The sequence below is a fragment of the Coregonus clupeaformis genome, chromosome 14 (assembly GCF_020615455.1).
Source record: "Coregonus clupeaformis isolate EN_2021a chromosome 14, ASM2061545v1, whole genome shotgun sequence".
Taxonomy (NCBI): Eukaryota; Metazoa; Chordata; class Actinopteri; order Salmoniformes; family Salmonidae; genus Coregonus; species Coregonus clupeaformis.
Window position 1 is genome coordinate 18,229,820 of NC_059205.1, and position 106,615 is coordinate 18,336,434.

Consider the following 106,615-nt stretch of genomic DNA (forward strand, 5'->3'; position numbering starts at 1 on the left):
CAAATGATAGTGCCTGGGGAGTAGGAGTGATACTGGGGGCTACAGGGCCTGGGTTAACCTCTACATCACCAGAGGAACAGAGGAGGAGTAGAATAAGGATACGGCTAAAGGCTTTAAGAACTGGTCTTCTAGTGCGTTGGGTACAGAGAATAAAAGTGGCCGATTTCCGGGCGTTGTAGAATAGATTCAGGGCATAATGTACAGACAAGGATATGGAAGGATATGAGTACAGTGGAGGTAAACCTAAGCGTTGGGTAACGATGAAAGAGATAGCATCACTGGAGGCACCAATTGAGCCGGTCTCCGCGTGTATGGGGGGTGGGACAAAGGAGCTATCTGAGGCAGGTTGAGCGGGACTGGGGGCTCTACAGTGAAATTGTATAATAAGAACTAACCGAAACAGCAATAGGCAAGGCATATTGACATGGGAGAGAGGCATAAAGCAATCACAGGTGTTATTCGAGAGAGCTAAGACAACAACTGGTAATGGCGACGGAAGTTTGGGCTGAGGCTAAACAGATAAACAGGACAGATAAACAGGATGGGGTACCGTACCGTGTAAAGGAACGATCCAGCAGGCATCAGCTGTGTAGCTGAGTGATGATAAGGTCCAGTGAACAGCAATAGGTGAGTTCGGGAGCAGTTCGATGGCTGCTACGGCACAGGCGAGCAGGAGGCACGGCTGTTGATTGCGTGTGCTAGCGGGCCGGGGGTAGCAGATGGATCTTCGTGGTCATCGTAATGGGAAGCCTGTTGAAACCACATCAGACGATTACGTTGGCAGACCAGTCATGATGGATCGGCGTGCTCCGTGTCGACACTAGGAGGTCCCGTCCGGTTGACAGAGAGGTAGATAGCCGGGAGATGGGCCTGGCTTGAGGCTAGCTCAAGGCTAACTGGTGCTAGCTTCGGGACAGTGGTGATTAGCCAACAACAACATCCATTTGGTTGCAGCTAGCTAGTTGCAATGATCCGGTGTTAAGGTCCAGTGATTCAGTGATTCCGGCAGAAAATCCGATGTGTTCTGGGTCGATAGCGCGCTGTGCAGACTGGCCGATAATTGTCCAGGCTAGAGCTGGCTGGTAGGTAGTGCAGGCCACGGACAATGGTGAAAACTGCTAACAGTGGCTAATAGCAAGTAGCTAGTTAGCTGACTAGCTTCAGCCGGCGATTCTAGATAAAAATGTATAAAAAATAATAGAATCCGTTCCACATTGGGTGAGGTGGGTTGCAGGAAAGTATATTTAGTTGAAGGACGAAAAGTGAGATTGAGAAATATATACAAAAAAGACAAAAAAAAACGAAAAAACAGGCTATTTATACGAGCACACTACAGAATACACGACCGCACTGCTACGCCATCTTGGATATACAATAAAATACATAAGAACGGAGCTATACTGAACTATACTGTACTAAAGTTTACTAAAGTTTATATTTTTGAATATTAAATACCAGCCTTGCTTTTTTCAATGTTCCCGATAGGTCGTATTTCATTGGGGCCAGGAGAAGAAAACCTAGACACAGCTGTCTGATATCTAACTCGTTTGACACAGTAACAACAGGAGATCAACTGATCTGCTGGTGCCACGACTTCCACCGAGGCTGCCTCCCCTCCTTGTTCGGTCAGGCTTCGGCGTTCGTCGTCACCGGCTTACTAACCACTGCCGCTCCCATTATCATCACTCCACTTGTCTTGTCTGGTTAATCACACACACCTGGTTCTCATCCCCTCATTAGTCTGTGTATAAGTGTTCCCTCTGCTCCCTTGTCTGTGTAGGTGATTGTTCCATGTGAGAGTAGAGTAGCTCGGTTGAGCTACTCTGTTATTGTATTGCCAGGGTAGATTTATTCCCCTATGCTTGTATATCGTTTGGAGTGTTTCCGTACCGTGATTGCCAGGGTAGAGAGTTTCCCCTGTGCCTATGTTTGTATGTCGCTATCAAGCGCAACTGTGACGGAAAGGAATAAACTCTGTATTCTGTGATTTACCCTCCTGCGCCTGACTCCTTCTATCACACTCATCACAGCTGGTTTATTCTTGTGGGTATTTGGTTGCAAGCAAGTTTGTTTTAACACACAGGTGCATGTAATCTCCCGTTAATAGCGTTTCAAGAAATCCAGCGCTTAAAGTTCTGCCTGTTGGTTGCAATTGACCCTTACTTGTTTTATGCTGGTCACACAAACAATGATACAGAACATAGAGACTAGACAGCACACCTTGGAATCAAAATGGATCTACAGGGTTATAACCAACCTCAACACACACCATAGGGTAATATCTCAAAACCACTGTATTCTGGATGTAATTTAGTAATCTCAGAGCTCTAGCAAAACCAGAACTTTACTGAAAGGAATCACTGTGGCACTGTGAAGGATGCTGTTTGACTAATCAGGTTCTCTGCATTTTCTTTCACATCACTAAAGTGCTGTCGCATCTTTCTGATCTGTTTATGGTTGGGAAGCATGCAACTCAAGTAGGCCTCTTTTACTTCTGATAAACAACACATACCACTTAATGTAACACAACTTTTTGTCTCATCGTCAAATACATCAAAATATTCTTATTTCTCGCCGCGTAGACCTGAAAAGTTTTTTTTTTGTATTCCTTGTATCCAGATAGCAGCTTTTCTAGGTTGCTCTGGTAGGTGGTGATGACCGATCGCACTGGGCCACTGTCTCTGGCTCCATCTAGTCTGGCCAGGTGAATCAGCATCTGGACATGGAAGGCCGCTCCGTTGACCCATATCCTCAGAGCCCGCGAGCTCATCTGTCCGTCCAGCAGCATGGAGTTCTTCAACTGAGTCAGGGCAAAGCTCAGGTTACGCTCCACGTGCTTGATGTCACTCTTAAGTTCGGCCTTGTTGCGTATGTTCATGAGGTGCCTCTTGAGGTACTCATCCATTTGGTCTCTCACAGCGGAGGCCTTCTCCTTGGCAAAGATACGATGCAGCAGATCATCTGTGCTATCCTCTGGAGGCTTTATGGCAGCTACAGATCTGTCTATTACTATAGAGATAACCAGGGACCCCAAGCCTGCAGCATCAGGTATCGGAAGCAAGCCTACAAGATTTTCGGCAAGGTCTTTTATCCACACTGCAGCATTTTCATTCAGTTCCATCTCTCTCTTTTTGTAGTGTTGGTTCAGCTTCTCCAAGGACCTAGGACCCGAGAATTGCAGCAGAGTTTTGTCTATGTCCTCATCTGGAAAGCATTTTGAGCTCATCTGATTAGTTATCATTTGCCATTCTTTCCTTATCTTTTCTTCTGTACTCATTGATTGACCAATGTTTTCTTGGTTCTGGTCTCTGGTAGAGGGGGTTAGAGCAATTTCCTTTGGTGTGAGCAGCAGGCGTTGGTCTCTGTTGAGTATGTCTTGTCTAGGGCAATTTGGCAGGATCCTTCAGTGAAGCCCTACAGAAAACACAAAAACAAAAGGACTAGTCCAAATCATATTCAAAATACAAATCAGAATGAAATATCCTGTGTAGGGCAGTAGCCGGATTGTGTGCAAACACATAATAAGAAACAGGAGAGGGCATTGATCACAAGATCATTAAGCACTTAACCCTAATTGCTCCTGTAATTCGATCTGGATAAGAGCGTCTGCTAAATGGTTTTTGTTTTTTTAAAGCAAATTGCAGCCAGAGCACAGCCCATTTATTTCAGCACCGGATAACTGAGATCTTTCTCAGGCGTTGTGAGGCCTGATAATCTGTCCGACATACCAGTCAACCTGCTATCTGCCAACCACGGGAATGCCTGGAATGTTCCGGTGCCGGGCATCCCTGTGGTCGGTGGAGTGGCGGGGGGGTTTGGCAGGGGGGGTGGAGCACCGCAAGTTTAAGACCATGCTTAGGCATTGTTCTCTCTCTTACATCTTGTCTTAACAAGACATGGTCACTGTTTTATACTGTTATCCTTGATTTGTTTGGCGTGGGCTGCGGCCAAACAGTAGACTGTGTTGAGTTTGGTTAATGAACCGGGAATTCGTAAACTCCATCCTCTGTCTGGACATTTGTTCATTTATGATCTAGCCAGGTCATTACATTGGTGTCAGAAGTAAAAACGTAGATAAAAGTTAGCCAGCTAGCTAGCTGACTACCGTGGCTAGCAAACGTTACGTGGAGAACGGGGGTTGAAAATGCTTTGAGGGAATCCGAAAGTGAAGGAGGAGGCAGGGGACGATTATGGCCAAGGAGGTGCATGTGCATGGATGTCAGAGGATCTGGCCGAGGAGATCGCCAGGGCATCGGAGCACAGAGGCCGCTTGAGGGTGACCGCTAGAAGGATGGCGGCTGAAGCGGACATGGGTGCTTCTGCGACTGTGCTTCAGGCGGACCGAAGGGGTGACGTCGACGCTGCGTGACGAGGAGGCTGGAGCTCAGGATGTAAACAAACATGGCGGCGCCCCCGATTGCATCCGTATCTGTTAAGACCCTGAAGTACTCCGGTAAGGCTGATTGGGAAGCTTTTCATGCTCAGTTTGAACGGTTAGCTCATTCTGAGGGGTGGTCGAATGAAGATAGGGCACTGCAGCTGGCTTTGTGCCTCACGGATGATGCTCTGTCCTGTTTGATATTGATTAGCCCCGAGGACAGACGTGATTATGGGGCTTTAATGGGAGCACTGAGGAGGCGCTTTGGATAGTGTGTACAGCCCGGGCTGCTGCGCTCCGAACTGAGTAATAGACGCAGGCAGCATGGAGAGCCACTACGGGTGCTAGCTAATGGCATTGAGAGCCTCTCTCGGCGGGCATATGCTCACATGCCCCCCTCCGTGCAGAGCGAACTTGCACGGGACCAGTTCATACAGGAGCTCTCTCCTACAGAGCTGCGCATACAGACCCAGCTGGCTCATCCGGAGTCATTGCAGAAAGCCTTGGAGATGGCTTTGGAGGGAGCTTGTGTGGGCTGGGGCTTCAGCTGTGGCTTTGGTGGGGTGCAGGGAGACACACACTGTGCGGGCTGTGGGGCAGAGCAGCCAGAGCCGGAAAAGCCTGCATGTGTGGCTGAAATGACTGAACTAAGTCGTCCTGTGTCGCTACAGGTGGCACGCAACACACGCCCAGGTCCCATGGTCTGCTGGGGGTGTGGACCGTACAGGTGGCACGCAACACACGCCCTGGTCCCATGGTCTGCTGGGGGTGTGGACAGTACAGGTGGCACGCAACACACGCCCTGGTCCCATGGTCTGCTGGGGGTGTGGCCAGCCAGGCCATCTGCGCTGAAATTGCCCATTGTCCCCCAGAGCTCAGGGAGAAAGCTTGGGGTACGCATAGATGGGGCAGTGCGGACCCATGGCTCTCTTTCCCAACCACCACCACCGCCAGGAGGAGCCCACCAGCACGGACGGGGGAGCAAGGCTCCACTTCCCCCAGAAGCAGACGAGTGCAAGCAGATGGAGCCTGTTGTTTTGGTGGGCCGGACCTGTGTTGGGGACTTTTGTCATGTCCCTGGCACTGTGGAGGGGGTGCCCTGCTCTTCCCTGGTGGATACTGGGTCCACAGTAACCCTGGTGAGGCCGGATATTGTGCCAGGTTGGACTCAGTTTGAGCCCACAACTGTGCAGCTCCGCACAGTCAGGAGAGCTGGCACCCATGAAAGGGAAGGGAATAATGACTCTGACAGTAGGGGGCAGGACTGTGCTTCATCCTGTGTGGGTGGCGGCTGTGCAGGACCCTTGTATCCTGGGTTGGACAGGCTGCCAGTTAGACCTAAATCGGGGCACACTGAGCTTCCAGGGAGGGCCAGCAGTCACCATGGCCCCCCCTAATGTCACATTCACACAACCCAACATCCCCCTTACTCCAACAGTTAAAGCAGCAGAGACTCATGGCTGCTCCCCCTCCCCCACATCTGTGTGTCTTTTCCCCAGCCCCTCTGTCACCTACGGCTGTGTATTACATTCCCCCAGCTACCTCCATGACACATTCCTCCGTGAGCACGGCCCAGCCCAGCTACCCCAGATGGGAGAGGAGAGGACACTGTCTGCAGTGAGGGAGCTATGGGTGAGGAACTGTTTTGGTCTTGACCCCAAGCAGCAGGAATGGTTGTGGCAGTTGCTGTTTGAGTTCAGAGACAGTGAGGAAGAGGTGGGTCAGACTCATCTGGTGCAGAATGAGATCGACACAGGTGATGCTCGGCCCATCAAGATGCGTCCCCGCCGTATCCCGCTGGCACGCCAGGAGGCGGCAGACAAGGCTGTGTTGGAGATGCAGCGGGCAGACTTCATCAAGCCCTCAGACAGCCCCTGGGCAGCACCAGTCGTCATGGTTCCTAAGTAGAGGGGCAAGCTGAGGTTCTGTGCGGACTACAGGCGGCACAGAACCACGCATCGATGAGTCGCTGGACCTGGTTAGGGGGTCCTCCTGGTTCTCCTTACTAGATCTTCGCAGTGGCTACTGGCAGGTGCCCCTCTCCCCAGAGGCCAGAGCCAAAACTGTGTTCTCCACAAACAGAGGACACTGGCAGTTCAGTGTTCCCATTGGAAACGACAGGCTCTGGTCTATCTTGGGTTAGTTATAAACATATTTTTTGTAGTAGGCTAGCTATAACGGTAATCACATGCAGAAACAATAGAGAACAAACACAATGTGGCACGCGTATCAGATTAAAGACATTAAATAACCCTGGTTTACAGCCTCAGAGTGAGAGATCTAGCTAAGTTAGTTACTTGCCAAAGTCGTGCATCTTTCTAACCACTGCAGTCAGCGTTTTTAAAAGAATGTGGATGATGGCTAGCTAATGTTAGTTAGCGTTAGCAAACTAGCTAGCTAGCTAACGTTGGCAAACTAGGCATGTTAGCTAACTATGTTATTACATCGCTATAAGACATTTGATAAAAGCTACTTGAAATGATGAAATCACATATTGTTACCATAACATTGCATAAATACAATTGAGAAAACTCTGCAACGAAACGTAGCAGATAAATAACTGAATATACTCCTGCCAAATCTCTCCCGGAAGGACAGTGACAGCGAACTGCCCATTCATAATGCGAATCCTTCCAGTTTGCAAGTTTATGGTATTATGGCGCCACCGCGTGTCTATGCATTGCATTACACACGGTTTATCTGGAACGGACAGGAATCACATCACATAACAATTTTCGCTTGCTTGGATAGAAGTTTGGATGAAAGAAAACAGCTTGAGGATAAGAGGGTTACTGCTGTAGGCTACTTCGAATAATATAAATTGAAGAGACAATGAATGACAGATTCAACATTGATATGTTTAGCCAACATGCAAGGCATCAAAGATAAGGAAGGGTGCGTTTCAGGTTGTCTTTATTGCAGTCGCCCAGCTCAGATTATCAGGCCTCACAACGCCTGGGGAAGATCCCAGTTATCTGGTGCTGATTTAAAAAAAAAATGTAATTTAGCAGACGCACTTATCCAGACCGAATTACAGGAGCAATTAGGGTTAAGTGCATAATGATCTTGTGATCAAAGCCCTCTCCTGTTTCTTATTATGTGTTTGCACACAATCTGGCTACTGCCCAACACAGGATATTTCATTCTGATTTGTATTCTGAACCGGGTCTATATTATTACAATAAATATTTTTGATGAAATACCAGCCGGGAGTAGAGAACCTAGACACAGCTGCCTGATATCACTGCCCACTTTAAGAAATGGAACACTAGCCACTTTAATAATGTTTACATATGTTGCATTACTCATCTCATATGTATATACTGTATTCTATGATATTCTACTGTATCTTAGTCCATGACGCTCTGTCATTGCTCGTCCATGTATGTATAATTCCATTCCTTACTTAGATTGTGTATATTGGGTATATGTTGTGAAATTGTTAGATATTACTTGTTGGATATTACTGCACTGTCGGAGCTAGAAGCACTAGCATTTCGCTACACCCGCAATAACATCTGCTAAACACATGTATGTGACAATTCAAATTGTATTTTATTTTATATCTAACTCGTTTGACACAGTAACAACGGGAGATCAACTGATCTGCTGGTTTATTCTTGTGGGTTTTTGGTTGCAAGCAAGTTTGTTTTAACACACAGATGCATGTAATCTCCCGTTACTAGCGTTTCAAGAAATCCAGCGCTTAAAGTTCTGCAAAAGTTGGTTGCAATTGACCCTTACTTGTTTTATGCTGGACACACAAACATTGATACAGATCATAGACACTAGACAGTACACCTTGGGATCAAAATGGATATCCAGGGTTAAAACCAACCTCAACAAACAACATAGGGTATTATTGTGGTCCTCTGTAGCTCAACTGGTAGAGCACGGCGCTTGTAACGCCAAGGTAGTGGGTTCGATCCTCGGGACCACCCATACACTAAAAAATGTATGCACGCATGACTGTAAGTCGCTTTGGATAAAAGCGTCTGCTAAATGGCATATTATTATTATTATCTCAAAACCACTGTATTCTTGATGTAATTTAGTAATCTCAGAGCTCTAGCAAAACCAGAATTTTACTGAAACTGTCTCATAGGAATCACTGTGGCACTGTGAAGGATGCTGTTTGACTAATCAGGTTCTCTGCATTTTCTTTCACATCACTAAAGTGCTGTCGCATCTTTTTGATCTGTTCATGGTTGGGCAGCATGCAACTCAAGTAGGCCTCTTCTACTTCTGATGGATCAAACGTATTACTTATTGTAACATTACTTTTTGTCTCATCGTCAAATACATAATAACAATCAATGAAGCCATTGGTGTCTCTCTCCTTGCGGACCCGAACAGTGGATTGTTTGTATTCCTTGTATCCAGATAGCAGCTTTTCTAGGTTGCTCTGGTAGGTGGTGATGACCGATCGCACTGGGCCACTGTCTCTGGCTCCATCTAGTCTGGCCAGGTGAATCAGCATCTGGACATGGAAGGCCGCTCCGTTGAATTGCAGCAGAGCTTTGTCTATGCCCTCATCTGGAAAGCATTTTGAGCTCATCTGATTAGTTATCATTTGCCTTTCTTCCTTTATCTTTTCTTCTGTACTCTTTGATTGACCCATGTTTTCTTGGTTCTGGTTTCTGGTAGAGGGGGTTAGTGTAATTTCCTTTGGTGTGAGCAGGCAGGCGTTGGTCTCTGTTGAGCATGTCTTGTCTAGGGCACTTAGGCAGGATCCTTCAGTGAAGCCCTACAGAAAACACAAAAACGAAAGGACAAGTCCAAATCATATTCAGAATACAAATCAGAATGAAATATCCTGTGTAGGGCAGTAGCCAGATTGTGTGCAAACACATAATAAGAAACAGGAGAGGGCATTGATCACAAGATCATTACGCACTTAACCTTAATTGCTCCTGTAATTCGGTCTGGATATCTTCTAAATGACTTTTTTTTTTAAACAGCCAGAGCACAGGCCATTTATTTCAGCACCGGATAACTGGGATCTTCCCCAGGCGTTGTGAGGCCTGATAATCAGTTAATATAATTCGAAGTAGCCTTAAGCAGTAGCCCTCTTAGCTGTTTTCTTATATCCAAACTTCTATCCAAGCAAGCGAAAGTTGTTATGTGATGTGATGCCTGTCCATTCCAGATAAACCTCGTGTAATGCAATGTATAGCCACGTGGTGGCACCATAATACCATAAACTCGCAAACCGGAAGAATTCGCATTATGAGTGTGCAGTTTGCCGTCACTGTCCTACCGGGAGAGATTTGGCAGGAGTATATTCAGGTATTTATCTGCTACGTTTCGTTGCAGAGTTTTCTCAATTGTATTTATGCAATGTTATGGTAACAATATGTGATTTCATCGTTTCAAGTAGCTTTTATCATTGCCTTATAGTGATATAATAACATAGTTAGCTAACACACCTAGTTTGCTAACGGTAACTAACGTTAGCTAGCCATCATACACATTATTGACTGCAGTGGTTAGAAAGATACACGACTTTGGCAAGTAACTAATTTAGCTAGATCTCTCACTCTGAGGCTGTATACCAGGGTTATTTAATGTCTTTAATCTGATACGCGTGCCACATTGTGTTTGTTCTCTATTGTTTCTGCATGTGATTACCGTTATAGCTAGCCTACAACCAAATACGTTTATAACTAACCCAAGATTAACCAGAGCCTGTCGTTTCCAATGGGAACAAATTAATCATAGTAGTGGGCAGAACAAACAAGGAGGTGGGCAGAGCCAAGCATGAGCTAGTGAGATACTATTGACGCGTTCTATCGTGATTAGCATATTTCCTTTAGGGGGTTTAGGGAGAAGAGGCCCCTCTGTATGGGGCTAAACTATCCCGGTGCAGTGCCACCTTTCTCCACCTGGGAGAAAGCTGGACCCGGTACACAAACTCCCCTACCCTCTCCAGGACGCTGCAGGGCCCCACCCAGTGGCTGTCCAACTTGGGGCATCTGCCTTTCTTTCTCCCCAGCCACAAAGTGCCTTCCCCGGGTGTGCACGTCATAGTTCCTCTTCTGCCTCACACCTGCATTCACCAGCTGCTCTTTGGCGAAAGTGTGGCCTGTCTCCAGGCGGTCCTGGAGTCTCCGGGTATACTCCGGCCCCGGGGGAACAGGAGGGCTATCCAGGGCGACGACCAAACGCCATCTCTGCAGGGGTGCATATCTCTCTCCCCAGCATGAGGAGAGCAGGCATGCAGGAGGTGGAGTCTTGGACAGCGTAGCGGCACGCCATGAGGACCATGGGCAGGTGCTTGTCCCAGTGACGCTGGTGTTTGGCATGGAGAGGAGTAGTGCGGTTCTTGTGCATACCTAGCCTCTCATACATGGTGGCGAACACTCGGGACTCTGCCTTGGTTGCTGTGGATGGACTCTGCAGCTCCAAGTCTGCTGAACATCCCCGCTGTCAGGGCGTCGACAATGGCCTCTGCCTCCTGGTCAGACAGAGCATAGGCCTCGGTCCATTTTGTGAAATAGTCCATGGCCATGAGCACCCAGCGGTTTCCACTGTCTGTGGTGGGGAACGTCCATTCCCCACCCACCATGAGTGCTCTGGAGCACAGCCTCCCACAGTGCTTTTTGGACCACCACCTGCCACCTCTCCTCTCCCGTAGCTGGCTCCTTCCATGCCCACTGTAGCACGCCATCAGCCAACCGCAGTCTCTCAAACTTTGACCACAACCCTTTGGTTGTGAGTGAGAGCGCTGCCACCTCTTCCCACGGTGGCCTCAGCTGCGCCTCTACCCACTGTAGCACTGGCTGTAGGTCTGTTTCCCGTCCCTGCTGCTGCCCCCATTCAGCCATGTCGACAGTCTGCAGCTCACGGCAGACGGGCTCGCTCGCCCGACACACTGTGGCCCAGAACCCCTCTTCCGCACACAGCTCTCTCTCACTGCCCCTGCCCTGTGCACCACTGTGAAGTCGTACGGCTGAAGCTCCTCCAACCAGCGTGCAACCTGCCCCTCTGGCTCTTGGAAAGACATGAGCCACTGGAGAGCAGAGTGGTCAGTCCTTACAGTAAAGGGCAGGCCACCCAGGTAGTACTTGAAGTGTTTGATAGAAGCCATAACAGCGAGGAGCTCCCGCCGGGTGACACAGTAGTGGCGCTCATGTTTGTTGAATGTTTTTCTGAAGTGCGCCACCACTCTCTCCCCCTCTGGCCCCACCTGGGCCAGCTCCCCACCCATGCCCACATTGCTCGCGTCTGTGTCCAGGATAAAGGGCAAGGTGAGGTCAGGGGGGGACGAGCACGGGGGGCGAGCACGGGGGCCTCGATCAGTGCACGTTTGAGGGTGTTGACGGCCTCCTCGCACTCCATTGCCAAGTGAAGTTCTTCGGCAGCAGGCGGTTCAGGGGAGCAGCGACGCTTGAGAAGCCCCGAACAAACCTGCTGTAGTACGAAGCCAGGCCCAGGAAGCTCTTCAGCTGATGCTGGTCGGTGGGGGTGGGCCAGTCTCGGACAGCCCCCACTTTGTCCTCCATGGTGCTGATACCCTCCTCCCCCACTTGGTGGCCCAAGAAGGACACCTCTCTTCTCATGAAGTGGCACTTCTCGGGGTGGAGCTTCAGGCCTGCGGCAGCCACCCTCTGCAGCACATGCCATAGCACCCCCAGGGCTGACTGGAAGGAGCTGCCTTGGGCCAGGATGTCGTCGAGGTATACTAGACACTCCTGTCAGGGGATGCCATCCAGCACCCTGTCCATCAAATGCTCAAAAGTAGCTGGAACGTTGCACAGGCCGAAGCACAGGACCTTGAACTGCCAGTGTCCTCTGTTTGTGGAGAACACAGTTTTGGCTCTGGCCTCTGGGCAGAGGGGCACCTGCCAGTAGCCACTGCAGAGGTCTAGTGAGGAGAACCAGGAGGACCCCCTAACCAGGTCCAACGACTCATCGATGCATGGTTCTGTGCCGCCTGTAGTCCGCACAGAACCTCAGCTTGCCCCTCTACTTAGGAACCATGACAACTGGTGCTGCCCAGGGGCTGTCTGGGGGCTTGATGCAGCGGGCAGACTTAATCTCCAATACAGCTTTGTCTGCCGCCTCCTGGCGTGCCAGCGGGATACGGCGGGGACCGAGCATCACCTGTGTCGATCTCATTCTGCACTAGATGAGTCTGACCCACCTCTTCCTCACTCAGAGCAAAGCTGTCTCTGAACTCAAACAGCAACTGCCACAACCATTCCTGGGCTCCTCCTGGCGATGGTGGTGGTTGGGAAAGAGAGCCATGGGTCCGCACTGCCCCATCTATGCGGACCCCAAGCCGTTTCCCTGAGCTCTGGGAGACATGGGGCAATTCCAGCGCATATGGCCTGGCTGGTCACACCCCCAGCAGACCATGGGACCAGGGCGTGTGTTGCGTGCCACCTGTACTGTCCACACCCCCAGCGGACCATGGGACCAGGGCGTGTGTTGCGTGCCACATGTAGCGACACAACACGAATGAGTTCAGTCATTTCAGCCACCCATGCAGGCTTTTCCGGCTCTGGGCTTCTCTGCCCCACAGCCCGCACAATGTGTCTCCCTGCACCCCACCGAAGCCCCAGCTGAGTTCCCAGCCCACACAAGCTCCCTCCAAAGCCATCTCCAAGGCTTTCTGCAATGACTCCGGATGAGCCAGCTGGGGCTGTATGCGCAGCTCTGTAGGAGAGAGCTCCTGTATGAACTGGTCCCGTGCAAGTTCGCTCTGCACGGAGGGGGGAATGTGAGCATATGCCCGCCGAGAGATGCTCTCAATGTCATTAGCTAGCACCCGTAGTGGCTCTCCAGGCTGCCTGCGTCTATTACTCAGTTCTGTGCGCAGCTGCCTAGGGGGGGGACGAAGCGCCTCCTCAGTGCTCCCATTAAAGCCCCATAATCACGTCTGTCCTCGGGGCTAATCAATATCAAACAGGACAGAGCATAATCCGTGAGGCACAAAGCCAGCTGCAGTGCCCTATCTTCATTCGACCACCCCCCAGAATGAGCTATCAGCTCAAATTGAGCATGAAAAGCTTCCCAATCAGCCTTACCGGAGTACTTCGGGGTCTTAACAGATACGGATGCAATCAGGGGCGCAGCCATGTTTGTTTACATCCTGAGCTCTAGCCTCCTCGTCACGTAGCGTTGACGTCACCCCTTCGGTCCGCCCGAAGCACAGTCGCAGAAGCACCCATGCCCGCTTCAGCCGCCATCCTTCTAGCGGTCACCCTCAAGCGCCCTCTGTGCTCCGATGCCCTGGCGATCTCCTCGGCCAGATCCTCTGACGTCCATGCACACGCACCTCCTTGGCCATAATGGTCCTCTGCCTCATCCTTCACTTTCGGATTCCCTCAAAGCATTTTCAACTCCCGTCGTCCACGTAACGTTTGCTAGCCATGGTAGTCAGCTAGCTAGCTAGCTGGCTAACTTTTATCTAGGTTTTTACTTCTGACACCAATGTAAGACCTGGCTAGATCATAAATGAACAAATGTCCAGACAGAGGATGGAGTTTATGATATCCCGGTTTATTAACCAAACTCAACAGTCTACTGTTTGGCCGTAGCCCACGCCAAATAAATCCAGGATAACCGTATAAAACAACCGTGACCATCTCTTGTTAAGACCAGACATAAGAGAGAGAACAATGGCTAAGCATGGTCTTAAACTTACGATGCTCCACCCCCCTGCCAAACCCCCCTGCCACTCCACCAACCACAAGGATGCCCGGCACCGGAACATTCCAGGCATTCCCATGGTTGGCAGATAGCAGGTTGACTGGCATGTCGGACCCAGCGAACACTGGGTACTGGTAAGTACAACACAACAAACGAACAGCATAACTCATAACACACAGCTGTCTGTGCGGGTCGCTACAATATGTTTAGCCAACGTGCAAGCCATCAAGATAGGGAAGGGTGCGTTTCAGGTTGTCTTTATTGCAGTCGCCCAGCGCAGATTATCAGGCCTCACAACGCCTGGGGAAGATCTCAGTTATCTGGTGCAGAAATAAATGGGCTGTGCTCTGGCTGTAATTTGCATTTTAAAAAATGTCATTTAGCAGACGCTCTTTCCAGATCGAATTACAGGAGCAATTAGGGTTAAGTGCGTAATGATCTTGTGATCAATGCCCTCTCCTGTTTCTTATTATGTGTTTGCACACAATCCGGCTACTGCCCTACACAGGATATTTCATTCTGATTTTTATTCTGAATATGATTTGGACTTGTCCTTTTGTTTTTGTGTTTTCTGTAGGGCTTCACTGAAGGATCCTGCCTAAGTGCCCTAGACAAGACATACTCAACAGAGACCAACGCCTGCTGCTCACACCAAAGGAAATTACACTAACCCCCTCCACCAGACACCAGAACCAAGAAAACATGGGTCAATCAAAGAGTACAGAAGAAAAGATAAAGGAAGAAAGGCAAATGATAACTAATCAGATGAGCTCAAAATGCTTTCCAGATGTGGGCATAGACAAAGCTCTGCTGCAATTCTCGGGTCCTAGGTCCTTGGAGAAGCTGAACCAACACTACAAAAAGAGAGAGATGGAACTGAATGAAAATGCTGCAGCGTGGATAAAGGACCTTGCCGAAAAGCTTGTAGGCTTGCTTCCGATACCTGATGCTGCAGGCTTGGGGTCCCTGGTTATCTCTATAGTAATAGACAGATCTGTAGCTGCCATAAAACCTCCAGAGGATAGCACAGATGATCTGCTGAATCGTATCTTTGCCGAGGAGAAGGCCTCCGCTGTGAGAGACCAAATGGATGAGTACCTCAAGAGGCACCTCATGCACATACGCAACAAGGCCGAGCTTAAGAGTGACATCAAGCATGTGGAGCGTAACCTGAGCTTTGCCCTGACTCAGTTGAAGAACTCCATGCTGCTGGACGGACAGATGAGCTCGCGGGCTCTGAGGATGTGGGTCAACGGAGCGGCCTTCCATGTCCAGATGCTGATTCACCTGGCCAGACTAGATGGAGCCAGAGACAGTGGCCCAGTGCGATCGGTCATCACCACCTACCAGAGCAACCTAGAAAAGCTGCTATCTGGATACAAGGAATACAAAAAATCCACTGTTCGGGTCCGCAAGGAGAGAGACACCAATGGCTTCATTGATTGTTATTATGTATTTGACGATGAGACAAAAAGTAATGTTACAATAAGTAATATGTTTGATCCATCAGAAGTAGAAGAGGCCTACTTGAGTTGCATGCTGCCCAACCATGAACAGATCAAAAAGATGCGACAGCACTTTAGTGATGTGAAAGAAAATGCAGAGAACCTGATTAGTCAAACAGCATCCTTCACAGTGCCACAGTGATTCCTATGAGACAGTTTCAGTAAAGTTCTGGTTTTGCTAGAGCTCTGAGATTACTAAATTACATCAAGAAACAGTGGTTTTGAGATAATACCCTATGTTGTGTGTTGAGTTTGATTTTAACCCTGTAGATCCATTTTGATCCCAAAGTAATATCTAACAATTTCACAACATATACCCAATACACGCAATCTAAGTAAGGAATGGAATTAAGAATACATATATGGATGAGCAATGACAGAGCGGCATGGACTAAGATACAGTGGAATATTATAGAATACAGTATATACATATGAGATGAGTAATGCAAGATATGTAAAAATTATTAAAGTGGCTAGTGTTCCATTTCTTAAAGTGGGCAGTGATATCAGGCAGCTGTGTCTAGGTTCTCTACTCCCGGCTGGTATTTCATCAAAAATATTTATTGTAATAATATAGACCCGGTTCAGAATACAAATCAGAATGAAATATCCTGTGTTGGGCAGTAGCCAGATTGTGTGCAAACACATAATAAGAAATAGGAGAGGGCATTGATCACAAGATCATTACGCACTTAACTCTAATTGCTCCTGTAATTCGGTCTGGATAAGTGGTCTGATAAATTACATAAAAAAAGCATATTACAGCCAGAGCATAGACCATTTATTTCAGCACCGGATAACTGGGATCTTCCCCAGGCGTTGTGAGGCCTGATAATCTGAGCTGGGCGACTGCAATAAAGACAACCTGAAACGCACCCTTCCTTATCTTGATTTACATTTTTACATTTTAGTCATTTAGAAGACGCTCTTATCCAGAGCGACTTACAGTTAGTGAGTGCATACATTTTCATACATTCTCTTCTATCGTAGAGAAACAGTGCCTCCTGTGCACGACTTTCAGTAAAGTACTCTTATTTTTTATAAAAAGGTTTGTTGGCTCATAAAGAATCACAATTATGTAAAGTTGTATAAAAAAAAAACATATCTCCTTCTTCCTCATATACACTAACCTAATCCTGGAGTGCAGTTAAACTTGCATTGTACAATCAAGACCCTCAAAACCAGGTTGAAATGTTACTTCCATGGTCTGAAACTTAAAACCTTCACCTGTTTTAATTATTGTCATTCATGAGGTTTGGAAGGGAAGCTCGTTTCAAATATCAGTCGAACTTGAACACTTTTAAGCAAAAGAAACATTTATGAAATCTCAGAAAAAAAAATTGTGACCAACTAGATCAAGACAGAAATGTACATGTTGCAGTACATGCCCTGTCAAGGGGGGTAATCTTGATGCCTTGCACGTTGGCTAAACATATCAATGTTGAATCTGTCATTCATTGTCTCTTCAATTTATATTATTCGAAGTAGCCTACATCAGTAGCCCTCTTAACCTCAAGCTGTTTTCTTTCATCCAAACTTCTATCCAAGCAAGCGAAAATTGTTATGTGATGTGATTCCTGTCCGTTCCAGATATACCTCGTGTAATGCAATGTATAGCCACGAGGTGGCACCATAATACCATAAACTTGCAAACTGGAAGGATTCGCATTATGAATGGGCAGTTTGCTGTCACTGTCCTTCCGGGAGAGATTTGGCAGGAGTATATTCAGGTATTTATCTGCTACGTTTCGTTGCAGAGTTTTCTCAATTGTATTTATGCAATGTTATGGTAACAATATGTGATTTCATCGTTTCAAGTAGCTTTTATCATTGTCTTATAGCGATGTAATAACATAGTTAGCTAACATGCCTAGTTTGCTAACGTTAGCTAGCTAGCTAGTTTGCTAACGCTAACTAACGTTAGCTAGCCAGCTATGATCCACATTATTTTAAAAACGCTGACCACAGTGGTTAGAAAGATGCACGACTTTGGCAAGTAACTAACTTAGCTAGATCTCTCACTCTGAGGCTGTAAACCGGGGTTATTTAATGTCTTTAATCTGATACGCGTGCCACATTGTGTTTGTTCTCTATTGTTTATGCATGTTATTACCTTTATACCTAGCCTACGACCTAAGATTTTTATAACTAACCCAAGATAGACCAGAGCCTGTCGTTTCCAATGGGGACAAATTAATCATAGTAGTGAGCAGAACAAACAAGGAGGTGGGCAGAGCCAAGCATGAGCTAGTGAGATCCTATTGGCGCGTTATATCATTTATTTGCATATTTCCGTTAGGTGACGCCTTACCTGTGAAGTGCGTGTGTGCTCAAACTAAATTCGAGCTTGCACTCCTTCTAAACAATGCAATAAAAAAAAGCGTCAAGTCTATAAAACGTAGTGCACTGTGTTCGCAACATATTCTAGTTTTGGGAACAGAAAAAAGTATTGAGATCAGATGTTTCATCGATGAGAATATTAGCAGAATATCGGCCCCGTTTCACCTAGTTATATCCTCTCCCACTCAGGGATGCAAACTAGTCACCTTTCGGCGAAATTCGCCGTTTTGGATCCAAAATAGGTAACCTACGTGATTCGTGTGGATTCGGGGGGCTTTGGATCACTACTGGCTGTAAGCGAACGAGTGATGCACTTTTGGAGCAATACTGGCTATGTCCAAGGCTCAGCTAATCGTTCACATAACAACAGAATGCAACACGCGACTGAAGAGAGAAGAGACAACCAATTTGCTAGTTGCACCGGATTGGGTGCCAGTTACAGCATCAGCGCGCGCTCTTGAAAGACGGAAGAGTGGAAAAGCACTTTGCCAGTTACAGCAGCGCATCCCCTGTAACGAAGAGGTATGTGAGAAGGTGATGAAGCGTGCTTCATGAGTTGTAACCGAAAAACAACTTGCATTTGGAAAGTTTGAGGTGAGGGAGAAAGTGTGGTGGAACAAGAATTGTTAGCATTGTTAAGTATCTTGCTACGCAAGCTGGATTGAATTATCCGTTAGCTAGTTAACTAGCTGACGAACTAACTAACGTACTATCTATGAACTAATGTTTTCAATCTACAGTGTGTGGTTAATTTTCAGAATGAGAGAATTAGGTGAAAATGAGGCGTTGCTTGTTAAAGAAGTGGATTCAGGGATGAAGTGTAACGTTAGCTGGAGCTACTATAATAGAGAAAAAATAGAATGCCTGTTTGTTTCATTCTATTTCTACTTTAAGATGTTTTTTTCCCCAAGTGTAATATTTATATGTGTGGTCACAAGCTTTCTATTACGAAGGCTGTCATGGCTAACTGCAATATTAATGTATTGTTTTTTCTCTGTTCTTGAGTGTCATTTGCAGTAAAGTCTAGGCAACAAATAACATCAGATTGCTTTCCTTACATCAACCACATTTTATTTTACACACAGACTGATCATGTTGATCATATTCTTTTTGTTTAATTAGTTAAAACTTGAATTTCACTAGAAATTAGCATTTTAAAACTGATATTTTTTTATATGTATTTTTTATCCCCCCTAGCAGGAAGTTTTTGCATGTTTCAGTGTCACCTTTTTGGGCCCTTGCCAGTTTGCATCCCTGCCCCACTACCCGCGACTGGACTTCCTTTCACTACGATATTTGGTGGTTAGAAAAACGCTCTAAACGATGCTTCAGCTTTATAGCCCGTGTGACTTGTCTGGGTTATCCCTTCTGTCTGTGCTTGCACTCCTAAACAATGCAACTTTGGAAAAGGGTAAAGTCTACAAAACTCAGTCCACTCTGTTTGTTACATATTCTAGTTTTGGAAACATAAAACTGTGTGGAGATGAAATGTTTAATTGATGAGGAAATTAGCAGAATGTCGTCCAAAATCCATCTCACTCCATCTTCTCCAACTGCCGGCCACTGGGCTTCCTCTCAGCACCATATTTGTTATTTATTGGAAACGCCAATTGAGTGCGTCACATTTATACATCCGGTGAAATGTCTGTCTCATTGTTCTATCTGTGCTACTACTGTTCTCCCCAGTCAATGATGGTCACTGAAGGTTACTACAAACTCCACTCCGTTGATCTAAGTGGGTGCGTGCACCTGGGTGTTGTGGGATTTTTGGAGTAGCAGCAGGGTTGCCAGGTATAGCAATCATTTCTGACGCAATGAGAACTCAAAACCCGCCCACAAGGCTTGAAAACTAGCCCACATTTATTTTCCACAGCAACAGGTGTCTCCATAATGACAATCTATGTAAATACAACTGGTAAAATTGCTTTAACTTTAACCTCTTCTCCGCATTTCTCCCTTTGTTATTGGTTCATCACACCAAATGATTTAATATGAACTATAAAAGTGATTAATAGCGAATCGTTAAGATGTATGTTTTATTTTTCACAAAACATAGTGAAATAGTATTAATACAAGTCACATTGCTCTAAAATAGTCATATTTTCAACTGGAGTAGCCTATACAAATCTAAAAGTCCCAACAGTTTGCTTTTTGGCTTTTATTTTATACATTCATTTTATAAAACATTCATGTGTGGCTGCAGGCAGCCTGATGTCCCAGTCATCCATCCCTCTGGAGCAAGATGGAAAGGAAAGAGCAAGAGGAGATTCATCACGAGTCCAGTACATCAAGAGTTGTATTCTACTATTAATCAATCAACCAATCACTACTATTATAATTGGATAGTCAGTAATGGAGTTAATCGGTTCCTCACCTCTGCTGTGCTCCGCACTGCTGCGCGCCACACTCTCTCTGACTTCAACTTTCTGGCCAATGTTAGCTAGCTAGCTTGCTACATACAGGACTCAAGACTAACTTTTTTCATCACCGTCCCAGAATCGTCCCGAAGTGCAATTTAAATTGCCAACATGGGTCTACTCTTGGACCTATAGGTAATTCATTCACAGTGATTTAAATGGCTAATAAGAGTAGCCTACTACTGAAGTAAATAAATGGGACTGTCAACTGAGCCAGAAATTCACATACGTACATATCCCAACCAGAAGCCATGGATTACAGGGAACATCCGCATCGAGCTAAAGGCTAGAGCTGCCGCTTTCAAGTTGTGGGACACTAATCCGGACACTTATAAGAAATCCCGCTACGCCCTCAGACGAACCATCAAACAGGCAAAGCGTCAATACAGGATTAAGATTGAATCCTACAACACCGGCTCTGATGCTCGTCGGATGTGGCAGGGCTTGAAAACTATTACGGACTACAAAGGGAAACCCAGCCGCGAGCTGCCCAGTGACGCGAGCCTACCAAACGAGCTAAATGCCTTTTATGCTCGCTTTGAGGCGAGCAACACTGAAGCATGCATGAGAGCACCAGCTGTTCCGGACGACTGTGTGATCACGCTCTCGGTAGCAGATGTGAGCAAGACCTTTTAAACAGGTCAAAATTCACAAAGCTGCAGGGTCAGACAGATTACCAGGACGTGTACTCAAAGCATGCACGGACCAACTGGCAAGTGTCTTCACTGACATTTTCAACCTCTCCCTGACCGAGTCTGTAATACCTACATGTTTCAAGCAGACCACCATAGTCCCTGTGCCCAAGGAAGCAAAGGTAACCTGCCTAAATGATTACCGCCCCGTAGCACTCACGTCGGTAGCCATGAAGTGCTTGAAAGGCTGGTCATGGCTCACATCAACACTATCATCCCGGAAACCCTAGACCCACTCCAATTCGCATACCGCCCCAACAGATCCACAGATGACGCAATCTCAATCTCACTCCAGACTGTCCTTTCCCACTTGGACAAAATTAACACCTATGTCAGAATGCTGTTCATTGACTACAGCTTAGCGTTCAACACCGTAGTGCCCACAAAGCTCATCACTAAGCTATGGACCCTGGGACTAAACACCTCCTTCTGCAACTGGATCCTGGACTTCCTGACGGGATGCCCCCAGGTGGTAAGGGTAGGCAACAACACATCTGCCACGCAGATCCTCAACATGGGGGCCCCTCAGGGGTGCGTGCTTAGTCCCCTCCTGTACTCCCTGTTCACCCACGACTGCGTGGCTAAACACGACTCCAACACCATCATTAAGTTTGCTGACGACAACTGCGGTAGGCCTGATCACCGACAACGATGAGACAGCTTATAGGGAGGAGGTCAGAGACCTGGCCGTGTGGTGCCAGGACAACAACCTCTCCCTCAATGTGAGCAAGACAAAGGAGCTGATCGTGGATTACAGGAAAAGGCGGGCCGAACAGGCCCCCATTAACATCGACGGGGCTGTAGTGGGGTGGGTCGAGAGTTTCAAGTTCCTTGGTGTCCACATCACCAACAAACTGTCATGGTCCAAACACAACAAGACAGTCGTGAAGAGGGCACGACAACACCTTTTCCTCCTCAGGAGACTGAAAAGATTTGGCATGGGTCCCCAGATCCTCCAAAAGGTCTACAGCTGCACCATCGAGAGCATCCTGACCGGCTGCATCACCTTCTGGTATGGCAACTTCTCGGCACCGTAAGGCGCTACAGAGGGTAGTGAGTACGGCCCAGTACATCACTGGGGCCAAGCTTCCTGCCATCCAGGACCTATATACTAGGCGGTGTCAGATGAAGGCCCAAAAAATTGTCAAAGACTCCAGTCACCCAAGTCATAGGCCGTTCTCTCTGCTACCGCACGGCAAGCGGTACCGGTGTGCCAAGTCTAGGACCAAAAGGCTCCTTAACAGTTTCTACCCCCAAGCCATAAGACTGCTGAACAATGAATCAAATGGCCACCCGGACCACTTACATTGACCCTCCCCCATTTGTTTTTACACTGCTGCTACTCGCTGTTTATTATTATTTTGCATAAATATACATAAATAATTAGCCTACATGTTAAAGTGTAGCCTAAGTTATATGCATATTGGCTACAGCCTGTCATGTTCACACCGATGCTGACCATGAGGGATGCCCAGAAAATGTAGCCAAACTTTAATGAGACTTTTAATTAGGCTACATAAATATAGGCTAAACGCCAGTCATGTATGACAATTATAATGTAGGATAATTAACATTTAATGTCTAAAGTCTTGATTCTCTTGACATACTCGAGGCACAGTTCGTTCAGATCAAATGGTCAGAAGAGAGGAGAGAAAGGCCAGTGCCTGTTGTTGCCGCTATTTTGGCTCTATCTTCCCAGAACTGTCCCAGAGTTTGCTTGAACCGCCCCAGACACGCCCTTAATTTCGAGCCCTAGCTATAGCCTACCCAGAGAGAAAGCACATTGTTCATCCTCTCTCTCCCTCTCTCTGAAACTGTTGGATGATTATTTCTCAGTTTCTCTCCCTTGCTGTGTTGGCTCTAGTAGGGTAATGATTGGGGACTAGGGGCAGTCAGGATACAACACGTGCTGCTGTCCTCTCACTCACACGACTGCAGCGCTCTCTCAAATCCAATGACTATGCTCAACACACACACACCCCGCCGGCTCTCTCCCTCCCTCCACACCACACCACTCAATCAAATTAAATTAAATTAAATTCAAAGGGCTTTATTGGCATGGGAAACATGTTTACATTGCCAAAACAAGTGAAATAGATCATAAACAAAAGTGAAATAAACAATCAAAAATGAAGAGTAAACATTACACTCACAAAGGTTTCAAAGGAATAGAAACATTTCAAATGTCATATAATGGCTATGTACAGTTTTATAACAATGTGTAAATAGTTGAAGTACAAAAGGGAAAATAAATAAACATAAATATGGGTTGTATTTACAATGGTGTTTGTTCTTCATGGTTACCCTTTTCTTGTGGCAACAGGTCACCAATCTTGCTGCTGTGATGGCACACTGTGGTATTTCAACCAATAGATATGGGAGTTTATCAAAATAGGATTTGCTTTCAAATTCTTTTTGGGTCTGTTTAATCTGAGGGAAATATGGTCATACATTTGGCAGGAGGTTAGGAAGTGCAGCTCAGTTTCAACCTCATTTTGTGGGCAGTGTGCACCAGTGGAGGCTGCTGAGGGGAGGACAGCTGGAATGGTATCAAACACGCGGTTTCCATGTGGTTGATACCATTCCATTGACTCCATTCCAGACATTATTATGAGCCGTCCTCCCCTCAGCAGCCTCCACTGATGTGCACATAGCCTGTCTTCTCTTGAGAGCCATATCTGCCTACGGCAGCCTCTCTCAATAGCAAGGCTATGCTCACTGAGTCTGTACATAGTCAAAGCTTTCCTTGATTTTGGGTCAGTCACAGTGGTCAGGTATTCTGCCACTGTGTACTCTCTGTTTAGGGCCAAATAGCTCACTCACTCATCACTCTCTCAACACCGCCTGCCTCACTGCCTGATAGTCAGCAGCAGCAGCTCACAGTGAAATTAATAGATGTAAAAAACAAAAAAGAGTGGCATTAGCCCATAAACCCGCGACCAACACATTTTCACCCATGACATCGTTTTCAAATTAGCCCAATTTTGAAGTAAACCCGCGGACATGGCAACCCTGAGTAGCAGACACCTTTTGGTAACATGATTTCCTTGCTGGTCCCACTCCCATTCACAATGGTGTGATAGCAAAGTATTATATTTGTGTCTTTTCATTTTGTGAAAAAAAGGAAGAATCGCCTTCCCTTGCTAGTAGTAGTAGCTAGGTGGCAGCCTGATTAGTTGGCTTTAGCCTGGCTAAAACATAGAAAGCTAGCTAGCCTTTTTAGCTTCCCACATCTCCATGTGGAATAATCACATTTATAATAAAACAAATATGCCAGGAAATATTCTTATACTTGCCGGTGTAACCTAAAACATCCCATTATGATATACTGCTTGTGTATTCATTCCCATATCAGCAAAAAATTGAACGTAGTGTTTTGGTCACTGAGGAAAAGAAAGCACATGGCTAGCTACTTCTAAACAAATTACCCTTTTGTGTGGATTCTTGGGTTTTCTTGTGGTCATCTCGGTCTTGTCTTGTCTTCCCTTGCTAGCAAGTTGGCTAAACACTGCACATTAGCTACCCTTTTAGCTTCCCACATCTCCATGTGAAAGAATCAGGATTATATGCAATGGCAAATATTCTTATACTTGCCAGTGTAACCTTCAACTTTATCTTAATTTGATATGCTGCTTCGATGTATTCCCTCCCATATCAGCTAAAAATAGAATGTCATCATTTTTTGTCATGGAGAATAGAAAAGCACATGGCTATCTGTTTTAGCTCAGAATAACTTATCACTTCTAAACAAAATAATTTTGGGGGGGGATTCTATAAGGCTGCAATGTTTGGTTTATTGTTTGAACAGTCGCTGAGATTGGATTTGGTTATCAATGCAAAATAGGCTGCTTATTGAAAGCCAAGACAGCAATCTTGAAGTTGAAGTGATTTTGAAGTTGATTAGTTTCCCACATCGCCATGTGAAATAATGATTTATAATCAAATAATATGCCCTGGCAAATATTGTTATATTTGCTGGTGTAACCTACAATGTCCCAGTTTGATATGCTGTTTGAATGTATTCACTCCTATATCAGCTAAAAATAGAATGTCATCATGTTTTGGTCATGGAGAAAAAGAATATACCTTGCAGTTGTTTCTACCAGTAACCTGGAATCACTAGCTATTACTTCTAAACAAAATATATTTTGGGGGGGATTCTAATAAGGCTACAATGTTGTTTGGTTTATTGCTTGAACAGTCGCTGAGATTGTTTGCTTATCAATGCAAAATAGGCTTCTTTGATGCATAGCCTATAGATCAGATCAAGGAACCAAGCAAGCTTCATTGCCTACACAACACTGCCCCCACGGCTACTGAAGGGATGATATGGTGCGTTACAATTTGCATGTGGCACGGGGTACGTGGAATGTCGGAGCGCACTTCAAGGAGCCGCCCCTTTTAATGGCGGAAAAAACGACACTGCGAGACTGCGCTACCAAAGATTTTTTATAACAAACCCAAGAATGATGACAGCCTATCGTTTCCAATGGAAGCAAATTAATCATAGTGGGCAGAACCAAGCACGTTCTAGCATATATTTGCATATTTCCGTTAGGGAACGCTTACTCTGTGAAGTGTGTGTGTGCAATGACTCAATTCACCCTTGCACTCCTTCTAAACAACTATTTTTTTTCTTTTTCTTTGGCAAAGTAAACTTCGTCCACACTGTTCAGAACAGTTCTAGTTCTGTTCTAGTTTTGGAAACAGAAAACTGTATTGAGCTCAAATGTTTCATCGATTGAGAAAATTAGCAGAATGTCGGCCAAAGTCCATCTCGCTCCATCTTCTCCCACTGCCGGCCACTGGGCGTCCTCTCACCGCCATATAAGGGTTAAATAAAATAAAATAAATAAAACGCTCCATCGACTCCGTTAGCGTATTCTGTGTAGACCCCTTTAGCCTACGGTCATAACCAATGAAAAAGGGAATCAGTATAGGATATGGTAATTCAAGAGTACGGGAGCATGGTTTAAATTCAGCAATGGTGAATCTAGCTAATATTCCTCTCTATATTTGCATCAAAGCCCATCTGTTTGTTTTGATATGCAAATGCTGGCTACCAATTTATCTTGCCATTACAGTCTGTTCTGATTCTTTGAAGAAAACATGCTGTATTTTCAAGAATGGTGGGGTCATGGAAAAACCCAGCTCCTTGGTTGTGGAGTAGAGAAGAAGTAGTGCATCGTGGGTGATTTCCCGGAGAAGACAGGGAGGCGATGGAGGAAGATGAGCCGGGTAAGTGTGAGGGTGACAGTCTCTTTTTAGTAAACAACTGTTCGTAACTTGACATCACGTTGCCCCTATACGTGTGTACTGCTGTTATTAGCCTACTTGTTTATTTGGCTTTACTGTTATGTTGAAGGATCAAATATATGTTGCAGGAAATTACATTTTATAAAATAGAATTGAATAGAATAGAATATCTCTTCTAGTGTTGATAACATGCTCCTCCATCTCCATCACTGTTTTAGCTGTAGAATACAAAAGTCTGTTTGAGGACCCAGCCTTCCTCTGTGAGGACTCCTCCCTGTTCTCAGACTACTCCACCCCCATCGCCAGGTTCCAGGATGACATCACATGGCTTCGGCCACAGGTAAGACCCGGGCCTACACCTTATCCAATCAGAATTGGCCTTAGGTCACTAATAATATATCATAATATAATATATATGCCATTTATATGCTGTGTTCCTTCCAATACATGTTATTTTTTCCTTATCACGTTGTGAACACTTGATCGCGTAACAGAAGCAAGCATGTCCAATCTGCTCACAATGATTCTGTTTCTGTTAATGGTGACATATTTCTCTCTCTGTCCCTCCAGGAGATCTGCCCGTCTCCCACACTCTTCCCTGACAACACCGATGACGGCCATGCAAAGCAAGGCCTCCTGGGAGACTGCTGGTTCCTCTGTGCCTGCACGATCTTACTGAAAAACCAGCATCTGATGAAGAAGGTAAAGCTCCACAAACTTGTAAGGTACAGTGCATTCAGAAAGTATTCAGACCCCTTGACTTTTTCCACATTTTGTTGCGTTACAGCCTTATTCTAAAATTGATTAAAATCTTTTTTTTTCTCATCAATCTACACACAATATCCCATAATGACAAAGCAAAAACAGGTTTTTAGAAATGTGTGCGAATTTATTAATAATAAAAAAGGGAAATATCACAAATTACATAAGTATTCAGACCCTTTACTCAGTACTTTGTTGAAGCACCTTTGGCAGCGATTACAGCCTTAAGTCTTCTTGGGTATGATTCTACAAGCTTGGCACACCTGAATTTGGGGAGTTTCTCCCATTCTTCTCTGCAGATCCTCTCAAGCTCTGTCATGTTGGATGGGGAGCGTCGCTGCACAGCTATTTTCAGGTCTCCAGAGATCTTCAACCGGGTTCAAGTCCGGGCACTGGCTGGGCCACTCAAGGACATTCCGAGACTTGTCCGGAAGCCACTACTGCATTGTCATGGCTGTGTGCTTAGAGTCGTTGTCCTGTTGGAAGGTAAACTTTCACCCCAGTCTGAGGTCCTGAGCGCTCTGGAGCAGGTTTTCATCAAGGATCTCTCTGTACTTTGCCCGTTCATCTTTCCCTCGGTACTGACTAGTCTCCCAGTCCCTGCCGCTGAAAAACATCCCAACAGCATGATGCTGCCATCACCAAGCTTCACCGTAGGGATGGTGCCAGGTTTCCTCCAGATGTGACGCTTGGCATTCAGGCCAAAGAGTTCAATCTTGGTTTCATCAGACCAGAGAATCTTGTTTCTCATGGTCTGAGTCCTTTAGGTGCCTTTTGGCAAACTCTTAAGTGGGCTGTCATGTGCCTTTTACTGAGGAGTGGCTTCAGTCTGGCCACTCTACCATAAAGGCCTGATTGGTGGAGTGCTGCAGAGATGGTTGTCCTTCTGGAAGATTCTCCCATCTCCAAAGAGGAACTCTAGAGCTCTGTCAGAGTGACCATCGGGTTCTTGGTCGCCTCCCTGACCAAGGCCCTTCTCCCCCGATTGCTCAGTTTGGCCGGGCGGCCAGCTCTAGGAAGAGTCTTGATGGTTCCAAACTTCTTCCATTTAAGAATGATGGAGGCAATTGTGTTCTTGGGGACCTTCAATGCTGCAGACATTTTTTGGTACCCTTCCCCAGATCTGTGCTTCAACACAATCCTGTCTCGGAGCTCTACGGACAATTCCTTCGACCTCATGGCTTGTTTTTTGCTCTGACATGCACTGTCAACAGGTGTGTGCCTTTCCAAATCATGTCCAATCATTTGAATTTACCACAGGTGGACTCCAATCAAGTTGTACAAACATCTCAAGGATGATCAATGGAAACAGGATGGACCTGAGCTCAATTTCGAGTCTCATAGCAAAGGGTCTGAATACTTATGTAAATATCTGTTTTTTTATTTGTAATACATTTGCTAAATTTTCTAAAAACCTGTTTTCGCTTTGTCATTATGGGGTATTGTGTGTAGGTTGATGAGAAACATTTTTTATTTAATCAATTTTAGAATAAGGCTGTAACGTAACAAAATGTGGAAAAAGGCAAGGGGTCTGGATACTTTCCGAATGCGCTGTATATGTTATTGCATTGAAGTAAGCTTGTTGCTTTTTGGTTTTGCTGTGAACAGTAAAACTACAACTGTAGGTTAGTACCACAAGTTAAAGTCTGACAGCTTACAGTAAATACACTATGCTTCTGCCCCTCACCTATTCCATTAAGTACTTGGTGACTTTTATCTATACCAAAATACTGTGAAAAACCCAGTGTTACCCTGTGCCATCTCTAACCCCCAGGTGGTACCCCCTGCCCAGCCTCAGTGGGGGGAGAGGGGGTACAGGGGCTCCTTCCTCTTCCGTCTCTGGCAGCATGGCCGCTGGACAGAGGTAACCGTTGACGACCGGCTGCCCTGCCTCGGAGGCAAGCTCTGCTTCTCGCGCTGCCAGTCCCCCACTGCTTTCTGGGTAGCTCTGCTGGAGAAGGCCTATGCCAAGTGAGTGACAGGTGGAAGGTTGAAAGTGACCTTCCACCTGTTTCTGCATCTAGTCATTAATATTGTGTCTCCTAATATTCTATGCTATTCCAATCACATACCATACCATACCATACAATACAATAGTTAGGTTTTGTGACATTCTCTGATCCCCCCCATGTTGTCTCTTGTCCCTATTCCTCCCCCAGGCTGCAGGGGTCGTATGAGCACCTATGGGCGGGGCAGGTCTCTGAGGCCCTGGTAGACCTGACAGGGGGGCTGGCGGAGCGCTGGAGCCTGGGGGATGGTGGGACGGAGGAGGACCAGGGTCGGGGGTCATCTGACAGTGACTGGGTCAGGAGGAGGAGGCTGGATCTGGACCTGCTGCATGCGGTCAGAGAGGGCTTTTAGTCAGCTGCTCTGTACACAGCGCCCCCGGAGGTGAGGAGGACAAATGATTTGTCTGGGAATATTTGGCTGTTTTCACATTTTAAACACAAAAATAGCTCTGGGCTGTGCAGGCCATTGTTATCCAATGGAGAGGGAATGCAGTTTTCTTAGAATCTTACTGAAAGCCTTCCATTGAAATCTTGTGACTAACCTTTCAAGGTAAGGTACTGGCATACCCCCAAGTCTGCTAATGGGCCAGTTGCTAAAATATTGTTTAGGGCTATATTTACCCTAACTGCCCCCTTACCCCCTAGGTGCCAGTGAGTTGTGGCATGCCCTGAGTGTGATGGAGTGGGTGGACGTGAGGACGGTGGAAGGGGTAGGAGTACGTCTAATCAGGATCAGAAACCCCTGGGGCAGACGCTGCTGGGAGGGAGCATGGAGAGAGAGGTAGGGGGTGTGTGTATGTTAGAGCTCTGCTACCTGACCCGAGCCCGATGGGCCCCGGTTAGGGCCGGTAGGGCCTGTTTTTTCATCCATAACTAGGGTACGGGTAGGGCTCGGGTATCACTAAATTTATCATTAACATTTCGAAGCTGAGCCATTTGCTTGTGCTCTGCTGCACAGTACATATCATGGTGTCAGAGGTTTTTCAACCTTGTCAAATTAAAGACTAGAACATTGTTCGAGTCCACAGGAGAGATTATTTTGCAGGAAATAATAATGTTCCTTGAGTTTTTCCTTGAGTTTAGAGTGACAAAATGTAGCTAGCTTACTGCTAACTGCTTTCAGTTTCGTCATTGAGGAGGACAGCAGTGTTGCCAACAATTTTTCAGTGAGACCGCTATTGGCTCCTTGATTTGTCGCTAAAAGTTGCTAGATTACGTTTTGCCGTTGCTGCGACGATGTCACAGCACCAATTTGCCTTGCTGCGGCACAGCTGCGGTCCCCGACGTAGCGTTTTCGCCCCGTCTCCCATCAGACACGCCTCCCCTTGTGCTTTTCTGCCTGTGTGTTCGCCATTGCTATGGCTTCTGTTGCATAGACAGCTTCTCCCACTCTTGTTTGCGGCAGAATTGAGTGGAAAAAGTCGCTAAATCCTATCAAAACCATAGAAAACCTTGGTGTCAAAACTCCCCAAAGGCAGCCTGATAAGTTGCTGAATTTGTCACTAGAATCTTTTACCAATAAAAGTCACTGGAGGGGTCTGAAAAAATGAACTAAATATAACGACAAAGGCGCTAAGTTGGCAACACTGCAGAACAGCAAGAAGAGCAGAGCCGTGCACACAGCGCAGGGAGCGAGGGACAGACAGACGAGCAGCTAATGGGTACTAATAAAGTTATTTCTGATTTCGGCAGGGCTCGGCCTTAAATTTGGCAGAAGCAGTCAGGCCTGGGTAGGGCCTGAACGCCGCAGGCATGGGTAGGGCTTGAAATTCATGCCAGTGTAGGGCTTGCGGGTGTGTGTGCGTGCGTTCTTTTGTGTCATTTTGAGCCTGGCCCCATCTATAATTATTTTCTTAAGAACCTTTGTCTCAGTAATAAACTGGCCACTCTCGCCTGGCAGTGGAGAAGGCTGGAACTCTCTGGACCCGACCTGTACTCTGAACCTGCTGGGCCGAGCCCAGGAGGCCGAGTTCTGGGTGGACGAGACTGAATTCCTGTTGCAGTTTGATGATGTCACAGTGTGGTATCCCATCAATGAGGAGGGACACCTGCAGAGCATCTATTCTGGTATACTCACTCAATACTTCCTCGTTATACAAGCATTAGACAACGTTTAATAGTTTTGAATGTATGAGAAAGCCTGACAATCTTTGGTTTGGGGGTGAAATATCTCTTTATAAAAGGAAAGCTAAGCAAAGCCAGTGTTGTGATTGTGTAATTGACAGCCCCTATCTGTCCAATAGGAGAGCTGCTGACTCACAGCCACCAGACGGGCGATCGCTGGGTCAAAGGTCACTCAGCAGGTGGTTGCCGTAACAACAGTAGCTATGGCAGCAATCCTCAGTTCTGGCTGCAGGTGTTTGAGAGGGGAGAGGTGCTTGTGTCTCTGCTACAGCACAGAAGGTATAGCAGGAACACAGGACGCCACTACACACAGTCACCAGAGGAGGGCAGCAGCACCACACAACACCAGCACTACCAGGCCATCGCCTTGCACATGTGGAAGGTTGGTACTGTACTCTAGCCTTGTTGCTGGTAGATGTTAAGGTAAGAACGTGTGTGTGTTTGTCTGGCTTTTAATTGTTTAATCTTTGTGTGTGTGTGTACATGCATGCGATTTGTGCGTCTGTCTGTCTGTCTGTCAATCCCCAGGTAGAGAATAAGCGTTTGAACCTGTCTGGGACTCTGAACAGCCCTCCCTGTGCCTCCACACACTGCCACGCCTACGAGCGTGAGGTGGTGCTACACACACACCTGGACCCTGGCTTCCACCTGCTCATCCCCAGTACCTTCCTCCAGGGGGGCGAGGGGAGCTTCCTGCTCAGGGTCTTCTCCTCTTCCCCCACCTCACTCAGGTCAGTGGGACTAACATTTACATTGTAGTCATTTAGCAGAAGACTGTGACCATAAAGAGATAGGTCCAAATATGGATAGGATAAATCAAAGTTTATCAGAAGTTTTGCTTTTCATACATCAAAAGTGGTTTATATATCATGCTATTTGTTTTGTAGATCATGTTATGTCTTACAAGTCTAGGAAACTGGACTTTCAAATTGAATCTATATGTTCCCCCATCCTCCTGCAGTGCTGTGAAGACCCCAGGGCCCTCTTTGCCGTTGGTAACAGAGGGGGAGTGGGAGACAATCTACTTACGGGGTGCATGGGTCACCGGGTCATCGGCCGGGGGGAGCAGGAACTTCCTGTCTCACTGGCAGAATCCCAGGTTCCCGGTCACCATGGGCGACAACTTAGCGGGGTCAACAGGGGTCAATGTTAGGGTCACCCTCCACCAGAACTGCCCTGACACTGACCTCCAGGCCATCGGCTTTCACCTGTACAAGGTGAGCTGGGTCATATTCATTAGGGCATACTCTATCAGAACGTTTTGCAATGAAAAAACTAAAGTCCAAGTAGTCACTCCTTGTTTTAGTCCATTTTCTTCTGTTTGGTGCCTAATAAAAATGACCCTGTTTATTAACGGTATGTGGTTAGCCTATCTAAAAGGTGTCCTTAATGTAGAATCTATGGTTTAGCCTGTTGATATGTTGTTTTAATCCTCCTTTCAAATCTGTCTTTATGAAGAGGATTATGTTGTGACTAGTTACATGTGAATCTCTCTGTATATCCAGGCTCCGGAGGGACAGGGGAAGGCCGAGTCGACAGTACCCAGGGAGGAGGAACCGGTGGCCAGCTGCATTCCTCACTGCTACACCCAGGCTGTCAGTCTGGCCTGCTGCCTTCCTCCAGGGGCATACGTCATAGTGCCCTCCACCTACCATCCTGATTCCCCAGGCCAGTTCACCCTCACTGTGGCTCGCAAAATACACAGGTAGACCTGGTTCCATTCCACTCCCTATCCACTTAACACCTTCTCCTAGTCCCTATGCCCTTAGAAGGAGGAAGGACTGTGGTTAGGAAAAGCACAGTGATTGTGTAAATTTTTGTAAAAAATATTTTGGGGAATTGAACCCACGACCTGAACACAGGACCACAATGATGGTGTGTTGTACTTGTGTTTCAGGAGAGTGGTGAAGAGTCAGGAAAGTCTGGGGAGAGCCATTCAAGAGGTGAGTGAGTGTTGGGCTATGTGTACAAGACCTATGCTTTGCAACAAACACACTTCCTAAACAAATGTTGTGTACCATAGTGCACTATCACTTGAAATGTCAACTATGTTGAATATGGTCAACAGGTGGCAGTATTTAATCAATGTCTGTTAGTAGTGTGCGGGTCAGCTGTGTGTTCCCCGCACCTGTCCACAATTGCTAATAACCCATCCGCAACCGCCCGACTATATGTGATAAAGTGAACATCTGAGGCCCGCACCCAACCCTAAGCCGCTAATATAGAAAATGTGCTATAGGCTACAGTCAGAGACGGCGGAGCGATGTTTTGACAGGGGGTGCAGGATTTTCTTTTGCCTGATTTTAAATGTTTCTGCTTTTAATTTAATTTAGGTAGGCTATTTGTTATTCAACTTGTCTAAAGTTAGATGCATGCAGCTTCTCTTCTGTCATTATTTGTTGCCCTATTTTGCACTATGGCCTATTTATTGCCTTACCTCCATAACTTACTACATTTGCACACACTGTATATAGATGTTCTATTTTTCTATTGTGTTATTGACTGTACGTTTTTGTTTATCCCATGTGTAACTCTGTGTTGTTGTTGTTGTTTTTTATCGCACTGCTTTGCTTTATCTTGGCCAGGTCGCAGTTGTAAATGAGAACTTGTTCTCAACTGGCTTACCTGGTTAAATAAAGGTGAAATAAAATGAAATAATATAGAAGACTAAATAGACCCTTGCTCACCAGAATAATCGATAGAATCTAGTTGACATCGGTAAAATTCTCTGTCATCTCTGCTTCTTTCGCAGAGCAAATACGTTTTCTGTGCAAAATGTCCAAATGACATCAGTTTGACCGTTTGTAGGGAAATAGAAAGCTGTGAAAACAACCCAACATGTTTCTGATGAGATTTCAGTTCGGCTTGGATGCATATTTTATGTGGTTGAAATACAATCAGCTTTTATGATGCTGATAAAGTTAGCACCTCTACAGAGGGTATCTAACTGCGCATTCACATTCTCTCAAGATGCTGAAAGAAATAAATCATATTTCTCCACTCCTGTTCCCGAGTCAAAATGTTGCTGCAAGAAATGCTTAATTCTGTAGGAGTTAATATTAAGGCTATGTGAGAGGTTATAGACTTAGTCAGTGTCCAGATTTCAGTTTCAATTTAACCCATTTGAACAGTAGGCTATAGTTCCCTTGATGTGCCATAGGCCTATTTGAAGTCCCCATCTTGTGACTGTCGAATTTGTATATCGCTTCACAATCATCACACATAACAGCCGGCACTGCTATCATCCTCTTTTACCATATCACCAAATATTTCCCAAACATACGTTTTTTGGCCTCCCTTCTCTTTATTTTCAACTCTCCATTTTGCAGATTTTCTCTTATTGAATTAAACTAGGACATTATCCTTTTTGCCTCCGTGGGTGGGTGACGTTAACTTTTTCTGCCCGTTCCCAAAAGCATTTGGCGATTGGCGTGTAGGCTATTTTGCGAGTGTGCAGTTAGGCCCTAAAGCTTAGGCTTACATAATCATGCCAGATAGCCTCAAATAATGAAAGAAAAACCTCAATGTAGCGTATAGATATAAATTGCACAAGAATTATACATGTATGGATTTTTTAAGGTCTCTCTCTCTCTCTCTCTCTCTCTCTCTGGCGACAGGTCTCTCACATATCTGTGATGCGTAGTTAGCTCTGGGAGCTGTGCTGCCGCTCTGCTGACGTGAGCTCACATCCCTTCGGCCTTGGCCACAGATGAAGGAGCGGGTCTCCCCCCTCTACCCATGCCGAACACTGTGTGTGTTTGTGTGCGCACGCACGGCCCGGGCTCAGGGCCTTTATCCCCAGCCTGGCGAGGCTCAGGGAGCCGATCGGCATCTCTCCTTTCTGTCTCTCTCTCTCCCTTTCTCTCTCTCCCGGCTGCGATTAGCACATCAGAGGTTGTCGTTGGGCCGGGCACTAATGGGAGCTGACGGGGCTGGCCGGTGTAAACAAACAGTCGCCATTGAAGAGGCCCGCTCGCTATGCTCACTCGCTGGCCCGTCGGCCCGGGACAAAGGGCCCACTCATGGAGCTCCTTGCTGGGGCCGAGAGGGCAGGAGCAAGGGGTCGGACCTCACCACACTGCAGTGCACCCACCCAGCCTCAGACCCAAACCCCAGGGCTGCCTGTGACTGAACTTTGCCTTCATCCATGCCCCCAGAGTAGGTAGAAGTTTCCCCTAACCATTTATATTTTCTCATCCCCTGAATGTTTGAGCTTAGAATGTGATTGTAAATATGTGGCTAAGGACAGCTTCAACATCAAGCCCTTAAAACAGCCTAGCCCCTTGCCCCCTCACTCCACAACCCCCACACCTGGGACTCTGCTGCAGCCCCACCTCCCCGTCCCTATCACCCTCAGACCCTTAGAACTGGACCCGACCCGGACCGTTGTTTGAAGTGGCTGCATGATGAACAGATGAGGCGGGGAAGGAAAAGGGGGAAGTACAGGGGGCGATATGGGGCGAGGCGGCACTACTTAGGCAACAGATTCTTTGGAAGAAGCCGCCAGTGTTTTGGCTCTGCACGCAGTGGCTGAGAAGGCAGGGTGTGTGTGTTTGTTTTTGTTTGTGTGTTGCTGGTGGGGTAACTTGGGTGCCACTCCAACTGTTGACTGATGACAATGGTTTTATTATCTGAGAGTATTACTGTGTTATTGTCCTTTTGTTTTCAGTGTGTTTGTGTGTTTAATTATACAGAAGATGCAGGTGCTGATGGAACTATAATAAAGTTGTTTCCTGCAAACCACACTTTAGCTGTGACCATCATGATTTAACTCATGATTCATTTTCACTGTCACAATCTTTTGTGTTATTTAATGATGATTTGTGGACCATATCAAAATACTACACAATGTTTTGCACACAAAATGTTGAGGATCACAATAACTATTCTATATACTCTAATGGCCACAGATGAGGGACAGCACTTTTTCTGCAACACACAAACTTTATTCTGGTACTGTAGGGCTATCTGCTCATTAATCTGTAAGCAATATGCATTCTGGGGCACGTCAACATCGCACGATACTGTAGCCTACGCGCGCATCCCCCGTTTCGGTCGTGCGCGCCTCCGTTGCTGCGGAATTCAGGGAGCTGTGGTCGGACTCTGAAGACTCCTACCCCACCTAGAGAATAATGAACAACAAATTTGACGCGTGAGTAATCAAAGCTATTTTGAATATTTCGCGGACAATGGGCGCTCCGCTGTGAATGCAAATTCGTTGAGCAATTAGGCCTATGCCTTGCTCGTGGGTGGCTTGGAGAAAAAGAGGTGTGTCCGATCTGGTCTGCATGCCTTGCAGGGACTGGGGTCACACGAGTGCTTGTCATGTCCCATCGTAGTTACGCATTTCACATAATAAGATTCATAGTGACAACGAATCAATCGTTTTATTAGGGAATGCTTGCCCCTTCTTGCGATTGCCCTTTTAGCGTCGAGGCCCCACGGGCCGTGGCTGAATCCCCGACATGCAAGTGGTTGAAAGGCAGGGGCAGGTGCGCGCAGAGTCGGCTAAAACTATCCCCCATGCCCCTGATCACATTTAGTTATTTTGAGGAGGGACAGATGGAGAAAGGTTTTTATTTAGCAAATGATAATACTCTATTCAGCTTGGAAACGTTGACAGCGACAAGCAACGCTGTGTTATGTGTAGATTCTAACCCCGGTGCAACCACTGTTGCAAAGTGGCCACCGGCGAGGCTACAATGTTGCACTGGCGGGTGCATGCTTATAAATGTCAACACTGCACATTCGACCACATTGCTAGTGAGAGATGTTGACAAGACACTGTTACTATACACAAATACCAAGCAATGAAAAGCCAATCACTTTCAGCTGACAGAACTGTGAACCATAGTATTCACATTTATACAGTGATTATTACAATGTAATAACTTAATGCATGTACACTGAACAAAAATATAAGTGCAACATGCAACAATTTCAAAGATTTTACTGAGTTAGAGTTCAGATAAGGAAATGTAAATTGAAATAAATTCATTAAGCCCTAATCTATGGATTTAACATGACTGGGAATACAGATGTGCATCTGTTGGTCACAGATACTTCTCACAGATACCTTTAAAAAAAAAGTAGGGGTGTGGATGAGAACCAGTCAGTATCTGGTGTAACCACCATTTGCCTCATGCAGCGCGACACCTCTCCTTCACATAGAGTTGATCGGGCTATTGATTGAGGCATGTGGAATGTTGTCCCACTCCTCTTCAATGACTGTGAGAAGTTGCTGAATATTGGTGGGAACTGGAACACGCTGTCGTACACGTCGATCCAGAGAATCCCAAACATGCTCAATGAGTGACATGTCAGGTGAGTATGTAGGCCATAGAAGAACTGGGACATTTTCAGCTTCCAGGAGTTGTGTACAGATCTTTGTGACATGAGGTGATGGCGGCGGATGCATGGCACGACAATGGGCCTCAGGATCTCATCACGGTATCTCTGTGCATTCAAATTGCCATCGATAAAATGCAATTGTGTTCGTTGTCCGTAGCTTAAGCCTGCCCATAGCATAACCCCACCTCCACCATGGGTCACTCTGTTCACAACGTTGACATCAGCAAACCGCTCACCCACACGACACCATACACGCTGTCTGCCATCTGCCTGGTAAAGTTGAAACAGGGATTCATCCGTGAAGAGCACACTTCTCCAGCGTGCCAGTGGCCATCGAAGGTGAGCATTTTCCCATAGAAGTCGGTTACGACGCCGAACTGCAATCAGGTCAAGACCCTGGTGAGGACAATGAGCACGCAGATGAGCTTCCCTGAGAAGGTTTCTGACAGTTTATGTAGAAATTCTTCAGTTGTGCAAACCCACAGTTTCATCAGCTGTCCGGGTGGCTCGCAGGTGAAGAAGCCGGATGTGGATGTCTTGGGCTGGCGCGGTTACACGTGGTCTGCAGTTGTGAGGCTGGTTGGACGTACTGCCACATTTTCTAAAATGACATTATCGTAGAGAAATTAACCTTAAATTCTCTGGCAACAGCTCTGGTGGACATTCCTGCAGTCAGCATGCCCATTGCACGCTCCCTCAGAACTTGAGACATCTGTGGCATTGTATTGCGTGACAACTGCACATTTTAGAGTAGCCTTTTATTGTCCCCAGCACAAGGTGCACATGTGTAATTATCATGCTGTTTAATCAGCTTCTTGATATGCCACACCTGTTAGGTGGATGGATTATCTTGGCAAAGGAGAAATGCTCAATAACAGGGATGTAAACAAATATGTGCATACATTTTTAGAGAAATAAGCTTTTTATGTGTATGGAAAATGTCTGGGATCTTTTATTTCAGCTCATGAAACATGGGACCATCACTTTACATGTTGCATTTATATTTTTGTTCAGTGTAGTAACTAATATATTACAATAACCTAGTTAGATAAGACTATTCAAAGTGTATGCTCAACAAGGACCTTCATTGTTGTAAGTAATTACTGTTCAATATCATACTTTGCTTATGTGTATGAGTACAGAATTTGTGTGGATGATAGATTAGTCTTGTCATGATGTCCCATTGTATTTTTGACAAGGTTCTGTACAGTATCTTATGGTCTTGTTCTCCTCACTGACTAGATATCCCCTTTCCCTTTCCTCTCGTCTATATATTCTGTCTATGCTGTTTATCCTCTATATATACTGTCTGTATACTGTTTATCCTCTATATATTTAGTCTGCATTCAGTTCACCAGGTCAAATTCCTGTTGTATGTAAATGCACCTGGCGAATAAAGGAAATTCTGATTTTGATTCTGTGTGTTCAGTCTGAAAGATGATGACAGTGGGGACCACGACCAGGATCAAGGCTCACAGAAAGACTGTGAGAAGGAAAAAAATGACAATGACGAGGACAATGATCAGAACATTGCCAAGAAGGTGTGTGTGTCGCTCAAATATAATGCTACAGTATGTATAGTTTGTTATGCTTTCTAAATTAGATCCATTATAGATGTGTTGGCACAGTTTGTTAGAGCCAGGGCCAGACTACTGCATTTGGGGCCCCGGGGCACCACCCCACAACCCAAAAAAGAAAATATATATATGTGACCGACCTGTCTCGAAAAGGTCTTATGTAGCAAAATTAGAAATTGTGTTTTTAACATTGGATAAAAGTAGAGATTCAGAACTCGAAATTGGTATATCGTACACTACAGTTGAGGAACAATGGGAAAGTAATTCTGCTTTGAAAATGGATTAACTTGTAACCCCACTTTTGAGAAAATGGCACTTGAATGTTTTGGTACACCTACAGGAGAGCTCTTCTATGTCTACACCCATTCACCATCGTTCACACCCTCTTAAGCCTTAACCCCACCCATCTCTTTAAGGATTCACATGTGAGGCCATGTGCTAAACAGAGTGAGTACGGTAGTGGACTAAACAACCAAAGATTTCAAGACTGAAGGTTGGTTTATACTACGTCTATCGACATGCCTGTAGACAGTTGTCGCAGTGACATCATGAATATTCTATTGTCGTCCGACATCAAACTTGTCGTTGTCGTTATGAAAAAGTATAAACACAAAAACGACAGGCTGCATGACATCAGCAGCCTGGTGATCCAAAATATCATAACTGGTGTATTTTAACACCAATAAACCCATCTGTTTAAAAATGAATTTAGTATATGTCAATCTAGCAAACCAGACAACTAAAAGCAACTTTGTAAACAATGTTTTGGTTAGTTTCTAGCTTGTTAGCTAGCTAACGTTAACCATATCATATAGCTGACAACGTCTTAGCTTGAGCTAATTAGTATTAGTTATTACAGGAAAATAAACTCACAACAAGATCATTATTTACAAGTGAATGGCGAGCGAATTACAGAAAATAGCTTACAGTTGAGTGTGACAAAATAAAAGCAGAGCATTCTACCGGAGAATTTTAGAACATGGACACTGTCTCGTTGGCCTATCGTTATATCCTAATTTGACTTTGGTGCAGGTCATGTTTTTCTTCACATTACCGTCTCTGGTTAACACTATATCATTATATCAAATAAAATCAAAGTTTATTTGTAACATGCACAGGATACAGTATGTGTAAACGGTACAGTGAAATGGTTACTTGCATAGTGGAGTCTTTTGTTTAGACATGTAGCTAGCTAGCTAGCTAAACAATGAACCATAATCCCAACTCATAACGTTACTACCCTGCATGAATCTGCTGGTAGCTAAAGCTAACCAACTAGCTAGCTAACATTAGGCTGTAACTAGTAATGCAAATGGCTCTGAGATACGAATAATATTACTACAGAGATCATACACGTAACGTTAGCTAGCGAGCCAGCCAGCTAACGTTAGCTAGCTAGCTAACAGAACGCTTTAACTTGCAATGAAAACAACTTTCTGACAAAATTAGAAACGTATAATATCTGAAAATGTAGCTAGCTAGACTCTCTTACCTGTATACATGGATGAACCCTTCTCCCTCTCTGTCACGGATTCCATGGTTGCCCTTAGTTTGAAGATGTAATCCGGAGACAAGTGTTTTATACAACAGCATTCTTCTTTGTGTTCTCTTTTCGACTCCCTCCGCATTATTTGCAATCAAACGGCAGAATGTTCTCCATCTCCTTAGCTATCATACTCTGCTTCCACCGGGAATTCCACTGATTTCAAAACTCTGTCCTCCAGAAAGTGGAGAGCATTAGCAACACTTATGCAGTTCTTCATGATATTTTTCAAAAAAGCTGCGTTAGAAATGATTACCTACACATAGTGAGCAGCTCATGTTATAGACAGAAGCGTGCTACATGGCAGACAAATCCGAACTCATCTCTCGGCATCTCCAGCCTATCCATTATCTCAGCCAATCATGGCGGGAAGGTTCCTGTCTTTTTCTGTGGCTAAACCAACTAGGCTCGTAATTTAACAATTTTAATCGTATTTACAGATGGCATACACGTTTGTTATTAAGGCCCATGAAAGTTCACATGTTCCAGAAGGCATTTCTGCCAAAAAACTCATTTTTATAAAAAATAAATGTTTTATGTTCGAATGCCTCTCCTGTGAAGTAGTGACGCTGTGAAACTAGTCACATATTTTTTATTTTTTTTAAAACAGCTAACTTCCTCTATTTCAACACATTTTGCCATGGGGCAGAGAGAAAAATGTGCAGTTTTAAAATGCTATTCTACACATTTTGTCATGAGGCTGACAGAAAATATTGCATTTTTAAAGCTAATTTCCTGCAATTCTACACATTTTGCCATGAAGCTGAGAGGAAATGTTACAGTTTTAAAGCAAATTTCCTGCAATTCAACACATTTTGCCATTGCTTATGACCCTGGAGGTTGGGGGCCCCAGTGCACGTGCCCTTTAGGTAATCTGGCCCTGGATGGAGCACAATGTTTATAACTGAACTTCAAGCTTTATGAGTACAATTCCTGCCTCATATAGTGTACTGAATAGAGGAGTTACCGTGCCTTCAGAAAATGTTCATACCCCTTGACTTATTCCACATTTTGTTGTGTTACAGCCTGAATTCCAAATGGATTAAATATATTTTTTCTCTCACCCATCTACACACAATACCCCATAATGACAAAGTGAAAACATGTTTTTAGAAATTTTAGCAAATTTATTGAAAATGAAATACAGAAATATCTCATTTACATAAGTATTCACACCCTTGAGTCAATACTTTGTAGAAACACCTTTGGCAGTGATTACAATTGTGAGTCTTTCTGGGTAAGTCTCTAAGAGCATTCCACACCTGGATTGTGCAACATTTTCTCATTATTATTTTCAAAATTCTTCAAACTCTGTTAAATTGGTTGTTGATCATTGCTAAACAACCATTTTCCGGTGTTGCCAAAGATTTTCAAGTAGATTTAAGTCAAAACTGTAACTTGGAACATTCGCTGTCTTCTTGGTAAGCAACTCCAGTGTAGATTTGGCCTTGTGTTTTAGGTTATTGTCCTGCTGAAAGGTGAATTAATCTCCCAGTGTCTGGTGGAAAGCAGACTGAACAAGGTTTTACTCTAGGATTTTGCCTGTGCTTAGCTCCATTCCGTTTATTTATTATCCTGAAAAACTCCACAAGCATACCCATAACATGATGCAGCCCCCACTATGCTTGAAAATATGGAGAGTGGTACTCAGTAATGTGTTGTATTGTATTTGCCCCAAACATAACACTTTGTATTCCGGAGAAAAAGTTAACTGCTTTGCTACATTTTTTGCAAGATGCCTTTAGTGCCTTGTTGCAAACAGAATGCATGTTTTGGAATATTTTTATTCTGTACATGCTTCCTTCTTTTCACTCTGTCAATTAGGTTAGTATTGTGGAGTGACTACAATGTTGTTGATCCGTTCTCAGTTTTCTCATATCAAAGCCATTAAACTCTGTAACTGTTTTAAAGTCACCATTGGCCTCATGGTGAAATCCCTGAGTGGTTTCCTTCCTCTCCGGCAACTGAGTTAGGAAGGACGCCAGTATCTTTGTAGTGACTGGGTGTATTGATACACCATCCAAAGTGTAATTAATAACTTCACCATGCACAAAGGGATATTCAATGTCTGTTTGTTTTTTACCCATCTACCAATAGGTGCCCTTCTTTGCAAGGCATTTATAAACCTCCCTGGTCTTTGTGGTTGAATCTATGTTTGAAATTCACTGCTCGACTGAGGGACCTTACAGATAATTGTATGTGTGGGGTACAGAGATGAGGTAGTCATAAAAATATTATGTTTAACACTATTATTGCACAGAGTGAATCCATGCAACTTATTATGTGACTTGTTAAGCACATTTTTACTCCTGAACTGATTTAGGCATGCCATAACAAAGGGGTTTAATACTTATTGACTCAAGACATATCAGCTTTTCATTTTTTATTAATTAGCAAAAATTTCGAAAAATATAATTCCACTTTGACATAATGGGCTATTGTGTGTAGGCCAGTGATAAAAAAATATATACATTTAATACATTTTTTATTCAGGCTGTAACACAACAAAATATGGAAAAAGTCAAGGGGTGTGAATACTTTCTGAAGGCACTGTAAGTGTGAATCACGTTAGGATAAAAGTGCCTGCTAAATGACCATATCATATCATGTCTGTCTCTGCTCTGTTGGTCAGATTGCAGTTCCAGGGGTAGGAGAGCACCCCCTCCAGTATAACTACTCCTTCTGGTACTCCAGACGCACCCCCGGCCGGCCTGCCAGCACCCAGAGCTACGAATCCAACATCAAACAGATCGGCAGCTTCGCCTCGGTCAGTCCCTATTGGGAACCATTGTTCTTTGCCTTTCACCTTTGCAGGTTCTAGACTCATAAATAGGTTCTAGACTCTGCTGATCTAGTTTAGTATGGTTCTAGACTAAATCTGTCCTCCGGTCCACCAGGTGGAGCAGTTCTGGCGTTTCTACAGTCACATGATCCGTCCGGGCGACCTGACGGGCCACAGCGACTTCCACCTTTTCAAGGAAGGTATCAAACCCATGTGGGAGGTGGGTAGCAAAGATGGTGGATAAATGAAGATAGTTCACTCAGGCCGTTTACCATTGAAAAAAATTGTCAGTTCCTGTCTACTTAAGGGGGTAGCTCTCCCATAGACACAAATGCAATAGCAGCTAGGTCTTGTCTACTTAGTTCATTGACTTTCATTGAAACAGAAAAAAATGGGGGAGTGGGATGTCTCGCTTCCTGTATTCTTTGGATCTATCCTTACCTTAATGAGCTCACTCAACTAACCCTAGATCACTGTCTTGACCTGTTCATAGTGTTATACCATTACCAGGGTTGTATTCATTAGGCAGCAAACATTGCAAAATGTTTTGTTTCGGTGTGCCCTAATGACTATGACCCATTTGTTTCCTGCTTAATGCCCATGTCTTTTTTTCTCTCTGTGTCTCTCTAGGACGATGCTAATAAGCTAGGAGGGAAGTGGATCATCCGGCTGAGGAAGGGCCTGGCGTCTCGTTGCTGGGAGAACCTGATTCTGGCCATGCTGGGGGAACAGTTCATGGTGGGGGAGGAGATCTGTGGCGCTGTGGTGTCTGTACGCTTCCAGGTACACACATACATAGAGACAGACGCGCAAGCGCAAACACACACACAGGCACGCATGCGCATGCGCACACACACACACATACACACACACACACACGGCTAAACACACACAAACACACAAACACACACTCACTCACTCACTCACTCACTCACTTACTCACTCACTGTTCCAGTGTCTATTGTTGCCAACACCAGGCTTCCCTCATGTCTTTCCTCCAGGAGGACATCATCTCCATCTGGAACAAGACAGCCAGTGACCAGGCCACCATTACCCGGATCAGAGACACTCTACGTAGGGTCCTCAACCTACCCCCCAACACCATCATGGAGTACAAGACACACACCGACAGCATCAAGTAAATACACACACACAAACACTGAGCTAATTCCTGAGCTACTAGGCTTTAGCTCAGTAGGCTAACACAGTCTGTGATACCTGGGGGCTTCTGTCTGTTCTCAGGGCCTGGGAGGACTTCCATGGTCTGGTGAACGCTGTTGGTGGTCGCTAGTCTCTAAAGCTTTGAGTTTCTGCCAAGGGTAGGAGCTGCTATGTCTTAATTCATATTCCTACATGCACACACTGGCCTTATGTTCTCACTTCTGTTGTGTCTCTGTGCATGGAAATCATGGCACTAGTAATCATCAGTACTATTATCAGTACTACTGTATTAGTACGCTAGTAGCCAATTATAGGAACTGAGTGTTTCAATAGCCTAACTGTTTATGTTTGTCTCTCTCACATCTCTAGATTTGTGTGTGGTGTCCGGAGGAATAATACCTTTTTAAGGATCAGTACTGTTTTACATGGCGACAGCGAGAGAGATAGAGGGAGAGAAAGAGAGCGAGATAAAGAGATGGAGGACAGTGGCACAAAGAGCATTCCTTCCTTTCTATGGCTCATGGAACCCATTCGAACTTAACTGAAAAAGAAAATCCACTGTACGGAACAAGGAACCAAGCTGTCGGTTGGTTGGGGCTTTTTATCTGCCTGTTAGTCAGAGATGAATGAAACCTCAGTGGATGTATTTTTTCTCCAAGCTACACTGTCCCTGATCTGCCAACAGAGGGAGACTGTGCGACAAGCATTTGGTGATTTGGCCAATGACTGTTGACAGAAGAATCTTCTAACAGAATATTAAATGTTAAAACCAAACCCTTGCTATAAATAGGTATATACAGTATATTCATCATTGTGTAGCACAATCACAGTTCCCTCTGGTAGAGTTTTAAATGTACAGCAGAGAAAATGTATCCGTTTTTTTTTTAACTCTGAAACTAAACAGGGTTGCAGGTGGAAGTTATTTTATTATAGTGCAGTATTTTAACTACAATGCCTCTAGTCATTTAAACTAGAACTATTATTGCGTACAAAAATATATTTCTAGAAAAAAACTATGTCCTTTTGAGAAATCTATTTACTTAACGAGAATCAAGAACTTCTTTACCTTTGACCAGGATGTTTTCAACCCAAAGGATGGGGACCATCCTAAAGGGGGACTGCGGGTAACGTGAAACGGCCTCTTTAGAATGGACTACCTAGCTGCCTATATCACTGTGCCTGGCCTCGAGCCTGACCCAACCCAGATTAAACATTCAAAATGCCTTTCAAGTTCCCACAGTGAAGATGGACAAAACATTACAACTTGAACAACACTGTAATAATGTTGTAACAATGTTGTAACAATGTTATCTGTGACATAACATCATCTCTCCAGTGTTGGTGGTAGCCTGGATGCCAGTCTGTTTCTGCTCTCTTGCCAACTCCTTATGGAATTGACATGCAAAACAGTTTGGCTTGACAAACAGATCTGGGACCAGGCTAGAATGGTGGCCCTGCTGTGATATTTCCCCCAGGTAGAAGGAGTCCCTGAACACTGACCTGGAATCAGCTCATCTGACCCCCTCACCATTTAGTGCTACAGAACAGAAACTGGTCCTAGGTCAGAGCTTGGTGCTCCTTCTATCTCCTCCCTGTTGATATACTGCCTAGGATTGGGTGGGTGGTGCTGGAAAAAGGGTGTCTGTCAAAACGAGGAAAGTACTGTCTGATGGATATACACCTGATGGATTATAGCAATAAATGTTGATTATGCATCTGCTGCTAACCAATGGCTTCAGTGTTCTATTCTGTGATGTCACCGGTGGAAACATGTATCTTTCCAAACAAAGAAAGCATGAACTGATTGTCAGTCAGTCAAATGGTTGTGATGGGAGCATAAGCCAATGCAAGGTATCAATTAAGTTTGATTTAATGTATCTCTTCTACTAGGACAACTAAATGACTTGTGAAAATAATGGAAAGGAGGTCATGATATGCAGACTAGTACATTTCTGGTGTCGCTAACAGTTGCACCCCTCCCCCAAACAACTGTCCATGTGTTCTCTCTCTGACGATGCTGCGGTGTGGCATCGAGCGAAGCTGTGAAACTCGCCGATGATCGTTTGGCCTCTGCAGTTCTCATGGTCCACTTTTGATTACCTCAATTTGCTTATCTCTGATTGACTGGTGCCAGTTCAGCTCATCTCGAAGAACATGTAATTCTAAAGAGAGAGGGAGAGAATGAGAGAGAGAGATGGGGGTGGAAGGGTCAATGTAGGGAGGACAGAGTTTGCGCACCCAGGTTAGGTTCACATTGTGTTCATTGATTCCCACAGTAGCCTATCTGGGGGGTTGTGGGAGAGTTTCCCTACATGCTTACCAGTAGGAACGTGGCCGCCAGCAGAAGAAGTTTGGTCTGTGATGTCATATCCTGTGGAACTGCAGGATTGAGCGGTTTTAGGAGGAGAGGGTTTTTTGCAGTGTTCTCGAACAGTAGATACTTCTATTTGTTTTGAAGGTAAAGCTATTAAGCCAAGATAAAGCTATATGGCTTCGGGTGTAACCGAAGGATGACTCACCCTCTAACCCAAAGTATTCATGATCCATGTTGCATTCTTCGTTAAACCCAGGCCATTTCTTCCATATGGAGCCAATTTTCTCACCGATGGCTGAGACCACCTGATGTTTGACAGAGATAAAAATGCATACAGTAGAATGTAAGTGGTGAAACAGATATTTACATTTGCATATGGCATAAATTACCTAATGAAATAATGATTCTGAAATGAATTAAATAATATGATAATCAACCAAATAACCGACCAATCAAAGTCATAGATAATGGGTGGTAATGTCCTGAAATGATAATGACCTGGAATTCTTGGTTAGAGAGGCATCGGCAGGGGCAGCAGGATCCCTGGATTCTTATAGTGGAGGTTCCATCGGAATCACACACTTCCAGGAGAGGGGTGAACATACTCCATCTGTTAACAGGTACAACAGGTGAACATACACACCTCCCTCCATACACACAACCACTCCTGCACTCACTCACAGACGCTGATAAGAGACCAATCCTGGGTGGTGGGTGTTCTTGTTGTTTTGTATTTCCTAGCCTGGGTTGATTGGTTGGTTGGATGATCAAGGTTTCAGCTGGCCAGTTTTCTATTGCATTGCACCACTGAGACCATTGTCCACTTGGTGTCATAAGAGGCCTACCAGGGTGACCCCTCCAGACTGTAGAATAGAGATACAACACAGATCTAATTTAAACTTCTACTTTGCTCTGAGCTCTGTTAATTGGATACAGTGATTCTGGTGGCCTTGTCTGCAAGCTCTACTAACTAAACACACAAAGGAGACCTCATTTGACCCTGGAGAAAGACTTGGGAGAGAGAGGGTCGGCATTTCAGAGAGAGAGCGAGGGAACGCAAGAGAGAGGTTGGGCATTTGGTCAAACATAACTAGGCCTACAGTCTTTTCCATATTTTCCACTAAATCAGCCACCATTTTGATTGAGTGGTGTGGAAACGGTGATGTAATGAGGGAAAACAAGAGGCGCAGCCGCCAGACACAAGCTGTTTTTCCCAGTAAGAATAAAGCCACATTCCTCCCCACCCAGGACACCAGCAACATAGGCTAGCCTGGCTCCATCCATCCAGACAGCTGTGCTATGTGCTAACTCCCCCCAGTTTAGCCTCCCTGGAGATTGGGTGGGAGTGGGGAGTGAGGAGAGAGGAGCACCACCCATTCTATTTACAGTCCTGGGTCGTATACATTAGGCCCAAAAAAGAAGAAACAGTCTGAAATGGAGGGACCATCTGAACATTAAGAAGCACTCTTTTCGTTGTCCGTTGCAGCGTTTTGATTCTGGAGTGAGTGGGAGTAGGGATAAATGTGAGAAATATTCTGGGAGAGAGGTAGAGGTTGGAGGTTGATTTCAGACTAGACATACCTCTGTTGTATGCTCCCTAAGAGCTGCCGTTCGGGGGTGTAGACCCTAATTTCCATCAAGCAGCAGCCAAGGCAGCACGCGTCCACCCTGAGGGGTTTTTCAAACAGGAAGACCTGGCGGGCCTGGCGGTCAAAACCTTGTAGGGAGCAGGACCGGGCCGGGCCGCAGCACTGCAGACACATACAGGAACTCTCTGAGAAGGAGAGACACAGGGCCCAGTCTCAATAACGATATGGTAACTAGAAGAATGTCCATCCTGGATGGGCAATAAAGTTATATTATATTCTATAGATACTATTCTATTCTATGGCCACAGCTCTGTCTGGCTGCAGACACATGCAGGATCTATAAGTGTTATGCCTGGATGTTACTGTTATTACTTTGTACCTTCTACAGCCACAAAGAGCTGCTCACTGCTGTCCACGGTGGCAATGCTGTAGGTCCTGCGGGACACACATTGAGGACCTGGAACACAGCAGCATGACACGACCAGGTCAAAGGGACTATCACTAATATACACATCATACAGTGTATGATAGTATCATTGGGCAAATTGTTAGCAGAAAATCATTCTTTACTCTGATGTAACTGTATATTTCACACATGAAGTTGCACTAACCTTGCAGCTCTGGCCTGGCTGTGATATGTAGTTGGCTGACTGTGTCCAGGAGAGCCAGGCCCTCCTGTCCTGCTGTCTCTGGCCCTCCAGAAGCCCTGGGCCTCACGTGGCCATTCTCCCCTTTACCCCCCGGATCTCCAGGGCCTAGGCCCAGCCGCTGGTCCTCTGAGCCCAGGTCAGGTGGCCCGTGGTGGGGTAGGGAGCCAGGCAAACCCTGGGGATCGGCAGAGGGCCTCCTTCGACTGTGGAAGGCTCTGAAGAGACTCTCGATGTGCTTCTCTCTCTCCAGACAGCCGAAGGGGAGGGGCTGGGCGGTCACTGCCGACATAGTCTGGGACAGGAAGCAGGAAGTAATGACAGGAAGTACTGTTCAAGGATGGGGTTAATTTATAGAGATAGATAGAGGACTCTAGTGCCCAAAAGCCCATTTTAGCATGGGCAGCACCATTGAGGACTTTCACCATTTTTAAGTAGTCAACTGGGTGGGACTTCTAATGGGTTAAGGAAGGATCACATCATTCCATCCGGTTCATCAGGAGGGACCAGCCAATTAATTTATACCTGCTCAAACAACACACTCCATGTGGCAGCATGAACCCTTTCAGTTTCTAATAGAAGTAGTAGAATAGGAAAATTGACTACTTAAAATGGAGATGGTCTCAAGGGTGCTGCCTGTGTGCTCACAGATGCCAAAAAAAGAGTCCTCTATACATTTTACATTTTAGTCATTTAGCAGACGCTCTTATCCAGAGCGACTTACAGTTAGTGAGTGCATACATATTTTATTTTTCATACTGGCCCCCCGCAGGAATCGAACCCACAACCCTGACGTTGCAAACGCCATGCTCTACCAACATCCCTGCCGGCCATTCCCTCCCCTACCCTGGACGACACTGGGCCAATTGTGCGCCGCCCCATGGGTCTCCCGGTCACGGCCGGCTACGACAGAGCCTGGATTCGAACCAGGATCTCTAGTGGCACAGCTAGCACTGCGATGCAGTGCCTTAGACCACTGCGCCACTCGGGAGACATATCTCATAGACTCTATCATTCTCTATGGGTCAATTACATTTGAATTCCAGTAAACTCTCAATTCAGGAAGTACACTGAAATTCAAATTCCAGTTGTCTTCCTTCAATGCTCTTCAATTAGGAAATATTGGAATTGGAATTTGGTTTACTTTCAGAATTGACTGGAATTGAGATGGAATTTACCCCAACCCTGGTACTGTCTGAAGCCAATGACAGGTTCATCAAATGTAATTTATTCGGTTTTAGTTCATGTGTTTAGTTTTAAAGCAGGTGCAGAGTGCTATCTGGGCCATGGGCTCCCAGAATTAGCACAATAATAATGGAGCATTCTTGTCTATCACTCACTTTATCACAATAGTAACCCCAATTATCTGCACATTAGATCAGGTTCTCAAACAATCCAAAGGATTAGACCCAAAAATAAACAATAAAAGACAAATGTCTTTAAACATGTGTCTGCCTCTTACTCCGCAGTCGACACATCCCTGGCACCAGAACAATCTCAGCTCACTGGAGACAAGTGGAAGCAACACAGTGGCCAGCTCCTGGCTATTTCATATTCACATCACAGCATCACTGAAACCACTACATCCATCTCCTATTGAAAACCTGTCACAATCTACAATACCTCTGGTTCAGACACTCAACTCTATGGTAACATACCACTGTTGATTCGTATTTGGTAACACTTTAAGTTGCTCTTTACATTACGTGTTTCTCAAACCTATGACGTTACACCGTAGCTACTCTAGTAACAACATAGGATTAAGGTATTGCTGCTGTTGCTACTAGAGTAATTACAGTCTAACTACACAGGTATACGAGCTGTTTACCTTGTATCTAACCCATGTCTAAAACCTACTGCACATAGTCTGACCCCATGTACTCACAGCAAAGTGTAGCATATTGCACAGTTGTTCCTTTAAGAGTAGTGGTGACACACTCTATTTGAATGCTCTGTGTACTCAGCTCCAGAAGGAACAAGTGTTCAATACTATTCAATGGAGAAACAGCCTCTCTATGTCTGTCTTTCTCCTCACCTGGTAAAGAAAAAACAATTCCTCCATACAACTACATTATTTTCATGATAAGTTACATAACAACAAAGTATGTACAGTATTGGTGGTTTACAATTACTCACTTACTTCAATCTATTGTATGTTTTTTAAACAAATGTTGCCATTTGTCAAGCTCTTACCATCTGAGGTCCGCTCCCTGGCATCTCTTGACTGAAGTTAGTGTCTAGCAGGCAAGCATCTGGGGTTTTTGAAAAAGGGATGGGTGAAGTAGGCTTCTATCTAGCATTCAAGTGCGTGTGGGTGTGTATATGTGGGTGTGTGTGTGTGTTTGTGTGTCACCACCCTTGGGTTTGTTATGCTCACAAATGTGTGTGGTTGTATTGTGTGGGAGTGCATGCAGTGTGTGTGTGTCTGTCTCTATGTGTGTGGGGGGGGGGTTCTCACCCCACTGGTCTCTCTGACTCCCCCCCCCCACTCCAGTTTCCATCCCAACCAGCCGGATCTTCCCTTTGTTAGGACAGAAAGGCATCACTCACCCATGTAATTGAGATCCTGCTTCTGGGAGAGGGGGTGGGCGGTGGGGGTGAGTGGGACAGGAGAGAATCGGGGGATAGCTGTGTGAGAGAGGGGCTATAGGGAGACATCCCCATCTCTCTCCATGCCTCCAGAATTTGTACAACCCAAAATGTGATTGGTTGGCATTTGGTTATGATGAACAGCATTGATCCTTACATGGAGATTTGGCTGATTTCTAGAAATTATGTTGTTGGAAGTGTGAACATGGCCCCTATCACAAAAAGTTGATATACCTTTTGTTGAAAAAACACTGTATGATCAACACATAAAATAATAATAATAATAATAGTCAACCATCTTACAAAAAACATGATAGATGATGGTTGCCTTAAAGTAAGTACACATGACAGTGTGATAAATGTTTTGCATATTACTCAGTGGTAATATCTCTGAATCACACATATCATGCTTCTACCATATAAGGCATCAGTGCATATGGTCAAGCGTATCCCTTCTTATCTCAGTGAATGAGCAAACTCATAGACTGCAAAACCTATGACAGACCCACATGGTTTAGTTTCAGTCTCAGACCACCAGTGCATACATAACCATAGATCTTTCAAAGCATTCTCTAGCCCAAAAAACCTGTGCTAAACCCCATTCATTTCATGCCTCCTTGTTCATGGACATGTCATGCCCCTTCATACAGTGTCACCCCAGTAGATTTGCTCCAGTGTCATTCCCAGAGGGATTGGTGATGTTATTCCCTAACGGAGGAAGGCACTTACTGGTATCACTAGGGAAAGACACGGATGGCGGCTGGTTGAAATGCCCCGTCAGGAAGATTCCAATGGTACCCATGAGGAACGACAGCGCCATGGTGATGAAGCACACTCTGTCAATCACCCGGCCAACCAGGAACCACTCCTTGTTCTCCTGTGGGTGACATCAGAGGGACAGGTCAGAGGGGACACTAAGAAGTGGACAATCACTCTAAATGTTGGGAAATCAAAGTTTTCGTAAGAAGTTTCCTTTCAATAATGAGAGAGTTAACGGTATTACAGAGTGAAACATCTTCTGGCACAAAATGGCAGCCATGCATCACCTAGGTGGGTGCAACACTTTGGGGAGACTCACACTCTCTAAGTAATTTTGTTGCTGGGTACTCTCTGCAATTTGTTTGCAGGATGCTAAACACTGGCGCACCTCCGGTGAAGCCTAGGCCAGGCTGGCCCCCAATTCCTGGGATGTACCCCCCTCCAGACCAATATCTAGGGTCAAATGTCAAACAGAGAGCTATAGTGACAAGGAATCAACCTATACACATTTCTTGCAATTTTCTTGCAACTAAGATTGAAAATGTGTTAACTTTTTACATTACACTGTCCTTATTAATGTGTAATTATTCCTGTCAGTACAGTGTAACAAGTATTGTAATTACTCATTGTTACACTGTACTTACAGCAGTAACCCTAACCCTAGCGCTAACCTTAACCCTAACCTTAGCTTCATGTCAACATCCTGGTTCAACCCTAACCCTAGCCTTAACCGTAAGTGTAGGGTAAGTACAGTGTAACCAAAAATTCCCATCAATTCCCCATATTCCCCATGTAAATATCCTAATAACCCAACTCACGGATCTTCTCCAGTGCATATTTCATCAGGCCGTCCCGCTCTCTGAGCCTGGAAAACACGAGTTCCGACCGGGCTGTATTCATGGTGTATTCCTCCGCTTTAGTGATGAGTCCCAGGGAGCTGCGGCGCCGGCAGAGGACTAGAAATATGTTACGCCCTCCGTTGGTACTGTGACCGTGACCATTACTGGTTCCATCACTGACGTCACAGTCCTCATACGGCATCCACGGTCGCATCTGCATCCTCAGCAGCCGAGGCAGGATGTTCAGCAGGACCTGAGGTCAACAAGGCCGAGGGTCAAAGGTCAACACCACCAGAGCAGCCAAACTTTCCTTTATGGCCTAACAACAAGCCATCTCGTAATGCAGAGGCCCATGTAAAACCACATTTGAGGCAGAAAGCTTTTGTCAAACTTGCTGATCACAGTCTTACAGTCTTACCTTCCTGACTTTATTGTCATGATGTGTGATTTGGCAGCCTGGTCTCATAGACTAGGCGTAACATAGTAAAGTAAATCCGGGACACTAATTAGTATGATATGTCACGTTTGGTATGAGTACATAAAGACAGATGGTTACTTAAGGTCGTGGGTCAGGGTGAATGGGTGGGCGTACAACGTGAATGTCTAGCAACCCAAAGGTTGCGAGTTCGAATCGCATCACGGACAACTTAAGCATTTTAGCTAATTAGAAACTTTTCTACTACTTACTACTTTTTAGCTACTTTTCAACTACTTAGCATGTTAGCTTTCCCTTCCCCTAACCCTAACCGTAACCCTTTTAGCTAACCCTTCCCCTAACCCTGACCTTAACCCTTGAACCTAACTCCTAAACTTAATCCTAACATTAACCCTAACCCCTAGCCTAGCTAACGTTAGCCAGATAGCCGATATTAGCCTTCTAGCTAGAATTTGTAACATATCGTACATTTTGTAAATTCATAACATATTGTACGTTTAGCAAAGTATAACATATAATGCGAATTGTAATACGTAACATATTCGAAATGCCTGATGGACATACACAAATTAATAAATACCATACGAAACGTAACATATCATACTAAATGGAGTGTCTACGATTTACGTACAGAATAATACAAAATGCTCTGAGACCAGGTTGGTATTGGGGGTCCATAGAGACACTTTCAACATGATGACTCAGTTCATTGCTACGATGGTGGTCACAGACATTACAAACAGCAGGTACCTGCAAAGACATATTCACCTTTATATTATCAGAAGCCATTGAGACAATCCAGGTTCACAACATCAATAATACTACATACAATAACACATTTTAAAGGATGTCTGTGGTTAAAGTGGTTTTACTTTCCGATAAGAGGAACAGCATGGGAGGTTTCTGGAACCTTCTTGGCTATGAGGATGAGGAAGACAGTCTGGGCCAGGAGGATCATGATGGACACGATGCACTTCTGACCCCCACAACCACAGAGAGAGTCAGTCAGTTGATGGAGGATCAGGAAGAACACCACTTCCTGGTACTCTAACTCATCTTTAGTGAAGAGCTGGTTGATAAGCTTCTTAGCAGGCCTGTGCTTAATGATCCACTCCTCATTCTCTGGCAACAGTAGAGAGCTAGAGTTAATATGAATAGTGTCATGGCTTCCAGATATGCTGCTTAGAAAATTATCCAATTCTGGTTAGAAAAAGAGAGAGAACGAGAGAGCTTTGTATTTGTTTTTAGGGAACAGAACCCACAGTGGATTGAACGTTTATTGAGGATTTCATGAATATTCATTGTCGTGTTGTATAATGCCCTCGTGTTATCCTCTGTTCCTTCATGTTTCTTCTATTTTTCATACCCTCACAAAAGAACACATCAATCAAGGTGTTTAAGGCGTAGGGTTACTACCTGTAAAAGCCTCGGGGTCGATCACCACCCACTCCACAGGCTGGTTGTCCTCCTCTGTGAGAACTAGTTCTATCTCGTTAGTGTTGTCGGTCTGGGAACTGAACACAGGGGAGACACAGACATCCATCTGTACAGTCATCCATTACTGTTTACAAGACAGCAGGCTGAAAGGGGACATTAGCATGTTTGTTAGGAGTATTGTCCCTGGCCTGGCTGACAGGGAGAGATTGAAGAAAGACAGTGAATTACGCTGAATATTAAAGTACCTTCCTTTCTTAAACTGTTATTTTCTTGGCCTTTTTAAAAGTTATTATTAGGATCAGGCGGATGAATGCAAAAAACACAGACCTTACCTACCAGTAAGCTGTCTATCACGTTGACCAACTTGGTCTTCCTCATATTGTGGTTTAAATTACTGTGTGCTCATTGGCAGGCCAGGTGGAGGCATTACCCGTATCCTCTTCATATCTGCAATCACTGAAGAGGTTGGGGGTATGTCTTAGCTAAGGGGATGTTTTGGATTTTCTGGGAGTGTGTATTATGCCCACACTGGAAGACCATGGTGAAGTTCTGCAAGTCAAAGGGGAAGTAGTTGACGGTGATGGAGTGGGCGCTTCGGTAGATGGCATTTTAATTGAAAACAATCATAGTAAGGTACTTAATTGTTACCCAGAAATTATTTCATATTGTCACGATCGTTACATGAACCGGACCAAGGCGCAGCGTGAAATGCGTACATCTTTTAATGAGTACTTTACAAAATATACAAAATGATACGTGAAGTCCTAAGGTTAACAAAACACAAACCTCTCCGGAACAAGATCCCACAAATGACAAGTGCAAAACAGGCTGCCTAAGTATGGTCCCCAATCAGAGACAACAAGCAACAGCTGCCTCTGATTGGGAACCACCCCGGCCAACATAGAAACACATGAACATAGAACACTAAACATAGAAACTAACACCCTGGCTCAACATATAAGAGTCCCCAGAGCCAGGGCGTGACAGTACCCCCCCCCCCCCCAAAGGCGCGGACTGCGACCGCGCCAACTAAACCCAACAGGGGAGGGGCCGGGTGGGCATTCCGCCTCTGAGGCCACCACTCTCTAGCTACCCCTCCGTAGCGCCCCTGGTCTGGTCTGGCCCCGCTGGCTGGAGCTGGACATCGGTGGAGCGGATTGCTTAGGCTCCGGTGTGGAGCAGCTGACCGGTACCTGACCAGGCACCGGTGGAACAGGCACGGGCTGTGCCGGACTGACGACGCGCACCACTGGCTTGGTGCGGGGAGCAGGAATGGGCCGGACCGGGCTGATAACGCGTACCACTGGCTTGGTGCGGGGAGCAGGAACGGGCCGGACCGGGCTGACGACGCGCACCACTGGCTTGGTGCGGGGAGCAGGAACAGGCCGGACCGGGCTGACGACGCGCACCACTGCCTTGGTGCGGGGAGCAGGAAAAGGCCGGACCGGACTGGCGACGCGCACCACTGCCTTGGTGCGGGGAGCAGGAACAGGCCGGGCTGGGCTGGCGACGCGCACCACAGGCTTGGTGCGAGGGGCAGGAACAGGCCGGGCCGGACTGGGAACACGCACCACTAACTTAGTGCGGGGAGCAGGAACGGGTTGGGCCGGACTGGGAACACGCACCACTAACTTAGTGCGGGGAGCAGGAACGGGTTGGGCCGTACTGGGAACACGCACCACTAACTTAGTGCGGGGAGCAGGAACGGGTCGGGCCGGACTGGGAACACGCACCACTAACTTAGTGCGGGGAGCGGGAACGGGTCGGGCCGGTCTGGGAACACGCACCACTAACTTAGTGCGGGGAGCAGGAACGGGCCTGACCGTACTGGGAACACACACCACTGGCCTTGTGCGGGAATCAGGAACGGGCCGGACCGGACTGGTGACACACACCACTTGCTTGGTGCGAGGAGCGGGACTGGGTTTCCTCATAAACCTCCGCTCCCTCTGCTGCCTACTCAGTTCCTCTCGCCGTGCCTCCACACTCTCCTTCTCCCTCCTGACCAATGGCCCCCGTAACCTGGTGGCCTCCTCTCCTAGTCCACAAACTCGCCCTGTAGCTGCCTCCAGCAGCCCCGTCGTCCATGCCGTGTGCCCCCCCAAAAAAAATTATTGGGGTTGCCTCTCGCCTGTCCGACGCCGGCCCGGTTGGCGCCGCTTCTCCTCTCCTGCCTGGACATCCTCCCTCATCGCCCTCCGGTAGCGGACGGCCTCCTCCTCTGTGATCTTCCCCCAACCGAGGAGGACATCCACTAGCGTTACCTCCGGCGTTTGCTCCTGGACACGCTGCTTGGTCCTTAATTGGTGGGATCTTCTGTCACGATCGTTACATGAACCGGACCAAGGCGCAGCGTGATATGCGTACATCTTTTAATGAGTACTTTACAAAATATACAAAACAACAAAACGATACGTGAAGTCCTAAGGTTAACAAAACACAAACCTCTCCGGAACAAGATCCCAAAAATGACAAGTGCAAAACAGGCTGCCTAAGTATGGTTCCCAATCAGAGACAACAAGCAACAGCTGCCTCTGATTGGGAACCACCCCGGCCAACATAGAAACACATGAACTAGAACATGAACATAGAACACTAAACATAGAAACTAACACCCTGGCTCAACATGTAAGAGTCCCCAGAGCCAGGGCGTGACACATATGGAGATAAAAATAGCTGCATTGGACCTTTAACACTTCCAAAAGGGAAACACATTAGCTTTAATTTGTCAGCTACAGCAAAAATACTTTCCCCAATGGCATAGCCATATACACAGACCTAAAATGATCTATTAATGTAAACTGTATTCCCGCCAAAAAACAGCTACCCCCCTCCCCCCATAAAAAACAAAAAAACAAAAACATTATTCATCTCAAAAGTCAGATTCCCTGAGGGCATTTTTGGGAACACACTGTGGCTCACATAGCTTTTTTCACTCTAAGTATTTGTTAATTCATTCACTTTGAATCGAGCAAAACGTGTTTAAAAGCAATATTTCTGAAGCTTTGTTTAACTCATTGTTATTACATAACACGTCTGCCACACTCTCAGAAAATCTATTGGCTACTGAGCCACACCCTGACATTCCTCCCAAATACCAACAAAATACCAACTGAATTTCCTCCAAATAATAGCCATGCTAACAGGAAAATTAGACGCTAACATTCTTACAAGCCGTGAAGATAATGAGAAATGTCCATAGACAGAGTGATATAGAGAGGAGAGATCCTGCCGCCATGTCTGTATAGAGAATACAGCTAGCCGTGGCATGAGGCGACAGTAACTCGCACCCTGATGGAAAAATCTAACTGACTCCTGTAATTCACAGCCAGGCTCAGTATACAGAGTTCCTTGATGTGTTGGAGACCAAAGGCTAAAGGCCAGGGAAGCTTTTTGGTCAATATTTACCACATCCTGCTTGAATATCATCATTTCCAGACAAGGCCTGTAATGGGATCAGCAAGAAAAACATAGTCCTTATAGAAGATTTAATATGATATAATATAATGACATGACTTCATGAAGTCTGCTTATTATGACAACGGACTTTACACTGTCATCATGACACATGATTATTCATTTTCAGAAATCCCTCAGCCAAAACTTTCAGCTAGGATCCAAACCTTGGGGCCAAAGTCCTCTAAAACCATATGAAAGAAACTGTAGGCTGGCTTGGCTGGGTGTATACCTTCATGTGGTGGTACAGAGGTATAGGCCTACAGTATGTTATATACGGCTGTTGCCTATGCTCCTAGCCTGGCTAGCTCTGTTTTAGCTGTAGTTGAGAGGTGTTCCTTGTGTATCCTGTGCATATGACAAATACACTTGATTTGATTTAGGAGCCCAAAACCTCTCTTGCTGTCCCTCTGGGGGAGGGATGAGCATAGGGTCTGCATTGTGTGCAGGCTTTTGCTTCAGCCCAGTTCGAACAAATCCAATTCAACAAATCTAATTATGGTGTTAATAGTAGATTAGTAGTTGAATCTTCAATGGCTCAACATCCATTTTGACTCCTGAGTCAACCTCTTCACAAAAGCGAGTCTGAGCCATTCCCTTCCTCGACCCTGACCACCATCATTACCCAAATGTCTCCCATCAGGGTGACATCTAATCTGTAAACTGTTAGTTTGTCAGCACAGTTGCCGTTGTCTTCTGGTAAATCAAAACAATTGCTTGTAGATACTGTGTATACAAATCATCAAATCATGTCAGACCTGAAAGACGATCCCAGTTCTATGACCAGTGTCTGGGAATAGGGATATGGAGAGGTGAGGAATTAGGAGACTCAGAGTGGAGAGGAGTGGGGTTGATGGTTACCCTAAGACTCATCCCCCCATCATTCCTCCAGCATGGACCACAGCAGCTGCTGTGTTGACGGGGTCGGAGTTCAACAGAGAAGATTGGGGTCAAGGGTCATTACTCATTCTGGTTTAGTGTAGACCAGGGTTCTTCAATTCCGGTTCTGGAGGGCCGAAACACCTCTGTTTTTCATCCTCTCCTACTAATCAGTGGCTAATTCAGACCTGGGACACCAGGTGAGTGCAATTAACTACCAGGTAGAAATAAAAAACAGAAGTGTTTCGGCCCTCCAGGACCGGAATTGAAGAACCCTGGTGTAGACGATGGACAAAACCAGTGTTCACTTTACAAAATATAATATATTTCAACCTATTATCTGACCAATAAGGACCTTAATTGATTCTATTTTTTAAAATTGTATTCATAATTTTTTACAAAAGAATGAATCCGAGTTGAAACGAGGACAAACATCACCAAGCACTACAGATAGGATATTAACAATTGTTTTGATATTTTATTAGAAAAATACAAAGCAGTTCTCTATACAAATAAATATAGCAACAAAAATAATATACCAATGTACAGTAATGTAGGGGCCTACAGTCTGCATGCTTCACAAGAGGCTCAACCTTTTGCAGAAAAACAGACATTTTGAATAAATTATTTATTTATACAGGCTCATAAGTTAGAATGGGCTGCGTCCATAGAGATAGATAGAGGACTCTAGATGGATACAACCCGTTTTAGCATGGACATCGCCATTGAGGGCTTCTACCATTTTAACGACACAGATACAAAAATGAGTTCTCTATCTATATCTATGGCTGCGTCTCGCCAGCCATGTAAAACAACAACCCATTTCCATTAATGGTTGCTAGGCAGGATGGTCCAATACATTCAGGGCTGTGCGTACATAGAGGTCAGGCTCTCAGGTGGGTTGACATGATGTCATATTGTAACGTCTCTCTGCTTCAGAGTGTACCAGCAGAGTCGCACTGAGTGTGTGTGTGTGTGCGCGTGCACTTGTGTCCATTTGTGTGTATTATGTTTTAGTAGGGATGTGTATCTCTCCTTTCATGAACGATGTGATACGCATATGGATACATGGGCTCCAATACGATACAGGAACGATACGTTTTAGTTTGAAACGAGTCGGTGCGATTTGGATTGATTAGGGGAAAGAATTGATGCAATTCGATGAACTTTTTTGTTGTTACATTGAACACATTCATTTTCCATTTTAAATGAATAACTGCTGCTTATGGGAGCTGGCCCTCTCTAAGCTGGATCTGTCGGAGATGACTTCTCTAAGCTGAGTGGCCCTCAGTGAGTGTGTGTGTCAATGGTGTGTGTAGGCACCGGAGCTGAGCCATAGGGCAGACTGAACATCTACCACCCCACTATCAGATTAGGGGTGGGGGCAATTTATGCTTTTTCCCCCACCACTTTTTATCTGACATCCCCATCACCCACTGATTAACTTGTCATTTTGCAGATTAAACATGTTTTGAGCTAGTACTATGTCAATATTTATCTTTAGAAATTAGCATGGCATTTAGCCAATGAATATAATGCAGCTTTGTATTTTACCCAGTCTCAAAAGTGAATGATTTAGACCGTTTGGAATTATATGGAGAGCTTCTCCCGCTCTGACCAATGAATGAATGCAACCATGCGCAGCTGGCTAAAATGATTGCTGTCCTTAAATGAACTTACCCTGTTCATGTAAAAATGACCAAATACACTGACTGTTTAAAGCAAAACTACCAAAACTATTTCTTATGGTGAACCTGAACAATCTAAATAAAATCTGAATGATTGCATCCATTCCGGTAGGCTACACAACTCCAGTAAAACAACTTTCTACAGCTCATTTGGTAACAATGACCCGGCAAATTATATTGGTTGTCACTCAACTAATAAACCGTATGATTTGACATCGTGAAAGCCATTTTACAAGCATCTGAATGCAGATGTACGAATAGCCTATTAGAACAACCTCTCGTTGGCGCGAGCAGCTGTCTCCAGCACTGTGCGCACAGCTGCTATCCCACACTCAAACGCAGTTACATCATAAAAGTTTGATAGGCTACTGACCTGAAAGAGGACGCATCAATATGAGTTTCTTTTTCTGAATAAAACAATGAGTAAAAAACAGTGAACTGGCGATTTGCAACGTTTTAAAATCGGTTTTCTGACCGATGCATACTTAATTTGGATCAGTTTGGGCTCCCGCCCACCGATGCACTTGCATCTTAAACATTTGAACCGGGAACTGATGCATATTGGTGAATTGTTACATTCCTAATGTTTAGGTCTCTTAGAATGCCCAGTGCCTGTCCTCTCGCCTCCCATCTGAATGAGTAGTCTCCAGTTTCTAGGTCACACTGGGTTCGTTCCTCCTCTCTGGTCTCTGCCACCACAAGCTGACTACACCACGCCTTCGCTGAGTCACTGAGTCTTTGACGTGTGTTTGTTCTGTTGTTGTTGAAGTTGATATTGTTTACGTTTTGAGAGCGTCCAGCGCCAGAGCGATGATGCGCGGCATGCTACGGTAGAAGGACTCGTTCTCCAGACCCACCAGGCTGTAGAAGGTCAGAGGTTGACCCCCCACCATCGCCCTGACCCGAGCCTCGTACAGACCCCGATCGTTCTTAGAGCTCAGGTCCACCAGCACCTGAGAGGAGAACAACAACACAGGACATGATGACACAGTTATTCAGTGACAGTAACACATTACTTGAATAGAGAAAAAGTGATGAAAAAGTCTGATTGGTTTGAGTTGACTTCAATTTCAATCTTAATCCCAATATCTACATAATTATATGCCTTATAAATAAGACCATGTAAATATTGCTGTGCAGAGAAACTCACCTCCTGGAAGTTCATGCGGAGGTTCTTGGTGGGGATGCCCAGGATCCACTTGTACGTGTCTCTGATACCACTCACATGCTGGGTGGACTCTGCTACTCCTGGACAAGCTGTCAAACACCAACAACCTATTATTATGTTTGCTAATATCCAATACTGATAATGTTAACATACACAGATGCTATGAGTGGGGCTAGGGGGTTTTCCTGACCACGTGACCTGACCAGGAACAACTCCAAGCCTTATGTTTAGCCTCTATCTAGGGCCCAGAGGGTTTCCTAGTCATGTCACATGGTCAGAATTAAAACATAATAATAATCAGGGTTGTAACAATGTGACACTGTTGATTACAGAGCTGTTCCATCTTACCATCACAGATACATACAGTACAGACATATAGTACTAGTTGTAACACGTACCTTTAACCCCAGGTATCTGCCTCTTGCGGAGACTCCTGCGTCTCCTGTGGTCGAGGAACAGCCAGAGGGAGGGAGAACCAGGAAGTAGAGTCTGTCTGGAGTCAGAGGTCGTTGCTGTGGGAGACATGGTGCTGCCGATGGCGGACAGAGACGGGAACAGGCGCTGTAAGGTTGTCTGTTCAGTCACAGCTTTGTTAAGCCAATCTGAAGTCTCCATTGAACCGACTGGTGTTGGATCAGAAAACGTGTCCTCTTCAAAAGATGTTACACTAATTTCTGCATCTTCTGTCGCCATTTCATTCTGTGTCCCAAATTTCCGGAGTTCACTGATGAGGGCTGTGAGCGACTCTGACCCCTGAGGGGGGAATGAAGTGGGCGACTCTCCGGTGGGAACTGCAGGAATGTTGGGAGAGTTTTCCTGGAGGAGGGCTGTATTCAGGTGCAGGATTGGAGGAGCAGGTCTGGAGTCCAGTTTGGAGCGTAAGGCTGAGATGATGGTCTGGTACTTCCCCTCTAGCTGATGCAGAGAGGGGTCCTCTGCCTGGAAATGACATCATAAACAGGGTTAAAAACGGGTGTAGTAAAGCACAGACAAACATTTACATATAGCAACAGTATAGCATAGTACACCATTACAGCAAACTGTAGTGTTGATATAGCTACTGAATATAAAGTAAAAGAGCACAGCCTCATATAAGCCTGTGGTCAACATGAGAGAGGATCATAAAGCTAGTTCCCAAGACAGACAAAGTGACTGAAAAATGACCTTTACAAAGTGTTGAAGAGTTGAGTTCACTATAGCCTACCTGGAGGAAAAGACTCTCTTCTTGGTTCAGGGATTTGGAGCAGTCGGTCTGTCCGTCTGTCTCTCCATGTGTCTGTGTGTCCAACTCCACAGCGATGCACCTGAGGTAGTTCTCCCAGTCAGCCACCAGGGGGCCTACCTTCTGGAACAACCCAGGACCAGTCTCCTCTGACCCTGACCGGACAGCACCCCATACCTGTTCTTTAACAAATAATACCCCTGTTACACACATGCCATGGCCATGGGACACACACCTCTGTATTAATATAATAATAATAATAATAATAATAATAATAATAATAATAATAATAATAATACTACATTAAAAAATAGCATTCCTATCGATTGAAAAAAAGCAAAGGTAGGCTGTGTGGGTAAGAGTGTGTTTTTGGACATGGTTTTGAGGAGGAATGGGGTTGTTGTGGGGGTAGCAGGGCTGTAGGGGGTTACAGTACTGTGATGTGGAGTAGTAAGGTGTGTGGAGGTGGGGGATAAGACGAATGTAGGAGAGTAACAGAATGGGGAGGAATGGAGAGTACGATGGGGCTAGAAAGAGGACAGTAGTGGGGTGCCTGTGTTTTACCTGTTCCCCTCTTCTCCCTCTCCTTGGCGGTGAAGGCTGTACTGTAGATATGTTCCACCAGCTGAGGCAGGGTCTGGGTGAAGAAGGTCAGGTCTACCTTGTCTCTGATGTAGTCCTCTGCTCTCTGGAGCAAGTCCAGCAGGGTCTGCAGGAACGAACGCAACTCTGAGGAGGAGAGAGGCGAAATCAAGGATACATTATTAAAGACCAGAGAAAGACATGGTTTGAGTAATCTGTAGAGAAATAGCTCATTACAAGATCCAATATCCATCTCCACTACAACAATATTATCATCATCATTATTGCTTTATACAATAGTCTTCAAACTTTTCTTGCCCAGGGACCCCCTTCCCAGGCAAATATTTGTTTTACATCTTGTCTTATCAGGTGTATGATAATGGCAAGGAGAAGTAACATTTCAAAATTCATAGATTTGGTAGATAGTTCATAATTTTGACATCCCCACATTACAATTTGAAGAGGAAGTGTAAACTCTATCATAGCCTATTAGCTAGAAAGGTAAATCCAAATGTTTCCACTAAGAGCAGCTGTTAATCTGGTTACACAAAGGTTAGCCACAGGGTTGGGGTCAATTCCATTTAAAGTCCAGTCAATTCAGGATGTACACTGAAATTCAAATTATTTTCAATGCTTTTCAGCACTTGCTGCACTGGTAGCCTATTTGCGGGTGCTTTTTCAAAGCCTTATGTCAGATACTCCAGGAAGTGTAATTTGCTCCAATGAGTGTAATTTGCTCAATATTAAGAGTTGAGAAATAAAGTTGACATCATTAGAAAGAAAACATTCTCCTCTTTTCTACTGTAGGTCATTCAACATTTGTTTAGTCTGTTGTTGCTATTGATATTCATATAAACATTGAAATAATAAATACAAATAAATCACACAAATATATAATATATACAGTGGATTCGTAAATTATTCAGACACCTTGACTTTTTCCACACAATACCCCATAATGACAAAGCAAAAACCGTTTTTTATAAATGTTGCTAATTTATGGAAAAACTAAAACAGAAATACCTTATTTACGTAAGTATTCAGACCCTTTGCTATGAGATTCGAAATTGAGCTCAGGTGCATCCTGTTTTCTTTGATCATCCTTGAGATGTTTCTACAACTTGATTGGAGTCCACCTGTGGTAAATTCAATTGATTGGACATGATTTGGAAAGGCACACACCTGTCTATATAAGGTCCCACAGTTGACATGTAATTGTCCGAAGAGCTCCGAGACAGGATTGTGTTGAGGCACAGATCTGAGGAAGGGTACCAAAACATGTCTGCTGCATTGAAGCTCCCCAAGAACACAGTGGCCTCCATCATTCTTAAATGGAAGACGTTTGGAACCACCAAGACTCTTCCTAGAGCAGGCTGCCCGGCCAAACTGAGCAATCGGGGGAGAAAGGCCTTGGTCAGGGAGGTGACCAAGAACCCGATGGTCACTTTGACAAAGCTCCAGAATTCCTGTGGGGATGGGAGAACCTTCCAGAAGAACAACCATCTCTGCAGCACTCCACCAATCAGGCCTTTATTGTAGAGTGGCCAGACGGAAGCCACTCCTCAGTAAAAGGCACATGACAGCTCGCTTGGAGTTTGCCAAAAGGCACCTAAAGGACTCTGTAGTATGATAAGTTGTAGACCACACTATTTACAAAGAGAGTTTTCATCTATATTTTTCATAGCTGTCTATTTGTGCTACCAATGCTGGCATTAAGATTGCACTCAATGAGCTGTATAAGGCCATAAGTCAACAGGAAAACGCTCATCCAGAGGCAGCGCTCCTAGTGGCCGAGGACTTTAATGCAGGGAAACTTAAATCCGTTCTACCTAATTTCTACCAGCATGTTAAATGTGCAACCAGAGTGAAAAAACTCTAGAACACCTTTACTCCACACACAGAGACGCATACAAAGCTCTCCCTCGCCCTCCATTTGGCAAATCTGACCATAACTCTATCCTCCTGATTCCTGCTTATAAGCAAAAACTAAAGCAGGAAGCACCAGTGACTCGGTTAATAAAAAAGTGGTCAGATGACGCAGATGCTAAGCTCCAGGATTGTTTTGCTAGCACAGACTGGAACATGTTCCGGGATTCTTCAGATAGCATTGAGGAGTACACCACATCAGTCACTGGCTTCATCAATAAGTGCATCGATGACGTCATCCCCACAGTGATCGTACGTATATACCCCAAACAGAAGCCATGGATTACAGGCAACATCCGCATTGAGCTAAAGGGTAGAGCTGCCGCTTTCAAGGAGCGGGACTCTAACCCAGACGCTTATAAGAAATCTCGCTATGCCCTCCGACAAACCATCAAACAGGCAAAGAGTCAATACAGGACTAAGATTGAATCGTACTACACCGGCTCTGACGCTCGTCGGATGTGGCAGGGCTTGAAAACTATTACAGACTACAAAGGGAAGCACAGCCGCGAGCTTCCCAGTGACACAAGCCTACCAGACGAGCTAAACCACTTCTATGCTCGCTTCGAGGCAAGCAACACTGAAGCATGCATGAGAGCAACAGCTGTTCCGGATGACTATGTGATCACGCTCTCCGTAGCCGATGTGAGTAAGACTTTTAAGCAGGTCAACATTCAGACGGATTACCAGGACGTGTACTCTGAGCATGTGCTGACCAACTGGCAAGTGTCTTCACTGACATTTTCAACATGTCCCTGACTGAGTCTGTAATACCAACATGTTTCAAGCAGACCAACATAGTCCCTGTGCCCAAGGACACTAAGATAACCTCCCTAAATGACTACCGACCCGTAGCACTCACGTCTGTAGCCATGAAGTGCTTTGAAAGGCTGGTCATGGCTCACATCAACACCATTATCCCAGAAACCCTAGACCCACTCAAATTTGCATACCGCCCCAACAGATCCACAGATGATGCAATTTCTATTGCACTCCACACTGCCCTTTCCCACCTGGACAAGAGGAACACCTCCGTGAGAATGCTATTCATTGACCACAGCTCAGTGTTCAACACCATAGTGCCCTCAAAGCTCATCACTAAGCTAAGGATCCTGGGACTGAACACCTCCCTCTGCAACTGGATCCTGGACTTCACCTTCCACCAGGACAACAACCGTAAGCACACAGCCAAGACAACGCAGGAGTGGCTTCGGGACAAGTCTCTGAATGTCCTTGAGTGGCCCAGCCAGAGTACGAACAAACATCCCTGGAGAGACCTTAAAATAGCTGTGCAGCGACGCTCCCCATCCAACATGACAGAGCTTGAGAGGATCTGCAGAGAAGAATGGGAGAAACTCCCCAAATACAGGTGTGCCAAGCTTGTAGCGTCATACTCAAGAATTGAGGATGTAATCGCTGCCGAAGTTGCTTCAACAAAGTACTGAGTAAAGGTTCTGAATACTTATGTAAACGTCATATTTGATTTTTTTATTAATTTGCAAAAATTATAAAAAACAGTTTTTGCTTTGTCATTATGGGGTATTGTGTGTAGATTGATGAGGGAAAAAAACAATTCTCCATTTTAGAATAAGGCTGTAAATGTGGAAAAAGTCAAGGGGTCTGAATACTTTCTGAATGCACTGTACACACACACACACACACACACACATATTTACACAGATTCCCGGTTGAACACCCCTGCAATAGAGGGGTGGTTCATTTTTTATGCACTAAACATAGGGCAGTTGAGAGTTCAAGGTCCTCATGCTCACTTTAGGTGTCATGAATGTTATAATAAAACAGAAAAAAATTGCTGTGAATGTTTCAAGTCAAACACTTACGGCACTTCTTGAAGCGGATGCGACATTTCTCTTCTACAAGGCGGTTGCAGGCGGCGGCCCCCTGGCTGGGGGGGCAGGTCTGGGCGTAGAAGCGACACAGAGAGCCAAACTCCGACCTCTGCTGCTCCTCCGACAGCTCCGACGTCTTCAGCAGCTCAGGACAAGTTGGCTCCCGACTCCCAAAGGACTCTGGGTAAACCAGGGAGTGAATGTTAGAATGCTGGTTCAGTACTGTATCATGATTCATATCAGGATACGTAATATGTTTAAAAAGGTTTCACTTCAAAAGCTTTAGAACCAATCATTTAAATGCATTGCAAAGCATTGTAGCTTCAAAAAATGATGGTGCTTAAAAAAATTAATAAAAAAAAGTTACTCTGTATCTCAGCCAGTATCCAATCGGAGAAGGCGCTGACCCGTGTGTAGACCCCAGGTTTGCCCTTTTCCCCACAGCCGTCTCCCCAGGACGTGATGCCATGCAGCTGGAAGCGACCTGACATACGATCCTGGTAGATCAGAGGGCCTCCAGAATCCCCCTACAGGACACACACAGTATTACAGCTATGAAGACTCCGCTATGAAATCGTAAATATGCCATTCAGCAGACACTTTTATCCAAAGCGACTTAAGGCGTCCACATGCTTCCCAGCCGAAACAGTTCGGAAGAGTTTGTGCATATATTATGATTACATTTTGTGGCGTTTTTGTTCATTTTTGACTTTTTCGGCTGTTCGAGCACACCATTTTTTTTTCTGGAGGCAAGCCGAAGTCGGTAGCCGAAGTCTACGCCCCTTCGTCGGTGATTGGTCAACAGTAGGGATTCTTCAATAAAAGTCTTTGTTGTCATTCAACAAGAGACGCCTCGTTTTCATGCCCAAAAAATATATTTCAGAAATAATGCACCAAACATCTTCGTTAGATGTAAAATTGCACAACAAAGATCTCCTTGGCAAAAACGTGATAAATTCTGACTATTTTCAGGAAGTGTATACTGGCTACAGTGTCTCAAAATAGACAAACAGTACTATTCTCGTTTTTCAAATGAAGGTATTTTAAGGGAGTATGCGAGCACACTCGTTTGGCAAGCCGAACTGAAGCATGCTGACACCTTAACAGTCATGCATGCCGTGCATACATCTTTTACATATGGGTGGTCCCGGGAATCGAACCCACTAACCTATCATTGTTAGCGCTATGCTCTCTACCAACTGAACTACAGAGGACCACACTCACCACAATATAAATGCACAGGAGCACAGCTCTGGATTACATTTTGATTACATTTAAACAAATACAAAAGACAAATCTTCAATCTCATTACTCGGGAGTCAGTCCAATGTTAGGAAGGGACCTGGGAATGACATTATCTTAAATCTCAGTCCATTGATATGGCAGTGCCACCCACCTGGCAGGAGTCGACGCCCCCAGAGAGGTATCCGGCACACAGCATGGTGTTGGTGACCAGCTCCTTGCCCAGGGAGCTCTTACAGGTGCTCTGGGGCAGCAGGGGAACCTTAGCCTCCATCACCACGTCAGCTGAAGGACCATCTGAGGAGATAGACAGGAAGTAGTTTAATGAGTGCCAAAATGCCATAATCTTCCATATGTACATATCATACTGTGTGTAGCGGCTTCAAACGAAAGTTCCATTTAGCCATTTCCTTAAGTCAATGCGTTTGCTTTTCTATACAAATGATGTCTATAACCCTATACAGGTAAATAACCTGGCCAAAAACGTTACTTGAGAAACAGAAAACTTTGTAAAAGCATGTACAGAATGATATATATACCAGTTGTATTGTAGCTCACATTTACATTTTACATTTGCGACTTACAGTTAGTGCATTCATCTTAAGATAGCTCCACACATATTTGGTGAATTCATCGTTTATTAATGACGGTTAAAATACTAGACGTACCTTCGTAGAGGGAGCCCCAGCCGGCCACCAGACAGGGGCTGCCAGTAGGTGGCTCCAGACCTGATGGCAGACACACAGGGGTCACACGGTCTGACAAGACCACTGGAGACGTCAGCTCCACCAGCGCTATGTCGTTGTTAAACGTCTTGGGGTTGAACTGCACAGAGAGGAGGGAGGCTTGATTGAAGTTGATTGACTAACGTGTTTGACTGATTGATCAATGAATTGATGAATGAATTGCATTGCTCTAGCCAGAACATTTGATCTTTAGGAGAACAGACAGTGCTACGATCCTTAAACGGTAGTATTGATGCAGCTCTGTTTGAAGGCAGGATACACAGTAAGAAAAGACGTATGAGAAACACACCTTGGGATGGGAGATGATGCGGTTGACCTTGAGCACCTGCTCGTCAGGGTCGGGCTTGGTGATATCAAACTCTCCCACCACAGCCGTCCAGTAGCTCTCACTGCGACTGCTACAGCAGAGAAATACAGAGAGAGAAAGAGAGAGAGAGTGAGAGAGGGATAAGGTCAATTATGCTGAACTTTTACTTTGAGGGAAAACATTCAGAGAGACAAAAATAGAAGAGACGTGTCACACTCTTTTTCGGTTTGACAACCAGTACAAAAGGACCCACACATACACACACTTACCCAGCGAAGCAGTGAGCGGCGGTCACCACCCAGGAGCTGTCCACCAGCACCCCTCCACACATCAGCCCCCCGTCCAGCTGCAGGTTGACCAGCCAGGGCCAGCTGCCAGGGGGGGCTGGGGAACCCCCCACAATACGGGAGCGGGGCTGGGTCACGTTCTGCACCGCCGACAGCCTCTGGCCACACACTGCTGCTGGGAGAGAGAGGGGGGAGAGTCAGGGGGGTTCCAAAGAGTTCCACAATTTCAATCAGCAGACAAAGTAATACAGAACTCAGGATCATATTTATTAGGCACCAAACCGAAGAAAACCCACTGAAACAGAGACGTACTACTACCGGAACTTGTCCAATAAGCAACACTTGTTTTTCATTTTATGTAGCAAAATGTTTTGCTACAGTGTGCCCTAATGAATACAACCCAATATGGTGTAAATTGTGTGTGTTGCTCACCCACCCTGTGTGCGTGTCTGTGTGGCAGGCTCCAGGTTCTGCATGGTGTTCAGGAGGCTACACTGGAGCACGCGGGCACTGCAGCTCTCGCCCATGATCCTCACACACGCCTCCTTCTCCATGTCGCCTGGCGGGCACCGCCGCCGGTAGTACCCGCACGCCTGGCTCAGCGCCCAGCTCCGCTCGCCCTCCTCCGGAACCTTCTGGGCCTTGGTAATGACGTCACAGCTGGGCTCGGCCAATGCGCCGTCCAGAGAGGCTGTAAAGAGGAAGTAGAGATGAGGCCATGACTACAACCACACTGATTAAATGGCACCATGTATGAACACCGCTCTTCTCATCTTGTGTGATTCTTATGAGAGTTATGAACTTCTTTAACTCTTATCTCACTCAGCACAACAACAGACATTAAAACACTCTTAAGACCTAGCCTCATGTTGTTGTCACATGGGTGATGGGAAGAGAGCGATAAAAGCTATGGATGGTTCCTTACAGCAGGCTCCGGAGCGCTGTCCGCAGTCCTGAAAGAGACAGGGTACACAGTCTCTACAGCCTGCTTCGGCCTGACTCCGCTCCGATGTTGCCAGCTCCAGAGCCGACAGAGCACTGGTCAACGCCGCCTCCAGAACCACAGTACCCCGGTCCGATAGAGCTACAGAGAGAGAGAGAGAGAGAGAGAGAGAGAGAGAGAGAGAGAGAGAGAGAGATGGAGACCAACAGCAAACATCTCGGTCAGTGCTGAAATGAACAGTAGAAAGTCAGCAATGTGACTCTCAGCACTGGCACACAGCTTTAGACTATTCAGAACAGTTGAGACAGTCTTATACTGTTACGGCATTATGACAGGTTTGTATTTCATTCAGACAACTTTCAGGCACGTTTGCGTGGTACTCTCGGAGGAGATGTGATTATAGGACGCACATTCGGAGGACATACACATGACATTCCTTGAGTGTGGGAAAGTCGGAGTAGTTGACAGCACTCTGTGTTTGTGTGTGTGCTTGTCGGAGCGAGTACAGTGTGCTTTTATGTGTGTGTGTGTCACTGTGCGGAGACCCATTTTCCCCCTGCTGCTCTTTGAGCCCTTTGGCAGCGCGTTAGTGGAGCGAGCTCACGCACAAACACGCCGGTGAGGGCTGTGTGGACGCACTTCAATTGTGCCGCCGCCCCCGCGCCCCTCCGCTGAGCGCGCCACATCACAGGGCAGGCCGCTAGCTAACGACGACAATGCTGATTGAAGACTTAATTAGATGGCAGAGACGGCCGAAGCATGGAGGAAAAAGGGACACGGGCTGGCAGGACAGGGGCAGCAGAAACCCTGCACCTCTTGGGACCCTTGTTTCAAACTGCTACAAACACTCAGCGCCGCGCGCCACCTTCATCACCAAGTCTCTGCTGTACTCAGCACTTCACCCAAAAGAGATCTAGGGATCTCTACTCTTGTGATTCATGCCGATCAGGCTAGCTGCTGTAACAGCCCTGGGAAAGCTCAGGGAAGTGAGCAAGGCTACCAATCCATTCTTATTATAAAAAAAGGTATTGTAAGTGATTGTACTCATCAGGATGAGATTTGGCTGGATATGTGCAAGGTCCATTTGACTGTGATACAACAGTAAACCCTACTTCACTCACTGTTATGTAGATGTCAAGATTACCTCTGCAGTGAACAGGATTAGAGAAGCCTGCTTGGACAAACGGTTTTATCTATCCCGTGCTTATTCTGCTATGACTTGCTCCTCGTAGAGAAATGCTTCCTGATCCTGCTAATTGTAACGCTTGTGCTTTCTAATGCTGCATAGTCCCAGTGACCTAACCACCCATACTTAAAATGTATGCACACGACTGTAAGTCGCTTTGGATAAAAGAGTCTGCTAAATGGCATATATTATTTATTATTATAACACTGACACCAAACAACTTACTAATGTCTGGAACATGTCACCATGTTATACAGTACTGTCTGTTCACTGTGTAAACCCAGTTCACCAATATGTATCCGTTTGGCTTTTGACCTCGGATAAGTTGCTACATAGGCCTATAGCTTACTGTGCCGTCACAAGGTCAGAGAGTATTTCTGATCAAAACACTAAATAGAATAGATCATCCTCACACTACCAAGGAAATCTTGTTTTATTTCAAGTGACAAGCTCAAGATCAGATCGCTGAAGGCGAGCTCCTCTAAGCTGTGGAGACGCCAACTTGTGGCAACAGTAGACTTGATAGTACAGTAGACTTGATAGTGCAGCAGACTCAATGTGCAGTGTCAATGACAAAACCAAGCAGCATTCAAGTGAAAGTCATCACTACCACTAATGCTAGTCTCCCACAGCATTAACGGATGCAATAAAACGTACTCTCTACATCAGCGTTTCCCAAACTTGGTCCTCGGGACCCCAAGGGGTGCACGTTTTGGTTTTTGCCCTAACACTACACAGCTGATTCAAATTATCAAAGCTTGATTATTAGTTGATTATTTGAATCAGCTGTGTAGTGCTAGGGCAAAAACCAAAACGTGCACCCCTTAGGGTCCCGAGGACCAAGTTTGGGAAACCCTGCTCTATATCATCCACACTAGGTGACATGTTATTCAGTGAATAGCCAAGAAATTGACATGAGAAACGTAACCCTTGCAGTGTGCAAAGGTGTGACAACAGTGACTATGAGACAGTAAAACACAAACGAGACACTGTTCAAATGACACGCAGAGAAGGCCCCTTACCTTTCAGAGCACTCGGAGGCATCCTGTACACCTCTCTCCCGGCCGGAGCTCCATGGCAGCAATCCATCGCCATCAGCAGCAGTGACACCAGCAACATGCCGTCAGATCATCAGATCACCACTCAGCGGTGGGGACAAAATCACAACAAAAAACAAAAAGACACAAACGTAGAAGAAGAACTGGGCTAGTAGTAGTAGTAGTAGTAGTAAAGGTCTCTGTCCAGCAGCCCCAGCTATTGTCTCGAGTCTTGTCTCTGTGGTGGCAGGTCTCTCTGCAATCTCCCACACACACTGTGCTGCAGCGGGGCATATGTCTGCAAGTTTCCTTAGAGGAACAATAGGAAGGAGTAGAGTGGTCTGCGGTATATATAGAGTCCCTCGGGGAATACCAGAGAGCTGGAGGAGGGGCGAGAGGGTGGGAGGAGAGATGCTCCCATGGCCAATGCACAAACAGCTGAATTCATTAAAACTGTGACAGCAAATCGAGTGCAACTTGCCAAGGCTGGAAATTACAAAGAGGTTTGGTTCTGTGAAAAGGGGGGAGAGGGAGGAGGGAGGGAGGGGGTGGAGTGAAGGGGCTTGGAGGCAAGGAGGGGGGTATTTGAATTCATTAACATTAGAGGGAGAGAGAGTTAGTTGTGGAGCTATGGCTGTGTGAGAGAGTTAATGTTGTGAAAGGGCTGAGCAAATAGGGGTATCAGTGACAGAAAGAGAGAGATAGGGAAGACAGAGAAGGACAGAGATGAGAGGGAGAGAGAGCGCGAGCGAGAGCGAGAGAGAAAATGGATGGAGAGATTAGAGAAAGAGAGAGGGGGAGGGACAGAGCAGAGGACAGAGAGATGGGGGAGGGACAGTGAGAGGAGAGAGAGGAGCGTCTGCCATTCTCCCTGCCCGTCAAAGAGGGCATTGTGCTCGATGTCTCTCAGAGGATGCCCACTTCAAAGCCGTCCCCCGGGAATCACTCGGACACCGCCCCCATTGATCACTTACAGCCCTTTATCCCCCCCATTAAAATATTGTCAGTTCACATCACTTTTGTCTTTCTCAGATGAACTCACCAATCGTTATATAAAAGATACATTATAAGAATGGTGGTCATCATAAGTTGTTAATAAGTTGTGACTTATATTAGCAAACCTATATTAGTAACTTTTTGCTGTATGTCTATCCATTGCAGCTCCAGCATGAGTAGCCAAAACAGCATTGATTGTTATGAAGATTCTTCTTTGATGTGTTGTCGGTATGTAAGTAAGACCAGATTTTAATCAAATCAAATCTTGTACTTTATCTTTGTTATTAACATAAATACTACCTGCGCGGGCACACACACACACACACACCTTATTCTAAAAACTAGTAGGCCAATATCTGTAAGGGCAGTTCACGGATATTTCTACTGTACTGTGAACTGTTCTGCTATTCTATTTGGGAACAGGAAAAGGTGCATATGTATGCATCTTAATTTTGAATGCAATGTGGGTTTAAATTGATCCCCAAGTGTTAAACTTCAGGGCAAAATGTGGTCCTGGGAACATATGCTACCCCCCCAATACAGGCAACTTATGTAGACTTGTGTTTCCACTGTAGTGCTAAGCTGTTATGAACCACAAAACAAAATTAGATACACTATGCAAAGGTGAAATGGATATCTGGAAAAAGAAAGAATAGTGTCTCGTCGGGTCAGATTGACTTAATTTGTACTAGACATGTTTGCACCTGCTATTTTCTAGTGGAACTAACGCATATTGTAATATAAGGACCAGGGGCTTTTCCTGCGCAGGTCACATGGCCAGGAAAGACTCCTAGCCCAATCTATAAGGTTTTACAAATAAGTCAAATAAAAAGGTCAAGAGTAGGACACAGACCTTGATTCTAAACAAAGTTACTTCCAAGTTTTATTTTTCACAATGTTGTTCTGTATCCCCATACACAGACTGTTAGTGGCGAGAACGTGGTCTATGGTCACACACTATCTAGCCACCCACATAAATCGAGGTCCAGATGCAAAGCGCCGGTAAGCCAAAGGAGGGACGCAAATTGGAGTAATCTTTAAGCCAAGTGAGTTGCTGAACGATGAAACGCTGCACGGCTCCTAGCAGGACAGCATCAATGGGTGTCGCTGCAACCCTCCCCACAGGCCAATGCTGACGGCAGGGTTCACACTGCCAACAACATACACTACATGACCACAAATACAGTGCATTCGGAAAGTATTCAGACCCCTTCCCCTTTTCCAGTTTGTTATGTTACTGCCTTATTCTAAAATGGCTTAAATTAATGTTCTTCCTCAATCTACACACAATACTCCATAATGACAAAATGAAAACAGTTTTGTTTTCGAAGAATTGTCCGTAGAGCTCCGAGACAGGATTGTGTTGAGGCATAGTTCTGGGGAAGAGTACCAAAACATTTCTGCAGCATTGAAGGTCTCCAAGAACCCAGTGGCCTCCATTCTTAAATGGAAGAAGTTTGGAACCACCAAGACTCTTCCTAGAGCTGGCAGCAATCGGGGGAGAAGGGCCTTGGTCAGGGAGGTGTCCAAGAACCCGATGGTCACTCTGACAGAGCTCTAGAGTTCCTCTGTGGAGATGGGACAACCTTCCAGAAGGACAACCATCTCTGCAGTACTCCACCAATCAGGCCTTTATGGTAGAGTGGCCAGACAGAAGCCACTCCTCAGTAAAAGGCACGACAGCCCGCTTGGAGTTTGCCAAAAGGCCTGAACTTGAACCCGATCTAACATCTCTGGAGAGACCTGAAAAAAGCTGTGCAGTGACGCTCCCCATCCAACCTGACAGAGCTTGAGAGGATCTGCAGAGAAAAATAGGAGAAACTCCCCAAATACAGGTGTGCCAAGCTTGTAGCGTCATACCCAAGAAGACCCGAGGCTGTAATCACTGACAAAGGTGCTTCAACAAAGTACTGAGTAAAGGGTCTGAATACTTATGTAAATGTAATATTTGAGCAAAATTTCTAAAAACGTGTTTTTGCTTTGTCATTTTGGGGTATTGTGTGTAGATTGCAGAGATTATTATTATTTTTTAAATCAATTTTAGAATAAGGCTGTAACGTAACAAAATGTGGAAAAAGTCAAGGGGTCTGAATACTTTCCGAATGCACTGTATCTGGACACCTGTTCATCAAACATCTCATTCCAAAATCATGGGCATTAATATGGAGTTGGTTCCCCTTTGCTGCTATACCAGCCTCCACTCTTCTGGGAAGTCTTTCCACTAGATGCTGGAACATTGCTCCAGGGACTTGCTTCCATTCAGCCACAAGAGCATTAGTGAGGTCGGCACTGATGTTGTGCGATTAGGCCTGGCTCGCAGTCGGTGTTCCAATTCATTCCAAAAGGTGTTCGATGGGGTTGAAGTCAGGGCTCTTTGCAGGCCAGTTAAGTTCTTCCACACAGATCTTGACAAACCATTTCTGTATGGACCTCGCTTTGTGCACAGGGGCATTGTCATGATGAAACAGGAAAGGGCCTTCCCCAAACTGTTGCCACAAAGTTGGAATCATCTAGAATAGCATTGTATGCTGTAGTGTTCAGATTTCCCTTCACTGGAACTAAGGGGCCTAGCCCGAACCATGAAAAACAGCCCCAGACCATTATTCTTCCTCCACCAAACTTTACAGTTGGCACTATGTAATCGGGCAGGTAGCGTTCTCCTGGCATCCACCAAACCCAGATTTGTCCGTCCGACTGCCAGATGGTGAAGTGTGATTCATCACTCCAGAGAACGCTTTTCCACTGCTCCAGAGTCCAATGGCGGCGAGCTTTACACCACTCCAGCTGACGACTGGCATTGCGTATGGTGATCTTAGACTTGCGCGCGGCTGCTCGGCCATGGAAACCCATTTCAAGAAGCTCCGGACGAACAGTTCTTGTGCGGACGTTGCTTCCAGAGGCAGTTTGGAACTCAGTAGTGAGTGTTGCAACAGAGAACAGACGATTTTTATGCGCTACCAGCTTCAGCGGTCCTGTTATGTGAGCTTGTGTAGCCTACCACTTCACGGCTGAGCCGTCGTTGCTCCTAGACCTTTCCACTTCACAAAAACAGCCCTTACAGTTGACCGGGGCTGCTCTAGCAGGGCAGAAATTTGACTTGTTGGAAAGGTGGCATCCTATGACAGTGCCACGTTGAAAGTCACTGAGCTCTTCAGTAAGGCCATTCTACTGCCAATGTTTGTCTATGGAGATTGCATGGCTGTGTGCTCGATTTTATACACCTGTCAGCAACGGGTGTGGCTGAAATAGCCGAATCCACTAATTTGTACAGTGGGGAAAAAAAGTATTTAGTCAGCCGCCAATTGTGCAAGTTCTCCCACTTAAAAAGATGAGAGAGGCCTGTAATTTTCATCATAGGTACACGTCAACTATGACAGACAAAATGAGAAGAAAAAATCCAGAAAATCAAATTGTAGGATTTTTAATGAATTTATTTGCAAATGATGGTGGAAAATAAGTATTTGGTCAATAACAAAAGTTTCTCAATACTTTGTTATATACCCTTTGTTGGCAATGACACAGGTCAAACGTTTTCTGTAAGTCTTCACAAGGTTTTCACACACTGTTGCTGGTATTTTGGCCCATTCCTCCATGCAGATCTCCTCTAGAGCAGTGATGTTTTGGGGCTGTCACTGGGCAACACAGACTTTCAACTCCCTCCAAAGATTTTCTATGGGATTGAGATCTGGAGACTGGCTAGGCCACTCCAGGACCTTGAAATGCTTCTTACGAAGCCACTCCTTCGTTGCCCGGGCGGTGTGTTTGGGATCATTGTCATGCTGAAAGACCCAGCCACGTGTCATCTTCAATGCCCTTGCTGATGGAAGGAGGTTTTCACTCAAAATCTCACGATACATGGCCCCATTCATTCTTTCCTTTACACGGATCAGTCGTCCTGGTCCCTTTGCAGAAAAACAGCCCCAAAGCATGATGTTTCCACCCCCATGCTTCACAGTAGGTATGGTGTTCTTTGGATGCAACTCAGCATTCTTTGTCCTCCAAACACAACGAGTTGAGTTTTTACCAAAAAGTTATATTTTGGTTTCATCTGACCATATGACATTCTCCCAATCCTCTTCTGGATCATCCTAATGCACTCTAGCAAACTTCAGACGGGCCTGGACATGTACTGGCTTAAGCAGGGGGACACGTCTGACACTGCAGGATTTGAGTCCCTGGCGGCGCAGTGTGTTACTGATGGTAGGCTTGTTACTTTGGTCCCAGCTCTCTGCAGGTCATTCACTAGGTCCCCCCGTGTGGTTCTGGGATTTTTGCTCACCGTTCTTGTGATCATTTTGACCCCACTGGGTGAGATCTTGCGTGGAGCCCCAGATCGAGGGAGATTATCAGTGGTCTTGTATGTCTTCCATTTCTTAATAATTGCTCCCACAGTAGATTTTTTTCAAACCAAGCTGCTTACCTATTGCAGATTCAGTCTTCCCAGCCTGGTGCAGGTCTACAATTTTGTTTCTGGTGTCCTTTGACAGCTCTTTGGTCTTGGCCATAGTGGAGTTTGGAGTGTGACTGTTTGAGGTTGTGGACAGGTGTCTTTTATACTGATAACAAGTTCAAACAGGTGCCATTAATACAGGTAACGAGTGGAGGACAGAGGAGCCTCTTAAAGAAGAAGTTACAGGTCTGTGAGAGCCAGAAATCTTGCTTGTTTGAAGTTGACCAAATACTTATTTTCCACCATAATTTGCAAATAAATTCATTAAAAATCCTACAATGCGAGTTTCTGGATTTTTTTTTCTCATTTTGTCTGTCATAGTTGACGTGTTCATATGATGAAAATTACAGGCCTCTCTCATCTTTTTAAGTGGGAGAACTTGCACAATTGGTGGCTGACTAAATACTTTTTTCCCCCACTGTATATATAGTCTATGTGTGAAGGGTGTGTGACCATGTGGGTGTGTGTGCCTGTGTGTGTGTATGAGTGGCTGTGCCGCAGTTTGAGTGAGTGGCCGACTTTGCCAACATCAGAGGGCCGTGCTTTGAAGTTGCGGCATAACAGAGAGAACGGGTGTGTGAGAGAGACACAGACATTGGGGGATGGAAAGAGAGCAAAAAAGGAGAGAGAGTGTAAGAGGGAAAGCGCTATGTTCCGCTCTCTGAGCACTTTTTGTGTGTGTGTAGTGGGGGGTGAAATCGCAATATTTTGGACGATATTATATTGATACTTTGACTCCAAGTATCGATTTGTTATTTCCATGACTGATCAAAACTAATTTTAATTTTCTCTCGTCTCCCTCTCTGCAGCAGACATAGTGAGCAAAATGTTTGGAACATCAAATCGCAATATCAAATAGAATCGTGAGAATTGCAATAAATATAGTATTGGCACCTAAGTATCGTGATAATATCGTATCATGAGGTCCCTGCTAATTAGCAGCCCTGGTGTGGTGTGAGTCTCTGTGTTGTTTATGAGTTTGCAGTGTTGTGTTGGTACTGTAGTGTGTGGTGTCCCAGCCCCCTCCATGCACCCGAGCGGCACAATGGCCCTGAGATCTGTAAGCCAGCTCAGGCAGAGCGGGATGGCATGGGACAAACGGGCGGCACTCTTTCATCCTCTCTCTCCATCCCCCTTTGATGTTCTTTGATTAATCTGGCCTCCACTCACTCGCTCCTTCCATCCATCCCTCGGCGAGCCAGAGTGGGCATACTGTACTGTAGCCTTCTCCTCCTCTCCCTCTCCCCTCCTTTCTCTTTGCCAGTCTATCGCTCAGTATTACTCCTCTTTTACCATTGTCAGTGGTGCTGACCACAGAGCTAAACCAACAAACACGTTTGCAGAAGGGAGAGGACAGCAGTCTTAGAAGGGAAAGTGAGAGATACTAAATGGAAAATGAGAGAGGACAGACAAACAAGTGGTTTTCAGGCATCTCACCTCTTCTTGCTGTGACAGCACGTCTGCTGCTCTAGACCTGAAGGACATCAGAGAACATTGAATCAAACCAAAGCCACACGCTTAAAATTCAACACACAAATCCATAGAAAGCTTAACTTGAAAGTGCATTACTGTACTGTTAAAAGCATGGCATGACTGACATTGCATCGTATGGAAAGGTTTTGGAGGCGCACTTACCAGAGCCACAGCCACGCATCAAGGGCCATCCCCTCTAGCTGGCCAGTCCAGCAGTGGTCTCAAATGGTCACAAAAGGTACATCTCACTGCCACAAGACGTGCATTGCAGAAGCCTAGACAGGATTTGCTTTTGCCAGTCCATATCTCCATTGAGACAAGAAACACAATATTTGGAGAATTGGGTTTGGGGTCTGTATGTGTGTGTGTGTGGTGGTTCCTGCCCTGGGGGTCACCTGAGGTTACACATGGTGCTGACATAACACACACAAGCCCTACAAAGACACTACAGTGGGCGAGGGTCTAATAACCTTTCTGCTAAACAATGCATGCTGGAGTTTGGAAAAAAGAGCAACAATGTGAATGAGTTAGTAAGTGGCGTGAGAGAGCAAAGGTTTTGTAAAGGCTGTCAACGGGGACATTTGAGATCTCTCTATAAGAATTACTTTGAGACCCCAGGGTGAGGACAAAGTGTGTGTGTGTGTGGGAGGGGCTTTGGGTACTGTAACTCCTCGCTGGGGGGCTGCATGAGTTGGTTACATAAAGAAAGCACACAACGCTCCACACAAAATCACGCCACAATGAGAACCTTAACAACAATCGTGTTGAATAACACCCAGGTATTGTGTATGGTTATGAAACCATTTTCTCCCATTGTCTTAGGCAGAAAACAATTGAAAACTAGGTCAGTGGGGTACGCAGGGCTGGGCAGGGGAGAGAAGGGGTTCCCAACATGGCCGCACAGACAGACAAACCTAAAAAACATACACTTCAGCCCCCCAGACAATATTAGGGCAAAAACATCTCGTCTCTGCAGGGCTGGAGCGGATCATTGAGAAATATCTTGTTAATTGTCTTGATAATTACTGAACATTTTGTAGAATGCTAAATGCTTAAACTTAACCAGAAAATGTTTCCATTTGAATAATCACATATTTAGATGGAGGATAAAACGGGTAAGATCAGCAACATTTTCAAAACTACATAACAGTATGCTGATGAAAGTGGTTTGCTTATTCAAGTGATGTTGCATTTGTGATAAAGAAGTTTTAGTTCAAAATCTGAAAACATAGCTTTTAATATTTGTTATTAGGAAATAAAATGACAAAATCTGTACATTTAACAGGAAATACAATCTCTTTATCCCAATATTTTTTTTAAGACAAATTAGAAACATGAACCTTTTACTTCTCCTTTTTATAAACTGGGGGAAGGATAGTGCAATAACTAAAGATTCCTAGTCCAGGCCACAAACCCATGGGATAAATCTCAAAAGTGTCTTACTCTCCTTGTTTAAAGGCAGTCCAGACTGAGGGAAGGAGACAAGGAGTGGAAGCCCCTTTAGACTATTGAGCAGCCTTTCTTAAAACAGTACAAGCCCATCTCTGGCTGCAGTGGTCAGTGTCTCTGGTTGTTGAGGCTCTTGGCCTTGGAGATCATCTGTAGGGGGGTCTGCCTGCGCTCAGCCCCGGAGCCAGCCAAGGCCCCTTCCCTCTCCTGCTCCCCCAGAGGGTCCATGTCCTGAGTGGACGTAGACGGGGTCGCTGACATCATCCTGCGGATGTTACCCACCTGACCGAGACAGGAGAGGGAGAGAGCATTTTAGAGACACATATTTCCCTCAGATTACACAGACCCACAAAGAATTCAAAAACAAATCAAATTTTGATCAACTCCAATATCTATTGGGTGAAATACCAGTGTACAATCACAGCAGTAAGATTTGTGACCTGTAGCCACAAGAAAAGGGCAACCATATTTATTTTTTGCACATCGTTACAACACTGTATATAGACATAATTTGACATTTGAAATGTCTTTATTCTTTTGGAAATGTGTGAGTGTACTGTTTACTGTTCATTTTTTAGTATTATCTATTTCACTTGCTTTGGCAATGTAAACATATGTTTCCCATGCCAATAAAGCCCCTTAAATTGGGGGGGAAATAAAAGAAAAGAATAGAAAAGAATAGAAAAAGAAAAACAAATAGAAAGAGGAAAAGAAAAGAAAAGAAAGAAAGAAAGAAAGAAAAAAAGAAAGAGCTCACCCTACTAGAATCTGAAGTGAAATGTCTACTGTTTGCTGATGATCTGGTGCATCTTTCACCAACCAAGGAGGGCCTACAGCAGCACCTAGATCTTCTGCACAGATTCTGTCAGACCTGGGCCCTGACAGTAAATCTCAGTAAGACAAAAATAATGGTGTTCCAAAAAAAGGTCCAGTTGCCAGGACCACAAATACAAATTCAATCTAGACAACGTTGCCCTTGAGCACACAAGAAACGATACATACCTCGGCCTAAACATCAGCGCCACAGGTAACTTCCACAAAGCTGTGAACAATCTGAGAGACAAGGCAAGAAGGGCCTTCTATGCCATCAAAAGGAACATAAAATTCAACATACCAATTAGGATCTGGCTTCAAATACTTGAATCAGTTATAGAACCCATTGCCCTTTATGGTTGTGAGGTCTGGGGTCCGCTTACCAACCAAGAATTCACAAAATGGGACAAACACCAAATTGAGACTGCACGCAGAATTCTGCAAAAAATATCCTAGAGTGTACAACGAAAAACACCAAATAATGCATGCAGAGCAGAATTAGGCCGATACCCGCTAATTATCAAAATCCAGAAAAGAGCCGTTAAATTCTATAACCACTTAAAAGGAAGCGATTCCCAAACCTTCCATAACAAAGCAATCACCTGCAGAGAGATTAACTTGGAGAAGAGTCCCCTAAGTAAGCTTGTCCTGGGGCTCTGTTCACAAACACAAACAGACCCCACACAGCCCCAGGACAACAACACATTTAGACCCAACCAAATCATGAGAAATCAAAAAGAGAATTACTTGACCCTTTGGAAAGAATTAACAAAAAAACAGAGCAAACTAGAATGCTATTTGGCCCTAAACAGAGAGTACACAGTGGCAGAATACCTGACCACTGTGACTGACCCAAACTTAAGGAAAGCTTTGACTATGTACAGACTCAGTGAGCATATCCTTGCTATTGAGAAAGGCCATTCTAGGCAGACCTGGCTCTCAAGAGAAGACAGGCTATGTGCACATTGCCCACAAAATGAGGTGGAAACTGAGATGCACTTCCTAACCTCCTGCCAAATGTATAACCATATTAGAGACACATATTTCCCTCAGATTACACAGATCCACAAAGAATTTGAAAACAAGCCCAATTTTGATAAACTCCCACATCTACTGGGTGAAATACCACAGTGTGCCATCACAGCAGCAAGATTCGTGACCTGTTGCCACAAGAAAAGGGCAACCAGTGAAGAACAAACACCGTTGTAAATACAACCCACATGTATGTTTATTTATTTTCCCATTTGTACTTTAACTACTTGCACATTGTTACAACACTGTATATATACATAATATGACATCTGAAATGTCTTTATTCTTTTGGAACTTCTTAGGGTAATGTTTACTGTTAATATTGATTGTTTATTTCACTTTTGTTTACCAACTACTTCACTTGCTTTGGCAATGTTATCATATGTTTCCCATGCCAATGAAGCCCTTGAAAAGAATAGAATAGAATAAATGAATGAAAGAGAGAGAGAGAGAGAGAGAGAACAGAAAAGAGAAGGAGACAACACTAAAAAGTACCACAGAGCACACTTGAAATTTGAGCCCTCATTCTTTCTTACAACCCACCTCACCCCTCTCTGAATGTTTCTCTCACCTCGGCCTCGATATGCTGCAGAGCTTTGAGGTGGCTCTCTCTGCACTGGCTCACCCTGCCCACCTCCTCCTCTATGGAAGCAGAGATGCTCTCACAGCCACTGCACCTGTGGACACACATACAAGAGATAGATCAGCAGAATCTATATGTGGACAGAGAAACGGGCATATAACATACAGTAGAAAAGCAGGACTAATGATACAATGATTAATGATTCATCAGACACAGACAATAACATTCTAACATGGCTTCTGTAAGAAAAGTAAAAAAAAAACTCAATAGCTCATAACCGGGTCTACAATCTCAAACGTGAATATGCAGAACTCTTGTATATGTAGACCCCCCCCCATCCTCACCAATGTGCCAGTATGCTGGAGATGCGGCCCATGCCCTGGGAGCGGATGTCCCGGCCGATGCAGGCGTCCACCTCCAGTTGCTGCCTGCACTGGTCCAGCTTCCCCCGGATCACGTCAGCATACACAGCCTCAATCACCAGGTCCTCAAGCTCACGCACACTGCCCACCTCCAGGTCCTTCAGCAGCGTTGAGTACGGGATCACCTGCAGTCACCATAATAATAAACAGAAGTGTGTGAGAGTGATGCTGCACATTACACATTTGCAAACTGGTGCTGGACCAATAATGAATACCATGAATAGGAAGAAAGCCTACTGCTCTCTGTTTCTTTGCTCAAACTGTCTGCACCACAATACACAAACAATATTTAGGGCTGCTTCGGGTCTGTTGCAGTAGACAGTCCTGTACGAACCTGCATGTTTGCAGCCAGGTTGACAATGGTCAGATGTCTTAGCTTGTTCTTCTGGGTCTCAGTCAAGGGGGGTAGAGTATCCTTGAATGCTGAAAGGACAAATAGGACCAAAAAAAATTGTATTTTCCTAGCATGCTTATTGAGGGAAGATGTATTCACTACACATGTGATTTTTAGGACCCCTTTAGGTATAAAATAAACAAATATTTAAAACATTTGATAAAATATTGAATTTGGCATTTACTACTATAGCCCATAGAAACACATTGAATACCACATTCAAAAATGAAAAAAATGAAAATAAAAAGACTGTCAACTAGGTTAAACTGATGGACTTTGATGGAGATTTTGTAATTTTTCAATAGACTTAAAAGATGCACTATGCAGAAATCGCTCTGCCATTTCCTGCTTGCTAAAATTCTAATAGTTCGCATAATTTACGTTTATGTGATAAAACAAGCAAGTATAGTGTAGAACAGGGGTCTCCAACAGGTTGATCGCAAGCTACCAGTAGCTCGTAGCCCACCAGTAGCTCGTAGCCCACATATGAGTAAATCGGCAAACAATTCTTAAAGTACATGCAAGTTGACAAGTATCAGATACCGCAAGCTCACAGATAACATCTAATCAACGCAACATTGACATTATACCACCCCTGGTTAGCCACTTTTGGCGCAAAAAAACAAACCTAACAATATCTGCCAAATAATTTCCAGCAATATTGCCCGTCTGTCTGTGTGGTGCGAGCGTTTTTAGATCACTCCTGTGTGTAGCCAGTTGATGTGATAACCATCTTGTGGGTTGACAGAAATAATCTCCCCAAAACCTTCTCAATTAAATGTTAACTGAGAAGGCTTACCTGGCAGAAGTATATCATGAATAAGTATATAATTTGTATCTATTATTTGTTATTGCAAACTTTGCTGTGAAATTAGCAACAGCAGTACAGAACCATCGCTAGACCCCCACATTAGCTGTCACATTCCTCGCTCGCTAGATGCATAATTAAAGGAAAGATGCACAACTAAAGGGGAATTACACAACAAAAATTCGTTTTCTACCAGACCCTAAAAAAATTATGTCTACTGATGTGATTTAACCATTAACATGTACTCAGAACATCCAATTTCGTTTCTCTATGAACAATTGTAATTGAGTGAAAAAACATTCTCAAACCAGGATTTTTCCCCCTGAGAAAACATAGTTTGGTAAAATATAAAACATTGTACACTACTTTCTCTTGTACACTAAGGACCTGGGGAAGAGTTGCAGGTGAGAGGAGAGGAGAAGAATGTGTTTATTTGAAAGCTATAATATTTTTTTGTAGTTAAATAAAATGTGTATCTTAAAAAGTAGCTCTCATGCTAGAAAAGGTTGGAGACCCCTGGTGTAGATAATAATTGTACCATCTAAACTGCTGTGAAATATATTTTTCATAACCAAAAATATTTTATTTATTTTCAGCTGTTTAAAGCTGGCAAACAAAACAGAAAGTATAAAGATGCAAAAACGAACAGGAAGCATAGAAATAGTGTACATTGTACATATCTCCCGCTTCTTAGATGTGCTTTCAATGAGAATGACAGATCTATAGACTATTCAACCCATTTCTATGTGAATTTGGTCGGTTGCGCAAAAAGTTACATATTGCAGCTTTAAGGATTTTAGGATGAATGCACTATCTAATTGTAAGTCGCTCTGGATAAGTGTCTTCTAAATGACTAAAATGTAAATCAACCTGTGGATAGATACTGTAGTACCATTACCGTGTAACATGAATAACACACAAGCAGAAAAAAACATGAAAGGATCAACTACCTTTATAATCATGGTATGTGCCATAGGCAAACATGTTGAGCAGTTGACAGTAGCCTTCATTGGGACCTTTTGACAGCTACAAGAGAGAGCAGTGAGTGAGGACAAATTGACAACATTGTACGCTATCACATATGGAGGACTAAAAGTGCCACAATTAAATAAATAAATACACCATTAAATAATTACTTAAATGTGTCATTAATTAATTCAAATTAGAATTAAATACATAAATGTGTAATTAAATGTATCATTAATTAATTCAAATACCGATTCATTTTATGTAAAATCAATGATCCTGCATGCAGGACAGAATACTTAAACTGTCAAACGACATAAAGTCAGTGGGCGGGGCTAACGCGAATCTAGTCTGATCCATTGCTTTGGTCTGAAGTAGAGTAGGCCAACCTGGATAGAGACAATGGAGGATCTCCGTGAACTTTCCAGGGAGTTGGTTAGAGACATTTTAAACTTAGCAGAGGATGTAGAAGCAGGACCTGCTGACATTATCCGGAATTGATTTGTCTTGGCTTGATGCAGAGGGTAACCAATCAGGCGTTAGGTTCCGCCTACCAACTTTTGATGGGTCAGTTTGACAGTTTTAAGTAATTCAGGAAGCACTCCAACGCAGGACCATGAAATGTAAATGTAAATAGTGAAATTATTATATATGTATTTTACATAAAATGAATCGGTATTTGAATTAATTAATGACACATTTAATAACACATTTATGTATTTAATTCTAATTTTAATTAATTAATGACACATTTAAGTAATTATTTAATGGTGTATTTATTTATTTAATTGTGGCACTTTTAGTCCTCCATAATCACATAGCCTACAGATGGCTTGAAAACAGTGACATCTGGTGTTGTGGGGTTAGCCATTACATTTGAGTGAAAAATGAATGCACCTCACATTCATGTACAAGTCACTCCACTTCAGTTAGAAAAAGTAACACCAAAAAAGCGAGTTAGCTAGCTACCTCTTGAATGCAGGGGAGTTCTAGGAATTCGCCAAAGACATACACCCCCGGAGCTTCCAGTAATTGGTTTATGAGGGCAATCAAAGCGGGTCCTTTAGCATTTTTGGCCAGCAACATGAACGGCTCGAGCTGGTTGATGTGTTTCGGCTCTCCAGCCATCTGAGGAAAAACTGAGTGGAGCTAGCCAGAGCTAGCTAGCTAACGTTAGCAATGTCATTTTAGCCATCTAGCAAACGGGCTTATATTAAGCCACAGCAAGGCAATACAGTTGACTAGCAAGTTTAGTTTGCTCACAGACAGTTACCGAAGTTAGCTATTGTAAGTACTCACATTGTTTTCGTTTATCTTGTCAAATATTTTTTCGCGCTGCTTGACTTAATGGCACAATTTTTTCAGGAGAAAGATGTGTGGGCGTGTTTAGGCAAATTACACATGCTTTTACAGGAGACATTAAAGGGATATTTCACCAAAATTACATGTTGGTTTCCTTACTCTGTAAGCAGTCTATGGTCATCGGGGTGGGTGAAATTTACTCCTCAGCCTGAAGTGTAGCCACTTGCACCGCTGGCCGACCAACTGGGCATTCCTACAATGTGGTGCCTTTTGGACCTCATAACTTTTCTAAGGAAAGTATTTTTTTTTATTCTATCAGAAACGGACTTTCAGAAAAACATATTGATCAAGTTCAGGCACTTAAATCAGGGCCGGTCCTAGCCTTAAAGGGGCCCTAAGCACCTCACAGACAAAACATTTTAGTGGTCCCCTTCTTGATGGTGGAGAGTTTTTAAGTACATTTCCTGCAATTTGCCATGGGATGTATAGAAAATGTTGCAGTTTTAAAGCCCGTTTTCTGCAATTCTACACATTTTGCTATGGGTGGAGAGAAAATGTAGCAATTTTCTAACACATTTCATGCAATTCTACTCATATTGACATGGGGTAGATATATATATATATATATATATATATATATATATATATATATTGGCAGTTTTACAGCTAATTTCGTGCAATTCTAATCATTTTGCCATGGGGTGGAGATAAATATTTGCAGGTTTAAAGCAAGTTTTCTGCAATTCACATTTTTCCATGGGGAAGAGAAAATTTTGCAAATTTATGACACCTTTCATGCAATTCTACTCATTTTGCCATGGGGCAGAGAGAAAAATTGTGTAGTTTTGCAGCTAATTTCCTGCAATTCTACCCATTTTGCCATTGGGTGGAGAGACATTTTTGCATTTCTAAAGTACATTTCCTGCAATTCTACTAGGGCTGACCCCAATTAGTCGACTGGTGGATTGTTTGGTTGTTAGGCTGTTGGTCGACAGAGATTGTTTTAGTCAAGCAGTAACATACATACACATACAGTGGGGAGAACAAGTATTTGATACACTGCCGATTTTGCAGGTTTTCCTACTTACAAAGCATGTAGAGGTCTGTAATTTTTTATCATAGGTACACTTCAACTGTGAGAGACGGAATCTAAAACAAAAATCCAGAAAATCACATTGTATGATTTTTAAGTAATTAATTTGCATTTTATTTCATGACATAAGTATTTGATACATCAGAAAAGCAGAACTTAATATTTGGTACAGAAACCTTTGTTTGCCATTACAGAGATAATACGTTTCCTGTAGGTCTTGACCAGGTTTGCACACACTGCAGCAGGGATTTTGGCCCACTCCTCCATACAGACCTTCTCCAGATCCTTCAGGTTTCGGGGCTGTCGCTGGGCAATACGGACTTTCAGCTCCCTCCAAAGATTTTCTATTGGGTTCAGGTCTGGAGACTGGCTAGGCCACTCCAGGACCTTGAGATGCTTCTTACGGAGCCACTCCTTAGTTGCCCTGGCTGTGTGTTTCGGTCGTTGTTATGCTGGAAGACCCAGCCACGACCCATCTTCAATGCTCTTACTGAGGGAAGGAGGTTGTTGGCCAAGATCTCGCGATACATGGCCCCATCCATCCTCCCCTCAATACGGTGCAGTCGTCCTGTCCCCTTTGCAGAAAAGCATCCCCAAAGAATGATGTTTCCACCTCCATGCTTCACGGTTGGGATGGTGTTCTTGGGGTTGTACTCATCCTTATTCTTCCTCCAAACACGGCGAGTGGAGTTTAGACCAAAAAGCTCTATTTTTGTCTCATCAGACCACATGACCTTCTCCCATTCCTCCTCTGGATCATCCAGATGGTCATTGGCAAACTTCAGACAGGCCTGGACATGCGCTGGCTTGAGCAGGGGGACCTTGTGTGCGCTGCAGGATTTTAATCCATGACGGCGTAGTGTGTTACTAATGGTTTTCTTTGAGACTGTGGTCCCAGCTCTCTTCAGGTCATTGACCAGGTCCTGCCCTGTAGTTCTGGGCTGATCCCTCACCTTCCTCATGATCATTGATGCCCCACGAGGTGAGATCTTGCATGGAGCCCCAGACCGAGGGTGATTGACCGTCATCTTGAACTTCTTCCATTTTCTAATAATTGCGCCAACAGTTGTTGCCTTCTCACCAAGCTGCTTGCCTATTGTCCTGTAGCCCATCTCAGCCTTGTGCAGGTCTACAATTTTATCCCTGATGTCCTTACACAGCTCTCTGGTCTTGGCCATTGTGGAGAGGTTGGAGTCTGTTTGATTGAGTGTGTGGACAGGTGTCTTTTATACAGGTAACGAGTTCAAACAGGTGCAGTTAATATAGGTAATGAGTGGAGAACAGGAGGGCTTCTTAAAGAAAAACTAACAGGTCTGTGAGAGCTGGAATTCTTACTGGTTGGTAGGTGATCAAATACTTATGTCATGCAATAAAATGCAAATTAATTACTTAAAAATCATACAATGTGATTTTCTGGATTTTTGTTTTAGATTCCGTCTCTCACAGTTGAAGTGTACCTATGATAAAATTACAGACCTCTACATGCTTTGTAAGTAGGAAAACCTGCAAAATCGGCAGTGTATCAAATACTTGTTCTCCCCACTGTATGTAACTCTGTGTTGTTGTTTTTATCACACTGCTTTGCTTTATATTGGCCAGGTCACAGTTGTAAATGAGAACTTGTTCTCAACTGACTTACCTGGTTAAATAAAGGTGAAATAAAAAAAATTAAGAAAATAATGAACTCATCCTCTGCAGCAGAGGTAACTCTGGATCTTCGTTTTCTGTGGCGGTTCTCATGAGAGCCAGTTTCATCATAGCGCTTGATGGTTTTTGCGACTGCACTTGAAGACACTTTCAAAGTTCTTGAAATGTTCCGTATTGAATGACCTTCATGTCTTAAAGTAATGATGGACTGTCATTTCTCTTTGCTTATTTGAGCTGTTCTTGCCATAATATGGACTTGGTCTTTTACCAAATAGGGCTATCTTCTGTATACCAACCCTACCTTGTCAGAACACAACTGATTGGCTCAAACGCATTAAGAAGGAAATACATTCCACAAATTAACTTTTAACAAGGCATAGCTGTTAATTGAAATGCATTGCAGGTGACTACATCATGAAGCTGGTTGAGCGAATGCTAAGAGTGTGCAAAACTGTCATCAAAGGAAAGGGTGGCTACTTTGAAGAATCTCAAATATAAAATATATTTTGATTTGTTTAACACTTTTTTGGTTACTACATGATTCCATATGTGTTATTTCATAGTGTTGATGTCTTCACTATTATTCTACAATGTAGAAAATAGTAAAAATAAAGAAAAACCCTGGAATGAGTAGGTGTGTCCAAACTTTCGACTGGTACTGTATATATACTGAACAAAAATATGAATGCAACATGTTGTCTTGGTTCCCCCTGTCATCAGAGGGCGGCAGAGACCGTCCTGGAGACATTAATGACACTCAGGTGTGTCCTATTACTCATTATGATTTCCGTGTTAAAAGAGGTGTGTTTTCTGTTGTCCTTTGCAGAAGCTTGAATTGTTTGTCGTGTGCGTTTGTCGCCTGAGTGAGTTTTCGAGACTTAGTGTTTGTTGGTTTTCCCATGTTACTGTGATCTTTCAGTTACCGTTTCTCAGTAAAGTACTGTGTTTATCCTTAACCACTGATTCCTCATCTGGTCTCTTCTCTGCTCCTGGGTCCAACATCACCACGTCACAGCAAGCTTCTGCTTCCAACATGGACCCAGCAGAGATCACCCAGATCAAGAATGTTGTAACCCACCAAGGAGCACTGCTGGGGCGGCAGCAAGAACAACTCTCCCAAATATCAGAGACCCTCCGGGCACTTACCGATTTCCTCCAACCACAGTCCAACCCCAACCCAGGAGGAGCCAATGCCCAAGTCTCATCGCCCAGTGCTACAGGCGTCGCCATAGTTCTTCCAGGGAACCTGCACCAGGAACCCAAGATCCCAGCCCCCGAGCGGTATGGCGGCCACCCGGGAGGATGCAAAGGGTTCCTCACTTAGTGCTCTCTGGTGTTCGAGCTACAGTCCTCCTCGCTCCACACTGATCGGGCCATGATCGCCTACACCATCTCTCTACTCTCGGGCAAGGCCCTGGCGTGGGCAACGGCGGTGTGGCAACAGTAGCCACCATCCTGCAGCTCCATATTAGCCTTCACTGCCGAGCTGCGACGAGTCTTCGACCACCCAGTCGGCGGACGAGAAGCAGCCAGCCGACTGTTCAACATCCGCCAAGGGGCCAGACCAGTGGCTGACTTCGCCATTGAGTTCCGCACCCTCGCCGCCGAGAGTGGGTGGTATACGGAGGCACTGGTCACCGTTTGCACCAGGGTCTGTCTAACTCCGTCAAGGATGAACTGGCCTCTCGGGAACTGGGAGATAACCTCGAGCCCCTGATAACGCTGGCAATCAGGATTGACAACCGCCTCCGAGAACGTGTGAGACAGCGCCTTTTTGACACCACCCCAGTATCTCGGTTTTCTGAGCACCCCAAGCCCCCCGAGCCCAGCATTGGGGAGCCCATGCAGCTGGGACGCACACGTCTGAGCCCACAGGAACATGACAGGCGCATGCGCGAAGGCTGCTGCCTCTACTGCGGAAGTCTCGGCCATCTCCGTGCTACATGCCCAGAGCTGACGAGAAACGCCAGGGCTCGCCAGGACAAGGGGAGACCCTAACGAGCTGTGCAGTTTCACCTTGGCTGCCCAGTCACCGTCTGTCACTACCCGCAACCCTCCACTGGGACAATCATCACACCAGATTCAAGCCTTCGTGGACTCCGGGGATGCGGATAATTTCATTGATCAAGACTTCACCAGAGAAAACAAATCCCCTGCGTGAAATGTCCCGTCCCTCTGCAGATTCAAGCCCTTGATGGACGCCCCATTGGCTCCGGCCAGGTGGAATATCAGACCAAGCCCATTCTACTGCAGGTTGAGGTGAACCACTCAGACTCTTAGTTTTCTGTTGATCACTGCTCCCGAGAACCCCCTTATCCTAAGGTACCCCTGGCTAGCGCTACAAAACCCACTATTCTCCTGGTCCATGGGACACCTACTAGACTGGGATAAGAACTGCCAGACTAAATGTCTAAGACCCCCACCAAGAGCCTCGCCGTTGGTTTGCCAATTTTTCAAACAAGGAACAATCTCCATTCAAGAAGCCAAGAGGTTGAACGCTCGCCAGGCTAGGTAGGCGCTGTTTTTTAACAGGTTCAACTTCACTCTAGCCTATCGCCCGGGATCCAAGAATCAGAAAGCAGACGCCCTGTCCCATCAACACGATGTCTCTAACGAGGCCCAGGACCTCCACATCCGGCTTCATCACCTGTGGGACCGTCTGAGACCAGCCACTCGGACAACTGATGAAACTGAGGAGTATTTCTGTCTGTAATAGAGCCCTTTTGTGGGGAAAAATTTATTCTGATTGGCTCCCAATTGGGTGGGACTATGCCCTCCCAGGCCCAACCATGGCTGCGCCCCTGCCCAGTCATGTGAAATCCATAGATTAGGGGCCTCATGAATTTATTTCAATTGACTGATTTCCTTATGTGAACTGTAACTCAGTAAAATCATTTAAATTGTTTCATGTTGTGTTTATATTTTTGTTCAGTGTATATATATTTTTGTACACATATTTAACCCCTTTTTTTGGGTAGGCACAAAACTACCTTCCTACTTCCATTTGTTTTTTAAAACCGGAATCGGTTATCTTCAGACAAGTCCCGTGACACTTGTGGAGGTCATAGAGCAAAAGTGAGAATCTCCCCTTTCCACAGTGGGGTCCCATTCGTTTGTAGCCCAAACGGTTCGGACGCTACCAAACAGAAGTTGGCACTTCGACGGTATTGACTTCAGACGAGTCTCCTGACACTTGTGGGGGTCATAGAGCAAAACGGAGAACACCATTGTGTTCGTGAGAGTCTCCCCTTTCCATAGAGTGGTAACTGTTCGGACGCTACAGACGTTTAGGTGAGAAGACCGATTTTTGGGATGTCTCATGGTCTGACAAAGACCGCTCTAGCTCTGCCACCTTTCACCGCAGATGTGGAAGTGCGACATAGGTGGATGTGATGGATTGAGACGCATCCAATGCAAAAAAAACAGATACAGTATCTCTAACTTAAACTGACAGATTTTGATGGGGATTTTTTGTTATGTAATTTATTGTAGATTGACACACCGGTGCGTCAATCGACTCTAGGGGGTTAAAGATCAAGTGAATTACAAAATCAATGGGGGCTTCCTGGAGGTCAGAGCCTCCAGGAAGCCAAAAATTGTTAGCTGACATGGCTAATTGAGTGACTGTCAGGGACTGACATAACAAGACAAAAACTGCTGATGCACAACAAAATCTTGAAATGACACCTTGTGTGTTCTACTATTCTAACTCTCAACAGTAAATTGAGACCCTAGCGGCCGGGAGTCCTAAGCGGCTGCTTATGTCGCTTCTGCCTGGAGCCGGCCCTGACTAATTCTAGGCAGATTATTCACACCATGAGATATTTCCACCCTGTTAGGGACATACACATAACTATCTCAAAGTGTTAACAATGCATGGATATAGCTAGATTTAGATTTTCTAAGACATCAAAGGACTCTTATTCTATCACATTAATTTATTTCTTCAAATAATGATAAAACTATTATTAATGAGTGAAACGTGCTTTATTTGCACCCTATTTTTTTCCAAATAAGAGGGAATAATAGAATTTTACATGTTTAGTTGACCCCTTCTATCTCTACAAGTTACCACAAAAACATGCATAACATTTGATAGAATTGTTAAATTATGATTTTAAAATACCGACCTAACAGGGTGGAATTAAGCATAACACGGTGGAAAGCAATAACAGGGTGGAACTAATTAATACAAGATTTAAACAATTGAATGTATTTTATTAACTTTTACATCTGTGAAATTGTAGAAAAATATTACACCTATAATAAGAATGAATATTATGCATCAGTTTACATCACTTTCTAGTTATTTCATTTTTAATTGTTTTTTTTCTGTATTTTTAATAACATCGTCAACCTGAGTTTGTAAAACAACAAAAAAATAGATTATTATTATTTATATATATTGTTGCTAGATAATTACATTACAATTATGGAATGGCCGGCAGGGATGTAGCTCAGTTGGTAGAGCATGGCGTTTGCAACACGTTGCAAACGCCGGGGTTGTGGGTTCGATTCCCACGGGGGGCCAGTATGAAAAATAAAAAAAGTATGTATGCACTCACTAACTGTAAGTTGCTCTGGATAAGAGCGTCTACTAAAATGTAAATGGATAACAGGTTGGATGTGTAATGCTTGACCCGCTCAGTTTTCCACCACAGAAAATTGCCAAAAAGAGTAAACCAGATCACCTGCTTTTACACTGTGATTTGACTATTAGATGTTCAATGTCTCTTTTTAATTATTATTATTAAAAAAGGAATAGTTTCACCACGAGAGTTCAGTTCACATAACAGGGTTGACCTTAAAATGACTTTACAATGATGGTGAAAATGTGGAGAAATGTTAAGTGGGTTCAAATCTTCCTAGAAGTTATAGATGCACAGAGAGACATGTCAAAATGCAGAATATTGGCACTTTAGCAAGTCTTTATTCATATTAAAGGTCAGATTTATTAAATTGTCCATGTGGTCTATATTAAAGGGCACTTCATTTAATATAACAAGCTTTTAAAATTCAATAGCCTATTTGTGTACAATTTCTACTTAAAATATCAAAGGGATGCAAAAGGTGCTCATTTTGTGAAACGACCCAAAGAATAACTTCTCTTCGGCCCTTAATTTGTACTAGACGAATGTTTGCACCTAAAACAGACTGTGATGTCATGCTGTGGGCCAAAAACTCCATCTGACCTGAACAGACTGAAATTCCAGGAGTTTTTGTCAAAAAGCTCTTACACTAAAAGGGCATTATCATACTTTTCACAATTTCAGAGTGTTATTTCAACCTCATAGTGTGAAAATATCATAAAAACTGGAAAATCACGTTTTTGACTGCACTGCCCCTTTAAAATATCAAAGGGATGCAAAAGGAACTCATTTCGGGGAATGACCAACAACCAAGTGGGACATACCAGCAGACGGTGTAGATGGGGGCAGCCCCAACCGCCAAGGTGAGTGGCTGGCCTGCAGTTGCTCTTACAAAAGAACACCTAGTAAAGTAATGTAGCATCCACAGTCTCTTTTGACTGACAGTTCTGAGTTATGACTGTTCTTGGTTCTGGGATTACATGACCTGTGTGAAGACTATGCTGTTCTGAGTGCGTTTCTATTTATGTGTTTTTGTATCTCTGAGTTTGTGCTGTTATCCAGCGCTGGGGACCCTGCCACCTACCCTGTTATGTTCCTTTGCTTTGTTAAGTGGATGACCCTCCAGCTTGTAGAGAGGGAGCCAGCCATTCCTTGTTTGGTGTGTTTCTAATGCATACGCGTTCATTAAATCCTATTTATTTTGCATGTTCTAAATCAGGGCTCTCCTGTTCCTGGAGAGCTACAGTCCTGTAGGTTTTCACTCCAACCCTAATCTAGCGCACCTGATTCTAATAATTAGCTGGTTGATAATGACTGAATCAGGTTAGTTACAATTGGGATTGGATTGAAAACCGACAGGAGGGTAGCTCTCTAGGAACAGGGTTGGAGAGCCCTGTTCTAAATAAATAATATATTTTGCTTGCCTCTATTCAGCCTCCTTGTCTGTTTGAGTTGTATACTGGTTTACTAGAAAGGTGAGAGAACTATGATCATTGATTACAGTTTGGGGAGTATGATCACAAACCTGGTAATTGGATCCATGTTGTTCTGAGGTAGTCTACGTTAGTGGGAAACAGTTGACTATGCAGTTTATATGGAAAGCATCTTATCAATCAAATGTATTTATAAAGCCCTTTTTAAAGTCACAAGGTGCTATACAGAAACCTAGCCTAAAACCCCAAACTGCAAGCAATGCAGATGTAGAAGCACGTGGCTAGGAAAAACTGCCTAGAAGGCAGAAACCTAGGAAGAAACCTAGAGAGGAAACAGGCTCTGAGGGGTGGCCAGTCCCCTTCTGGCTGTGCCGAGTGGTGATTATAACAGTACATAGCCATTAAGGCCAGATTTTTATCCAAGTTGTTCAAACATTCATAGATGACCAGCAGGGTCAAATAATAATCACAGTGGTTGTAGAGGTTGCAACAGGTCGGTACATCAGGAGTAAATGTCACTTGGCTTTTCATAGCCAGGCATTTAGAGGTTGAAATAGCAGGTGCGGAAGAGAGAGAGTTGAAAACAGCAGGTCTGAGACAAGGTAGCACGTCCGGTGAACAGGTCAGGGTTCCATAGCCGCAGGCAGAAGAGTTGAAACTGGAGCAGCAGCACGACCAGGTGGACTGGGGACAGCAAGGAGTCATCAGGCCAGGTAGTCTTGAGGCATGGTCCTAGGGTTTAGGGCCTCCGGGATGGGAAGTTGAGAGGGATAATTAGAGTGAGCATACTTAGGTTCACTCAGGACACCAGATAAGACAGGAGAATAACACCAGATATAACAGACTTACCCTAGCCCCCCAGCACATAGACTACTGCAGCATAGATACTGGAGGCTGAGACGGGGGGTCGGGAGACACTGTTGCCCCGTCCGACTATACCCCCAGACAGGGCCAACCAGGCAGGATATAACCCCACTCACTTTGCCAAAGCACAGCCCCCACACCACCAGAGGGATATCAACAGACCACCAACCTACTACCCTGAGACAAGGCTGAGTATAGCCCACAAAGATCTCCTCCACTGCACGAGCCCGAGGGGGCGACAAACCGGACAGGAAGATCACGTAAGTGACTCAACCCACTCAAGTGACGCACCCCTCCTAGGGACGGCATGGAAAGCACCAGTAAGCCAGTGACACAGCCCCCGTAATAGGGTCAGAGGCAGAGAATCCCAATGGAGAGACGGAATTGGCCAGGCAGAGACAGCAAGGGAGGTTTGTCGCTCCAGTGCCTTTCCGTTCACCTTCGCACCCCTGGGCCAGACTACACTCAATCATAGGACCTACTGAAGAGATGAGTCTTGAGTAAAGACTTAAAGGTCGAGACCGAGTCCGCGTTTCTCACATGGATAGGCAGACCATTCCATAAAATGGAGCTCTATAGGAGAAAGCCCTGCCTCCAGCTGTTTGCTTAGAAATTCTAGGGACAATAAGGAGGCCTGCGTCTTGTGACCATAGCGTACGTGTAGGTATGTACGGCAGGACCAAATCAGAGAGATATGTAGGAGCAAGCCCATGTTATGCTTTGTAGGTTAGCAGTAAAACCTTGAAATCAGCCACAGCCTTAACAGGAAGCCAGAGGCTAGCACTGGAGTAATATGATCAAATGTTTTGGTTCTAGTAAAAATTCTATCTTGCCTGATATACAGTAGGTAAACTATGTGACTGCCAAACAAATTAGAACATTAATGCAGGGCTATTTAACTTAGGTTATTCCATGCTAAATAATTTGTTTATGATGAGCATAAACTGGGTCTTAATGCTCCTCTAGTTACACATGCGTAATGGACTACTACTCATCCTTAGGTGCATAAAATGAATGCACCCCTTGATGCACTGCATGTGGACATACACACACACACAGACACACACACACACACACATACTCGCAGGTATTATTGACATACTTGGGTGCAGTGAAGACAAACAGTGTCTCCAAGGCAGTTCTAATGTGAATACAGAGAGAGAGAGAGTGTACTGGAGTAGAGAGAGAAGCTTTCATACTCTCTCCTGCTAAATAATGAAGATAACATAGGAGCAAAAAGGAAAGGTAACACAGCAGGTAATAACATTTATTCATTTTATTGAGTTACAATACAATTCATGAAAAATATATACTTCACCTTTATTTTATCAGGGAGTCATACTGAGACCAAGGTCTATTTTACAGATGAGCCATGAATTACATAAATTACAGAAAAGACACATCAATATAAATACAAAATGCAAGCAGAAAGAACATGGTCATAAAAAAACAAACATATTAATCAGTAATAAGGTCCTCAATCAGCCTTCTGAATTGCCCTGGAGGCACCAAAACATCAAATTTAAGAACATTTTGAAGATTGTTCCACAAATAAGGTGCAAGAAAACTAAAACCTGATTTACCTAACTCAGTTTAGACCAAAGGAATTTCCAGAGTTAACGATCCCTGAGATCGGGTGTGGTAACTTGTATGTCTAAAGTTTGGTAAATGAAAACATAGTAATGTATCAATCTACTTGACATCAAAGAGGGCCAACCAACTTTCTGGTAGAGAATGCAGTGATGAGTACTAAAATTGTCTCCCATAATAAAGCGCAGTGCGTTATGATAAACTGCATCTAACGGCTTTAATGAAGTGGCAGCTGCGTTCGTATACAGTAGATGATGTCACCATAGTCTAGGACCGACAGGAACGTTGACTGAATAATCTGCTTTCTACTATTTAGCGAGAGGCAGGAACTATTTCTAGAGAAGAAGCCCATTTTTACTCTCAGCCTCTTAACTCATCAATATGCTTTTTAAGAGACAGCTTTTCATCTATCCAGGTGCCCAGATATTTGTAAGCAGGGACACGATCAATATGGACACCATCCAAAGTACATATGCTTAAATCATCAGAGTTATTTTTTATGCGCTCTAGAGAACAACATATACTTAGTTTTACCTGCATTCAACACTAATTTCTGGTCAATCAAGTGTTTCTGTAATATGGTGAAGGCAGACTGTAGTTCAGATAGAGCCTGGCCAACCATGGGGAAAATAGCATACAAGTGCAGGTTATAGTTTTTTACAGCCGAGTCGATATTGTTAATGTAAACAGGACCCAGAATCAACCCCTGCAGGAGACCGGTCATAATAATCAGGAAACCTGATTTAACACCATCAGTAAATACACATTGAGGTCTATCTGTCAAGTCATTTTTAAACCAGTTACATGCAGCCTGGTCTAGGCCAATTGAAGAAAGCCTCTGAATTAGCAGTGAGTGATCAACAGTTTTGAAAGCCTTTGACAGGTCAATGAAGAGGGCAGCACAATGTTGCTTTTCATCCATACAGTTAACCACATCATTTATAACTAGGGATGCAGCAGAGATAATGCTATGACCTGGTCTAAAACCCGACTGATGTACATTTAGAATATATTTCAAAGACAAGAAAGATCTTAGCTGAGAATTTATCAAGGATTCTAATATTTTAGCTAGGCAAGAAATAGGCTGATAATTCTTTAGGTCACAAGGGTCACCACCTTTGTGAAGGGGGAGTACATGTGCCGCCTTCCAAACCTTGGGGATAGTACCAGATATAATCGTCAGGTTAAAAATATGGGTTAATAATTCAGCAATCAGGGGGGCAGAGAGCTGCAGCAAAAATGGATCAAGCATATCAGCCCCAGTGGATTGTTTTTATACATTAATCTTAAGCAAGGCATCTAGCACATCACAGATAGGAAATGGTTGAAATTAAAACAAAGATTCACCAGAAGTTGATGGGTTAACCGTTGAGTCAGCTAGATGCTGGCAAAGGGAAGAGCAGTCGATTGACTGACCAGGGTCAATTAAACCACTGTTTCTCTCAAATAAAAAGCCTGCTGAGATAAAATGATGATTAAAAGCATCATTTTATCACGTTTCAGGAGAAGACCCAGATGCAGACAGTGTTAAAGTAACAAAAGTTTATTACAAAAACAGGGGGTAGGCAGTCTCAGGGTCAGGGCAGGCAGAACGGTCAAAACTGGGAAAACTAGAAAACAGGGACTTGAGAAACACAGGCGCAAGGGGAAAACCGCTGGTAGGCTTGACGAAACAAAACAAACTGGCAACAGAGAACACAGGTATAAATACACTGGGGATAATGAGGCAGATGGGCGACACCTGGAGGGGGGTGGAGACAATCACAAAGACAGGTGAAACAGATCAGGGTGTGACACACTTATTCCATTCTTCTCAGGTATGATGCCAGAGTCAGACAGAACCTGCTTAGGCAGGGAAGAAGAGGAATATGTACGCTTCAGTGCATTTACTGTTTTCCAAAATTTAGAAGGATCACCAGCAGAGTGAGAGATAGACCTTAAAAAGTAGCTTGATTTAGCTTTCTTAATCGAGATAGTACATCTGTTTCTCAATTGTCTGAAAGATTGCCAGTCCACTACAGAGACAGTTTTCCTTGCTCAGGACCAGGCCTGATTTCTCATCTGAATTAGCTCAGATAGCTCTGAAGAAAACCAAGCGTTAGATCTATCTTTGACTCTGAATTGTTTAAAAGGGGCGTGTTTATCTGCCAGAGGAATAAATATGGAGGAGAAATGTTCTAGAGCCAACTCAGAGTCAGGAATACAGGAGATAGTGGCTAAATCAAAGTAGAATGTCATGTAAAAACCCTTGAGGAGAGAACTTTTTAAATGTCTCTTCTTAATTAAACGAGGATTAGTATTTTGCTGTTTCATATCTCTAATACATACTATGGGACAATGATAACTGAGATCATATGCAAATACTCCACTAGACAAATATTTATGGGGGTTATTAGTAAGTATTAAATCAATCAATGATGAGTTAACAAGGTTTTTCACATTTAGCCGTGGGTTTTGAGATCAATTGAGCCAGATTAAAATCAATGCATATACTCTTAAATTGATCTGAGGTCGGGGATATCCATGGCAGCAGTAAATCCCAGCAACAAATGAATGTGTATTCTGGTTTATGGACACATCTACAACCAGGAGCTCAAGTTTTTTGCGAACAGAAACATTTAAAGATTGGGACGCCATTAAATTAGATTTTACATATATGGCCACTCCTTCTCCTTTCTGTTATCTGTCACATCTAAATACATTATAATCATTTACTAAAATGTCTTTATCATATACAGAATCATTTAACCATGTTTCTGAGAGAACCAGAATGTCAGGACACGAGTCCTGTACCCAAGTGTCAATTGTGTCCATTTCTTTTTATCATACTTCGCACATTTAGGTGCATTAGCCCAAGTCCCTTAAAAGATTTCAAGTCAGAAGGGGTATTCAGCTCATTCCCATAAGAGCTAACAAGCATAGGGTCATTCATAGACACATGAAGTCTATACTACACAGTATTTGAATAACGGTTGTTATTGTAATATTACATGCAAAAGCAATAATGGTCCATGCTTTGAATAGAGATATGCACAATACGTAAATAAGAATAAACTTCAATAAATATTTTTTGAGCTGTTAAATAAAAATGCTCATGTTTATAATATGCATACAGAGAGGTTTGCATTACTTAAGGCTTTGAGCCACACCTCTATGGAGTGAGAATGCAGTGTGGTGTTAGAAGCTTGTGATGGTTATCTTATCAGTGCTTTATTTGAGCAGCATGTTATAAACCTGACCACGTGTCTCCTCTCTTAAGTACTATCTCTATCTGTAGCTCATGGAGCGTGGTTGCAGAGATAGCTTGGAGGACGCAGTCAGCAGGGCTCTGACCAGTAGGCCCAAATCAGTCAAGGCCAGACAACGGTATCCTCCACCTGACCCAGACCCATCTGTAAATGTGGTTACCCAACAACATGCAGAGGTAGTGTCAGTGTCAATGTGCCAGCACCGCTCTCAGACTCCACAAGGCATGTATGGTGGAAACTTGAATACCTTTACTACCGCAGCTGCTACTGGTGCTGTGGTGCCATCTAGGCATCATCAGAGGCACCAGCAGAGAGACAGCTTTGCTCCACTGAGGGACCTAGGCGTCATGGCCTCCCCTGTAGGTAGGCCCATGTCCGCCAGGGGGTACCGACGACAACAACAACAACCCTCCCAGCACACACCAGATGGAGAGAGGAACCAATCTCAAGTGGAAACTCATCATCCACATGACCTGACTCCGAGTCAACCTCCCCTGAACCAGGCATCGAAGATAGCTCCTGTCAACTGGTCTGGAGAGGGGGCGTCCTCAAGATCCCCACATCCGGCTGAGACCCCCTGTGTGTCTCAGGATGACCTGAACAGAGGGAAGAGTAGCGGTTCCTTTGACCAAGACGAACCAGAGTTGAAAGGTCAGAGAATCAGGCCCAAGTCATCTAAGGGACGGCAGCGATACCCAGTACAACCACAACCTCAAAGTCAGGAGGACCAACCTTGGAACACACACAACACTCAAGGACAGGGACAGGGACACCATCGGTACCCAGTTCTAACTCAAAGTCAAGAGCACCATGCTCCAGACGCAAAGAGTATAGAGCGGCCAGGCAGTCATGTTTATCCCAGTCATAATCAAGCAGCAGCAGATATGGTGGAGTCCAATACAAATACGATGCACTCATACTCCTTGTCTACACATCCACTCCTTGTACCTCAAGTATCCAGCAGCTCCCTCAACAAGTACTGTGTTTTGCCCTCCATCAGAAAGAGAGACACTAAGAGTTTTCCAAAGCATATGGACCAGTAGCCTCACCTCAACATGGATTTCTAAACCTATATTTTCAACAAACAACTATCTGTGTTGTTTTATGCTATGTGTGTAGGAGGGAACTGAGTTATTGAATGATAATGCTTATTTGTGTGGGGAACTTAATTATAGTACAGTTGAAGTAGGAAGTTTACATACACTTAGGTTGGAGTCATTAAAACTCGTTTTTCAACCACTCCACAAATTTCTTATTAACAAACTATAGTTTTGGCAAGTCGGTTAGGACATCTACTTTGTGCATGACACAAGTAATTTTTCCAACAATTGTTTACAGACAGATTATTTCACTTATAATTCACTGTATCACAATTCCAGTGGGTCAGAAGTTTACATACACTAAGTTGACTGTGCCTTTAAACAGCTTGGAAAATTCCAGAAAATGATGTCATGGCTTTAGAAGGCTAATGTACATCATTTGAGTCAATTGGAGGTGTACCTGTGGATGTATTTCAAGGCCTACCTTCAAACTCAGTGCCTCTTTGCTTGACATCATGGGAAAATCAAAAGAAATCAGCCAAGACCACAGAATTTTTTTTTGCAGACCTCCACAAGTCTGGTTCATCCTTGGGAGCAATTTCCAAATGCCTGAAGGTACCACGTTCATCGGTACAAACAATAGTACACAAGTATAAACACCATGGGACCACGCAGCCGTCATATCGCTCAGGAAGGAGACGCATTCTGTCTCCTAGAGATGAACGTACTTTGGTGCGAGAAGTGCAAATCAATCCCAGAACAACAGCAAAGGACCTTGTGAAGATGCTGGAGGAAACAGGTACAAAAGTATCTATATCAACAGTAAAACGAGTCCTATATTGACATAACCTGAAAGGCTACTCAGCAAGGAAGAAGCCACTGCTCCAAAACCGCCATAGAAAAGCCAGACTACGGTTTGCAACTGCACATGGGGACAAAGATCGTACTTTTTGGAGAAATGTCCTCTGGTCTGATGAAACAAAAATAGAACTGTTTGGCCATAATGACCATCGTTATGTTTGGAGGAAAAAGGGGAAGGCTTGCAAGCCAAAGAACACCATCCCAACCGTGAAGCACGGGGGTGGCAGCATCATGCTGTGGGGGTGCTTTGCTGCAGGAGGGACTGGTGCACTTCACAAAATAGATGGCATCATGAGGAAGGAAAATGATGTGGATATATTGAAGCAACATCTCAAGACATCAGTCAGGAAGTTAAAGCTTGGTCACAAATGGGTCTTCCAAATGGACAATGACCCCAAGCATACTTCCAAAGTTGTGGCAAAATGGCTTAAGGACAACAAAGTCAAGGTATTGGAGTGGCCATCACAAAGCCCTGACCTCAATCCTATAGAACATTTGTGGGCAGAACTGAAAAAAGCGTGTGCGAGCAAGGAGGCCTACAAACCTGACTCAGTTACACCAGCTCTGTCAGGAGGAATGGGCCAAAATTCACCCAACTTATTGTGGGAAGCTTGTGGAAGGCTACCCGAAACGTTTGACCCAAGTTAAACAATTTAAAGGCAATGCTACCAAATACTAATTGAGTGTATGTAAACTTCTGACCCACTGGGAATGTGATGAAAGAAATAAAAGCTGAAATAAATAATTGTCTCTACTATTATTCTGACATTTCACATTCTTAAAATAAAGTGGTGATCCTAACTGACCTAAGACAGGGAATTTTTACTAGGATTAAATGTCAGGAATTGTGAAAAACTGAGTTTTAATGTATTTGGCTAAGGTGTATGTAAACTTCCGACTTCAACTGTAAATGAAATAAAGCTTAACTTGATCTCTCTTGTTAGTCATAAAACAGTCTGTCGTGCTGTAGTTGGTAGTTAGAACTCCTCAGCGATACCTGACTTTGTCTCTAGATGGCGACAAAGATGAATAAAAAGTGAAGTAGGCCTACATTTTGTATTTTTGAATTCTACAAGTAGAGGTAGGTCAGAAGGAACAAATTAGTTGTTTCTGATTATTTGGCAAAAGGCTTTGTCTTTTTTGTATCAAGGTACAAGCATGCTGTCCTCAATGCTGCAATCAATCTTTTTTCCTTCATGACAAACCCAATCAATGGGGATATGAAACTATAATGCTAGAATCAATATAAACAGAAGATTATTGATTTTATTATAGCCAAAATATGTATTTTGCTCACATTAGTTTGTGTATAAACTTTGATTCAATGTGCTATATTTTAAGTGACCTGTTGTCTGTGTGTTATTATCTGTTAATAAATATTAATAATGTCTTATACACATGATCTATACTCACAGCCTGACCACAATGAAGTACAACCGCTATTCCATTCGTAAGGTAGCGTAGTGTAATGCAACGTAACATATGATACTAAATGGAGGGATACATATGTGTGTCCCAAATCCAACGAAATGCCCTGAGGCTAGGTTGATGCTCAACTTACATCAGTGTACCTGCAGCCACATGACCTTAACAATCATAACAGATGCAACACCTGCCAGTGCCAATGTAACTACATACTGTACCTGTTACCATGGTTTCTTCACAGTAACTCAGACTATCTAGACTTAGTAAAGGTCAGTGATAGCAAGTTCCAGGCAGGCATGTTCCATACTGATTAGACCTATAGGTCAGAGCAGTTAAAGGAGAGGAAGCCGTTTTAGAAAAAAAAGCTGTTTGCCTTTTGCCAGTATTGCAACTGATTAGAATGTACACGGGAGACCCTCAATTGCATTTAATTGATTCCTCAAATATTCTCTCC

The 106,615-nt window shown here is 44.6% G+C and overlaps 8 protein-coding genes across 11 annotated transcripts; 3 read left to right on the top strand and 5 right to left on the bottom strand.

The window, feature by feature from the left end:
* Nucleotides 1-2,227: 2,227 nt before the first annotated feature.
* Nucleotides 2,228-6,965, bottom strand: LOC121581580. The gene is made up of 2 exons (XM_041897079.2): nucleotides 6,880-6,965; nucleotides 2,228-3,414 (listed from the first exon to the last, which is right to left on the bottom strand). Exon 2 carries the CDS (start codon nucleotides 3,275-3,277, stop codon nucleotides 2,516-2,518), a length of 762 nt encoding a protein of 253 aa, XP_041753013.2. The 5' UTR covers nucleotides 3,278-3,414; nucleotides 6,880-6,965; the 3' UTR covers nucleotides 2,228-2,515.
* Nucleotides 6,966-9,601: 2,636 nt separating this feature from the next.
* On the top strand, nucleotides 9,602-16,415 carry LOC121581228. Its single transcript, XM_041896712.2, has 2 exons — nucleotides 9,602-9,667; nucleotides 14,613-16,415. Exon 2 carries the CDS (start codon nucleotides 14,738-14,740, stop codon nucleotides 15,680-15,682), a length of 945 nt encoding a protein of 314 aa, XP_041752646.1. The 5' UTR covers nucleotides 9,602-9,667; nucleotides 14,613-14,737; the 3' UTR covers nucleotides 15,683-16,415.
* A 565-nt stretch (nucleotides 16,416-16,980) lies between these two features.
* capn10 (calpain 10) lies at nucleotides 16,981-35,883 on the top strand. The gene is made up of 15 exons (XM_045224937.1): nucleotides 16,981-17,270; nucleotides 26,094-26,227; nucleotides 26,464-26,585; nucleotides 26,816-26,947; nucleotides 28,782-28,978; nucleotides 29,167-29,367; nucleotides 29,464-29,474; nucleotides 29,662-29,797; nucleotides 30,917-31,083; nucleotides 31,260-31,522; nucleotides 31,669-31,871; nucleotides 32,102-32,357; nucleotides 32,646-32,845; nucleotides 33,038-33,083; nucleotides 34,758-35,883. The coding sequence occupies exons 2-15, from the start codon at nucleotides 26,209-26,211 to the stop codon at nucleotides 34,785-34,787; spliced, it is 1,983 nt and encodes a 660-aa protein (XP_045080872.1). The 5' UTR covers nucleotides 16,981-17,270; nucleotides 26,094-26,208; the 3' UTR covers nucleotides 34,788-35,883.
* Nucleotides 35,884-36,157: 274 nt separating this feature from the next.
* eif4e2 (eukaryotic translation initiation factor 4E family member 2) lies at nucleotides 36,158-46,280 on the top strand. Its single transcript, XM_041896714.2, has 8 exons — nucleotides 36,158-36,292; nucleotides 38,921-39,032; nucleotides 43,244-43,378; nucleotides 43,509-43,613; nucleotides 44,024-44,176; nucleotides 44,395-44,531; nucleotides 44,636-44,712; nucleotides 44,924-46,280. The coding sequence occupies exons 1-7, from the start codon at nucleotides 36,273-36,275 to the stop codon at nucleotides 44,682-44,684; spliced, it is 711 nt and encodes a 236-aa protein (XP_041752648.1). The 5' UTR covers nucleotides 36,158-36,272; the 3' UTR covers nucleotides 44,685-44,712; nucleotides 44,924-46,280.
* Nucleotides 46,281-46,408: 128 nt separating this feature from the next.
* Nucleotides 46,409-51,520, bottom strand: LOC121581229 (phospholipid scramblase family member 5). The gene is made up of 8 exons (XM_041896713.2): nucleotides 51,298-51,520; nucleotides 49,069-49,399; nucleotides 48,837-48,914; nucleotides 48,450-48,642; nucleotides 47,367-47,478; nucleotides 47,074-47,173; nucleotides 46,875-46,933; nucleotides 46,409-46,716 (listed from the first exon to the last, which is right to left on the bottom strand). The coding sequence occupies exons 1-8, from the start codon at nucleotides 51,319-51,321 to the stop codon at nucleotides 46,690-46,692; spliced, it is 924 nt and encodes a 307-aa protein (XP_041752647.2). The 5' UTR covers nucleotides 51,322-51,520; the 3' UTR covers nucleotides 46,409-46,689.
* Nucleotides 51,521-52,345: 825 nt separating this feature from the next.
* chrng (cholinergic receptor, nicotinic, gamma) lies at nucleotides 52,346-55,773 on the bottom strand (the record flags this gene model as incomplete). The annotated part of the gene is given in 7 exon segments (XM_041896874.1): nucleotides 52,346-52,570; nucleotides 52,772-52,905; nucleotides 53,271-53,544; nucleotides 54,369-54,477; nucleotides 54,600-54,849; nucleotides 55,144-55,241; nucleotides 55,694-55,773. Coding segments are annotated over 7 exon segments (1,170 nt in total), but the record flags the coding sequence as incomplete, so codon positions are not given.
* A 4,228-nt stretch (nucleotides 55,774-60,001) lies between these two features.
* On the bottom strand, nucleotides 60,002-73,982 carry prss56 (serine protease 56). The gene is made up of 14 exons (XM_041896715.2): nucleotides 73,669-73,982; nucleotides 71,443-71,601; nucleotides 70,954-71,208; nucleotides 70,500-70,689; nucleotides 70,213-70,321; nucleotides 69,846-70,002; nucleotides 69,332-69,474; nucleotides 68,303-68,462; nucleotides 67,927-68,115; nucleotides 64,142-64,306; nucleotides 63,560-63,759; nucleotides 62,754-63,294; nucleotides 62,338-62,444; nucleotides 60,002-62,140 (listed from the first exon to the last, which is right to left on the bottom strand). The coding sequence occupies exons 1-14, from the start codon at nucleotides 73,763-73,765 to the stop codon at nucleotides 61,967-61,969; spliced, it is 2,646 nt and encodes an 881-aa protein (XP_041752649.2). The 5' UTR covers nucleotides 73,766-73,982; the 3' UTR covers nucleotides 60,002-61,966.
* A 7,839-nt stretch (nucleotides 73,983-81,821) lies between these two features.
* Nucleotides 81,822-88,448, bottom strand: LOC121581581 (COP9 signalosome complex subunit 7b). Of its 4 annotated transcripts, none has more exons than XM_041897080.2 (7): nucleotides 88,369-88,448; nucleotides 88,039-88,208; nucleotides 87,054-87,129; nucleotides 85,236-85,324; nucleotides 84,824-85,026; nucleotides 84,468-84,573; nucleotides 81,822-82,333 (listed from the first exon to the last, which is right to left on the bottom strand). In XM_041897080.2, exons 2-7 carry the CDS (start codon nucleotides 88,195-88,197, stop codon nucleotides 82,160-82,162), a joined length of 807 nt encoding a protein of 268 aa, XP_041753014.1. In that variant the 5' UTR covers nucleotides 88,198-88,208; nucleotides 88,369-88,448; the 3' UTR covers nucleotides 81,822-82,159. The 4 variants fall into 4 exon arrangements, with proteins under 4 accessions (XP_041753014.1, XP_041753015.1, XP_041753017.1 ...); XM_041897081.2 differs by having other exon boundaries at nucleotides 88,039-88,228; nucleotides 88,369-88,440; XM_041897083.2 differs by having other exon boundaries at nucleotides 88,039-88,218; nucleotides 88,369-88,432.
* Nucleotides 88,449-106,615: the final 18,167 nt, after the last annotated feature.

Bases quoted from the DNA above. Each gene is read 5' to 3' on its own strand.
- LOC121581228 (XM_041896712.2), top strand. From the start codon at position 14,738: ATGGGTCAATCAAAGAGTACAGAAGAAAAGATAAAGGAAGAAAGGCAA.
- eif4e2 (XM_041896714.2), top strand. From the start codon at position 36,273: ATGAACAACAAATTTGACGC. The intron at 36,293-38,920 runs GTGAGTAATCAA...CTGTGTGTTCAG, and splicing joins ATGAACAACAAATTTGACGC to TCTGAAAGATGATGACAGTG. The intron at 44,177-44,394 runs GTACACACATAC...TCTTTCCTCCAG, and splicing joins TGGTGTCTGTACGCTTCCAG to GAGGACATCATCTCCATCTG.
- LOC121581581 (XM_041897080.2), bottom strand. From the start codon at position 88,197: ATGGCTGGAGAGCCGAAACACATCAACCAGCTCGAGCCGTTCATGTTG. The intron at 84,574-84,823 runs GTGAGGATGGGG...GTGTGTCCACAG, and splicing joins TCCAGCATACTGGCACATTG to GTGCAGTGGCTGTGAGAGCA. The intron at 82,334-84,467 runs GTGAGAGAAACA...TGTCTCGGTCAG, and splicing joins TGCAGCATATCGAGGCCGAG to GTGGGTAACATCCGCAGGAT.
- LOC121581580 (XM_041897079.2), bottom strand. From the start codon at position 3,277: ATGAGTACAGAAGAAAAGATAAGGAAAGAATGGCAAATGATAACTAAT.
- LOC121581229 (XM_041896713.2), bottom strand. From the start codon at position 51,321: ATGCCAGGGAGCGGACCTCAGATG. The intron at 47,479-48,449 runs GTATGTCTAGTC...ACCTGTTAACAG, and splicing joins TTAGGGAGCATACAACAGAG to ATGGAGTATGTTCACCCCTC. The intron at 46,717-46,874 runs GTAAGCATGTAG...CTCTCTCTTTAG, and splicing joins TGGCGGCCACGTTCCTACTG to AATTACATGTTCTTCGAGAT.
- capn10 (XM_045224937.1), top strand. The intron at 32,358-32,645 runs GTGAGCTGGGTC...CTGTATATCCAG, and splicing joins TCGGCTTTCACCTGTACAAG to GCTCCGGAGGGACAGGGGAA. The intron at 32,846-33,037 runs GTAGACCTGGTT...CTTGTGTTTCAG, and splicing joins GTGGCTCGCAAAATACACAG to GAGAGTGGTGAAGAGTCAGG.
- prss56 (XM_041896715.2), bottom strand. From the start codon at position 73,765: ATGTTGCTGGTGTCACTGCTGCTGATGGCGATGGATTGCTGCCATGGA. The intron at 70,322-70,499 runs GTAAGTGTGTGT...TCTCTGCTGTAG, and splicing joins GCCGCTCACTGCTTCGCTGG to CAGTCGCAGTGAGAGCTACT. The intron at 62,141-62,337 runs GTGAGTTTCTCT...TTCTCCTCTCAG, and splicing joins TCCGCATGAACTTCCAGGAG to GTGCTGGTGGACCTGAGCTC.